Source organism: Scleropages formosus, chromosome 13 (assembly GCF_900964775.1).
Source record: "Scleropages formosus chromosome 13, fSclFor1.1, whole genome shotgun sequence".
NCBI lineage: Eukaryota > Metazoa > Chordata > Actinopteri > Osteoglossiformes > Osteoglossidae > Scleropages > Scleropages formosus.
The window spans coordinates 3,143,530-3,287,708 of record NC_041818.1 but is presented as its reverse complement, the minus strand read 5'-3'; the positions used below and the strand labels follow the sequence as shown (position 1 = coordinate 3,287,708).

Below are 144,179 nucleotides of genomic sequence, written 5' to 3'. Positions count from 1 at the left end.
TCATAGAGCGAATTAGCATGGTAATTTCCTCTACAGTTATTACGTCGAAGCTACTGAGAAGGTTGTGGATGACTAATATTATCATTGTCTGAAGCACTTATGCTAGCTAAAACCGAACTAGAGGGAACTATGGCTTCACGGATGTTCTCTAATTTATTATTTAAAAACAACATAAATTCATCGTGGGTAATGGTAGCAGAAATAAGGCTAGAAATAAGGCATTCATTGTTTATCTTTGTATTTACCAGTTAAGTAAGCGATGGTTTTAAACAGGAAGAGAGGGTTCTTGTGAATTTCATCAATTAACTTTGCGTAGTATTCAGATCTGGCATGAAAAAGTGCTTTTTATATTTTTTTAGACAATCAGACCAGGCTACATAAACGTTTAGTTTAGTTGAACGCCATTTACGATCTAATTTAAGACATTCTAACTTTATTGTATGAGTTGATTAATTGAACCACAGCGAGTTTCTTACAGTTCGAATAAGTTTAGTTTTTGGTGGAGCCACAGAGTCTAGGGCGAATTTTACCACCGAATTATAGTTTAAAGCCATTTGATCAATTAATACTCTCGTTCCAAAGTCTGAGTTTCTAAAATAATCAACAATTTTAGCAATAGTTTTTTCATCAATATGCTGCACGATTTTGGCCTTACTGTGGTTGGATGGCACTGGCAGGTATAAATCAGAGGTTAATAAGTAATAATCAGAAATAGCCTTGTTTAAAGGAATAATATTAACATGATGAACATCCCCTCCGTGAACCGCCGCCTTACCGTGGTGGAGGGGTTTGAGTGCCTAAATGACTCCAGGAGCTATGTTGCCTGGGGCTATATGCCCCTGGTAGGGTCTCCCATGGCAAACAGGTCCAGATGACAGACAAGACAAAGCGCGGTTCAAAAGCCCCTTATGAAGAAAATAAAACCAAGGCTTTCGTTTACCCCGCCTGGTATGGGGTCACCGGGGCCCCACTCTGGAGCCAGGCCTGGGGGGGAGCTCGCATGCGAGCGCCTGTTGGCCAGGTCTATGCCCACGGGGCCTGGCCGGGCTCAGCCCGAAGCCATGACGTGGAGCCGCTCTTCGGTGGGCTCACCACCTGCCGGAGAGACTGTAAGGGGCCGGTGCATTGTGATTTGGGCGGTAATCGGGGCCGAGTGCCCAGCCGACCCAAACCTCGGGCGCCAACTCTGGTTTTTGGGACTTGGAATGTTACCTCGCTGGCGGGGAAAGAGCTTGAGCTGGTGCGGGAGGTTGAGAGATACCGTCTAGATATAGTCGGGCTCACTTCCACTCACAGCTTGGGTTCTGGAACCACTCTTCTCGACCAAGGGTGGACTCTCCACTATTCTGGCATTGCCCAGGGTGAGAGGCGGCGGGCGGGTGTGGGCTTATTAATAGCCCCCCAGTTCAGCCGCCATGTGTTGGAGTCTACCCCGGTGAATGAGAGGGTTGTCTCCCTACGCCTTCGGGTCAGGGAACGGTCTCTCACTGTCGTTTGTGCTTATGCGCCTAGCGGCAGTGTAGAGTACCCAGCCTTTTTGGAGTCCCTGGAGGGCGTGCTGGAAAGCGCTCCCACCGGGGGACTCTGTCGTTCTACTGGGAGACTTTAATGCCCACGTGGGCAGCGACAGTGACACCTGGAGGGGCGTGATTGGGAGGAACGGCCTCCCTGATCTGAACCCGAGCGGTGAGTTGTTATTGGATTTCTGTGCTAGTCATGTTCATGCATAAGGGTGTCCATCAGTGCACTTGGCACCAGGACACCCTAGGTCGGAGGTCGATGATCGACTTTGTAGTTGTTTCTTCTGATCTTCGGCCATATGTCTTGGACACTCGGGTGAAGAGAGGGGCTGAGCTGTCAACTGATCACCACCTGGTGGTGAGTTGGATTCGATGGCGGGGGAAAAAGCTGGACAGACCTGGCAGGCACAAATGCATAGTGAGAGTCTGTTGGGAACGTTTGGCGGAGGCCCCTGTCAGAGAGATCTTCAACTCCCACCTCCGACACAGCTTCAACCAGGTCCCGAGGGAGGTGGGGGATATTGAGTCTGAATGGACTATGTTCCACATCTCCATTGTCGGGGCGGCGGTTCGGAGCTGCGGCCATAAGGTCTCCGGCGCCTGTCGCGGCGGCAATCCCCGAACACGGTGGTGGACACCGGAGGTAAGGGATGCCGTCAAGCTGAAGAAGGAGTTCTATCGGGCCTGGCTGGCTCATGGGACTCCTGAAGCAGCTGACAGGTACCGACGGGCCAAACGGAACGCGGCTCTAGCAGTCGCCGCGGCAAAAACTCGGGCTTGGGAGGAGTTCGGTGAGGCCATGGAGGAAGACTTTCGGTCGGCCTCAAAGAGATTCTGGCAAACCGTTCGGCGACTCAGAGGGGGGAAGCGGTGTTCCACAAACACTGTTTACAGTGGAAGTGGTGCGTTACTGACCTCAGCTGAGGATGTCCTCGGGCGGTGGAAGGAGTACTTTGAGGATCTCCTCAATCCCTCCGACATGCCTTCCGTGGAGGAAGCTGAGGCTGGGGACTTGGAGGGGGACTCGTCCATTACCCTGGCTGAAGTTGCTGAGGTAGTCAAAAAACTCCTCGGTGGCAAGGCTCCGCGGGTGGATGAGATCCGCCCCGAGTTTCTCAAGTCTGTTATGGGGCTGTCTTGGCTGACACGCCTCTGCAGCATTGCGTTGAGCTCGGGAACCATGCCTTTGGACTGGCAGACCGGGGTGGTGGTCCCTCTTTTTAAGAAGGGGGATCGGAGATTGTGTTCCAACTATAGGGGGATCACACTCCTTAGCCTCCTTGGGAAAGTCTATGCCAGGGTACTGGAAAGGAGAATTCGACCGATAGTAGAACCTCGGATTCAGGAGGAGCAATGCGGTTTTCGCCCTGGCCATGGAACACTGGACCAGCTCTATACCCTCACTAGGGTGTTGGAGGGTTCGTGGGAGTTTGCCCAACCAGTCCATATGTGTTTTGCTGTGTGATTCCTTGTATGTGTAAACATACTTGGCAGTAAAGCTCATTCATTCATTATATGCCACGCTTAATAGTCACTTGTGCGATGGCCTTGGAGTTGGCTTCTAGTGTTGTTTTCCAGAGCCACATTGAGTTCCTGAAGAAAGCTATTAGTGTCCTGTTGGCCTTGTATAGTATCAAACACTCCAGTATTCATGTGTGGGGCATTGAGTTGTAGGCTTTCTTGTAATCAGTCCAGGCAGTACTTAGGTTAGTCTGTTGGGTCTTGGGTGATTGCTCTATCAACCAGTAGCTGGTGCTTTGACCCTCAGCTGTTGTTTCCAATGCCCTTTTGAGCTTCGCTCATGTACTGACTCATCTGCCTGTTCGACTTTGCCGATATGATGCCCGAGAGGAGCTTCCGTGTTGTGGAGAGGCAGGTTATCGGCCGGTAGTTTGATGGTGTTGCACCCTTGTGGGGATTCTTCATGATCAGGATTGTCCAGCCTTGTGTTAGCCAGTCTGGGTGAAACCCTGATGTTAGCAGCTCATTCATTTGTGTTGCTAGGTGTTCATGGAGTGCAGTTTGCTTATTCAGCCAGTAGGTGTGGATCATGTCAGGTCCTGGTGCTCTCCAGCTCTTCATACTTGAGACTCAGTCGTTGGATGTCTGCCTTTGTGATGATAACTGGTTCTTGCTCAGGAAAGTTGCTGTGGTCTGCTCTCAGGTCCACAAGCCACTAGACATTGAAACTGTGTGATGCCTCCTTCTCCCATAATACACAGTTTTTTCAGATAATTTTTTAGAATTATTTTCTAAATAAATAAATAATAAATAAAAAATAATATAAATAAATTTTACCAATGAAGTAATTTTTGTCTCTTTTCTATTTATGTGGTTGTGCACCAGTGCTGAATAACCTGGGAAAGTCATAGCTATTCATTGGTCTGCCAAAGTTACATTAGCTAAGCTAACTAACTAGCTACGTAACATTATAATGGGACTCTTAGGAGCTTTTGAAGTCATCATACCCGCGAGGCTCATCTTTACTAGGGCAATCAAGGCTTCAGTAACCTTCCACATAATGTGCAAACCTATATATATAAATTGATATGTCAGTGTTTATTCTGGGGGGTGTGGTGGTGCAGCAGACTTGCCAGGGGTCTAATCTGTGGTTGGTCTGGGGTTTGAGCCCTGCTTGGGGTGCCTTGTGGCAGAGTGGTGTCCCACCCAAGGTGTGTCCCCTCCCCCTCTAGCCTTGCCCCCTGTGTTGCTGGGTTAAGCACTGGTTTGCTGCGGGACATGCAGTTGTAGACAGTGGGTGTGTTTATTTTAATAACTGTGAAGTTCAAGTTTCAAGTTTATTCTCATAGATACAGTACCATGTACATGTATCATGAAATTCTTCCTGAATGCTTCTCCACAGACCATGGACAAGGACAGAGACAATAGAAATACTGCACAAACAAAACAGTGACAATGACAGTGAGTAGTGCAACAGCAATAGCAATAAATAATGGTAACAATAGTAACAATAATACCAGTTGACAGTCAGAGAACTCAGAACGAGAGAATGAGAATGCTTAAAGTGACAGTGTAATTGGGTGTAGCAGTCCAACTCTAGTTACTAGAGGTAGCACATTGGTTAGTGTTGTATATTCTTACAGTAATGGGGTAAAAGCTGTTCCTGTACCTAGCAGTGTGGGTTCGAATAGAACAGAGCTGTTTTGCAGATGGCAGAGAAGAGAAAAGTGCCCATGTGGGGTGACTATTATCTTTCATAATGTGCATCAGCTTTCTGAGGCAGCGTGTGGTGTAGGTGTCCTGGACTGCTGGTAGCTGTGTGCCGATGATTCCCTGAGCTGTTTTGACCACCCTCTGTAGGGTTTTCTTGTCCTGTATGGAGCAGCTGCCACCCCAGGATGTAATACACCCTGCGAGGACGGACTCCACAGCACACCTGTAGAAAGTGGTGAGGACTGTAGTGGACATCCGGGCTTTCTTCAGACGCCTGAGGAAGTGGAGACGTTGGTGGGCCTTTTTGATGGTTAATGCTGTATACTCAGTCTGTGCGAGTTTGGCAGTGAGGGTGACCCCTAGGAATTTCAAGCTGTTGACCCTCTCTACAATGTCCCCTCCTATGTATATGGGTGCATGAACTGTATCCTGTCTCCTGAAGTCAATCACCAGCTCCTTAGTTTTACTGACATTGAGAGACAGGTTGTTGCCCTGGCACCACTCTGCCAGGAGCCCCACTTCCTCTCTGTAGGCTCTCTCATCACTGTTGGTGATCAGACCCACAATGGTGGTATCGTCAGCAAACTTTATAATGGTGTTGGACCTGTGCCTGGCCACACAGTCACGTGTGAACAAGGAATACAGCACCAGGCTCAGGACACTTCCCTGTGGAGTGCCAGTGTTGAGGATCAGTGGGGAGGAGGTATTACTGCCAATCCGCACATGCTGGGGTCTGTTGGTGAGGAAATCCAGGATCCAACTGCACGATGTGGCACTCAGTCCCAGCCCTAGTAGTTTGTGGATCAGCTTGGTTGGGATGACAGTATTAAATGCCGAGCTATAGTCCACAAATAATAGCCTTGCATAGCAGTTTTTATTATCCAGGTGAGACAGAATGGTGTAAAGTGTGTATGATATTGCATCTTCAGTGGATCTGTTGTGGCGGTAAGCAAACTGCAGTGGGTCCAAAGTGTCTGGGATGGTATCCTTAATATGTCCCAGCACCAGCATCTCGAAGCATTTCATTACAATGGGGGTTAGTGTCACTGGGCGATACTCATTAAGGCAGCTCACTTTGTTTTTCTTAGGAACGGGGATAATGGTGGTCTTTTTGAAACAGGTGGGTGCAGCTGAGCTTTTTACAGAGCTGTTAAATATGCCCGTGAAGACAGCAGCCAACTGCATGTTTTTAAAACTCGCCCTGAAATTCCGTCCGGACCAGCAGCTTGGAGGATGGCACGGCTAAAGGTTTTTCTCACTTGTGCTACAGAGATGGTGAAACTGATGTTATCATGCAACAGTGTGGGGATTTGTAGCAGGGGGTCTTTTTCCTCAAACTCGAAGCGGCCATAAAACGTTTGTCAGGGAGAGACGCAGCGACACCCGTCAATATCCGCGTCTGTGATGTATAATCTGTTAATGTTTAGATTCCCTCCCACAGCCTACGTCAGGAGTGGGCAAACTTTTTGACTCAAGGGCCACACTGGGTTTTTAAGTTTGACAGATGAGCCGGGCCGGTAGCAGAGGGGTAGATGAACTAATATAAATTACATGAGAAACCCATTACCTAAAACGTAAAGAAAACTTTTATTCAATTTCAGTGGGAACAGTGTCGTAATAGCACCATCTAGTGGAATTAACTGAAACGCAGGGTATTGCAGGAAAAAGGCAAAATGAATGTGGTCTTTAGGAGAATTTTGTAAATACTCCACAGGCCGGATTAAACAGCCCAACAGGCCGTATATGGCCCGCGGGCCGTAGTTTGCCCACCACTGGCCTACGTGCATCTTGAGTGCAGTTAAACTGGGATTCCACCTTCCTGCTGTATTCCCGTTTCGCGCTGGCAATGGCTTTGCGAAGCTCATACTTGCTCTTCTTGTTTCAGTCCATGTCTCCGGACTGAAACGCGCAAGTTCGCATGCGGATCTTATTTTGGATTTCGGAGGCTATCCATGGTTTTTGGTTGGGGAATGAGCGGACCGTTTTATGGGATATGCAGACACTAACACAGTACCCGAGGAAGTCTGTGACCACTGTGGCATACTCGTCCAGATTGGAGTATGAGTTTCTGAACATGTCCCAGTCCACGGAGTCAAAGCAGTCCTGGAACCTTTCCTCTGCTTCTGGTGTCCAGCACTCCACCGTATGCATCACAGGTGCCTCTCGCTTGAGTTTCTGCTTGTAGACCGGCAGCAGCAGAATCGAGGCGTGATCTGACTGCCTGAGGTGTGGACACAGTAGGGAATAGTATGCTCCTTTATGTAAAGTGTAGCAGTGGTCAAGGGTGTTTGACCCTCTGGTGGGGCAGGAGATGTGCTGGTGGTGTTTTGGGTACAAATTCCTGAAGTCGGCTTGGTTAAAGTCCCCAGAGATAACGAACAGGCCATCGGCGTCTTTTTTGTCATATTTAGTGACGACGTGGTACAGTTCGTTCAAAGAGCGGTGTGTGTTTTCCTTTGGGCTGGGATGTAAACTGCAGCCATGAGCACAGCCAAGAATTTCCTGGGCAGGTAGAACGGTCGGCATTTGATCAGAAGGTATTCAAGGTCCGTGGTGCAGTTATGTGAAATCACTTGCGCATTCATAAACTATGCGTTGTTAATAAGAAAGCATACGCCTCCTCCTCTTTTTTTCCCTGATGAATCAGTCCGATCTGCGCTGTATGTTGAGAAGCTCTCAGGCTGGATTGCGTGGTCCGACGTATTGGTGGTAAGCCCCATCTCCCTAAAGCAGAAAACACAGCAGTTCTGTAGAGCTCTTTGGAATTTACGTCATCCTCTGAGATTGTCCAGATTGTTGTCCAGATGCTGGACAGGAAAATGCTGGGCATCGGAGGTCGTAGCCTGTCACATTTTGTTCTCACACGTATGCCAGCCCTGCAGCCCCGTTTCCAGGCTCGCGGCTTCCAAGTGGTCCCAGGTGAGTCGCAGTCATGTTGTTCGCGGCAGACTGAAAGTAGCAACTTCAGCTCTCTAATGCCAAGAATTGCATCTAATCGCACAGTTTTTTGTATTTGCAGAAGTATTTGGTGATCATAAGTAATAAGAGAGTAAACTGGCTGGAAGGATAGCGACACAAACAAAACAATATACACAAAACTAACAAGTCTGCGAGGATCAGCAATCAACACGTCGCCATGCACCAGCGCATCTTTGTAGACTTTTACTTCTCTAACGTAATGTAAATGTTTATATATAAATCTCCCTCTCACCCCCCCACTGGGTGGTCTGTGTCTCCTCAAGCTCGGGTCCTTTACCAGAGGCCTTGGAGTTTGAGGGTTCTGCACAGTATCTTAGCTGTTACTAGGACTGCACTCTTTTTTTTTTTTTTTTTTTTTTTTTTTTTATTATTTTTATTTTTATAGAGCGCTCTTCTCATGCAGTGTGTGGTGTTTTACACCAAAAACGAATCCTTGAGAGTTTTGTAAAAGAAAGGTTCCTGCCGGCCTGTAGGGTGTAAGTTGACAAAGGATAATTGTCATTGGTTATTTCCTAAGAGAAGCGGGAACCGTTATTGGCGGCACTATATATAACGGGGGTGTTTTCGCGCAAAAAGAGATGAGGTTCCGCGACGTGAAGTGAGTTTGTGACACGAGCTACTGTTCTTAATAAACTCTTTATTTTGCACACTTCAAGTGTTCCAGTGCTTTGTTTCAGGGAAACCTCCAAAGAACGGTGTACCTTCCTTTTCGGACACCACAGCTTTGGCAACGAGGATGGGATGTTTTACCGTAATTTAAAGAAACAGAGTTATGAGTAACTCCGGTGAAGCCTGGGACAGAGATACTAGTGCGGAAGAGTGACGACGGACAGAGCTGGTCGAAAATGGCTTTTGGGAAGCCTGAGGATTTCCACTTTGACGAAAGCGAGGAACAATTCGATGCTTATTTGGAAAGGCTCGAGCAGTATTTTGCGGCAAATGGATTGGAAGACACCGAAGAAAAGACAAAAGCGATATTTCTGACGATTGTGGGGAAAAGGACTCACAGTCTGCTAATGGACTTATGCACACCCTTAAAACCAGCGCAAAAGACTTTCACGGAGCTGATTGAGCTGCTGAAAAACCGCTATGTCCCCCGGACAAATTTCATCGCGGAGAGATGCAAGTTTCACTCCAGGAATCAACTGGATGGCGAATCAATAAGTGAGTACGTTGCGAATTTGAGAAAATTGTCAGCGGCGTGCAAGTTTGGACAGTTTTTAGATGAGGCTTTACGCGATAGATTCGTGTGTGGTGTGAAAAGTGCTGAGCTCAGAGACCATCTGTTAAATGCAGCACATTCTAAAGACTTAACCCTTGCACTTGCAATAGAAATGGGGCTGGTGTTTGAAGTGACTTTAAAGAGTTCGCAACAGTTTTCCCAAAAGACTTTTAAAACACATGGACTAGTGGAAAAGAAGGGTTCCACAAAGCCAAAGGATGCCATTGTAAAACTGTGCTACAGATGTAACGGTAAGGGGCACAAGCCCGATGCTTGCAGGTTCAAAGATGTTAATTGCCACGTGTGTGGAAAAAGGGGACATGTTGCGCGAGCCTGCCGAACGCGTTCGGAAGGGCAAGATGACGCAAAGCAAGCCAAGTTGAAGTGGACGAAGCACCTGGATGCCGCCACGTTGCAGGACCACGTTTCGCCGTATCCGAGATCGCCGCTAACTGCGAGGAGCAACGAACTCTGTGCATCGGATTGCATCGCACACGAGGGCGGACACGGAGGAGGAGATTACCATGCACTCCAGCTACAGGAAGCCGGACTTGCCCGCACTACGGAGTCACGAGTCAGTAATGGTCCCAGAGAAAGTGACATACAAGGGACAGAATTGTTTGCTATTGACACGAATATGCACAAAGTAAACAAGCCTTACTGTGTTTATGTCCGAATTAATAATGTGCGAGTGAAAATGGAGGTAGATATGGGGGCAGCTGTTTCTGTCATTTCAGAGAACTTGTACCACCGTAGATTTTACAAGGTAAAACTAGCTCCCGCTAACTGTGTTTTGAAAACATACAGTAAATAGTCCTTAGAGCTTAAGGGTAAAATCACAGTGAGAGTGAAAAGTAAGGAACAAACACACATGCTAGACTTGATGGTTATGAAAGGTAATGGGCCTTCTCTAATGGGTGGAGACTGGATTAGTCATCTGAATCTAGATTGGTCACGCATAAACAAAGTGACTAGTGAGACCGTGGAGCAGTTGTGTGACAGATATTCGTCTGTGTTTCAACCAAATTTAGGGATGCTTAAGGGAATCAGTGCTAAACTCCATGTAGCGAAAGAGGCGGTGCCAAAATTTTGCAAGCCATGCACTTTGCCCTGTGCTTTGCGGGATAGCGTTGAACAGGAGTTATGTAAGCTAGAAGCAGAAGGTGTCATCTCTCCTGACAGCTACAGTGAATGGGCAGCACCTATTGTGTATATTCCCAAAAAAGACAATAGTGTAAGGATATGTGGTGACTACAAGGTTACTATTAACCCTTGGTTGGAAGTAGAGCAGTATCCTTTACCTCGAACACAGGATTTGTTTGCTAAGTTGTCAGGAGGTCAGAGATTCACTAAATTAGATTTTTCTCAAGCTTATCAACAAGTACTACTAGAGGAAAGCTCCAAAAGATACCTTACCATAAATACACCAAAAGGGTTGTATACCTATAATAGGCTACCTTATGGGGTTGCTAGTGCTCCAGCCATTTTTCAGAAAATTATGGATCAAGTGGTACAGGGCATGGATGGTGTAATATGTTATCTTGATGATATCTTGATCACAGGAAGTGATACGGAAAAGCACATGAAAGCTTTAGAAGGAGTTTTAAAGAGATTGCAAGCATCTAATCTCAGTCAGATGAGAAAAATGCTCTTTTTTCCAAAGCAGCGTATCCTACTTAGGGCATGTCATTGATATGGAGGGTATTCACCGCATGAAAGAAAAGACTGATGCCGTAGAAAGGGCTGCTGTTCCCACAAATGTGACAGAACTCAGGTCTTTCTTAGCGCTGCTAAATTATTATGGCAAGTTCATTCCTAATCTTTCCACCATCATACAGCGCATGACAGTGTTGTTGCATAAAGATGTGAACTGGGAATGGTCAAAGAAATGTCAGGCAGCTTTTGAGAATGCAAAGAAACATTTAATGTCCCATCAAGTTCTGATTCATTTCAACGCTGAGTTACCTTTAGTCTTAGCGTGTGATGCATCTCCTTTAGGAGTGGGTGCAGTACTCTCCCACAGAATGCGTGATGGTGGTGAGAGGCCTATTGCGTTTGCTTCAAGGATGCTGACAAAAACTGAGCGCAACTACTCGCAAATCGAAAAAGAGGCTTTAGGATTGGTATTTGGAGTAATGAAATTCCATGATTATCTGTTTGGAAGACAGTTTACCTTTGTAACAGATCATAAGCCCCTGCTGAAAATTCGAGGTCCTAAAACAGGGGTACCTACTCTCGCTGCAGCTAGAATGCAAAGATGGTCCTTGATCTTGTCTGCATACAAGTATGAAATCCAGTACAAGAGATCAGAACAGCATGGAAATGCTGATGCCTTGTCGAGGTTACCCATGAACGATGATAATGCCATTAGGTCTAATCCAGTGTATAGGGTGTCTTATCTCGAAGAATTACCTGTCATTGCAAACTAAATAGCACAAGAAATGGAGGCTGACCCTGTGCTCAAAAGGGTTAAGGAACATGTAATGTGTGGGTGGCCAAAGCATATATCTGAAGAAGCACTAAAGCCATACTTTTCAAAGAAATTTGAACTTTCCGTGGAAAATGGTTGTCTTCTTTGGGGGTATCGTGTAGTAATACCTGAAAAATTGCATGACAGACTACTGGAAGAACTTCATGACAGTAATTGGGGTATGGTAAAGATGAAATCGTTGGTCAGAAGTTTTTTCTGGTGGCCTGCCCTTGATATGGACATTGAAAATGTAGTTAGTCAGTGTGACGTGTAGCAGCAGCGTAGCATGCCTGCTCCTGTTCCTGTACATACATGGAAATGGTCATTGGGACCCTGGGAGCGAAACCACTTAGATTTTGCTGAGGATCACCAGCAGTTGTTTTTGGTAGTAATGGATGCTTATGCTAGATGGCCTGAGATTGCATAGGAACAATCAACTACTTCAGCAAAGAAGATCGAAGTGCTGAGACATTTATTTGCATCTTACGGTCTTCCTCAGGAAGTAGTCACTCATAATGGACCCCAGTTTACGTCCCGAGAATTTGAACAATTGTTACTGCTGAATGGGGTCAGACATACTAAATCTCCTGCGTATCATCCTGCCTCAAATGGGTTGGCTGAACGGTTGGTGCAGAATTTAAAAAGAGCACTTGCAAAGAATAGAGCGGTTGGGGGTAAAACACTTCAACACTGTGTTGCTAACTTTTTGTACAATTACCGCAACACGCCTCATAGTGCTACTCACAAGACACCAGCAGAGTTATTCCTCAAGAGATCAGTTCGTACGCGATTGTCTCTGATCAGGCCACACTTTTCACAGGCTCTGAATTGTGCGAGCCCTGCTTAAACTGAGGAACCCTGTAGAGTCAGGACCTTTACTGTTGGGCAACACGTTCTGGTAAAAAATTACAGGGGAGGGGAGAAATGGTTGCATGGTATCATTTCAAAAGTGCTGGGTCCAGTCACTTACATGGTTGATGTGAATGGAAACTGTGTAAAGAGACATGTGAATCAGATGCTGAGTAGTAAATCTAGGTGAGATGGGGTAATGTTGAACATGGTCATGTTCCTGACAAGGGAAAAAACTGGGATTATGATAAGATTGACATGGATGTTAAGGGGGGCAGTGAAATTGTCATATCAGAAAGCGCTGCGACTGATTCAGAGATACAGTCAACACCTGAAGCAGTGCCGCTCTCATCAGCATCATCCTCATCACCGTCCTTCCCCACTGAAAGTGTTTTTGTGAAAGCTCATCCTGTTCGTAGCTGGCGTGCTCCCCAAAGGTTGAATTTGTAAAGAGTAATAATGTAACCACGGTTATAAGGGAAATTTCAACCTGTAACCAACAGAAAGAGGGAAAAAAAAAAAAAAAAACAAAAATTGTGTGTTGGTTGTTCTGTTGGCGGTTGATAAGGATTGTAAATATTTTGTTCTCTTAAGGGTAGTAAGAGATTGGAAGCTACAGGGGAGGATCTGTGGTGTTTTACACCAAGAACGAATCCTTGAGAGTTTTGTAAAAGAAAGGTTCCTGCTGGCCTGTAGGGTGTAAGTTGACAAAGGATAATTGTCATTGGTTATTTCCTAAGAGAAGTGGGAACCGTTATTGGCGGCACTATATATAACGGGGGTGTTTTCGCGCAAAAAGAGATGAGGTTCCGCGACGTGAAGTGAGTTTGTGACACGAGCTACTGTTCTAATAAACTCTTTATTTTGCACACTTCAAGTGTTTCAGTGCTTTGTTTCAGGGAAACCTCCAAAGAACGGTGTACCTTCCTTTTCGGACACCACACAGTGATACAGAGCAATTTAACACAGGCATAAAGCAAGAAAAATTGATACAAACAAAGAAGACAGTCAGCTAATGGCTACCATAATGAAGAACTTTTATAGAGCTATAAGTATACCTACTGGCCACCGGGGAAAGGAACAAAAACTCCCAACTGAAGGTTGAAGGAGAAAAAAAACCTCTGGGGGTCCACGGGTCAGTGGTTGCCCACTCCTCCTGGGCATTCTACAAAGTAACAATTGTAAACCAATGTGTAACAAGTAAAAATGATTATGTTGCTAAATGGCATCTTGGATCCCCAGCTCGGCATGGAACGTCTCGCTCGTCATGGCAGATGGACATCATCCTCTGTCAGCATGGGATTCGTCTGTCACCACTGGCCGGCCTCCTCAGGTCTTATGTAGCGAGGTAGTGCGCAACGAGAAGATAGAACAGAGTTAGTAATTTGTTACTTAAGTAAATTTAAAATGCATTTTTGTAAAGGTGATAAAATAAATAACCAAGGCAGGTGGAATTACATTACGAGGTGGAATGCCTGAGTGAACATGTAAATCTTTAGTCGGGATTTGAAAACAGAAACAGACGGGGCATTTCTGACAGTAATTGGTAGACTATTCCACAGTTTAGGTGCTCTATAACTAAAGGCGCGACCTCCTACTGAGGTCTTATTGATCACAGGTACTTTAAGGTAACCTGCATCTAATGAACGGAGATATCGTCCTGGGATATAAAAATTAATGATCTCAAAAGGTAAGCCGGAGTAATGCCATGTATTGCCTTAAAGGTCAAAAGTAGGATTTTATAATCAACTCTGTAAGCAACCGGGAGCCAATGCAACGATTTAAGTACCGGTGTTGTATGGTCAAACTTCCTAGTTCTACTGACAATTCTCGCAGCAGCATTTTGTACCAACTGTAGCCTGGATACAGTTTGGTATGGACAACCTGACAATTAAGCATCACAGTAATCCAGCCTGCTGTAAACAAAAGCATGAACCAGTTTCTCAGAATCCCGTCTACAAAGGAATCGTCGCATTTTAGCTATGCTTCTCAACTGAAGGAAGCACGACTTAATCAAAGCATTTACATGCGATACAAATGACAGCTGACAACTCTTCTGGACACAGACTTCAGATGTTGTTTCCATAATTTGCTGGAGCTACTCTCCCAGTTCGGTGATCACGAGGAACAGGAAGCACGGAAGTGGTCTTGGCTCCCACAGTACAGATAGAGCCCTTCCTACAGCCGTCATTGACTTTCAGTAGGGTTGAGGTGTCCTCTTCCCAGCTGCATGGGTCCCTGGGCTTCAATGTCTGGGGTTAACAAAGACTGCACAGCTGGCAGGTGTCTACTGCATTCTCTGGCCAGATTATTCACCATAATGGTATTCTCTACAAACTTTTCAAATGACCAGTTTTCACTCTTATATGCTAATTCCATTTTGATGCACGGGTGAAGTCCATTACAAAAACAAGACCGCTACGTATCCTTATTCCATTACAACACTGCTAGTGTTCTACAGTGAAATGCATATTCTGCTACTGTCTTGGGACTTTGTTTTATCATTAGTCGATCACCTGCTGTTCGATTGGTGGTGGGATGTTGAAACATGGCCTTAAACATGCTCTTGAATTGGACATAGGTGGTGTTTGCCGCATTATGATGGTTGCAAATGACAGTAGCCCATTTCAGCGCTACCCCCATCAGGAGTGACACTATGAATGCAATCCAGCTCACTCTGGTGTTGTGTGATGTGGTGCATCAGTGAACACCAGGTCGCACTGCAGAGATGTAAAAAACCTTTACATTTCTCTAGAAAGCCGTCGTACTTTAGGGGACTTGCCAGGTGCGGGTTTCTAGACTGAATCATAATCAAGGCGACTACTGATGGCACTGCGGCAGCCCCGGATGTCTGGTTGTGATGGTGCTGGAGAATGTGCCCTGCAGGAGGATGTGGAGGATCTCTTCCACTGAATGCGATAATTTGTCCAAGGTTTGATCATGGGCCCCCAACAGGTTTCCCTTGTCAGCACTACATTTTAGACTTTATCAAACTCCCCCGGATCCCTCTGTTGGGTGGAATCTTCTGTCATAAACAAGACATGGAGGCAGAACTAGTGATGGATCCAAGTACCACATTTTTATTTCAGGAAGTAACAAACCATGGTCAAAGATGAAGCATGGTTATAGATGCATATACATTGAGATTCCACAGCTTCCCGCTGGTGGATCTGTCCAAGTCATATTTCATCTGGATTCAGCTGTGTTTGCCTCACTTCTAGAAGGTGCTTGTGGTAGGCATGACAGTATGCCTTTTTCCGTATTTGATTTATGAACATCTGGAGTGGGCAGGACAATAACTCTTATTTAGACACCTCTGAGTCCACAACCTAACCCAGCTGTAAATGTGAACATCATTTCATATTATTCACATAGTACTCTTTGGGCTTGTGGGAAATATGAACTTCTGGTGTGACTGAGAGATGATATGTAAGTTAATATGTAAGCAATCTGCTGTTAATTTTTTAGAGTGTCTGAAAGTTACAGGGTTGTTTATTTAATATAAAGCATATTGTTTGTTTACCACAAGTCATATGAGTAAGCAATAACTTTTGACAGCAATATGCATTGCCTATTGTGATCTTAACATTCAAGGTGACCAAGTGTGAATTTCTTTGATCTGACAGACTTGGGTTCATGAAAGAGACAATCCTGTGAATTGTTAGAGAAAGAGAATATTTAAAGAAAAAAATGGTTTGGAAAACTAATGGAGCTGGCATCAATCACTTATTGCAGAGACCAGATGTGCTGAGTTGCTTATGTGCAGGCACGTTCATGTACGAACACTCTGAAGAAGAGCCAGCTAAGTAATCAAAGTAGGGCTCTTTTTGCTGGAACTCTCCCTCTCTAAGCACATGGAGAGGACAGAAGAGGAAAAACAGGCAGTTTGTGAGGCTACCATGTTATTATGATAATGCAGATCATCAATGAGCAGCAAGTGCATACCTCCAGACTTCCACATATGAAGGTCGTCAAGATCCTTAAAATCCTCCACCACGGTAAGGTGGCGGTTCAAGGAGGGGGAATAGTCTACCAGTTACTGTCAAATACCCCATGTGTATCAGTCTTCAAATCCAGACTAAAAACTTACATGTTTACTCAGGCATTCTACTTCAAAATGTAATTTCATCTGGCTGTGTATGTTTTTCCCACGTCTATACCAAAGCATATTAAAATTACTTGTTTAAGTTACAAATTACTAACTTTTTTCTTGTTGAGAATTGTTTCTCTATAATAAGACCTGAGGAGGCCGGCCGGCGGTCACATGCGCCCTAATGCCAACTGAAGATGATCAACTGCCATGGTGGACGAGATGTACCTTGCTGAACTGGGAAATCAAGCTACCATACAGCAACAATGCCCTTATTATTTATTTACTTATTAAACTGGCTTAGAAGTCCCATTTAATGTAGAATGCCTAGGAGCAGTGGGCAGCCGCTGGCCCTTGGACCCCCAGGGTTTTTTTTTTTTTTTTTTGTCCCTTTATTTTCATTTGGGATTTTTTGTTCCTTTCCTCCATGGCCAATAGGCATACTTATAGCTCGATAAAAGCATTATATTATATGATAGTCTGTAGTCAACTGTCTTCTTTATTGTGATGTTTTTGTTTTTCTTGCCTCATGCCTGTGTTAAAGCGGTCTGTGTCACTGCGTAAGAAGAACGCTCTATAAAAATAAATTGAATTGAAAATTCTAGATGAAGTATCTTTCCACAAGCCACCAAAAGGCCGGAACTCCTAAGACTTAGTAATTTATTAGAAACCATCATTAGGTCAACCAAGCTGTGGCAAATACACTCTTTTGGCTGAGAATCTGAGATGTATTTATTGAGACAGGGTGATTCTAAGGGATCTGTTGAGGACATATCCTGTCTTGACACTCCTCATACCAGAGTGTGTACTTCATGGTCCATGTGTGGGGGCTCATCTCTTCATAAATTTTCCACCAAGACCTTCTGAAGTTGGTTGTTGGAGTTGTGGGATGGGGAAGGCATGCCAGGAGGACAAAAGAAAAACTGTGCCTGATCTTGAGATATCATCAGCCTGTCTTTGTTTGAACAACTTGGTCAATGCAATGCACTGTCATCTTGGCCAAGTCCAGGTCTTAAGTGCTGTTTATGAATACCTCACTGTTGACCATAGCTGTTGACTATGGCTGTTGACCATGGCATTTTTCCACCAGAATGAAAGAGGTAGAAATCAGACTGAAAGAAATCAAGAAAAGCAATTATTTCAAATGAAACCCAACTGTATATAAGCATGTTTGTAATGGCCAAAATCCCAACACAGGTATATCACTTTAATGTGACTATTAATATTTTTTAGAAAAGCAAGTAATTTTTATATCTATATAATTAATATGTTTGTAAATGATTGTCCAGTGTATCTACAAATTTACATTGTATCATGTGAGCTAATTCCTTGGAAACAACATTAATGCTTGGCATAGTCAGTGGGAAGAGAAGAAAAGGACGTCAAAGAACACGCTGGCTGGACATAATCAAGGCCGACACGAACAAGCCCATGAAAGAATTGAAAGAAACGGTCAAAGTTCGTAAAGCATGGAGAATGATGATCCATAAAGTCACCGAAAGTCGGCCTCGACTGAACAGTTGAATCATCATCATCAAATGATTGTCCAGTGTATTTACAAATTCACATTGTAGTCGTTAACTTTAGAAGGCTGTACATGAGTTTTTACATGTGAGTATTTGCTTGCTTTTATTTCTTCTGGTGCAATTGTTGTGTCTCAAGTTTGGTGCAATACAAAATTCCAAAAGTATTAGTAACATACCAGCCAGGCCCGATAGAACTCCTTCTTCAGCTTGACGGCATCCCTTACCTCCAGTGTCCACCACTGTGTTCAGGGATTGCTGCCGCGACAGGCGCCGGACACTTTATGGCCGCAGCTCCGAACCGCCGCCCCGACAATGGAGGTGTGGAACATAGTCCATTCGGACTCAACGTCCCCAGTCTCCCTCGGGACCTGGTTGAAGCTCTGTTGGAGGTGGGAGTTGAAGATCTCTCTGACAGGGGCCTCCGCCAAATATTCCCAACAGACTCTCACTATGCGTTTGGGCCTGCCAGGTCTGTCCAGCTTTTTCCCCCGCCATCGAATCCAACTCACCACCAGGGGGTGATCAGTTGACAGCTCAGCCCCTCTCTTCACCCGAGTGTCCAAGACACATGGCCGAAGATCAGAAGAAACGACTACAAAGTCGATCATCGACCTCCGACCTAGGGTGTCCTGGTGCCAAGTGCACTGATGGACACCCTTATGCATGAACATGACTAGCACAGAAATCCAATAACAACTCACCACTCGGGTTCAGATCAGCGAGGCCGTTCCTCCCAATCACGCTCCTCCAGGTATCACTGTCGCTGCCCACGTGGGCGTTGAAGTCCCCCAGTAGAACGACAGAGTCCCCAGTGGGAGCGCTTTCCAGCACGCCCCCCAGGGACTCTAAAAAGGCCGGGTACTCTGCACTGCCACTAGGCGCATAAGCACAAACGACAGTGAGAGACCATTCCCTAACCCGAAGGCGCAGGGAGACGACCCTCTCGTTCACCGGGGTAGACTCCAACACATGGCGGCTGAACTGGGGGGCTATTAATAAGCCCACACCCACCCGCCGCCTCTCACCCTGGGCAATGCCAGAATAGTGGAGAGTCCACCCGTGGTCGAGAAGAGTGGTTCCAGAACCCAAGCTGTGAGTGGAAGTGAGCCCGACTATATCTAGACGGTATCTCTCAATCTCCCGCACTAGCTCAGGTTCCTTCCCCGCCAGCAAAGTGACATTCCAAGTCCTAAAAGCCAGAGTTGGGCTCGGCCCTGACCACCGCCCAAATCACAATGCACCGGCCCCTTACAGCCTCTCCAGCAGGTGGTGAGCCCACTGAAGAGTGGCTCCACATCTTGGTTTCCGGCTGAGCCCAGTCAGGCCCTGTGGGCATAGACCTGGCCACCAGGCACTTGCATGCGAGCCCCTTCCCCCAGGCCTGGCCTGTTTATCATACCACTGACAGAAAAGTGGATTTACAGTGTGTTTTGTTACAGAAGACACAAGGCCATTTCTCTCGGGGCCTTCCTCAGGTTCAGACTAGTTCAGTCTTATCTCAGCAGATGTGCTGCCTACTCACCTGTCTAAACAGTTTGTTGCAGGTGGAAGGATTTTAAAATGACTTTTTCCAAGCCAGTATCACCTTACAGGCAAGCAATGGAGTGAATCTCTGACACAAACACCACAGTTCTTATCCTATTAAACAGATTATGTTTCAAACAGCTGTTAGTGAAAAAGTCAGTGAAATGGTCCAGAAGTATTAAATGAGCTTAATAAAGTAATTAATAATAAACAGTTAATGAAATGGTACAGAGTTATTCAAACAGATCATTTCATTTTCATAAGACAGCCCCTGGTATTGCCAGCATTATAATGCCAAGTCTTTATATGCCATTGTGGAGGAATTCCGAACCACCAGTATAACACAGTGAGTTTCCAAAACTAGTCCCCATACAACTTGTGATTTCCATCTTATTCATATGGAAATAAACAAAGGGAATAATCTTCAGCAGTTTCAGCAATCCTGAAAAAAGCAACATTTTGGAAAAGGAATTTTCAGATTGTAATGCAAGATTGGAAACAATCTTCACACAAAATGTTGTCTTAATCATTCTCATTTTTCTCATTCATTTCATCAGCCAACACATTGCCGACACCTGCTGTTCCTTGATGGGAGGAGGATAAGGAGGCACACCGAGGAGATGTGAATGTGAAACCTCATTTCGAGCAACTGCTACTTCCTGCTGGATTGTGTTACCTGTTACTCCCTCCAATCTTGACCTTTGCTTGTTCTTGTTCCGACCACGATTCTTGTCTTATCCCTCATACCCTGTTTGCTGATTGCCCGACCATTGCCTGTCCCTCGACCTCTCTTTTGGATCAAGTCCATCTGTTCTAATAAACAACTAGAAAAATGATTTCTGCACTTGAGTCCATTATCATTTGGAATGAAGCAATGACAGAAGCTTCCGCCTCGAATACGGACTCAGCAGATTACACACAGATGCATACTGCTCTCGCCTCCCAGGGCGAGCTCCTTGGTGCGCATGACCAGTCCCTGAAACCACTGGAAAAGACAGTCAACAGACTGATTCAAGCACTGCAAGCAGGAGGAATAATACAGCCCACCTGCGCCTGCAGTCCCTGAGAGTGATGCACCACCTGCGCCTCCAGAGGCTTCAGGACCTGTTATGAATAGCGCCTTTCCGGAGCGGTACGACAGCACCCCCCGACCCGTGTCAAGACTTCTTGATGCAGCACGAGTTGGTGTTTGAATGCGCCCCACGCATGTACCAGACTGACGAAGCCAAGACCAAATTTGTATTGTCCTTGTTGGTCGGCTCGGCTCGCCTGGGCGGCGGCAGGGTGGCGCACGCACCAGAAAACCACCTATGTTGCCTTTCGTGAAAAGTTCGAAGCTGTGTTTGACCACCCACATGCCGGCCGCACAGCTGGTGACCGTCTCATGCACCTGAGCCAGGGAAACCGGACCGTGGCCGAATACGCCCTCGAGTTCTGGCCCCTCGCAGCGAAGAGTGGCTGGAACTCCGCTGCTCTCCTTACCTGTTTCTGCAACGGGCTCCACCCCCGGATCCAGGCAGAGCTGACCTACCGAGGGGAAGACTGGACCTTTGATCGGTTCATAGAGACCACCACTGCAATCAACAACCTTGGCCAGAACCAACAGCATCGCGGGAGACAGGTTTTCCTCACTGCACCCCGGTCTGAGAAGGAGAGAGAGCCCGTGCAGGTGGGGCAGAGCCGGCTAGGCCCTGAGGAGAGGAGGCATTGCCTGTTGTGGAACCTGTGCCTGTACTGCGGCTCCCCTAGCCCACCTCTGTTCGACTTGTCCCATGTGACCACCCCAAGGGACATCCAGGGAACCCAAGGTGAGTTCCGGGCAACACAGGGGCCAATTGCGATTGCCGGTCTGCATCACCTGGGAGGGGAACCGGGTACAGACGAGTGTGCTAATAGATTCTGGTGCAGCTGGCTGTTTTATGGATTGGGGCTTCGCCAGAACGCACTACATTCCATGCCAAACCTGTGAGGTCACCTTAAGGGCTAAAGCCTTTGACAACCAACCCCTTGGTTCCGGTGTGGTGGACACTTGTAGCATTCCGCTTCAGCTCGAGACGGAAGCCTGTCACCAAGAGGCACTCACCTTCTTTTTGATATGTGCCCAAGACACCCTAATCATTTTAGGCTATCCTTGGTTGATGCGACACGATCCGGTCTTCTGTTGGAGCACTAAAGAACTGGTGTCTTGGGGAATTAACTATTGCTCATCTTGCCTGACGCTTCCCTGCCAAGCAACATCTGTGGAGGGCATTGAGAGCCTTCCTTCACCAGAGATTCCCCGGAGTACGAGGACCTGCGGAAGGTCTTCAGTAAGACCTGAGGGGCTGACCTACCCCCTCACCGACCCTGGGACTGCACGATTGACCTCTTGCCAGGGATGACACCACCCCTGGGCCAGGTGTATCCTCTATCATTGCCGGAACAGAGGGCTATGCAAGAGTACGTCACCGAGGCCCTTGCTTCGGGCCTCATCTGGCCCTCCACCTCTCCTGCATCAGCTGGTTTCTTTTTCATCCATACAATAATACACAGGGAAAGATATTCAACCCCTCGTGCCAAAAACCAAGGGGGCTAGACAAACCAACCATGCCACAATATACCATCCCTCCCAAAACCAACCAATTCCCTTCACAAAAAATATCATGGGCAAACACCATCCTCCTTGCCGGGAGCCACCGCGTGCACTTCGTTGGGGTTGTCAAGTGGGCACCTTCCTTCATTGATGTTTCATTGAATTGAGCCCACTACACCTCCAGAAGGCTCAACAGTGAGATCTGGCGTCCCAGACCCACCCCCCTCCATGCCCACAGTGCCATCCCAGCGACTCCACCCACCAAAAAAAAAAAAAAACCACCCCAACCACCAACAACCAACCAATACACCATACCAGCATATGGAGGTGACAACAAAACTCAAACCATTGATGTTCACCTAGGTGAGTACTCCCCACTCAAGTGTGCTTCCCCCAAGCACCCTGGTGCCTTCTCATCCACAACCACTGACTAGATCTTTCTGCTACCTCTGACAAGCCTTTAATGGCTGCTCTTAACGACTGACCCCTAAAACCAAACTCCAACAGCAGCGACGTGGTTGATTTTGCAACAAACCCTCTAGTACCGATCTCCACTGGTCTAATAACGCACTGCCAGCCTCGCTCCCTCACCTCACCAGCCAACTCAGTGTACTTCAATTTCTTCCTCTCAAAGGCATCTTCCAATGAGTCTTCGAAAGGTATTGTTAATTCAATGAAGTACACTATCCGTGCGCCCTCGGAGTACAGCACAATATCGGGTCTCAACGCCGTGATCGCAATGCACTGCGGCATCTGCAGTTGTTTTCCCACATCCGCCAACAACTTCCAGTCACGCACTTCACCCCATTTAAAACTCGTATCACCACGACCACGCGCGTGACTTATAACACTCTCCCCCTCCCGCACGAAAGAAATAAGCTTATTTCTTCCATACTGCGGGAGTGAATTAACTTCAACCCGCTTGTTCTCCAACAAGCATGCCAAGGATCTTAACACTTCATTATGCCTCCAAGTATATCTTCCCTGAGATAAACTAACCTTACATGCAGATAGAATGTGCCTCAAAGAGGCTACACCACCGCACAAGCTGCAAGTCGGCTCTGTACCTACCCAGCGATTAAGATTCTGCGGAGTAGGGAGAACATCGTAGGTGGCTCCGATGAGAAACTTAATACGACCGGCGTCCATCGCCCACAGATCACGCCAGCTGATCTTCCGCTTCTCCACATGCTCCCAAGCCAAACATCGCCCTTGCACACCATGTGACGTCGCAGTTACCCGCCTTGCCTCCTCTTCCTGTTCGCGAATAAAACCAATCACCATCTTCCTCCTCTCCGGTAACTTAGCTTTACTCCACAGCTTTATTCGATCACCGGCACCGAGCCCCGCCCTACCTACCTGCACCTGACCAACCACATCTCTGTGCCCAAGCGCTGTCTGCGCTTGCGCAACAGCTTCCCGTGGATCCCACTTACGTCCTTTTTTTAAACTTACAGGAACCGATCTCACCACTGGGTCTCTTGAGTTTGACAGTGTTAATTCCAAACCAACCTTGGCACACTTAAATTCTTCCACGAGGCTAGTCAGTGGTAGTTCCAAAACCCCATTTCCATACAGAGCCACACTGCTCAAACAATGAGGAACCCCCAACCATCTCCTAATAGCTTTGCTCATAACCCTTTCCAGCCTTTCAACCTCTGACATACAGACCTCGTATATAGTTAGCGGCCATCTAATACGAGGCAATAAACCAAACTGAAGGCACCAAACCTTCAGCTTCCCTGGCAAAAAGGATTTATCAATCCTATTAATTGCCAGTACAACATCCTCCCTTAATCTTTTGACCTGCTCCTTATCGCTAAATGAGGAATCATACCAGCGACCCAAGCTCTTAATTGGCCTTTCAGCCACTGACGGAATCTTTTCCCCATCAATCTGGAAATTCTCCCGTGATAACTTTCCTTTAACTACCGACAAACTCCTACACTTACTAGGTTTAATTTTCAATCCGGCCAGTTTTAGATTTCCATTCAACTTCGTTAATAAACGACGAGTACATGGGACAGTAGTAGTAAGCAGAGTCATATCATCCATATACGCTCTGATTGGTGGAAGGTGAGGACCATCCTTCAGCCTCATACCCCCAACCACCCATCTCGACGCCCTTATTAACACCTCCATAGCCATGGTAAAAGCCAAAGGCGAGATTGTGCATCCGGCCATTATACCAATTCCCAGCCGCTGCCAAGATGTGGTGTATTGCTTGGTACAGAAATAAAACTTAATGTCTTCAAAATACACCTTAACCAGTCTCGTAATACACTCTGGAACTTTAAAGAAATCAAATGCCCTCCACAACAAAACATGCGGCACTGAGCCAAAGGCATTTGCCAAGTCCAAGAAGATCACATGGAGGTCTTTACCATCCATCTTGGCCTCCTTTATCTGATGCCAAATCATACTGCAATGCTCTAAACAACCTGAAAAACCCGAAATTCCTGCCTTCTGCACAGAGGTGTCAATTAAATTGTTGACCAACAAATATGCAGATAACCTCTGTGCCACAACAGTGAAAAATATTTTCCCTTCAACGTTAAGAAGGCATATTGGCCTGAACTGCCCTATATCTACCGCATCTTTCTCTTTGGGTATAAACACTCCTCCTGCTCGCCGCCATTCCTTTGGAATAATACCTTTTTTCCATACGACCACCATCTGCTTCCACAAAAACTTTAAGACGTCTGGGGCACCTTTGTACACCCGGTAAGGAATCCCATTGGGTCCTGGAGCAGATGCTGCCCTTGCACGCTGTACCACCTCTTGTACTTCTTTCAACCTTGGAGGACACACATCCATTTGTACCACAATCTCCCCTAGTGGAGGAATGTCTGCAGGTACCTCAAAAACCCTCTCACTTTCACCATCGGTGTGCATTCCCCGCAGATAGCTCTCCAACTCCCTTCTTGGAACATCTAAACACCCAGACTTCTCTTGCTCAAGCAAGGACTTCACAAATTTAAATGGGTCCTTAAAGAATGCCACCCTAGCCTGTTCCTTCTTCTTTCTCCTCAATCTAAGCTTTTCCGCTCTCCTCAACACTACCAATCTACGTTTCAATTCTTCCTGCAAGATATTAATACCACTTCTACCTTCCTCATCTGCTCGTTTCCAAAGCTTTTTTAGATGTCTTCTTTCCTTTACCAACCTCTCAATTTCCATCTGCCTTCTTGACTTTAACCTACTCTGCTCACCTTTATGCTTCTTCTCAAACACCCCAAATCTCTTCTCCCCATAGTCATATATAATCTCACCCAACTGGTTTAACTTAGACTCAGCCGTACCCTTCAAACCATTTAAAATCCCTCTCAAATCATTGTTAACAGAGGTCCACTCCTTACAGTCAGTGGCACCTGGCCATCTCACCTTAAGTTTTCTACCCCTTTCCTTCCCTGCCCGTCTTGATATCATCTGCCCCGCATCCTCCCCATGATCGATGCTGCCTTGTGCATCCATGTTTGGCCTTGCCTCCTCTAAGACAGAGGTATTGATGTCCTGTGGTCTTTGGTGTGCAACCTGCCCCTGGACTTCACCCGACTTATTTGAACCGCTCCGTAGGTCGTAGCGATCAACGCAGGGCCCCTGCCCTCGTCCCCCCAAACACTTCTTTGTCATAAAAAAGACGGGGGCTTACGTCCCTGCATCGACTATCGGGGGTTGAATGCGAACACTGTTAAATATCCCCATCCGTTGCCTCTGATCACAGCCGCCTTGGAGAGCATACGTGGTTCTTCCTTGTTTACCAAGCTAGATCTCCGCAGTGCGTACAACCTGATCAGGATCTGCGAAGGGGACGAATGGAAGACGGCGTTCTCCACCTCCCTAGGTCATTATGAATACCGGGTAATGCTGTTTGTCCTGGCAAACGCCCCTTCGGTCTTCCAAGCCTTCCTGAATAACGTGCTGGGGGATTTCATGAACCGTTTTCTGATCGTCTATCTGGATGACATCCTGGTCTACTCCCATACACGAGAAGAGCACATCCACCAGGTACAGGTCGTCCTGAAACGTCTCCTAGAGCATCGTCTCTATGTCAAGGGGGAGAAATGCTTGTTCCACCAGAACCAGGTGTCCTTCCTGGGATACATCCTGAGCCAGCAGGGGATCTCCACGGACCCCAGAAAGGTCAGTGCCATGACTTCATGGCCCCGACCAACCACATTAAGGGCACTCCAGCACTTCCTTGGCTTCGCCAATTTCTATCGTTGTTTCATCAGAGGCTTTAGCACCGTGGCCGCCCCCCTCACTGCTCTCACCGCCAGCAAGAAATGTCGGCTCCCTTGGGGTGAGGCAGCAGAGAGGGCCTTCCAGGACCTGAAGGCCCGGTTCACCTCTGCCCCGGTGCTGAAGCAGCCAGATGCTTCCTTGCCATTTGTGGTAGAGGTTGACGCCTCTTCCATCGGCGTGGAGGCAGTACTGTCACAACGGCAAGGGAATCCCCCAAAACTGTTCCCCTGTGCCTTCTTCTCATGGAAAATGACCCCTGCAGAATGTAACTATGACATTGGGAACCGGGAGCTCTTAGCCATCAAACTTATGCTTGAGGAATGGTGGCATTAGCTGGAAGGGGCTGTACATCCGTTCCTTGTACTCACCGACCACCAGAATCTCGAGTACCTTGAGAAGGCCAGACGGCTGAACGCATTCCAGGCCCGTTAGGCTCTGTTCTTCAGCCGGTTCAATTTCACCGTGTCCTATCGACCAGGGTCCAAGAACACTAAAGCCGACACTCTGTCTAGGATCCCCGACACGGCACGAGCCTCTCTTGAGGGGATCCTACCCAAGGGGTGTATAGTGGGTTCTGTCAGGTGACAACTCCTCCAGGACATCCAAGACACCCAGGCTGGAGAAACTGAGCCTCCAGGAAGACCCGCAGGGAGAGAATATGTGCCCAGTCAACTACGCACTGCGGTGATGCAGTGGGCCCACGAGGCACCCGAGGAGGGCCACCCAGGTATCTGGCGTACTCTTTCTCTCTTACAGGGGCGTTCTGGTGGCCTTCCTTGGCAGACGACATCCGGGACTTCGTGCAAGCCTGTATCACGTGCCCAGACCCGGACCCTGCCAGAGAAGCCCGCGGGACTCCTGGAACCACTTCCCATACCAACCCGACCATGGACACATGTTGCCCTTGACTTCCTGGTCGACCTGCCCGCATCAGAGGGTAAGACGGTGGTACTCACAGTGGTCGATCGGTTTTCGAAAGCATGTCGATTGGTCCCTCTTCCAAAGCTACCGACTGCTCTTGGAGTTGCAGAGATCCTCTTCGAACAAGTCTTTCAGTTGTACAGGCTCCCAGAGGACATTGTCTCAAGAGAGGGGACTGCAGTTCACCTCCAGGGTTTGGAGGGCCTTTGGGAGGCGACTAGGAGTGACGGTGAGCCTGACGGCTGGGTACCACCTGCAGGCCAATGGGCAGGTCGAACGCCTACAGCAAGATATCTCAGGTACCTCTGAACATACTATTCCCAGCAACAGCACCAGTGGGTGCGCTACCTGCCTTGGGTGGAGTACGCTCACAATTCTTTTCCATACTGTTCCACGGGTATGTCGCCCTTTCAGTTTGCCTTAGGATACCAGCCAGCCTTGTTTCCTAGAGAATCCCCTCAGAGTCCGGTCCTGGCGGTGGAGTCCTGGCACCAAGAAAGCGAGCGTGTGTGGCGTACCGTACGGGACCACCTGCTCTGCAGCTCCGAAAGATACAAGCCTCAGGCAGATCAACATCAACACACTCTCTTCTTCCTGCCTGCACAACAAGTCTGGCTCTCAACCCAAGACCTCCGTTTGAAGGTTCCTTCAAAAAAACTCAGACCCCACTACATCGGCCCATTCAAGATCTTACGCCGAGTGACGCCAGTTACCTACCGCCTGCAGTTGCCCCCGGACCTCCGGGTGCATCCCACCTTCCACGTCTCCCTCCTGAAGCCTTGTGGAGTCTCGCTTTACCAGCCACCGGCCGATGCAGCTCGGTCTCCGCCGTTGCCGATTGACAGGGACCAAACATACACGGTTCGAGCCCTGTTGGATTCTCACCAGCGGCGGGGTCGATTGCAGTATCTCGTCGACAGGGAGGGATACGGCCCAGAGGAACGGTCCTGGGTAGCTGCATCAGACATTCTGGATCCTGCATTAATCATTGTTTTTCACAGGGACCATCCCAAGTGTCCGGTCCCTCGCTACCGGGGGCATCCACCATCTAGGCCTAGGGCGTTCAGGGCCGCCCATTGGGGGGGGGGGGTATTGTCACATCCCCATCAGCCAACACATTGGCGACACCTGCTGTTCCTTGATGGGAGCAAGGATAAAGAGGCACACCGAGGAGATGTGAATGTGAAACCTCATTTCGAGCAACTGCTGCTTCCTGCTGGACTGTGTTACCTGTTATTCTCTCCGATCTTGACCTTTGCTTGTTTTTGTTCCAACCACGATTCTTGTCTCATCCCTCATACTCTGTTTGCTGATCGCCCAACCATTGCCTGTCCCTCGATCTCTCTTTGCAATCAAGCCCATCTGTTCTAATAAACAACTAGAAAAACAACTTCTGCACTTGAGTCCGTTATCATTCGGAACGAAGCAATGACAATTCCATAAATCTTTTTTTGTCCCAATGTCACACTAACATATGTCATCACTGCACAAACAGTCATACATTCTAAAAAAACCAAACCATGCTGAAACTATGTGTCACGGTGTTCCCCCGAAGCAAAAGCGTCGGACCCAAGTGTGGAGCACTGGAAGATTTCTCATGGGATAATCCAAAAGACACGGTTGAGGAAATAGGCAAATGGTCACCGATGTGTGAACGATATCCGAAGGGAGAATCCGAGAGTCATAATCCAGAAAACGGGTGAGAAGTCACGGTAAACCAAGAAGTCGTGGATTACAGGAACGGGCAGGGAAACAAGGATGAAGGCGTGGGCAAGAATGAGGACAAGGGATCAGGGAAGGCAGGAGAACTAGTGCAAGAAGCACGAGTGAGTAATAAGGCTGAACAAGATTCTGCAATTGTTTGTGTTCCGCGCTTTCCTTTCATCCACTCATCCCCTGATGTGGGGCAGGCGCTCCTCGTTGTGCTGAGGTGGAGGGTGTGACACTGTGTACCATTTTTAAAACAAACTTAAGACTCACTCATTATCATCTCTCCTTTCTTATCATAGGCTTCCTATTGAATTATCTCCATATAACACGTTATACGCTTAATGACTGCCATTTTTCATGCTGCCTGTGGTTTCACTTATGTTAAAAATGCTGCTGTTCAGCCGTCTGCCAGTACATTAAGAAGCATGTCATTATTTTCCCTCTGGATAAAACATGAAAAGATTTGGACATTTAGTGCCAACTTTAAAATTCTAACACATGTAGTATGCTTTTGTAATTGCCTAATCTGAAGGTGATGATATGTATGAAGATGTAGTGAATTCACAGAAATAGAAATTCTTAAAATTACATGAATTATTGAATGTATTGCATATTTGCATGTTGTGTATTCTTGATGTTTTGTTCGTTTGTCTGTCTAGATAAGTAACACCAAGAATGTAAATATTGGCAAGCTACCTATATGAGTTGCCAATAATATCTACTCTCCTTCCCTTTATCTACTTACAAGATTTGTACTGGGACTAGTTTGAACATGTTCCTGTGAAGCTGACTCACAGAAATGATTTGAATAATAAATACTTTTTATGTACAAAACATACACAAAATACACATAGGTCTAATATTGCACTCATTTAAATGGTTATGTAGAATAATATTTCTATGGAAAAAATTAATGTAAAATACTTTTCCTGCTTGCCACTTATTTCAGCTTCTCAATATTTTAAATAAGTAATAAGCAAGTTCATTGTTCTGGAGGAAGCAAAGGTTTTTAAGATAATCACAATCATGCTATTAGTTCAATTAACTTTTCATTGCAGAAATTGTGGCTGTTAGGAGCAAAATACTACCACATGCTGCCAGCCATTAAAATGCCTTGCATGAATAATGAAATACCAAATAGACCTGGAAAGTTTAAAATCATTTTCACTGTATTGATAAATATATATTTATATATATATACCTGTTTTGTATATTGTACCCTGGCTCACACTCTATGTTTCTTGGATGGCCTTCAAACCATCGAGACTCTGCACTGACTGAGTAGTTTTTCACTAGATAGATAGATATTTTAATTTTTCTGTTATACTTCAACAGTAGTGGTGAAACATCTTGTGTGCCATTGTTTTGAAGAACAATGACACATCTTTAGAGTTTCTTATTTCACAGCTTTGTCTTCGAGGTACTACCTCAGCATCAGGAGATTCAAGGTCTGTGGTGTTTATGAGACATACTGTAGTGTCAGGGTGAGGTAAGCATTCACTTCATCCCTTGTTGAACAGTGTGTCATTTTTGTTTTAATTATATTTAAGAAATACTCTGTTGTGTTAACATTTTTCAGTTTTGGTGATTGTTATGGTACTGAAGTGAATTGTTTTGTTTTCACAAAGTTTGTCTGTTCAGTTGGTTGCCCACTGTCTGTATGGTGACTGTTGAATTCCACGTTCTCCTTTGATTCCTGCTGGTTTTTGTTAATGCCTGCTTCACTGACTGCTTTACGCAACCCACCTTTCACAAATTGTCTGCTTCATACTGGTGTCAGAAGTGGGGCAGAACATGTGTTGCCCTGTGGGAGTCCTGGCTATGGAGTTCCAGTTGGCAGAGTAACAGAACGGATGGAGCTGTGAAGACAGTGGTTCTCTTTGAGGAGCAAAAGCACCCATCAAGCCCTAGCAGACTTTAGTTGAAAGAGTGAAAGAGTTGCTCTTTCAGTGCCACTGTGACAATGATTTTTATTTTCTTTTTTTTTAAACAGGAAGCGAGAGAGACTGGCCACACACATTGCCAAAGAGGACACTGGGACTTTGGCCCCAGACTGGTCACCTCTCCTTTCTACCCTCCTCTCTGAAGGAACTGTCACTTACTGCCTTGTTGAGTACTGGAGGTATAATACAACTCAATTTTATCATTTAGACCATGCAGGTAGAGAGCTCATACCTCTTGGAGAAAGCTTTCATGTGTTTGCAGCAGGATTTTGTCAAATATTTTTGTCACATTGTCACAAACTTCAGGGCTACTGAAGTTAGCAGACCACTAGGATAGATGGCTGTGTTGGTTGTCCATTGTATGTGTTCTGTCATGTTCCATCTTCTCCTTTGGTTCCTACCAGTTTCTGTTGGTGGTGTTATTTCTTTATGCTTCTTTCAAGCTTTATAGAGTTTGCTATAGACTGCCTTATGAGCAGGTAATAAAAGAGTTAGTGTGAAAATTTACTGTAACTGTCTTACACTGTTTTTAATGTGGCATTATTTCATTTTATTTCAGTTCTTTTAACAACCAGGGTAGTATAGCAAGAACTGGCTAAGTACCTTAATGAGCATGTGAATGTGATAAAAACCTGAAGCCAAGTTGGGTTTTTTTCTGACTTTCAGAACTATGTCACGTGTTAAAAGCACTTTCAAAGAGTTTACTGGCACAGGACTTGAAGTAGTGGCTGAATAATAAGAATGTCGGTGGTTCTCTTTTGATTCAGTCAAGATGTCTGGAGTCAGTGATTTGGCATCATATCAGTCCCTCACCTCGCATCCTATGTTTCCAGTATAGGCTCTTCATCACCTTGACCCTGTGTAGAACAAGTGGTTATGCACAGTGAGGGAGCTGTTTTTCACTGATCTCAAATATTGTAATTTAGCTGATTTACCTAAAGGTGCTATCATTCTTGGGTTTCCACAGTAAACTCCAGGCAGCAAAAATCTGAAGTGAAATTAATTTCATTTTAGTATTCAGGCTTTAGGGGGGCGTGGTGGCGCAGTGGGTTGGACCACAGTCCTGCTCTCCAGTGAGTCTGGGGTTCAAGTCCTGCTTGGGGTGCCCTGTGACGGACTGGCGTCCCGTCCTGGGTGTGTCCCCTCCCCCTCCGGCCTTACGCCATGTTACCGGGTTGGCTCCGGTTCCCTGCGACCCCATATGGGACAAGCGGTTCTGAAAATGTGTGTGTGTGTGTGTATGTGTATGTATTCAGGCTTTATTCTGGAAATTACTTATAAATATGCAGAGTAAGGAGTAATAACATGAAAGAAGAAAGTATTGTAATGAGCCGCATTGCCAAGGAGTATCATGTTTGATTGGGAAAATATGTTTATTGTAAATAGTTGGGAATTGTGGGAAAGATGTAAAATAGTTGTTCAACCACTGTGGAGGCTGAAAGGGATTATAAGGGGGTGAGTGCCTGTTGGACAGCATGAAAAAGTTAAGAAAAGCTTGAGAAAGTCTAAGTATGCAGAGAAGGCTGGACAGTGTGTGGAACCAGACACCATTAATGGGCTGGTGATCCACTCTGATCCGTAAAAAAATTCAGGGAAGGCTGGCTGGCTTGAGATACAGGTCCTTGAGGAAAAGGGGGTCCTAGGGCTGGAAACATTACTTTCATTAGTGTGCCTGTGTTCCAATAAATGTTCATAATGATTGACGTCCATGCATCCATCTTTACCCCATCCCAGAATGCCTCACGGCCTTTGTTCAGATGGGTGTAATTTGTAATTATTATCATGAATAACTTGGCAGGAGTATAGTTATACTTAGTTTTATATTTAGTTTCTTTGTTGGTGTGAAATCCTGTATCCCAATGTAAAAAATTTATAAATTAATAAAGTAATGGCTTAACTTTCAAGGAATGTATGCCTGTTCACTAACTGATTGTCGATCTAATAGAGTGGATAACAGAGTTTAACAGACTATAGAATGTCTACTGATTGAAGGCTGACTGTGACATGTACACATGTACATGGCCCACAATCAAAGAGTTAGTTTCCTCACCCTGGATTAGGAGTAAAATGGCTGTCAGAAGCATGTCATACAGAGGTGCTCTCACAGCCTCCCCCCACTGCAACTGGAGAAACCATTTCAGCATGATTTCCCACTTCTTCCAAAACAGAGATGAAACAAAAACAGGTATAGGGACACATGCAGATTCCCAGAGGTCCAAAAATTTGTACAATGGACCTCAGATAACTAAAGCTAGCATATCTGTGTCACTGTAAAAGCAACTGCTGCAGATAATACTGTTTTACTTCTGTCATTACAGAATTTTTAAATAGTATTTTTAAGAGTTAAACTCAAAGGGAAATTAATTATGAGTTTAAATGTATCTGGATTACAATTGTATTAAAATTTAACTCTGTTGGTGACTTTTAATTTCTTTGAACCATGACATCAAGTGCACTTTAACATTCTTTCATTCATGGCATATATACCCTTTGGCAAATTAGCAATTAACTAAAATGACATGTTTCCACAAAGATTAATACAGGTTGCAGACTTCCTATTCACTGGTATATGAATCTGGGCAGAGAAAAAAATTGTATGAATATATCTGTATGGATTTATAAGCAGTGGGGCTGGAAGTAGTTTAAAATATGTGGTTATTTCAATTCAATTTATTTTTAGAAAGCGCATTTCTACAGAGGACTGAACAAAGGCATAAGACAAATAAACAGATAGTTGGTATATATTAAATTACTACAGCATCCCTGCAATTCTTAAAGCTGTAATTATGCCTACTGGCCGGAGAAAGGAACAAAAAAATTCCCAACTGAAGGGTAAGGGAGGAAAAAAACCTCTGGGGGTCCAAGTCCCAGTGGCTGTCCACCCTTCCTAGGCATTCTAGTTTGAAAAAGATAATTAAATATGTCATATGCAATGTTTAAATGGCAAAATCCAGTACTGAATACTTTTTTAATTCAAAATACAAACATCATAATTTAAATCTATGTTGAAGTATATTACAGTCTTCAAAAATATTTGTGAGACATTACTGCTGGAGTTATTTCTGATAGTTTTAATTACTGGTGCTTTTATTCAATTCAAAAAGCCTATTCCAGGTATGAATATAAGGTACAAAATATTATTGTCAATATGAGCAAAGCAAACATTCCATCCATGATAGGGAACATCTGTTTTAGACATAGCCTGCAAAAGAGAGAATCCATTAAGAAAATGCTACAGTGCAGTCCACAGCTCATGGTTGTGATGGTGTGTGAGACCCATTCACTTGGATAGTTGACATGTTTCTCAATTAAGCCACTTATAATCATTCAGCTCTCTGGGCAATTTTTACTAGAGCACTCAGGGTAAACGTTGGTGCAGAGTACTTACTGCAGAGGAGGTGGGACTTGAATCTGTAACCTGCGACTCCCAACGCAGCAGCTCTAACCATTATGCTATATTACCCGCTGCCCACAGGTGCTTCACACAGTGAAAACAGACTTCAGTAGTTGGGACTGTTGTGTGCCATTTATCTGTACTGCCCTCCACTTGACCTGTTGAGGTTTGGGGAAACGCACTATTCTTTTTCAGTTTACCTTGACAGAAACCTTTGTGGAGAATCTGCATACATGTAGAATGTATATAAGAGCACACCTGTGTAGCACTGATTCTGAGCCAATCATAGACAGTACAGGTTGATGGGATGTTGTGCTGTTGTGATTGTAAAGTTACTCTCTCTCTGTCAGTCACACCCTAAAGGCAGTTCACACTATACAACTCATTCTAGCAGCACAACTCAATATCACAGACTAGAATTAGAACAGTATCTGAGTTTTCCCGGACTTAGAGTCAGTACACGATTATGTGCAAACCTCTAATTTATTCCTGACTGTTATAGATGGAGCCCAAATTACGTAGAAAAACTGCAAATTTATTTTAGGAGCTGTTTATTTTAAAAATGTGTGCTTATAGGAAGATATAAAATTGATTAATTAAAGGTTAATGTGCAGAAAGGGCAACAGCCAGATAAGTTGAAATTTAGAATAATTAGGTATCATGAATATGGACTGCTCAAATGTGAGCAGTGGTGAGTGGTTAGTATAAGTTGTATTGTGAGTGCAAACATGGTTGGGACCACAGTGGATGGAGCGATAGAGTCCAGCTGTCCTGGGTGGTGCTGGCTGCTGATTCCAGCAGATACAGGCCCTGTGATGGTGCATCATGTACCATTGGCTTTGCTCTGCGCATGCTCTCCCCTGTCGCGCACCACTCGCTACATCCCACAGATTAGCAGGGCCTTGGAAAATGTTTCCCAACAGGCTGCACTTAACTATAAACTCCCACACATGCCCAATAAAACCCCCCATTTTTCTTGACCATTGTGGGGAAACACTGGAATCAGTGCTGTAAGGAAACAAAGCAATACTCTGCTCCATATTCTCTATAATTTCATTATTAAAATCTATTTGCCAACACAGCAGAATATCCAGGTTAAAAACTAATTTTTGAAAGCTGCACTCCACAACTGAGTGCACTTATATTTATTGTCCAACAAAGCATATTTGAGTTACACAGAAAGCATTACATAGAAATCACCATCTATCATTCCTTTGTTCTCAAGAAAATGTAAAATTTTAGCAATGCATTGAAACCGAACACTGAAAGTCTTTATTTTTTAAATGCCCTCTTTCATGTATGCGCCAATTTTTTTCTTTCAGAAAATCTGTACCACTTGAGTGATCTCTGACCATAATGACCACTTTCTATTAGCGAACCACCCATCAGCTGTCACATTCTGTTTTGCCACCTGGAGATACTGAAATGACATCACAGACAGAAGCTAAGCCAAGAGACATAAAGAAACACAACACATTTAAATGTCAAACAGTGAGCTACCTACTCTCGCAGGCTTTCCATGAGCCAAGCCTGCCTCGGAAGGCAGCCATGAAACAGGCCGTGCCAGAGGCAAAATATTAGATAAGCATGTTCCAGGATTTATCTTGCCGTCTCCTTGAACAGAAAGCCATTTCAGCCCCCAACCAACTTGGCACTGCTTTGCCTGACAAATGGCATCCAATAAAAGTATGTGAGGGATGCCAAATAGGATGAAGCTGAGCAATGCTCACCTATAATGTAAGAGCCTCTTGCCACAGAGCAGGAATTTGGTAGCCCTGCCCAGTAAATGAAATAAACTGGAAAAAAAAAAAAAAATAAAATAAAAATTAAGGCAATGAAGAAGTGGAATAAAAAACGTGACATATGTAGTGCAGTGATATTTTATAGTAGAGAAAGCATTTGCACTGAAACACTGACCAAAGAGTTATTGAAAACACTAGCTCTTTTTCTTTTTGCTTCTAGATACTGGAGTGTAAATACAGCAATACCTTGATTTACTAAATTAATCTGTCCCCAAAAAAAGCGTAGCTATCGAAAGCCCATTTCCCATTATTTTAAATGGGAAAAAATAATAATGTGTTCCCGGCCTATTCAAAAGCCACAAACCAATTTTCCCAAATATCACCAAAACACTGTGAAACACCTATATAATTATCAGCCCATGATTTCAGGATAGTATAAAAGAGATTTACATTTATTCATTTTGCATATTTGCACCTTCTACAGTACATTACTGTACTCGGTCCACTTTAGTACTGGACTTAGTACTCCCGCTGTAGTCACATGATGTGATTTTCAAATTTTTTTGGACACACTTCGATTAAATTTTGTTACTGATTTGTTTTTTGTTTTTTTTTTCTTGAAAAACATAAGCTGGGCATCAGAAACGGGGAGATGGTGGCACAGCAGGCTTGACTGGTTCCTGCTCTCTGGTGGGTCTGGGGTTTGAGTCCTGCTTGGGGTGCCTTGGGTTAGGGTTAGATGAAAGCTGGAGGCCAAGATGAAGGCAGCATGCCAGGACATAGTAGACTGGTTCGAGTATAGAATAGTGCTAAGATCAAGGATAGGCATTGGGTGCTAAAGAAATACAATAGAACGTCCACAGCTGAGGCCCTGGAGACTGCAGAACAAAGGTTTACTCTAGTGTTTACGAGACTACGGAGATACTCCAGAGAAGCAAAGGCCAGATGGGTAAATGCCCTGTTCACCAAAGAACCAGACAAGGTGTACTCCCAACTACAGTGCAGGAACACCCAGAGCTCAGGTCCAATAAGAGCTGAAACTGAAGAGTACTGGAAAAGCAAATGGAAGAAAGAGGCAACATATAACACTAATGCCCAGTGGTTAGCAGACCTGAAGGGAATGAACTAACACAAGGCAGCATAGAAGACATACAAGACAGCTAAAAGTCCCCTGGAGATCCCACAGCCACATGGGAACCATGATGAAGAGGCAAGAAAGACAGCAACAGCCAAATACCTCCAGAAAATGAAACCAGTCCAAGCAATCAACATCTACACCCTACTGGTCATCAGGTTCCCAGCTGGTATAGTGGGCTGGCCAACGCAGAATAGAAGCTGCTGATACCAGGACCCAGGAACTCCTCACAATGCATGGAGGATTCCACCTGAAGTCCAACACTCAAAGACTGCACATCTGTCTGAAGGAAGGGCTTAGTGAGTGTCAAGGCCACTATCCTGGCTGAAACACAGAACATCCTGAAATACATCAGAGAAATGGCTCTTAGGATAACCAGCTAAGAGAATGTCTCAGAGAGGGCAGGTGGTTAAAGAACCAACAGAAGTACCACGGCAGGACAAGCCCCTCCATAGAATAATACCATCGGCAGATAGCAAAGCTGAATGACATCCAGAAATCCTACCAGTGGCTGGAAAAGACTGAAGGACAGAACTGAGGCACTAATCATGGCAGCAGAGGAGCAGGCTCTAAGCACAAGATCAACAGAAGCATGGGTCTACCATACCAGGCAGGACCCAAAGTTCAGACTGCAAAAAGGCCCCAGAGACAATCCAACACCGAGTGGCAGGGTGCAAGATGTAGGCACGAACAGCATACGCTGAACAGTACAACCAAATGGCTGGGATATAGTACAGGAACATCTGCACCAAGTGTCGGTTGGACCCTCCCAGGTCTGAATGGGACACACCTCAGAAGGTGGTTGAGAATGACAAGGCTAAGATCATATGGGACTTCTAGATCCAAAGTGGACATTGTGGTGGTGGATTAAGAACAGAAGATGGGACAGCTGGTAGTACAGTGGTTAAAGCTCCTGCCTTTGGACCAGTCACAGGTTTGACTCCTACTTCTAGCTATAGTATCCCTGAGCAAAGTACCAAACCTAAATTGCTCCAGTAATATTATCCAGTTGCATAAATGGGTAAATAATTGTAAGCTTGTAATAATTGTAACCTTAACATTGTAAGTTGGTTTGGAGAAAAGTGTCAGCTAAATGAATAAATGTAATGTAAGTCACTCAGATCCTTACGCCTGCCCATTTTTCCTACTTCCAACACATCAAATTCAAGAACTGACTGTTCACTTGCTGTCTAATATATCCCACCCCTTGACAGGTGCCATTGTTACAAGACAATCAATATTACTCACTTTACCTGTCAGTGGCTTTAATGTTGTGGCTGATCAGTGTATATTATTATGATATATTTGATAGATTTCTTACCTTATATGTAGAACTGTCACAATAAAATGTGGAAGAAATGGCTTGTACACAACTGTTCTAATGTGCATTAACTTGCATCTGGACATCAAAGAGTTAAAGCATTTACAGCACAGGCCATTTTAGCATCATTGATTTAACATGAGGGGGGTGTGGTGGTGCAGCGGGTTGGACTGGGTCCTGCTCTCCGGTGGGTCTGGGGTTCGAATTCCGCTTAGGGTGCCTTGTAACGGACTGGCGTCCCGTCCTGGGTGTATTCCCTCCTCCTCCAGCCTTACGCCCTGTGTTGCTGGGTTAGGCTCCGGCTCCCCGCAACCCCATATGGAACAAGCAGTTCAGACAATGTGTGTGGGTGTGTGTGAGAGATTTAACATGTAGACCTTGAGAGGTATCCGATACATAGTGTTTTTCTTTATTTCCTTCTTTCTTTTTAATGAATTTTAAATGAACTTTTAAACAAAAAAAGGCTCGATGGACTGGAATGAGGGTTGGAAATTTAATGCACAAACCATGAATTCATGATTATTTAACTTGAGCTTTACAGTATGCCAATCCCTTTTAATGTTCTACTAGCATAAATACCAGAACAAATAGGATAGAAGAAGCAATAATGCAATTCTGCATCATTAAATAATCTTTTCAGTGTTCGAGAACTTTATAAAGACAGTTTTTTGGTTCTATTGTTTCAATGCTTAAAACAATTATCTTACCATATGGCAGATAAATTGCTCCTGAGCTGCTTAAAGCTATCTTTGTTTAGTTTGGAATGACCTCAGTTTCCTTTGCCTTGGTTAGCTGTCCCCATGATGCTCAAACCTCCGAAAAGGAAAACCTGCAATGTCATTTGAGTGAAAAAAAAAAAATACAAGCATGGAGATGTGGATTCTGGAAATGTTCCCTCTCAGATGTATAACAAAGTACCTTGATTATATGATTCCCTTTGCAGAGTATGGGAAAACACTGTATTAGCAAGAACTTCAGAAAGATAGAATTTTGTCCAACATAGTCTTAATATTGTTTTTTTTTTTTTTTTTTTTTTTGACCAGTTGAAGTGTCACAGGGTTTTTGGAGTAATTTGCTGTAAACTGAAGTAGAAACGTAAGCACTGTTGTTTAAAAGTTCAAGAATTTAGATTATGCAGACAAATGGAAATATTATTTCATACTATATAAATCCACATTTCTGGTGCATAATTCCCCGTAGTCATTGTTTTCCCTTTGTGGTTTGCTCATTGTTCGTATTTGTTCAGCATTTACCAAGGACAATAATAGAGCACAGTCCAGCCACCAGGAGCTCTGACAAATGTGCCTTTAAAATTTTACACTCAAGAAACTTTAATGTGGAACCCTTGTAACCCATCTATATTAGTTTTCTCTGCTGGCCATAAGGAAAGCATTCTGTCACCACAGGTTTTGAAGCATTTAAAGATAGAATGTTCATTTTAGTTTCATGCCTATAACTGCAGGAGGAAGCTTTTGCTGGCAAATATTCTGGACACACTTCTCAGTCCCTTTCTCTCTTTGTTCCAAATGCAGTGAAAGTCACACTTCCTTTGCCTGTAGTCCCTGCTGACAGATCTTCTGCACTCCTAATGACTTCCAAATGTGTGTCTTCTGGGGCTTCATATACTTGAACAAGGTTCTTTTGTTATTTGACTGAAAAAAGTTCCAAGTTTTATTGTCATAGGTACAAGTACCATATACAAGTACCATGAAATTCTTATTGAGTGCTTCTCCACAGACTATGAACAAAAACAATAGATAATACTGCATAAAGCAAAACAATAACAATAAGTAATTCTAATAACAATAACAAAAAATAACAGTAACAATAATAACAATAAATAGCAGTAGACAGCCAGAGAACTTAAAACTGAAAATGCTAAAACTGACAGTGTAATGTGCCAATGTACTTGGAAGGAGCAGTCCAACTCTAGTTGCCAAAGGTGGCACATTGGTGAGTGCTGTATACTCTTACAGCACTGGGGTAAAAGCAGTTCCTGTACCTAGCAGTGCGGGGTTCGAACAGACCTGAGCCTCTTTCCAGACGGCAAAAAAGAGATAAGTGCCTGTGCGGGGTGACTATGATCTTTCATGATGCGCATCATCTTTCTGAGGCAGCGTGTGGTGTAGGTGTCCTGGACTGCTGGTAGCTGTGTGCCAATAATTTCCTGAGCTATTTTGACCACCCTCTGTAGGGCTTTCTTGTCCTGTATGGAGCAGCTGCCACACAAGGACGTAATACACCCTGTGAGGACGGACTCTACAGCACATCTGTAGAAAGTGGTGAGGACTGTAGTGGACATCCTAGCTTTCTTCAGATGCCTGAGGAAGGGGAGACATTGATGGGCCTTTTTGATGGTTGATGCTGTGTGCTCTGTCCATGTGAGTTTAGCAGTGAGGGTGACCCCTAGGAATTTCAAGCTGTTGACCTTCTCTACAATGCCCCCTCCTATATAGATGAGTGCATGTACCATATCATGTTTCCTGAAGTCAATCACCAGCTCCTTAGTTTTACCTTGGGATTCCTTTGCAAATGCAGCTTCCTCCAGAGTCCTGGGTTTAGTCTCCCCTCTGTTGAGCATGGGTGAGTGTGTTCAGCTGTCTCTGTGTTTTGTGATCTTGTGCTTTCCTCTGGCCATAGTAGGTCTTGTGAGAAGGTGTTCTGACTCATCTTCACCTACTCTTCCTTTGTCATTTTGAAATGAAGCTTCTACATAAATATTCTGAGATGTACATCGCTTTCGAGAAAAGCGTCTGCTAAATGAATAAATGCAAATATATTCACAAAAAACAATCAAATCTCCTTTACAATAAATGGCTTGCGGAAACAGATTTTCCTAAAAATCGTGTGATCCCGCAAAAATTTTAAGAGGGAAAGGAAAAAGGGGACAGAAAAAAAGGAAGTTGCAAATGCACACGTTAGGTTTAAGCATATGTTTAAAGGCACACAGAGCAGTTCTGTTCTTCTCAACTTACTTTTAAACTGAACTTTCTTCATGTAAAAAGGCTGCCATGGTTTTACATGTTTTGTGAAAGCTTAATTCCCTAGGAACAAATTACACATCAAAATATGTACAACTACTATGTACATGCAATTATATGCTTATTTTTCCCAAGTTATAAAATTTAAACAAAACACATGTAAAAAATCAATATTTCATTCAGTTTTATTCATACACAAGAAGCAATTCCATAGGATATTATTAATAATTGGATTATGCTAAGAGATCTTATTTACAGTAACTGAATTTATAAGCAGTTGAATTGCCATGATTTATGTTACTGTTAATTTTCTGCTCTCTATTATTGAACATCCTGTGTAAAGAAGAACTCTGGTGTAAAAGAGGATATAAACAAAAATGACAAAATGACTTGCAGTTAGCTCCTTAGGCATGAATGGAAACGCCTCTGAAACTGAAGTGGTGTGTCTTTCTGAGAGTTAACCTAAAGCTATTTGTAATTATAGGCTGCTGTGTTTCCTGTAGTCTTTTAATCACAAAGCTCAATGATATTGTGCAGTTTTTGTGAAATGAAATGAAAAGGTTACGCATTACTTTTGTGTGAGAGTTCAACACTAAAATTTCCTTTTAAAATTTCACTTCAGGTTTTCAACTGAGGCAGGTGAATAAAAACTTGGATGAGGTCATTTTAATTCCTGGTTGAAATGAAAGCAGCACTGAAATAATTCAATTTGTATTGCAAAATATGCAAGTTATTGCACAACTGAAAGTACATTTCAGCTCCGGTGTCAAAATCTGATCTTAAACACCTCCTATTACTTATATGTTCACTCTGAGACCGTTGTTGTTTTAAAGTTGCTCTTGCCAAAACTGTATTCACTTGTCTGCACCATGATTTCTGTGCCATGTAAGGATACTGTCAAAGGATATAGACAAAGGAGAGGTATTTCACAATGTGGGACATTTGACTATGTCTGCTCAAATCCTCCTGTGACACCCCTCCCACCCCCCGACAAAAGAAACAGATTTTCCTGCAAATTTGAAAAAAATTTGATGTTTCATTTTAATATTTTGCTTGGAGTGCATCTTAAGTTGTGGGATGTTGCATTTAAGAAAGATCTGTCAGAACCCTCACCGTTTTTGTTTTAACTAGAAGTGCACTGTGACAGAGTAAGCTCTTTGTCACCACTCACATACTCCTCTAGGAACTCACAACAATTTTCCTGGATTGGCAAAAAGATCACAACATGTGAGTTGGGAATTTGGGACCTTTTTCTTAAATCCACTATCCTGTTTCAACACATAGAGTTCATTAGAAGTTGCTTTGGAGAAAAGCACCTGGTAAATAAATAAATGCAAATGTAAATGTAAAATTAGTGCATCTAGAATGGGTGGCCTGTGATAAACTATCTGAATTCCTCACCCGGAACCATCTCCTCAATGGATATCAGTGTGGATTCAAAGCTGGTCGGAGACGGGACTCCTAGCAGTGTCTGATGCTCTTCAGTTGGCTAGAGCTGCCAACCTCACACCCTCTCCTTGGTCCCCATCCTCCTCGACTTGTCTGCAGCATTTGATACTGTCAACCACCGGATTCTACTTTCCTCTCTTAGTCAGTTTGGGATAAAAAGAACAGCACTAAGATGGTTTGAGTCCAACCTATGTGACAAATCCTACCACATGGTCTGGCGGAGCTCTCATTCTACTCCTCTGCCTCTCTCAACCAGTGTCCTGCAGGGCTCAGTACTGGGTCCTCTGCTCTTCTTGATCTACACCTTCTCCCTCAGTTCTGTCATTGCCTCCCATGGATTCAAATACCACTGCTATGCTTATGATACCCAACTCTTCTTCTCTTTTTCACCTTGAGCATCAGACATTGCCTGATGGACATCTGTGCATGGATGTCTGATCACCACCTCCAACTCAACCTCTCCAAAAGAGAGATCCTACACCTCCCAGCTGGCTTGACTTCCTGTCACAATCTCGCTATTAAACTGGAAAACTCACTCATTTTACCTACCTCCTCAGCTAAGAGTCTGGGAGTGATGATTGAATTAAGTGCATCTTTCTCTTGGCACATCAAAGCCACAACCCAGACCTGCAGATACATCCTGCATAAAATTCACAGGATCCGTCCTGACCTCACAACTGACTCTACCCTACTATTTGTCCAGTCCATGGTGACATCCGTTCTGGACCACTGCTACTCTCTCGTGTGGCCTTCCTGCTACTGCCATCAGACTTCTACAGTTGATAAAGAATGCTGCTGCCCGAGTTGTGTTTGACTTGCCAAAGTGTTCCTGTGTTTCTCCTCTACTCATTTCTCTGTACTGGCTTCCTATAGCTGCCTAGATCAAATTTAAGACCGCATTTAAAAAGGGTCTGAAAACTCACCTCTTCCAGACTCACTTGGCTCATGTACTCTTAAGCTCATGTAAGGTGTAAATGTTCATGCACAACACCTTTATGATCATGCCTTTACATAGCTGCTACTCCTGTATTGTACGTAAATGTTTGTGTGTCTCAAAAAAAAAAAAAAAAAAAAATTGTAGGAAGGTGATCAGAAATCACCTGTTCTGAGCCATCTGTTGCTCTGTCTTAGCAGGTCCAGGCTAGGAACCCCACGGTCCTTCTGTCACTCTCTAGCTCTGACATGTCTTCAGTTGTTGAACCCATTTTTCTATCCATCCTTGAACGCAAAACATTGATGCCAGAAAAGATTCTTCAATTAAGTGCCAGGACAGTCATCCTTAGAGAATAAACCCACTAGAGCCCTAGCCGCTGACATGGAACTTCCCCTCAAGTCACTTCTTTCATTACAAAAGATAAATTACGAAAAACCCCCTCCGTGAACCGCCACCTTACCCTAGTGGAGGGGTTTGAGTGCCTGAATGAGTCCAGGAGCTATGTTGTCTGGGGCTATATGCCCCTGGTAGGGTCTCCCATGGCAGACAGGTCCTGGATGACAGACGAGACAAAGCGCGGTTCAAAAACCCCTTATGAAGAAAAAATCAAGGCTTCCGTTTACCCCGCCCGGTATGGGGTCACCGGGGCCCCACCCTGGAGCCAGGCCTGGGGGGGGGGCTCGCATGCGAGCGCCTGTTGGCCAGGTCTATGCCCACGGGGCCTGGCCGGGCTTAGCCCGAAGCCATGACGTGGAGCCGCTCTTCGGTGGGCTCACCACCTGCCGGAGAAACCATAAGGGGCCGGTGCATTGCGATTTGGGTGGTGGTCGGGGCCGAGTGCCCAGCCGACCCAAACCTCGGGCGCCAACTCTGGCTTTTGGGACTTGGAATGTCACCTCACGGGCGGGGAAGGAGCCTGAGCTGGTGCGGGAAGTTGAGAGATACCGTCTAGATATAGTCGGGCTCACTTCCACTCACAGCTTGGGTTCTGGAACCACTCTTCTCGATCAAGGGTGGACTCTCCACTATTCTGGCGTTGCCGAAGGTGAGAGGCGGCGGGCGGGTGTGGGCTTATTAATAGCCCCCCAGTTCAGCCGCCATGTGTTGGAGTCTACCCCGGTGAATGAGAGGGTCGTCTCCCTACGCCTTCGGGTCAGGGAACGGTCTCTCACTGTCGTTTGTGCTTATGTGCGTAGCGGCAGTGTAGAGTACCCAGCCTTTTTAAAGTCCCTGGGGGGCGTGCTGGAAAACGCTCCCACTGGGGACTCTGTCGTTCTACTGGGGGACTTCAACGCCCACGTGGGCAGCGACAGTGATACCTGGAGGGGCGTGATTGGGAGGAATGGCCTCCCTGATCTGAACCCGAGCGGTGAGTTGTTATTGGATTTCTGTGCTAGTCGCGGTTTATCCATAACGAACACCATGTTCATGCATAAGGGTGTCCATCAGTGCACTTGGCACCAGGACACCCTAGGTCGGAGGTCGATGATCGACTTTGTAGTCGTTTCTTCTGACCTTCGGCCATATGTCTTGGACACTCGGGTGAAGAGAGGGGCTGAGCTGTCAACTGATCACCCCCTGGTGGTGAGTTGGATTCGATGGCGGGGGAAAAAGCTGGACAGACCTGGGAGGCCCAAACACATAGTGAGGGTCTGTTGGGAACGTTTGGCGGAGGCCCCTGTCAGAGAGGTCTTCAACTCCCACCTCCGACAGAGCTTCAACCAGGTCCCGAGGGAGGTGGGGGACATCGAGTCCGAATGGACTATGTTCCGCGCCTCCATTGTTGGGGCGGCGGTTCAGAGCTGCGGCCATAAGGTCTCCGGCGCCTGTGGCCGCGGCAATCCCCGAACACGGTGGTGGACACCGGAAGTAAGGGATGCCGTCAAGCTGAAGAAGGAGTTCTATCGGGCCTGGCTGGCTCATGGGACTCCTGAAGCAGCTGACAGGTACCGACGGGCCAAACGGAGCGCGGCTCTGGCAGTCGCCGCGGCAAAAACTCGGGCTTGGGAGGAGTTCGGTGAGGCCATGGAGGAAGACTTTCGGTCGGCCTCAAAGAGATTCTGGCAAACCGTTCGGCGACTCAGAGGGGGGAAGCGGTGTTCCACGAACACTGTTTACAGTGGAAGTGGTGCGCTGCTGACCTCAGCTGAGGATGCCCTCGGGCGGTAGAAGGAGTACTTTGAGGATCTCCTCAATCCCTCCGACACGCCTTCCGTAGAGGAAGCTGAGGCCGGGGACTTGGAGGGGGACTCGTCCATTACCCTGGCTGAAGTTGCTGAGGTAGTCAAAAAACTCCTCGGTGGCAAGGCTCCGGGGGTGGATGAGATCCGCCCCGAGTTTCTCAAGTCTCTGGATGTTGTGGGGCTGTCTTGGCTGACACGCCTCTGCAGCATCGCGTGGAGTTCGGGAACGGTGCCTCTGGACTGGCAGACCGGGGTGGTGGTCCCTCTTTTTAAGAAGGGGGACCGGAGATTGTGTTCCAACTACAGGGGGATCACACTCCTTAGCCTCCCTGGGAAAGTCTATGCCAGGGTACTGGAAAGGAGAATCCGACCGATAGTCGAACCTCGGATTCAGGAGGAGCAATGCGGTTTTCGCCCTGGCCGTGGAACACTGGACCAGCTCTATACCCTCACTAGGGTGCTGGAGGGTTCGTGGGAGTTTGCCCAACCAGTCCATATGTGTTTTGTGGACCTGGAGAAGGCATTCGACCGTGTCCCTCGTGGCATCCTATGGGGGGTATTCCGGGATTATGGGGTTCGGGGCTCGTTGCTACGGGCTGTTCGTTCCCTGTATGACCGGAGCAGGAGCTTGGTTCGCATTGCCGGCAGTAAGTCAGACCTGTTCCCGGTGCATGTTGGACTCCGCCAGGGCTGCCCTTTGTCACCGATTCTGTTCATTATCTTCATGGACAGAATTTCTAGGCGCAGCCAGGGAATGGAGGGTGTCTGTTTTGGTGGCCGCAGGATCTCGTCTCTGCTTTTTGCGGACGATGTGGTCCTGTTGGCTTCATCAGTTCAAGACTTGCAGCGTGCACTGGGGAGGTTTGCAGCCGAGTGCGAAGCGGCGGGGATGAGAATCAGCACCTCCAAATCCGAGGCCATGGTTCTCAGTCGGAAAAAGGTGGATTGCCCCCTCCGGGTTAGGGGGGAGTTGCTCCCTCAAGTGGAGGAGTTTAAGTATCTCGGGGTCTTGTTCACGAGTGAGGGAAAAATGGAGCGGCAGGTTGACAGACGGATCGGTGCGGCGTCTGCAGTAATGCGGTCATTGTACTGGTCTGTTGTGGTGAAGAGGGAGCTGAGTCGTAAGGCGAAGCTCTCAATTTACCGGTCGATCTACGTTCCTACCCTCACCTATAGCCATGAACTCTGGATCATGACCGAAAGAATGAGATCGCGGATACAAGCGGCAGAAATGAGTTTCCTCCGCAGAGTGGCTGGGCGCACCCTTAGGGATAGGGTGAGGAGCTCAGTCACCCGGGAGGAGCTCGGAGTAGAGCCGCTGCTCCTCCGCATCGAGAGGAGCCAGTTGAGGTGGCTCGGGCATCTGTTCCGGATGCCTCCCGGACGCCTCCCTGGGGAGGTGTTCCGGGCTTGTCCCACTGGGAGGAGGCCTCGGGGCAGACCCAGGACACGTTGGAGAGACTATGTCTCCCGGCTGGCCTGGGAACGCCTTGGGGTTCCCCCAGAGGAACTGGAGGAGGTGTGCGGGGAGAGGGAAGTCTGGAGGACTCTGCTCGGACTGCTGCCCCCGCGACCCGGCCCCGGATAAAAGCGGAGGAAGATGGATGGATGGATGGATGGATGGATGGATGGATGGATGGATAAATTCACAAAAATTTAAATTTCCAGCACAAGCAGAAGCTGTTATACTGTTTTGTCTCATTTGTTTAGTAGGGTTCTCGAGCTAGTTGTAGGACTTAAGTGAAAATATGATCACATTTTAGGTCATATTTATGCAGAAATAGGGAAAATTCTACAGGGTTCACAATTTTTCAAGCACCGCTCTGCGATTTGTATACCATACATTTTCAAATTTATCATGTTATTTCAACCAAATAAGGATGGCTATGAAAATGTAATAGCCAAATGCATATTTAACTTTTAGGAAATTAATCATTTTTATTTTTAAGAAAACTTCTAGCAAATTCACATTTTACATTTATTCATTTAGCAGGCGCTTTTCTCTAAAGTGATGTACAATTCAGGCAGAAGTGCATTTCACCAATAGATAGAGAGGTACAGATACAGACATCCAGTTTTTGACATACAGTCAGTTTGTTCACAGATGGGGTAAGAATTGAACTATTTGACAAAAATTCAAAGCCGTATGCCTGAAGGAAACAAAATGCTGAATATCGACTTCAGAACCTTATCCCATCTGTAATGCATGCTTGTGGGATGTATCACTGTATGCATCACTGCATTTTGGTGAGGGGCTGCTTTGTTGCCTCAAGGCTTGAACAACTTGCACCTATTGTGGCAACAATGAATTCATTCCAGATTGTATCAGGAGATTCTACATCATAATATCAGGGCATCTATTTATGAAGTAATGTGTTAAAAAGGTGTTCCAGAATGCCGATAGCTCCAAATACAGGAGCAAATCACCAATAAAGAGGCTCAAACAATAAAAACAACATTACAGAGGAGTTCTGATCTCAGTCCTATGGAAATGTTGTGGCATGATCTGAAACAGATTGCTACAGTAAACCAACAAACATATATACATGAGCGGAAAAATTGTACTGAGAAGAATGGACCAAAATGGCTTCAAATTGCAGCGCAGGTCCATCCCCACATTCCATCCCTGACTCAATATTTTAACATTGTTCAAAAACAATATTTCAGTTTATAGTTTTATGTGTGCTGTTAGTTTAACCAAACTTTCTTTACTGGTTGTTAATGCTTCAAGGATAGGCTCCAGTTCACTGTGATGCTGACCAGGACAAACAGTTATTGAAATTGGATGGATGGATGGATGGATGGATGGAGCTGTCTTATTTATCATGACTTAGTTGAGGATCATATCTCATTTAGAAGCTATTCATGCTGATATCCATATAATTGTAAGGTTTCACAAATTTTTGTTGTAACATTAGCATCTACTTTGATTATACGCACACACACTGTCTGTAACTGCTTGTCCCAAGCGGGGTCACGGCAAACCGGAGCCTAATTCAGCAGCACAGGGCACAAGGCTGGAGGGGGAGGAGACACACACAGGAGGGGACAGCAGTCCATCACAAGGCACCCCAAGCAGGACTCGAATCTCAGGCCCACATGAGAGCAGGCCCTGGCCAAACCCACTATGGCACTGCACCCCCCTTTTGATTATATTGTTATTAAAAATATAAATTTGATCGAAACTTGACAAGTGATTTCTACACGTCTTTATAACTCCAGCAGCCTCCCACATAACCACAGAAGTGCATTTGGCCAGGTAATTTTCTAGGTGACATTTAAAAAGACAGACCAGCTAAAATAGTGTACAGATTGGTTTGAGGACTTAAAATAATTACCACTGAGGTATCATTTATGTCCATTTACCATATTCATGTGTCACACAAGTTCCTGGATGCCCAGTTTCTGGACACACCCTAATACCACAAAAACAGAGACATTGGCACACATCCTAGACCAGACCAAAAGCTGCATGATAGGAAATTACATGAAGCATCTGATCAGGCTGATCCATTGTCTGAAATAAATGTCTACTGCACGTTCTGTGTTTGGAAACACTTTAAAAAGATAGAGAAACATTTGAAATTGATCCAGTCTTTTTTTGTCCTTGTGGAAATACAGTATAAAGTAATACTGAAACACTGAGAACTGATGCACTAAAGGTAAGGCAGTAAAATTATTACATTGTGGGGTAGGTCCCTAAAGGTTGTTAACATGAAAAAAAGGTTGATCATGTGTATTGAGTTGAAAACAAGGCAAATGGGATAGCAGAGCCACCAAGATGCATAAAGTTACTAAGACTCCTTTTCTTTTTTCCCCTTTTGTAGCATTGCAGCTACAGCCCTGTAAAAGTGTCTAAATAATTCAATTTAATAATTTAAAAAGACATGTCTTGCTTTCTCATAGTTTGAGGTAATGAACAGGCAGTATGTCAAAGGTAGTACAGAGTTACACTCCAAGTTTCACCTTCTCTAAGAAATTTGTCTCAATACACTCTGTGTACTTTTTACCATTTCTTTAATTGTTAGTAATGGTAAAAAATGGATGAATAAATAATCTTTCATGAATAAAATAAAATCTAAAATTACTGTAACGACATCACACTATGACATTGTACTAAGTCTTTGTTGGAAGCAAAGCAATCAGGTAACCGTGCTGAGATTAGCATTGCCATACACCAGAGGCCTCACTTCTTTGTATTAGCAGCATGAAGAAGTACTGAATGTCAGTATTAAATTATTAAAGTCACATATGATGTGTAACTGCTATAATTACAAATGTAGTGTATGTGCTGTTTATAAAATATTGTTACATTTATTAAAATCATATAAGAATCTTGAACAAAAGTAAATGTTACGGAAACAAGAGCTCTGATTTGTTCCAACATAAATCCTGGGCAAGATCTATATGCTTAAAGTACTGCTCACTGCAATAGAGCTAATATAAGACACAAGAATGAACAGGCGAACAGGTCTGGAGTGAAGATCCAGACTAACACAATCCAAAAAACCCCTATGGAAAATGGGAACAAAAGAACGTTTACCCTGCCCGGAATATGGCCACCAGGACCTACCCCTGGAGCCAGGCCTGGGGGTAGTGTTCCTAGGCGAACGCCTGGTGGCTGGGCAGCCCACGTAACCCAGCCGGGCTCAGCCTGAAAAGGCATCGTGGGGGAGCCATGTGGGCCCACCACCTGCAAGGTCCAACATGGAGGTTGGATGCAATGTGTACCAGGCAGCGGGAGAGGGCAGGGTGGCGCATGGCGTCGCGACCCCTCGCGACAGAAACTAGATCTTGGTACATGGAATGTTACCTCATTGGGGGGAAGGAGCTGGAACTGGTGCAGCAGGTTGAGAAATACCAACTAGATATAGCTGGGCTCACCTCCACTCACAGTGTTGGCTCTGGAAGCAAACTCCTCGATAGGGGATAGTCCCTCTCCTACTCAGGAGTTGCACGGGGTGAGAGGTGCCGGGTGGGTGTGGGGATACTCACAAGGCTCTGGCTGGCTGCCATACAGTTGGAGATTGTCCCGGTGGGCGAGAGGGTTGCCTCAATGTGACTTAGGGTCGCAGAGAGGAAAACTTTATTGTGTGTGCTTATGCACAAAACAGCAGTTCAGAGTATTCGATCTTCTTGGAGAGGGTTGGGGGGTTCTGGACGGGGCCCCACCTACAGATTCCATAGTCCTGCTGAGGGACTTTCAACAAACACGTTGGCAATGACTGGGAAATCTGGTGGGGGGTGATTGGGAAGAACGGCCTGCCCGATCTAAATCGAAATGGTGAATGTTATTGGACTTCTGTGCTAGTCATGGTTTGTCTATAACAAACACCATGTTCGAACACAAGGATGCTCATAAGCATACTTGGTACCAGAGCTCCTTGGGCCAAAGGTCAATGATCGACTTTGTAGTCGTTTCTTCTGACTTGAGGCCACATGTTTTGGACACTCAGGTGAAGAGAGGTGCTGAGCTGTCAACTGATCACCATCTGGTGGTGAGTTGGATCAGACGGCAGGGAAAACTGATGGACAGATTCGGTAGGCCTAGACGTTTAATGAAGGTGTGCTGGGAACGACTGTCAGAGGACCTCATCCAGAATGATTTTAACTCACACCTCCGGAAGAGCTTCTCCCATGTCCTGGAAGGGGTAGGGAATGGACCCTGTTCAAAACCTCCATTGTGGAAGCAGCCAGGCACAGCTGTGGCCAAAAGCTTGTTGGTGCCAGCCAGGGCGGCAACCCGAGAACCTGCTGGTAGACACCGGTGGTGAGGGAAGCCGTCAAGCTGAAGAAGGAGGCCTTTAGGGCCTGGTTGGCTCTGGGGACTCCTGACTCAGCAGACAGGTACCGGCAGGTGAAAAAGGCAGCAGCGGCTGCGGTTGCAGAAGCAAAATCCCGGGCACGGGAGGAGTTTGGAGAGGCCATGGAAAACGACTATCGGTCGGCTTCAAAGAGGTTCTGGAGAATCATCCGGCAGCTCAGAAGGGGTCGGAGGTGTTTCGCCCAGGCTGTGCTCAGCAAGGGTGGAGAAACTCTGACCTCCGATGAGGATATTGTCGGGAGGTGGAAGGAGCACTTTGAAGAACTCTTAAACCCGAGTGATATGCCTCCATTACAGGAGTCACAATTGTCCTATTTTTTTTTCCTGTTGTGACCCACCTCTTGGCATCCACACAAGAAATGACCCCAGACATTTTCAAAATTCAATCCATAGCCTATATATTGTGAACTTCATCTATATTGCAATAGTGTTGTTTTAATTCAAAAATTGATTTTCTCTATTTATTCAATATAGATACAATTTCCTCAATTTAAAAATACAAATTGAAAGACACAATGATGATTGTTTTATATATATTTTATTGTGTTAATCTGGGAGAACGCAGTGGGTCTGACCGGGTCCTGCTCTCCGGTGGGTCTAGGGTTTGAGTCCTGCTAGGGGTGCCTTGCGACGGACTGGCATCCCATCCTGGGTGTGTCCCCTCCCCCTCCAGCCTTACGCCCTGTGTTGCTGGGTTAGGCTCTGGGTCCCCACGACCCCGCATGGGACAAGTAGTTTCAGACGGTGTGTGTGTTAATCTATAAGAATAGCACAACATGTATAAAAAAATTTTATAAGGATGTATCTTTTTAAAATTAAAAGCCCAAATATTTTCAGTTCTGTCTGTTTTAGCAATGTTATATTCTGTACCAATTCTATATACAGCTACCCATCTAATGTGTGCTGATTCCAAAGGTGACATCAGTCAAAATGTACTTTGAAAATCACATGTCCACATCTATATCTTGCTATGTGTTGGTGAAGTGCACTTTTGTGAGCTGTATGCTGTTTTGGATAAAGGTCTGATAAATTAACAAATGTTAAAGTAATATGATCAATGCACTGTATTTTATGAATAGATGTCTATAAAAGAATAACAAACACTGTCAAACTGAAACATTTCAAATCAACATCAAGAGAAGTTAAAAACAGTGGCAAAACACTATTATTCTGTCAGTTAGTCCCAAGTTCTCCTATTTAACTATCAAGACTATACAATATGCATTAAGGTAAGGTTCAGAGTCTTGCTTTGCTAGCTAATGGTTCGAAAAGGAAATGAAACCAGAACAATGACATTTACACTAATATGTCTTACTAAATGTAAATTTCATCATACAGTGTCTCAAATCAGCAACTGGCAGGACCTTTAAACGTCAGTCATAGATCAGCAGGCGCCTTAAACCCATTGGTAATTGTATAAATTACATAAATAATTTTTCTGTAATAATTTTCTGAAGCCACCTGGAAATGGTGCAACAATGAACCTTATTAATGCCAACTGTATTGATTTTGTTCCCTGGTTTTATGTCAACGATGAAGACTAGATGAGTGAAATGTCCTGCATTCTTAAAAGCTGGCAATAAATTAAAAATAAAAAAAAAAAAAAAAAAAAAAAACAATTGCCAGTTACTTTTGGGCCTGTATAGTATAGGGCAGTGTCACGCATTGCATGATTGTTGTGATCATTGTCATTGTCATGCACTGGGGAGGTTCACCTACTACTTTGCATCTTGCACCTTGCTTAGGCAAGAAAATTGCATTGATTCCTCATCATATGTACATATTCATATTCACTACATACACATTAAACAGCAGTAATCAATCAAACCTGCCAAGTCACTGTAGGTTATTTTACTTCACTTGGAAAGGAAATCGGTAAATAAACAATCACTCAACACTGGATTCCACAGGAAAAATTTATTTGTCAATATGCATTATTAGGTTGGATAACCTCATGGACTCTGGTTCCAAACTAACTCATTTTCTAGAATTCAGTAAAAACTGCAAATTTTTCAACACATTTATGGAGAAACAGGAAAAAAATTCATGTACTCACAATGTAATACTGTGACTTTACTATAAGAGAGTTACAGAAGGCAGGCGGTGTGAACAAAGCTGCCATACTGTTTGGTTGATACCCAAGAAGTACTCACACGACACTCATCTTGCCAACAACCCCAAACAACAATCTAAACAGTGAAAATGGAATGGGGTTAAACTACTGAAGGAAGTTCCCCAACGTTCAAGTTCAAGTCCACTAGCATTCTGCTTTGCAAGACAAACACAATCAGATGGCGTCAGCTTAGTCCTGTTGATTGCACAGGACTCTCCCTGTAGCCCACACTGTTTATTAGACAAAGCTTTGAAAGTAATTTTGCGATAATATTGTGGTAATCCAAAGAGACGAAAAGACTGTGCCATCATTTGATGAGTGGTTTACAGGGAATGCCATCCCACAGTCTCATGTGCTCTGCAGTAAAAATGACACACTCTACAAAGCTCCTAATGAAGGTGTGTTATGACACTGTGAGGTACGAGCAAGAATAGAATTGAACCCTCTTTCTCATCGCACAGGTAATTCACAAGCCTACGGTGTTTACCCCAGAGGGAAATGTTGGTGTGAAGACAATAAAAAGGCTGTTACAGCTCGAGCTCCAAGGTGGCACATGTTTGATTGCTGCTCTAAGGCATTGTGGGTTGTTCATTAGACTTTGTTAAAATGCTGACTACCATTTATTGATGTGATGCTATTACCATTTCACATGAAAAGGTGAAATAAACATTTGAAATTTCACCACAATGTCTGAGACTTCAGACATATCCAGAGTCTGCAAAACACCCATTCTCAAGGTGTTTGTATTATCTTTCCATTTACTAACAAAGAAGGAAAAAGGAAAATAATTGAAAAGTTTATACAAAAGGTCTTTGAAATGACAACTATACAAAAATTCTGCATTAGAAAATCTATATTTTAAAGGGGGTTCTAATAAATTTAACTTTAAAGCTGATCTGTTTTCACATATTTACATGTTCCAATGTAATTTGCGCGAGATTGTACATAAAATTACAAAAATAAACTGAAAAATACATTAGAAAGGCAACATGTAGAACTCAAATGTAGAACACAAATCGTTATTTGAAAATCTCTTACAAGCTATATATATGTACAGGTTACCTTTGCAGCAGAAGTCACCTCATTTCTTGCACAGAATTAACAGACACCTTGCTGTCCAGCAAAGACAGAGAAGACACTAAAAACCATGTCAGTTGCTAGAATGATGATATTTTGGGTCAGCAGAAAGTAACCGTAAGTACACTGGTGTCATTTTGTTGGTTGGTCATTACTGAGTTTAGAAAAAAAGGCTTTTCTGACTCAGCAAAATTCAAACCTGCATCCAAATCCAGAGCCTAGGAGCTGTGAAGCTGTGGTGATTACAATGACTATGCATGATAAAAACAACACCTTTGTCATTCAAGGCACAACCCAGGATAACAAAGTTAACTTCAGATCGTGACTTTTTAGACTTATTATAAATATAAGTCTGCATAGAAAAAAATATTTATACTGTTAAAAATAAGTCTTATTATTAAACTTATTTGAATGTATTAAAAAGCCCGTGTATGGACTTAAAAAAAAAAAAAAAAGGGCTTTGATGCAAATCTTCATACTTTTTTAATAATCTCATTTGCACATGTTCTTGGCCCAGAGTTCTATATGAACAGTGAAAGCCCTTGCCAAACTTGTCAAAAAATAAGTCCCCACTAAAAGCTGGAACTTCATTGTCTTCTACAGCCTTACCAATTATCATACACAACACATCTAGACTGACAGAAAATTCCGGAAGACACATTACATGATATTTAAAAATACACTAACTCACCTGAATCTCATAATCAGAGCTTGCCTGTTCATGGAAGACAAATCTCCAGGTTTGCTGATAACATCTTAATTTCTTCAACACGTGTGCTTCTGTCAAACAAATACAACCTTTCCATTCATTTGCTCGAAGAGTCATACCCCAGTCATCCAAATGGATGGATGAAAATTTAAGTTACACTTCAGATAAGGAAAAAGACAAATACCACATTTTTAAGGTCGCTGTGCACTTTTATGGCTTTCACCCTACTCGCACCTGGCGAACCTTCAGCGTCACCCGCAGTCTCCTGGAAGCCACAGGTACACTGCAGTTTTATCTCAACTTCTCACTGCTTGCATTCCTGTCTGTACACGACCAGGCACCTTTGGAGATGACTAAGAACAACAATGGCCATAAATACCAGAAGTCTGACACGGCAGAGTCTGTGGACCTATAAGACAACCAGAAATATTGAGTTTTACTCTAAAAACAGACATCATGAGTGTGTCCTTGGCTTCTGCTAGCACTGGTACTAAAAGGCAAAATATTCAGCTATCACCAACATATGTATACTGTAAATATGAGGCAAAACACAATTATGAGGATGAGGAAAGCTGAAAGGTAAACACGGGAGTGTGCAATGGCACAGTGCTACTCTGCCCTAATGTGCCCTGTTACCTGAGCAATCTGGCAAGGCTTTCACTCCACCAAGGAAGCCCTGAATGACAGACAGGTGGCTACTGGCAGGATTTCAAACATCTGGACATGTTGTGTTTCTTCTTGTCACCAAACAAGTGAGGAAAATGGCTGTCAGATACCTGATCATTCATCCCTCCTTGGTTTTTTCTTATCCAAAAATTTAAAGCAGTAATGGATGGAAGGAGTAGCTCTTGGTGCAGAAAATGCACACTTTTGACTCCTGTTCTCATCTACAAGTTTTGTTTCCACTCTCTCTTGCTTTTTTATGATTTGCATTCCGTATTTCACTGCTCAAAATGTTCAGGCTTCCTCCAATATCAGCAGGTCTAGGGAGTTAAAAAGAAAAAAAAAAGTAAGGTTTTAATCCTAAGTGTGCCACAAAACATTGCTGCTCCATGTTCCTGCTGCTGGTCTTCACACCTTGTAGTAAATGTTGGCAGGGCTCTGCGGGGGCATCTCCTGGACAATGTACACTGGGTGTCCGTAGTCCCCGCTCACCTTCTCGTAGTGGGGGCAGTAGTTGTTCTCTGTAGTCCGCAACGGGATGATGATGTCGCTAGGCTCAGAGCCGGCATTGCCCGAGCACTTGGGACTAGCCAAAGTACTAAGGGTGAGGGCCGTTGTGCGCTGTTGTGTGTGTTTACGCGCCCGCTTCCGCACTTTGATCAGAAGCACGATGAGGAAGATGATGATGAGCAGAAAGATGACACAGCCTGCACCAACAGCTGCGAACAGAGCCACCTTGGAGCCAAAGATGCCTTCGCCCATGCTCGTCTTGTTTTGGTTGATGGTACCTGTGCGGGGGGTTTGTCAGTATATCACTACAGGTACATCACACAAAGTTCAAGAAAAAAAAAACGACAATTTGAATAATCTCCATTGTGGCACAACAAAAAAAATACAAATATATAAATTAAATATATACACTGATAATATTTTCTATATCTGACCATCATTTTAACAAAGACTTAAGAACACAAAAGGTTAAGAAATACATATGAAACACTATTTTTTCAAGCATGGAGCAGCAGGTGGTGTAGTGGTTAGGGCTGCTCACTTCCACTTGAAGGATCCAGGTTTGAATGCCATCTCCTGCAGATGATCAAGGTACATACCCAGAACTACGCAAAATTCAAAGGTTTATTTTGTTTTAACTTGAAGGAATATCAGAAGCTCTGCACCATTGTTTTTATGGTCCATTACACACTTTAAGCTTAGGGCTTAGGCTAGGTCTATGGTCAGGTTTAGTGAAAGAGCAACGGACCGAGCATAAGCTACAATCACCAGACCTAATTCCCTTGTACACAAAGTCTCCTACATGAAACACAGATAAGGAACCAAAGTCTGTGTGTACAACCTTGTTCTGAGGAAAACACCCTCTAAAGAACAGTATGCCTTGAAAAACAGACATTGTTGGGATATGGAAAACAGCATCTCTAATTAAAAAGCCAGTCAGTTGTAGTTTTCAAAAAAAGAAAAAAAAAGGAAACTTCAATGTGAATTTCCATGCATTTTCATGTTTTACTGCAGTGACAGTTGAAATTGATCCCTGAATCAGTGTGGGTCAATGTGAAATCCCCATAAAAAGAGTATTTCAAATGTGAGTATACGTGTGTGTGTCCAAGGGGATGTGCCATCCCCATCTCAAAATCACCACTGACTAAACTGAGCTTATTAGTTCACTTGTAAAATGATTCTGCTAACAAAATAAACCATTTTAATAATTTACCTTGCTGGTATTTTCATGTTGTGGGGAAAAGAAAACAATGTCTCTGACTGCTGAGGACTGATTTCAGTTAGCAGGACAGGAGCGTTTCCTGTGTGGTCCCCTGTACCCACACTATTTCCTGGATTGTGTATACTCAGCTCCATCTCACAAACTGTGGTCTGGGTGACACCGCTTAAAAACAGATGCTCCGCTATTAAATTCAGTCACTTGAGTCCTACCGCAGATGATAGAAACGGGAGAGAAAAGGTTTGAAAGTGATCCCTCAAGGGAAAGGTCTCAAGAATAAAATTAAACAGGGTGCTTTATTCCGAGAATAAAAAATGGCAGCATGTAGACGTGCACACAGAAAATGTTCATTAGAAAGATGGATCGCAGTCAATATGCCGTTGATCTTGCTGTTGTGTGAAAACTATAATTTGATTTCTTGTCTAATGCAATGGAGCTTAAATGGCTGTCTCTGCTGGCCCATACTTTTCACTTGTTTAAACAAGCCAACAATTTTTGAGGACCTTCTCGAGTAGGATACCTGCTAGGGAATTTAACAGCAATGAATAAATACCACCTCTCTAGTACTCATAATCATCTTGCACACTGGATTTCCTGTTATGTCTTATGTCTATCAATTGATAAGGCAGTGTCCTCATCACCCTTCATTTAAACCTTCCGTGGTAATAGGAAGATCCGTGACCCTGAGAAGACCAGAGAAAACACATCCCTGCCAGAGAGAATCTACTTCCCAGACCTTCCCCATGCCGAGCACACACACAAACACACACACACACACACACACACACACACACATTTTCAGAACCGCTTGTCCCATACGGGGTTGCGGGGAACTGGAGCCAACCTGGTAACACAGGGCGTAAGGCCAGAGGGGGAGGGGACACACCCAGGACGGGACGCCAGTCCATCGCAAGGCACCCCAAGCGGGACTCGAACCCCAGACCCACCGGAGAGCAGGACTGTGGTCCAACCCACTGCGCCACCGCACCCCCACCCCATGCCGAGTACCTCACTGTTATCCCTCTCCAGTCACTGTTTCTGTAAATAGCACAAATAAAACACAAGTTCTGTTCATACGGTGAATCTCTCTTGCCCTCCCTGAAAGCACTCTGTGTCACAGTGATTTAAATAATTGCATTAATAGTTCTGCAAGGACTCAAAGGGCCAAAGCTCGTACTTCCTGCTGTTGTACCCATGGGCAAGGTACATACACTCAACTGATGAAGTAAAAATTACCCAGTTGCATAAATGGGTAAGTCAGCATAAGTTGCTTTGGTGAAGAACATCACGAGAACAACAACAATAATAATAATAATAACATGAGCAGCCAGGGAAGTGCTGTGAGCATGTAGATGCTGTTCAGCCGTGGTATTTCGGAGACAGGCAGGATCAGCAACGCACTTTACTATATTCCTCACTGTTCCAAGGTAGAGGTGAGAGGGGAATGTAAAGCATAGTTGCCGAAACAGTGGAACTATGCAAAGAAAATCTAGACACATAATGTCTGATGGCTTCACGCCAAGGTGGAAAGTGCTTCAGGAGCCTTTGAATCAGCCTAACAGGGAGCGGCCCTCATTCTGCCTGTACACTGATTTGGTTTTGTCCCCTAGCAGACCCAAGGCTTGGAGGAAAAAATATTTTCCGAACATTCATGAATTCTGCCTTTTTCTGCTTAGCTTGACAAAAATTGTTGGTCAGGGGATTGAAACTCCAGCTATAAAATGTACAGATTAGCATGCACAGCATGCAGGGGCCAGAAAAGGGCCTGTTCTCTGGTCTGTCATATTGACAATTTCTAATAGTCTCTGATAATCTCATCCTTTTCCCCGGCACAGAGGAGCAGTTATAGTTTTAATTTTTCATTAGCACACTTCAATGGCACATCTATTTGCATTCCCCATTGGCATAAGTACAAACTTTAAATTCCCCAACCAGAATTTTATGTGAAGCTTGAACACAGGAGGCAAAAAAGGAGGGAAAACTAGAACTTACGCCAAAATGTAGATATGTCCTATGATGTCAGAGAATATTTCAAATAGCTTCCAGTAGGTTTGAAAACAAGGTCAGGGAGGAGATTCAGTCCTCCAGAGAAACAAGCTGAGCAGGACCTCTCTGCCCCTAATCTCCTCTGTTCCTGCTTTAATACCCATCTCTCAAACTGGTCAACTTTTCTTCCCTTGTTAACATCTACCTCTCACAAAAAACTTTCATTGACATGCATCATTTTGATAAGACGATCTCACATCAGTGCTCAATGGAAAAAAGCTTGTATTTTAAACTGTTCACTCACATTACTCGAAGCTCTGCATGTGCTGTGACGCACAAGCTAGTTATTGGCTACTTGGGAAATTCTCTGTTGAAATTAGGAATGTGGGCATGGGCTACGATCCTGAGCAGGATGTTAGGAAACTGGGCGATGTTAAGGCATGCTATAACAAAAGAGCCATTTACCTTTGTTTCCTTGCTTCTCCGCTCCTTCCCTCCCTTTTTTGGGAGGCGGCCTGGTAGTTGACTCTTTTACTATGGTCTCCTGCTCTTTGCCAGGGGTGTCAATCACTGGATCTGGGATTACAGTGTTCGGGTCTGCAAAAATGCAAACACAAAACATGAACAGTTACACAGCAGCAGTCGCAGGAGCAAGAACAACACGAACAATAGCAATAATGTATCTGGTGGGACCACAATGGTCATTAAGAATCTTTTTAGGCAATTCTGATAAGGAAAGGAATCCTGACTTTACTGGTACCTTAAAATCATTTTTTTTCAATCCTTTAATTTTACGAATATATGTTCAGACATGATTTAACAGAAAAAGTGATCAGGGGTACACCTAATGCTCCCTTAAGGCCTTAGACCTTCTTTCCAAGTACTTTATTAGAAAATATTGGAAGTACTAGTCCTCGACCCAAAAATCCTGATAGTTATTACATTACAGTATTTTATAGTGGATCTCCAGAGTACTATACAAGGGTTTAACAGAAATTATTATAGATGCAAATAAGACCAACTGCCTTTCACAAAGTGGTTATTAGGCCAAAAAATATTTTACTATTCTGGTTCTCCTGAGACTCTAGGGTCTTGTAAAAAATTACTGCATTTAATTTGTTTGTCATAAAATATGAAAGATCTCTTGAATAATATGCTGAACATTTATTTTCCCATAGGTTTAAATCCAGGCATGACATTTACGAGCGTACGATACAATCTTTACTTCAGGTGCTTTCTGCCAAACTAATGTCAGGTTGGTAAGAAATGTAGGTTACCTTGGGACCATGAGTACAGAGAACACCAGTAGCTACCATGGAGAAAACACAATAGGGGGACTGGCTGGAAGATTCGCATATTATGAAAACCACATGCTTCAATTTAGATGCATTGAGCTTCTTTTAATTTCATTGACTTTTCTGTTAAACTTTGGTCTAATTGCTGTTGAAGCGGTAACTCCATGTGTGAAAGCAAAAAAAGACAGAGCACGTGCTAGGTGATACCATAAACGCAAGTTCAGCTTGCTACACAGGAGCAAAAAATACAGAAATACTGGCATTACCACAGTCACTAAATCCAACCGAGATAAACATTGGGGTTATTAATGTTCCTGCTATAGTACCTTTAAAACAAAGTACTTACCATGAATTGCTACAGTAACAATACTGTGCTGTGTTATAATGTTAGGTTTAATGATCTAACACTAAAAACCTTAAAAACCAAGTTGCTTTGGGCAAATAATAACACAAGTAAAAGCATTACTTTTGTTTTGCTCTCAAGATATATAAGGAAACATAAAATAAAACTTCTGTGTTGGCCAATTTCTAAATAATTCTATTCATACTGTTGTCTATATTTTATATCTTTATGTTTTCTTAACGTTGGAGAAAACAAACACGACAAAGCATACAAGAAAGGATGCATGTGTGTGTGTGTGTGTGTGTATATGTGTTTGTGGTGCGAGATGGTAATGCAGATGTGCACAGCTGGAAGGAATGAGGCTACCCACAGGGGAGAAAAAAAAGCAGAACGGGATGACTTTCCAATATGTCAATTACCGCACTTCCACAGAGCAAAGCACTAATTTCATAAGAGTCTACAGTGTTCTGTCAAGGAAGGGAAAAAGGCCACCACTTCAATGGGAAATGGTACAATTCCACTGGTGGAATGCACAAATACACAGACCACAACTGTATGATTAAAGCGCCAAAAAGGCTGTGGTAATTATGTGTAATTATGGTGGGGGTAAAAAATACAACCAAAACAGCAATAAAAATGCATTTAAAATTCAAAAGGCAAGCCAGAAATATAGAACAAGACATGACACATTTTTAAATTGTGCTACACTTGCGGTACTGTTGCTTTTAGTTGCTTTTCAATTCTGCACGTCGCTGTAATTTACAACATGCACAGAAAATTCCAAAAACAGTCTTGATTTCTAATGCTGTTCTCATGCCATGATTAAGCAGCAAGTTGTCCGGACAACACCACCAATCACAAAAGCAGTTCATTTCCAAACAATAAGTGCAACTTGATATAATTGTCATGAATATGAACTGATTTGATTTTTAATTGATACTGTACCGTGTTTGTGCCTGGTTTTCAAATACCAGATCATATTCACTTATGTAGCTTACATTTTTCTCCAAAACAATAAGATATATACACATATATATATATAAGAATTTTAAATGTTTAGATGTTTAATCTGTATTCTTCTGAGGTCTTTCCCATTTAGAAAACAAAAAATGTGGACTTGTGAATACGAATAAAACAACATTGTCAGCACCTTGACCTATTGTCACCTATGAATGCAATACATGTGTTAAGTTTGATTTTTAAAGTGAACGGGAGAGGAAAGCTTCGGTTTTAAACACAATTACCTGTGATTCTTTTGTGTGTTTTTTCTTTAGGTATATTATAGTTATTCTTATAGCAGTAATATTAACTTTTCAGTAACAATGAGATATTTTGCAGCAAGTGTTATATCTTAATAGCCATTCTGGTGAAATTCTTCTCTTTGTGCATCTGCAAAGTATTTCAATTACGCTGCAGAGCAATATTTCACATCTTCTCTGAATAAAAATCTTCTATTAGGGAAAAATATTTACACCATGAAGTCAAATTAATTGCTGTGTAGAATGCACAAACCATATGTCATAAAATCAAAGCATACCCAGGCACAAAGCAGAATGGGATTAAACAACTTTAATTAGCTTTTTATAGTATAGTGTATTATTCATTTTCTTGAAAGCACTATTATGTGCTACATTTTTTCTATAAAAAAAAAAAATCCACCAAAAACCTAAAATACTTTTGAACAGGAGTGATGGAATATATTTAGCATTATGTCCTTTGCTTTGTTGTCCTTTACAGATTTTACATAATTTTTACTGTTTTTTGTGGTTCCCATGACCCACTTTTTTGTTTGTGCAGATCAGTCAGGGTTAATTTATTTTTTTTTTTTGGTCAAGGTTAAAAACTACTGCATTCTAATTTAACACTGAGATCAGAGTATAGGTTTATTAGTACTAGTTTCCCAAACTGGGGCATTATCTTCACGTCTTATTCAGAGAGCAGAGTCGGGGCTCGTCCCTGCAGGACCTGCTACTTCAATCATGGTGTATTTGCTTTGGGCAGCCCCTGCAAGGTGAGACAAGCAAGGCCTGATGGGAGGAATCTCTTGACTCTCCCAACTTTTCCCACCTATTTGGCCCAGCCCAGGACCCTCGGGCACTTGGGGCTGCGGAGGCACTGACAGGACTTAAAGAGACGGCAAGGAGAGGCTGAGTGATGATCTGTACTGCAAGGCGTCCCCTTTCCCACACAAATATCTTGCCTGGTCGCTCTGTCTGAGGTGCACCAAGTTATATTTCCTCTTATTCATTTTATTTCTTTTTTTTTTCTTGCAACTGCTGCTATCGCTATAGCTGCAATTGCGCTATACTGAAAGCATGATTATCACTAGAGCAATTTTTTTGTGTAACTGAAAGAGAAACATGCAAGTCTGCTGGGGCGCTGGTAGTTGTTGGTCTTTTGAGTATGATGTTGTTTTCAATTTAATGATCTTAGATGTGTATATATGTCATGCAGCACGTAGGTACGATGATGGTTTCCCACCGAAACGCATCAGTTCCGAAAAATAAAAATGTTTTTCAGTAAGCTTGAGGGTACTGATGATCATCACACTGCCATCTTTGCTCTCAATGTTGCATGCATCACATTCCAACCCACTTATTTTGACATGTTCTGCAGGAGAGCATTTCAGAATTGCTGGGTAATCAAAAATTGAACAGGATTTGGATACCAGTGTCAGCACTTGTTTGGACTGTCAACTCGTACACGCAGCACAGGAAGCTGTAATGGCACTGTTATACGTTTCATCCATAGAGAGCAATTAAAATAGTCTTCTGGAGACTTAAATCAAAGGAATAAAGCTGCATTGTGACTCAAGACCTCAATGTTGCGTTTGGCACACAGTGTAATATCTCTGCAAGAAATGATTTTCACAAACTCAAAGGAACAGTATGTGTGTATGATAAATACATGGTCACTCCAGAGAATTATGTTGCAACAGAAAACCAAAATTGATAAAATTAAATTAAACTTTTAATTTATTCTTCTTGTCTCTCACTGTAAAGGTTTATAAATGGAGTAAAAGTATGTCTGAAATATCCATTTTCTGTGAAATTAATTTGGCTCTGTATTATGAAAGCAATTAATGGAGTATTCTCTGTAAATTCCTATGCCAGCAGCCATTGGGTTTATGAACAATAACTCATGAAATGCTCTCCCTGCACCGAAGTCATTTCTGTTAGCACACAATGCCTTCATTATGGCTGAGCCATTATTATACCCAGCCCACAGTATTATGGCACAAGGACTGCAGCATATTCAGGCTTATTCTGATTTTAAATCATGAGAACATGAAAATAATTGAAAACAGATCTATGGTTCATATCACAGCAACATGTTGATATTTGTCGTGTATGGTGGACACCTGTACTGCACATGTCACTTAAGTGACACCAAAGAATCACAGATTTGTTTTGTGCTACATGCCGTGTGTAGCAGCACACTCCTATGTTACAGGGATCCATTTCATTGTATGTATGCATTTGCATTTACATTTATTCATTTAGCAGACGTTTTTCTCCAAAACAACAAACATCTCGGTGAAAATACAATTTGTGCATTACGTATGCGTTCATGTATGTGTGTATTTATTGTGTGTTGCATGCTGCAACTGAGTGGAATTTCCATCTGGGACTATTAAGTTTCATTCATTCATTGTGACCTTACCTTGTCCAACTTTCATAATAATCTTCATGAAGCGTGTGCTGCAAACTCCACCTTCTCTGTTCTCAAGGCCTTCCAATGTTCCATTGGAAGTAGCTGTAATAAGACAAAGATTGGGGTTAGCGCATGAAATAAACAAAAGCAGGGATCAGCTCTCTTCTGGGCCCAAATGAAGAGTATGACTGATTCATTCAATGAATGAATGAATAAATAAAAACAAATTAAAAAAGCAGATTAAAAGAATTCACAAGGATACCTAATAATGTATGCTGAAATGAATGTATTCTATTGAGTGATCGCCTCTCATTTTTCTCCCTCTATCCAAACCCTACATAAATGGAAGGTTTTGTTCCTTCTTCCCCTGGAGGAATGGCCAACCTTTGGCAGGGAGAGTTATGTCGGGAACAATTACAGCAAGCGGCAAATGCCGATGGCTCAGCTTTCCCTTGTCACGTACGGCCTGTAATTAGCAACTGGGTGGCAGCACATGCTAAAGCCCATTTTCTGGGGGTCTTGTCCTCAAGTTAAGTGTGGGGCCTGTGGCGTTTCAGGGTGGTAGGACATTGACCCGGAGAGTAACCACAGTGGGTTCTCAATTACATTAGGCATGAGAGGCGTTTCCATTTGCTGCTGTTGCCACTGGTTTTCTAGCTTTATTATTGTCACTCACATCTCTACTGCTAGCCTTTCTGTTTTCACAGCCTTTCGCCTTCTCTCCACCTCCCCTCTTCAACCTGATATTCACTCCCACTGATCCTCACTCCAGTGGTCAAGGGCTGCCACCGGAGCTGCCTTATTAACTTGTCCAAATTACACTCACACTAACGTGTCGTGACCAAGGGCCTATTTAGGAAAGCAGTCAACTAATTAGATCCTACTCCATGGGAATGAAAGGCCCCTCTCCACAGCTGCGATGCAACGGCAAGGTGCCAAAAGAATGGGGTGTTCTTTGATTGCAACTGTCAAAACAAACCATAGCACTTGTTAACTTTATGCTTCATGTTTCCCTTCCGCTGATCTATCTTGCTACCCTCCACGTGAGCAGCTCCCAGAACCCCTCAACCTGAAGCCTTTATTCACCAAATCATCAGAAGAGCTGGATTATGAGAAATCAAGTATTTCTAGATCAAGTGCTTTCCCAGCATGCACCGTTATACTTCACTAGATAAGTTAGATGCGTCATATGAATTTGCATCTTTGTTGGCACTTCCACAATGAGAGGACATTTCTATATCAAGGAGGAAAAATACCATCAACATTCCATTGTGCTGATTTTTTTTTCTACGTTGCCATTAAGAAAACCACACTGTGATTTTACACCAAGACCAAACACAATGTGTCTAAAAGAACAGAAAACCATGTAATCTTTGGATTAAATAAAGCTAATTTGCATTCCATCTCTGTATAAATGGACTGTCTTGTCTACTGAAAACTGCCACTTTTTGGGCTTTCTGATCTGGAATAAGGCTATGCAAATAAAATATTACCAAACACAGTGATTAAAATGCCTCCACAAAACACTGTCACCATGTGCCACTGCATTTTATTTAACTGTGATGAATGAAAACTTTACCCCGATCTCATACATGCTTATTTTTCTTCTGTCACAGCATTGGTGTGCTTCTAAAATTTAGTTAAAAAGTAGTTCTCAGTCTGAAAAATACTTTTTTCTTAGTCAAACCTGTTATTTTTGTCAGTGGAAATACAGAATGTACTGCTCGGAATATGTTTTAATAAGAGTGCCTAAGGAACTTGGGCGTTTTCCTGTAGTTACAATGGGGAGAATGGCATGGGAGGGAAATACAGTGGTGCTCCAACAACAAAATAAAGTCCCACCACTTATGAGTAAACCTGGGCAAGAATGTATATATAATGGTACACGATAGTGGTGATGGAGAAGGATGTATAGAGGTCTGCAAGACAAGATATGGCTAAGAGTAATGGTGTATATGGCCACAAAACTCATAATGGAATGGGACTTACCCCTCTTAGTGCTTATGCTTTTTTCATGTGCACATGAAAAAGAACACACAGGACATTGCAAATAACAAAAGATTCATGAGGGCAACAGACATGCAGCACAATTGTGCGAGTGAAATCATTTCAGAAGAAAGGACAGCAAATACGGGAAAAGGCTCTAAGTGTTCTAACATGCTCCTGCCACGTTACCAGCACTAATGCCTTCCAGGCAGGCACTTTACTGTTCTTCACCTTGAGCTCTTTGACAAAGCAAAGAGAACGGAGCAAAGCCAATGTTACATTAAGTAAAAGTGATGTTGTAACCTTGGCTGATTATGCAGAGCTGGGGATGCATAACTTTCAACTAAATACATTAGCCATGTACAATAACTGCCACCACTGAGCTGGGGCGATCAGGATTCCACGGTCCCGGCTCACCACCAGGAACCTCAGAGTGCCCCACTTTAGCAGTAGCAGAAAGCAACAGGTAAATAGAAGATAACCATTTAATCATGCTGTACTTAAAACTGAACTTGGATGTGATTAGTTCTGTTATGCTTAACTGTCCATCCCAAAACACAAAAAAAGATCCAAATACACTGGTTACTTGTGCTGTTACAACTCTTCTAACATAAATCCATTTTCAAATTAATTTATTCAAACAATTTTCTTCACTCTTTGCTGTGAGGAGTGAAAATGACCTGCGTTTTTGCATTCTGCCATTAGTTGGAAACAAAATGGACTCAGAATAGAAACACAACGGCAATCACTTCAGTCATGGCAATTAATGTCTAGTGATGGAGGTGAATAGGAGTAAAAATGAACATGTTTATGTAATTAATCATTCAATGATCTGCATTCCTTTGGAATTTGTATCAAGCAAGATTTTTTATTTTCAGTCATTTAAAATTAGTTTCCTCTTGGGAGTGTTCTATTTTCTGTTCCTCAGTTGTCAGCCGGCTTATACAATAGCTGTCTTTCATCATATTAACAAGAAAAACGCTATATCTTTTAGATTTTTCTGCTGCACCTTATAAAACTCTTCAGTGGTCTCTGTCACTCCAGTGAAAAAGATCACTATATAAAAATTGTATTGAATAAATGTGTCTCAAAACTATAAAAATTAAAATAAGAAGTCATGGAAAGTATTTTTTTATTTACTATAGCTATACCTAAGATTTTTTACTTAACTTTACAAGCAAATAAACTGAGGAACATCTGTTTCATTAAGTTTTTATTGACTTATTGTGAAGATGATAAAGTTGAAAGTGGCCTGTAGCTGAAAAAGATCAGACATGTTAATATGAAGAACCAGTCAATGGCATTGAATGGGTAGATTTATCATTTTTTATTTTCATTCATTCAAAAACAAATTTTCATTTTAAAGTGGTTTGATTTAAATAAAAAATAGTAAAAGTGTTACACAGGAACAACGGAATAATGTCCAGGGGTTGTACCCTGTCTCATGCTTTATGCTTATGGGACATGGTAGACCACTGCAACACTACACAAGCAAATTTTGATAACAGATGGAAGTGTTACAAGTATTTTTTTTATGCATTATAGTGTACTTGTTATTTAAAAAAATAGAACATAAGCTGTTAAAAAGTTGACAGACACGTATTATTCAATGGTGGGTGTGGTGGCGCAGTGGGTTGGGCCACAGTCCTGCTCTCTGGGGGGTCTGGGGTTCGAGTCCCATTTGGGGTGCCTTGAGACGGACTGGCGTCCCGTCCTGGGTGTGTCCCCTCCCCCTCTGGCCTTACGCCGTGTTGCCGGGTAGGCTCTGGTTTCCCGCGACCCTGTATGGGACAAGCGGTTCCGAAAATGTGTGTGTGTGTGTGTTATTCAGCTTTTATATGGTAAAAGTGACTTTGAAACTAGCAACAAGTCAGTACAAAGGGGTCCCAATTTTGTTTGCAAGTTAAGAACCCAATGTAGAGGTTTAGAAGAGGGGAAAAGCATAAAACCAAAAAGCAACCATTATGTTTATTTTTTCGGACTTAAACTTGTGTAATAAGCAGATCATAAGACATAAGACACAATGAATAGATGCTGCCTCTCACTCCAAAAATGCTGCTACCATCTAATAATCAAAATTAAACAAAGACTGCACTTCTCTCTGCTTATCCTTGTACCCACAAAACCAGTCACTTTTATTCATCTTTCTACACCTCAAAGCATTGCTGCTATTGCCCCAACACACTTGGGACCCTAGACAACAAGACTGGGACTGCCAAATCATTTCAGTCACTGCATCTTCACACTTCACAGTGTGAGACTCCTGCTGAAAGCTCACCTCCTCATGTCTCTGAGGGCCTCAGTGCTGATGAACAGATGTGCAAACAGTCCTTTTCAATTAGATTTACATGCAACATCTGTGCACTCTAATAGGGAACCTCTCTCCTTTAAAATAGGTGTTAAATGTGAAGTCAGCTTTGTTTTTATTATCATTTATGAGTTAATAACAGAAACAAGGAAATTAAGTTAGTGTGACTGGTGGTAGGATTCTGTCAGTAAGATCAGTAACTGTTTCGAAAACCTTATTCATTTTCAGAAACAGACAAAAAGGTGGCCATTGTCACATGGCTTAAATCATTAACAACCCAGTCAGATTGAAAATAGTTATTTTAATGGCCAATTCTGACAAAATTCAGTGCACAAAAACATACGGGAGAAGCAATTTTCATAAATACATTAGTATTTCAAAATACTTTACACAAAGCCATATGTGAAGGAAGGTATGGTGTTAGAGATACAAATAATGTGGAAGATAAACTGCTTTCCTGGTGGTACATGGCCCTTTAGAGAATAAAGTGGAAAAGTTCTGGGAACACAAAGCTTTGCAAAGAGATGAAGATGAAGTGATCAAGGCACGTACATCTTTACTTCACATTTTCTCATGCTAAACCTTATTGAGCCTTTGTCTGGCAGGAAAAAAAATGGACCAAGGTTTGACCAAATGTTAATCTCTTTCTGGAGTGTACACACACACACACACACACACACACATTTTCAGAACCGCTTGTCCCATACGGGGTCACGGGGAACCGGAGCCTACCCGGTAACACAGGGCGTAAGGCCGGAGGGAGAGGGGACACACCCAGGACGGGACGCCAGTCCGTCGCAAGGCACCCCAAGCGGGACTCGAACCCCAGACCCACCGGAGAGCAGGACTGTAGTCCAACCCACTGCGCCACCGCACCCCCTCCTGGAGTGTACAGTAATTACAAAATACTGTATACACACATTTTCGGAGTTAAAATGGAAAGGAGTTGAGTATGTGTGGGTAATAAAAAAGTAATACAAAAGTGCTGGCAAAATAATACATTTTGAAGAAGTCCCTTAAAGGAAACAAATTTTGTTTATCCCTAAAACTGCAGCATGTCCATCTACTGCTCCTATATTGGGGAGAAAAGAAGCCAGTTTCAGTAATTCACCCTTCATAACACATGGCATGTTAACTGTGACATGCACAGGGATTAATAGGACATGATTCAGAAACAAATGTGCCTCTGTCTCTCCTATGCTTGGCAGCTTTGATTATGTGTTTAAAAAAAAAATTCCCTCTTGCTCTCCCTTTTCTTGAGGCAGGTGAGTCTAAAGCCAACAGGCATCATCTCACAGATGAGAATTTCCATATCCAACGCGGACAAAGGTCTGAAAGGTCATTTGGGTGAGGATATGAAGGTGCATTAATTCTGTTATTGGCTTCCAAAAAAGAATTCAGCTTTTGGTTATTGTCATTTCCTATGGTTTCTTCTCAGAATGGAAATGTGTCCCAGCATTTACTACTATCACAACATGTCAGTGTCAGCAAAGAGCTCAAAAATCCACAGGGATCCTTCAGTTTAGTTCTTAAATTCAACAAAAAGCCACAATACTTCCAAACACCAAAGAAATTCTGGGATACAAAATATGACAGGATTTTCATGGATTTTCACAGAAACTCAGCTATAAAGACTATTTGCTAGGGTAGAATTTATTCAGATAAAAATATACAGGTACACTGCATCAGCCCAAGATTAAAGAAAAAAAAAAACTGAAGTGCAAACAATATCGATTAATACAAAGTGTATTTAATATATACACTGTACATACACACGCACAATCATTTCATACATTCACAGTTACGAAGCTAACGATTCACTTCAACTCTACATGCCACAGCTCTTGATTGTGGAACTATGAAGTGCAAGGGAGTCGAAGGTCCATATACAGATATCTATTAAACAAAATGTGTTTTTCATACCTTTATACCCCCATGTTGAAGATTTGGAAGCTATTCAGTGTTTTTGTCTAAGCTGTATATTCTCTGGCTTTTAAACACACCACCGCCAAGCATATACAACAAAATGGCCAAACATGCAGGCTGTGTAGAAAACCAACATAGTAAGCTATCAGTAGTAAGTGCAGTTCTAAATAAATTAAGTGATAGATTTTAAAAAGGGAGTGGGAAATAACAGTAGGGTCAGGTACATGTCATGGATACAACAAATTTCTCAAGGTTAAAACTTGGACTGGTATATTTTAATATATGTGTGGTTGAACACACCGCTGCTTCACTTAAATATTTTTGGTCAATAGAGGAAAGCAAGGACCTCCAAGGAGGTGCATGTTAAAACCTCACACAGCTTGAACTTTTGCCACAAATTGCATGCAGATATAAATAAATAAATAAATAAATAAATACATACATACATACATTTAAAAAAAACATGCAAGCATTATATACTAAGACACATCTGCTGTAAAGATGCATCAGTAATTCTTCCAAGCATTGGCAAGGTCCAATCCGTCTCCTCTGGGTTCATAGCTCATGATCCCAAGGATGGCTCTGTTTGCTCTAATGGAAAGCAGGCTTGAGATCTGAGCTGCCACCGAAAATGCAACGTTCCCCCAAAAGCCAAGACATATCACCACCTCCCTGTAAGGAACAGTATCGTACTGCTGAATCTCATGGTTCTGATTTGCTATGAATCAGACCAATGCGATGCCGTGCTCCCCAACTGTTCACAACACAGCTAACATGAAGATTAAGGATTCACACTGGTCTGCAGAAACTGGGCATGTGGTTAGGGGATTTCAGTAGTTCCCATTCATCTCTTCTATTCGGCAGTCTTTGTTATCTTTCTGTAAAACTACCACCGTTTTCAAATGTATATGTATTTCTGGCCTCCTGCCTGTTGCAGAAACAAAGGTGTACAGCATGGTACATCTGGAAAAAAACTAATATAAGCAAGAAGTAAACACAAAAAAATAGCCTTATATGACAACATATCTGTATATTTCTTCACTTAGCTAATGACTTACAGTATTAAGCTATTCAAATGATTTATTTATCCAGTCTGGTAGTTTGCTAACCTTATATGTAATTTCCTCGATCAAGGGTCTTACAGCAGGACTGGGGAAACTGGGACCTTTGAGTCATTATACAAACACAACTGTTAACTGTTACATGAATCATTGTGACACAGTACGATATTTCAGGGAGTGGGACTAAGGACAAACTCAAAATGTATGCGAAACTTGTGTTTCTTTTCATACCAGCAGTGGGCTGGATTCAAACCTGAGTCCCTCAGGTCAAACTCTAACCACTATGTTACTTGCTGCTCCTCTTATCTATGGCTAGCAAGCATGACTGCAACCCCTTTTTTTTTTTTTTTTTTTTAAAGAAATCAAATAAATAATACCTTAAATGTACCTTGCCACTGTCTTTTTTTTTTTTTTGTATATGATGAACCGGTAAATCTGTTAGTATTATGCAAAAGCATGCAAACTACATTTGATTTAAATAAAACTCTTTCATGCTCCCCACAATTGAAGTTCTATTACTTTAAATGATTTAAAAATGAATAATATAGCTGGGTAATTTTACTAGAGAAATTTATAAGTACCCTGCTCAAAGGCACTACAGCTGGAAGTGGGAGTCAAACCTGCAACTTTTAGGTCCAAAGGCAAGACTACAATACCAGCTGTCCCCAATTACATCCTTGAATACATGGATTGCTTCCCTTTCAGTACAATACACAAGGGTATTTGAAACCTCAACATTTATTAATTTAACATGTCTTTCTGATATGTTCAAAAACTGGACAGGTGCAAAATCTCATGAGACTGATCAAATGTAAAACGTACTTGTGCTGCGGACAGCCAGACCCAAAAAATTATTGTGGAGCCCTGCACTTATTTGATACACTGAATGCACAGCAGCAGCAGTGGGAGCCATGGGGCAATGGATCCCATCAGATCAGCAGCAGCTGCCCAGCTGAGCTCAGGGACTACAGCGCATTTCAGTGCTGCTCTCAGATTAGAGGCAACTTGAGCTCCAGCTACAATATTAGGGGCGACCTTTAAATCCGCATGGCCAGCTGTACCATTGGAGACGATGGTAACTCTAACTGCAGGAGACCGCTCTCAGGCCCAATCGCATCTCTGTGACTCACAGAGACTAAAAAAAAAAAAAAAAAAAAAAAAAAAAGGAAGGAAAGGGAGATAGCAGGAGGGGGACTCCACGCTCTAGCGACACAATGCCGTGGGGCCTCAGTGATGGAAATCTGTACAGACAGCTTTTAACTTTCCGGGGGAAGCAGTGAGTGTCATCAGAAATTACTTTACAGCTCAGGAAAAAGGGCAAGTCCTTGGAAAACTTTGCTCAGGCACAATTGAATTCAATAGAATTTAAAATGTTTTTTTTTTTTTTCCTTTTTAAATTAATTTGAGTATTTTGGGTTTAACTGCCACCACTCCTTAGTGTCTATCTTTCAGGTCTGGAAATGGTTTGTAAAACTAAACATGCTCTACAGGACCCCCAGGTCTCCTAGAAAGACAGACAGGACATGTCTTGAAGACCTTTCATATGCGTATAATTTTTCTGTGCAAAGGACAAGCCAAAGGTTGCCTTTTTTCGGCACCTTTGATTATGTATTAAAAAAAAAAAAAACCCTTTTGCTCTACCTCTACTTGAAGCTGATGAGCCTGAAGAGAAAAGCAAGTCCTCCGGCCTTTAATTCCACTGAAATTTCATCATACCAAATAGCTGCAGACAAGTTTCATAAATTAATAATGAAGAAACATAAATAGAGGACAATGAAGGTCATTCTCTCACTTCACCACTTCAAAACTATCTAATTTCATATACGCAGCCCACTGAATCTTCAAGTAATACATAAAATCTAGAGCTTCAGCTGTGGTTCTGTTGCATATTTTGTTACACACCAGGAAACCATTTTTTTTTTTTTTTTTTTAATTCTGAACTCTGCGTCAGTGTTACACAGTAGATAGGTGCTTGTCTCTGTAGCAGTTGGGTAATTTAATATTAATCCACCTCAGAGTGCATTCTGATTATTAATATATTTGGTGACTTGTACAATGAGTTTTCCATGCCTGTACTGTGAAATGACAGATATTGTGCCTTCTCCAAGATTCGCTAACCTGATTTATGTACTCACAAGGATGAATTTATGAAATCATTAGAAAAAAACATATCAGACATAATGCATAAAACAAACATTTACATTACATTTACATGTATTCATTTAGCAGATGCTTTTGTCCAAAGCAACATACATCTCAGCAAAAGTACAATTTATTACATTAAAAGAAGGAAACATAGCTGCAGACATGAAAGTCTCAAGCAAAACTATTTTGTACCCTACCACTTGCTGCACCAAGGTTCATTGTTCAAGTAGGTGTAAACATGTAAAACAGTTCTGTCTGGTGCTCCTTCTCAGGCTGTTTGGGAACATTTTAAGGTAAAATAAATGTAAAATTGCCATCTGGTGTGCCTTTAATTTTTGACAATTGTGTTTCTTATCGTTATGCCATTTCATGTAAAATCCAGTAACACTGTTTAGATTTTTGCCACTCACACATCGACACAGCAAGGACTACTTTAAAAATCCAGATGTGGCACCTTTATTTTTTTTTTTTTGAAGGATCTGGAGCATGTCCTGTCACTTTCTAAGCTGAGCGATACTGCAGATTGGCAAAAATGGCAAGAAAGGGAAAATGAAAGCAATAGAAACATTTCTATCTAGGGAGGCGGAGTGGCGTAGCAGATTTGGCCCGGGCCTGCTCTTTAGTGGGTCTGGGGTTCGAGTCCTACTTGGGGTGCCTTGCGGCAGACTGGCGCCCCCTCCAACCTTGCGTCCTGTCTTGCTGGGTTAGACTCCAGCTCGCTACGACCCCGTTCGGGACAACTGGTTGTAGGCATTGTGTAGTACCATTTCTACACATAAGGTAAAACTTCATTCTGTCTGGGCAATCTGCTTGAAAGCACAAGGAATATGACAAGAAAATGTTTAGTATTTCTGAAAATTTCGTTAGTGTAAAATGAGACCCAGATTTATAGGTATAGTATTTCCTTCTGTACAAAAGCTGCAGCTTTATTCTTTTCATTATACACAGCATTATACAATAATATTGTACAGTTATAAACTTGACAGCTCTAGATAATGATGACTGGAAGACAGAACACAAACACTGTAAAAGAAACCCTGTTCACCACGTTAGGTTTGACTGGATGCACACTTCTATTTCATGTTCAGTCATCCTCCGAGACATACCCATTTAGGTTATAATTCCATTTTACAAAGAGTTTAAGAAAAAAAACAACCAATACTCTCACTTATGATGCATTTCTCTACATTTACGATGACGAAATCCGAAAGTCTCCTACTTCCTAACAGCTGAGCAGATTCTCACATGAACATACGAAGAACGCTATGTCTCCAGGGAAGACTCTCAAACACAGTGGCTCTACAATGGACAAAAGGGTTGATGAAAATACAACAATAAGTCTTAGAGCTACAATGGATTCAAAAATCGCTCTATCTAAGGTCAGGGTGCACAGCAGTGCAGCAGATAACATCACCTCATGGTGTAGGTTTGAATCCAGCTCAGTCTGTGTAAAGTTTGCATTTTCTCCCCATGTCTGCATGGATGTGCTGTGGGTGCTCTGGTTTCCTTCCACAGTCCTAAAATATGCAGTTTTGGTGGATTATTAAAAATTATTTTTTATAGATTTACAAAAACCATGGCATATGATTCATATGAACAGACTTTTGGCACAACTTGTGTCCTTAAGTTGAGGACCCAATGTAATTGCGTTCTGAGTTAATATTCAAAATTCAAGTAGTTTTCTGTAACACAATATTGAGTCATGAGAAAAGTTTTGCTTTTAACTTATTTACTCCTTTAGTTTTGCACACCAGAAGGCAGAGGGCAGCTGGTGTGTCCTCCACAGATTTAGGTCCCTGCCAACTCCTTCCTCTTTTCACACCAATCTCCAAAGGGTGCCGTGTAGGAGGAGAATGTACACGCAGACATTGCCACAGACACCCACTGACACCCAGTGACTCAGAGACACCTCACAGAAGGGATAAAACCACAGGGGACTGAAGATGAATTCCAGCTCGGTGTAACAGAGCCTGCTTTCCACCACAACCACCACCCTTTCACATCAACACTGAAGGGCTACACAGTGGAAAGCTCAGCTTTGTGACCCCGATGACCAGTTTAGGGCCACTCAGAAATAAACTTATGGTAGAGATCAGCAGCTATGACATTATTTAATTTTATAGAAAAGACAACTATTTTGTGGGATCAATGATCAATTACCAGGTTAGGGCCACTCAGAATTAAAACTTATGGAAGAGATCAGTGGCTATAACTATGACTACAATGAAAGATGTGGAAAAAGTCCTCAAATATGTTGATGCATCCATAAGAATGAAAATAGGAACAGTTCAATCAATGTATTTTTTCCAAAACGCTACATGGATCTCAAAGTTGGAACAGGATCGAAGAAACCAGTGCTGTGGAGTCAGAGTCATGGCGTCGGAAACAATTATTGGGTTACTAGACTTGGGGAAAAAATGTACTGAGTCCGAGTAAATTTACCGTATATTCCTGTGTATAAGTCGACCCTCCAAAATTAGAAGTGTAACACAGATTTAGGCCTTTATTCGCCAGATAAGTTGACCCCAAAAATCACGTGCAACTTTTAGGCAGGGCTGTGGAGTCAGAAAGCCAAAGGTTTTGTGTACCCACTTCACAGCGCTGGTAGAAACATGGACTCCTTTCAACTGTGGTGCTACAGAAGGACACTGGACAGCCAGGAAAACAAAAACATTGGACCAAATCAAAGCAGAAGTTATTGGAAGTACAAATTTAAACAATGGAGATTATTTGTCATCAGAATGATACTAAAAACCTCACGGGAAGTTGTCCAGAGAGTTTAACTTCAAGATTTGGCTTTTGGGTGTCTTTTATAGGATTCTGTGGCATGAAAAATTGAAAACAACAGGATGTTATAAGCAGCAATGTTACAAGTAGGATTTATGAGGGATATGCAGAGACTTGAGAGTTGTGGGAGGCCATGATGGTCCATTTCCCACTCATCTTTTCATTCCTCCCCCTTTTTCCACAATGGATCAACAGGGACCTTTCAGTGTTGTTTCACTGCTGTGTCTCACATTGCTTCTATTGATTGCTGTCTGCTTTATACCAGCACTGCCTTATGAATAAGCACTGGCTTAAAAACTATGATTAGCCGTATGGAGACACACACACAAGTAAATGCGGAACTGGCCATGAAGAAGGAGGGTCCCTCCTTTTGGAAAGTTCACTAAAGTGAGGGATCTGTGCTATTTCAAAATATGATAGCAACAGAGAGATCGGGGAGCAGTGACACCCAACTCATCACTGTTAGGTGATCCTTGTGGGTTGGCCGATTTACAGGAAGCAAACGGCTCACAGCAGGGGCATTCAGCACACACTGGCAGAGCAAGATCGAAGGCCTGAAACTCATTACATTGTCCCCAGCCCTCCCTGACGGTGTAGGCAGCAGTTCCACATGCAGACTGGGCTCTGGAAGGGTGGCTCACATCCTGCCTCCTGGTACCCTTTAGCACTGGCTTGAGAAGACAGTGCACCCTCAGCAGCCCCATCTGACATTCCAAAGCAGCTTAAGTCATTTCTGCCACTCAGTCATTTCTAAGTAATTTCATTGTGAAACCTGTGCACAAACAAAATCCAGGATCTGAACCATATTGTTATTTGCAATTTAGGTTTAAAACCAAGAGCTGCTCTTCTAAAAAAGAGGCAAGTGTGACAGTGGATGACAAACTAAATAGGTTTACATGATTCATGGCTTAAAAACAATAAAGAAAAGGCAGTTCAAGGGAACTAGAGCTTGGGCAATGAAAGGAGGCCAGGGAAAAGCCGCCTGACAAGACATTCCATGTTTTAATGGAGATTTCTTTACTGTAAAAATTCACACTGCTGTCCTGCCAACGGTAAAGAGCATTCTTATGTGGAAAAACAGATTCTTCTTCATTTTGATGAGCTTGATTTAAGTAATTATTTATTGATAAGCAATTCTCAATTCTAACTGTATTCAGAGAGCCTGCACCACACATGGAATTTCCTCCATGTACACCACAGACAAGAAATATGCACACTCAATGACCACTTTAATAGGTACACCCTCTTGTTAATACTAACAGTGAATCATGTGCCTGCAGTCAGTTACACCCAAAGCATGCAAAGTGGTTTGACAGGTTCCATTACCATTGGACAAAACATCAAAATGGGCAAAACAAATAATCTAAGTGATTCTGAACATGGTATGAATTCTGGTGCCCAACCTGGTTGTTCCAGCATCTGAGAAACAGCAACATTCCTCAGATTCACATACAACTTTACAGAGAATGGTGTGATAAACTAAAATCATCCACAGTGACACTTCTGTGGGCAAAAACACCTTGTTTAAGTGGTCAGAGGACAATGGACAAACAGAGGAAAAGGAGCTGGATGCAAAAAACAGCAGCTCAGCACAACAGCGATATACAGAAAGCCATCTCTGAATTCACAACTTACCCAAAATCACTTCAATTAAAACTAAAGAAATAACCTGCAGTGGAAATGGATACATCATTGTAAAATACTTTGGATAGAAATATCAACTAATTACTAAAAGGTTAAAAAATAAAAATTGTGGCATACGGGGGCCCACAGTCACTACCTGGATTATTGATAGCATCTGAGCCACATCTAATGATGATGTTCAATGAATTTATGGTGAACAGGAGACTTTGGGCTGCAGAACTCAGACTGGTGTGGATGCAGCTGCTGCCAAAAGCTCCTGTAAGTAATGCACATGACCAGGCCACACCACCTGTGCAGAGGTCAGTATTACTGGTAGGTAGCACAGGTTGGCTTCTGGATATGAGCGATAACCAATATGTATGTTTGAGCACGGTCCCAAAAGTGTACATGATATAAAAAATGGCACCATTGTAGAAGTGTGCTATCTTTACCTGCATTTGGCGTTAACTGGTCAGTGACAGTACTTACACTAAATCGCTTCAGGAAGGGGGAAGGAAGAAAAAAAAAAAAAAAAAAAAAAAAGTGCTCTGAATAAAAGCCTCACCTTTTAAAGATATATAGATATAAATATACATGATAGCTGCCACATTTGCAGAGCATCTCATGAGTCAGGGACCCAAAGGCACACTTATCCAAGCTGGTCTTTTAAACTTTATTAGATTTTATCTTTTTTTTTTTTTTTTTGATCATTGGATCCAAAAAAGGGGACAAAAGCCTCCTTCTTAAAACAGCTGATTAAAAACATCTAGAATTTAAACAGAATTGATAAAAAGGGGAGTTTTCCTGACAAATACAGTAGTTTTTTTTTTTTTTTTTTTTTTTACACATTACTTAAACCAAAAATCATCAGCATAACTATTCTGCCTTTTATTTCTTTCACCCACATCAGCGCCAAGGATCTAATTGACCTTCTTCACAAGTGCTGAAAAAACCCAAGTTTTCCAAGCCCAGCTGTGTCCGTGTCAGTTTTTCTATTAACAGAAGGAATTTACTAGCAGTATAATCTATGCAGCTCACTGCCAACCTCTCCCTGTATCGCTGAACCGTCAGAGGACATAAAATGCAGATGAAACCCCCCAATCAAAGGGCCAGAGGAAAATGCACACCCTGATTTCTATCCCTTGCTATGGGATATGATACATATTTTAAAAGAACCATTTCCAAATGCTGTGGCTTTTGGAGGAGTGCTTAAAAGCTGCATCTACAGCCACCAGAGCAAAATCAGATGTTTCTGCTAAATCATGACCTGCTTTTCACCTCCTGCATGCGTGCCTTAGACGTTCTCGCCTCTGAGTGAGGACACATCCCCGGTGATGCCAAAGATTGATTATTAATATTGACTATTGCCCCATTATGAGCACTCAAATGATCAAGTTGTTTTCGTCTTAACTGGCACGAAAGAAGGTTCCGTTTGCGGCCATAACACAAATTCAGTAATGGTCACACACACATAAGGGAATTATATTAAAACAACTTTCCTATTACCATTTATACAACCGGGTAATATGTACTCTTTTAGTTCAGGGTAAGTATCATGATCAAGAGCACTGTAGCAGGAGGCGGGATTCAAACTGAGGTAATTTCAGTGCAATACTCTAACCGCTATGCCACTTGCTGCCCCTCCAAAGTGGCACATACTATTTCTCATATTCCAGATGATCAATTGTACTGCACAATATGAACAAAATAATGAACTTTGAACATTTAAAATATCCCCAAGTTCAATTTTGGTCTAATTAGGCAACGTAGTATAAATACGATGGATTTGGTATATGTTAAAGCCCACTTTTAAATAATTAGAAAAATTCTTAAACCTTACACTTGATGCCAAAGCAGTATTAGAAAACGTGCCAGTATATGATACTCTGAAAAGTACGGTAGACTGTAAGATGTCCAACCACTGAGCACACAACTAGTATAGAAACATTTACTACAGACGGCCCAAAATAATAAAGAAAACGTGTCTCGATTGGAATAAACACAGAAATGAAAACTTTTTTTTTTTTTATTTAATACATTAAATACACACACACACACACACACACACACACAGAAACCATTTGTCCCTAGCAGGGGTGCAGCAAACCAGAGCCTACCCAGGCAACACAGGGCGCAAGACTGGAGGGGGAGGGACACACTCCAGACAACAAGGCACCTCAAACAGGACTCGAACCCCAGACATACCAGAGAGCAGGACATGGCTAAGGCTGCTACACCACCACACCCTCATTAAAATAATACGTGTACATGGTTATTTTTACTTATCACGAGCCAAATCCTGTGCATTTGGAGGTTTTTTATATATAAAAATCAGGATGTTTTATGTTCCCCGCTCCTTAGAGCTTTTTCTCAGCAGAACAAGGCAGACATTGCTTTGACTGTGTGGTCCGAGTGACAGCTGTCACTGCGCATTATGGTTATCTGCACTGAGTCACCAGGAAATTGATGAGCAGCACATACACGACCTGATCACCTGTCTCATAGCATTTGCTTTAGAAAGGTCCTTGTCAACATGTTTGTCTTTTTCTCCTGCTATGCCAGCAGCAAAAACAAATACCCAACACAACATAAAATGACAAATGGGGAACAAATTAAACCCTTGTACTGTGCCTGACACACCTTTCTATTTTTGTCATTTCTGCCCCATTATAAGTAATTATAAAGTAATTACTAAACATAGATGGTCTCCTATTAATACACCTTTTATCCAACTTCATTACTGTTCACTATCATAAGTTTTACACCTCTTTTCAGAGATCGTGGTCTGTAGAGCTCATCTACCTGAAATGATACTGCTCTCTCTCTCTCTTTCTATGTGGTTCAAGTGAGTGAATCAGAGAGAGAGAAAAGAACAAAAAACTGTTGAATGTAGCCCTTTGACACTGCTTTTTATTATAGTGTCACACGTTCATTTCCTAATACCACCCAGATTTTAGCAGATACACCACAGATGTACAAAATATGATTAAAACATGTAAAATTCAGTGAAACTGCTGATCATTAATGTTACATGTTCAGATGCCTGGTGCGGTGGATATTATGAAGTCTCAGGACAGTCAGATGTAAAGAATCACATTTATGATGACTTAAATTCTAATTAGGTCATATCTGACCGAAACACAACTGGAGGATTAATGAAGAAAAACACCCACATCTTGGCAACCGGAGAGCCATTCTCTGTCTCTCCTAACCAAATAATCTGTCCTCCTTTGAATGGCATGCTGTCTCTAACACTGCCCCAATCACTCTTGTTGTGGTTGTTCTTTATCACTCTCCTAACCCTTTCGACTGCTTCTTGGATGACCTTGACATCTTGTTGAGCTCTCTCCCAAGGGACAACACTTTGTTGATTCTCCTGGGTGACTTCAACCTGCATGTTGACGACATTCATGCAAGCGACCTTCTGTTGCTCCTACAGTCCTTCGATCTCTCCCTGTCCCAATCCCCTAGTACTCACAAAGCTGGTAATTGTCTTGATCTTGGATTTTCCCGCAACTGTGGCTGTTCCATTCTCTCTGTCACTCTGCTGCATGTCTCGGATCCCTTCTTCATTTCCTTTCAACCCTGCCTCACCACTAATTCCTCGTCTTTTTCTGCACCCATTGTCACCTTCTGCTGCAACTTAAAATCTCTCACCTTCCTGCTTTGCCTCTGCCACGCTGTCCGCTCTCCCTTCTGCCGCACAATTCTTGGATCTATCAACAGACGATGCCACTAACATTTTCCTCTCTGTCCTATTTTCCACCCTTGACTCTCTCTGTCCACTATCTTCCAGACCAGCATGCCCCAGCTCCCATGGCTGACTGATATGTTATGTGCTAACAGGACCAAACTCCAGGCTATGTATGATAAATGGCGAAAATCCAAGACTTTCTCAGCCCTGGATGCCTAGAAATTACTTTTAGCTACTTTTCATTCGACTGTCTCTTCAGCTAAAACTACCTTCTACCACAACAAAATACAGTATGCAACTAAAGAACCACACAGACTCTTTGCCACCTTCTCATCCCTTCTGTGTTCTCCACTGCCTCCTCCCCCTTCTTCTCTCATTGCTGATGACTTTGTTTTGTTTAGTTTTTCAGAGAGAAAGTTAAAGCAATCTGACAAATTCTCAGGATCACCCTACCCGGTTCGCGCTGGACCTCCCTGTGAAGCTATGCTCTCCAAATTCAAGCTGCTCTCCGAATCTGAAATCTCCAACCTCCTGATATCACACAGAGCCACCACCTGCTTGCCTGAGCCGATCCCATTGTCACTCCTACAGAACATTTCCACGCAACGCTCCACCTTTATCTGTATATCAGAAACTCCTTGCTCTCCTCTGGCTGTTTCCCAGCTGCCTTCAAAACTGCTCTCATTTCACCTCTGTTAAAGAAACCCTCCCTGGATCCCAATTCGGTCCAAAACTAAAGACCAGTCTCCCTCCTCTCCTTCCTTTCTAAAACTATAAAGAGGGTGGCCTGTGATCAACTACCTGATTTCCTCACCTGGAACCATCTCCTCGATGGATATCAGTCTGGTTTTGAAGTTGGTCACTCCACTGAGACAGCGCTTCTGGCGGTGTCTGATGCTATCCAATCAGCTAGAGCCTCCTCTCTCTCCTCGGTCTTCATGATTTTCACTCTGTCTGCAGCATTAGACAATGTCAACCACCAGTTTCTACTCTGTTCTCTTAGTCAGGTTGCGATAAAAGGAGCGGCACTAAGATGGTTTGAGTCTTAATTATTTGACAGATCCCACAAGTGGTCTGGCGAAGCTCTCATCCTTCTCTTCCTCTCTCAATTGGTGTCCCGCAGGGCTTAGTACTAGGTCCTCTTCTCTTCTCAATCTACACCTTCTCCCTCGGCCTGGTTATAGGGAGGTCCTGGAGATGCATCCTGTATAATATACACAGGATCCGTCCTTACCTCACAACTGACTCTGCCCAACTACTTGTCCAGGCCATGGTGACATCCCGTCTGGACTACTGCAACTCTCTCCTGTGTGGCCTTCCACTACTGCCATCAAATCTCTGCAGCTGATATAGAATGCTGTTGCACGAGTTGTGTTTGACTTTCCAAAGCATTCCCATGTATCTCCTCTACTCATTTCTCTGCACCGGCTACCTATAGCTGCCCAGATCAAATTCAAGACTCCGGTTATTGCCGACAAATGCATCAATATAACTGCTCCCAGCTATTTACAAGACTTGATCAACCGCTACACCCCAGCCAGACCCCTTTGCTCATCTACTTCTGCTCGCTTGGTGGTCCCGTGCACGAAAAGTAAAGCACAGAGGTTCTCGGTTCTGGTTCCGTTGTGGTGGAATGGCCTTCCCCTCTCACTCAGAACTATTGCAACTCTGTCTACATTCAAGAAGGGTCTGAAAACTCACATTTTCTAGACTCACTTCACCCAAGATCTCGCCAGCTCATGTATGATGTAAATGTTTGTGCACCATAACTTTATGATCATCCCCAGATAAGCATTTATACAGCTGCTACTCCTGTACTGTATGTAAATGTTTGTGCACCTTTAAAAAATAAAGGAAAATTAAAATCTGTAGGAAGGTTATCAGGATTCATCTATCCTGCGTTTTGTGCACCTACTCGAGCGATGAACATCGGTGCATCAAGTGGAAAGTAAACTAATTTTACTTAAGAATCACATGTCTGCAACTATGTCTCTTTCCCCTAATGTAATGCACAAATTCATATTTTCGCTTAGATGTATGTCACTTTGGAGACAAGCGTCTGCAAAATGAATAAATGCAATGTAAATGTAATAATGAAGAGTCTGCAACGGCCATCAGGAGTTACTGCTGCTGTAGGCATTCCACTGAGGAACAAGGTCACTTGGTTGGGCTGCACGAGGGCAGGTGTGGAGTAGGGATCCTCCGTGACAGTCAGCCCATGAGACCTAAACCCTTCTGACACTGTTTGTTAGCTATTTCCAGGAGGAGGAGAACGCTCTGATTCCAACCATCACTTGCTTGAACTTCTACTGCTGTCCTTAATCCCACAGTGCCTTCATACACATGCAAAACCAAAAACATTTCACAAGCAATGGGGCTGATCATTCCCAAAAGCCTTCTTTGTACAGCCAAAAGCGATTGTTTCCCCATACGCCTGATAAACGGTTTTCATAGTTATCTGTGATCAGAAGACATCTGTATAAACACTTGGCCAGAGTACAACTGCAACAACAACCACAACCTGACTGTTAGATGACCAATGACTTTGTCACTGTGACCTAAACAAAACAAAAGGCACTTTTAAAACTAAGTTGCAATGAATAAAAGCCAAATAGCTTGTAAGTAGATGTACTTATGAGGAAAAGTGCTGTTTAAAAAAAAAAGTCAGAAGTACAATAAAAATTTTAAAAATTTAAACTAATATACCACTTCCATTGACCCATTATCAATCACCTCTTGCCCAATAAGGGGTCAAGGTGTCCACATCCACTCCCTGAAACAAGGTGATGGACAGGACACACCCCCTGACATGAAGCCACTACATCCAGCATAGCACTTTTTGTGTTATTACATTTTATTATTCTCAAAAGTAGACCAAAATTAAAATTAATTTCAAATTAATTAATGTTGTCAACATCCAAAGTAACTGGGGAATAACGTTACCTGGATGCTGTATAGGGTGTACAGCTTCAAAAGTAATAACCAGCAACTGATCAAATTAAAGCTGAGAAGTTATACTGCCCTGGTCTGATTGTGACAACAGTGGAAGACTACGCACTGAGTGGTCATGATGTTTATCAATTTTTTGCTCGAAAATGCCAGTGCCACTCATGGAAGGCTGGAGTAACATGATTTGACCAAATCTATTTCCACTGAAAACTGGAGTACAGGTACTTACATAAGAATTCCAGGCTTTTCACGCATAATAGTGCCAGAGAAACATAAAAACAGCTATGAAAAAAAGTTAAAACTATGAAACCTACAATGTTGCACATTTACACGTATTTATTTAGCTGACACTTTTCCCTCAAAGTGACTTACAGTGATCTACCCATCTACACAGCTGGGTACATTTTTGCTGTCTCAATTCAGGGTACCCTCCTCAAGGGAACTACAGTGGTACAGTGGCAAGTTTTATCAGTGCAATGCTCTAAATGCAATTCCTTCTGCATATTCCGTAACACAAAATGTGTTTTCCTATAAGGCAGTGTTTTCCAAAACCCACGGTCATAACCCAAATGAAGGGGATAGGGGAGGACAGCCCAAAAAAAAAATTAAATTTTAAAAGGGGACTACCTCACAAGCATATCAGGAAGTGTTATTGAAACAGCAATTCAAGTAGTATAGCTGTGGAGAATACAGCATCCACAAACACTTAACATAAAGACATGGTGGCTCAAAAAAGTAGCATTGCTGTCTCAAAGTGGCAGGGTGGGGCGAGAAGATGTGGGTTTGATCCCTGATCCCTGCTCAATCTATATGGAGTTTGCATGTTATCCTCATGTCTACGTGGGTTTCCTCCGAGGGCTTCCATTTCCTGCCACAGTCCAAAGCCATGCTTTTCGTGTAGATTGGTGACTAAGTCACCCGTAGTGTGTGAGTGACAGAGAGAGAGTGTGTTTCCCTAATGTATGGATGAGTGACTCATTGTAAGTAGTGTATCTAGCAGTGTAAGACCTTAGTGAATAAGGTGTGTGGGCTGATAATACTACATAGTGTTCATTGGAAGTCACTTTGACATTTTTTAAGCATTTGCTATATGATGTATATAAATGTAAACAATGTCAGTGTTCTCACATCAAATACTAGAGCATCAAGCAGGCCAGCAAGGAGCCTGTTGTTAAACAGTGCTCTTAGTTTTTTATAAACAGTATCACAGATAGAGCTGTAATTTACAAACTTAGAGGAGCTCACATACAAAATTAAGCTGTACCATAGTAGCACATCAGAATATCGTGTTGCATAATAGTTTAATTTTTCTGTAAGTTTTTCCATTTTCTCTAAAAACTTGAGAATTCTTGTGTTGATTACATGAATGCGCATGAATAAAATTTCTACCCTAATTTAGTCTCTGTTAATTTCCCTCTTGATTCTTTTAATACCTTATCATACTAATGTTTTGATCATTACTTCCCGAGACTTTAAGAGTTTAGAGGGTGTTGGAAATATTTGGGTATGTCCATAAAATCCAAGAACACATAATATTTTTCCCTACTAAAAATAATGGTCAGTTTACAGACTCTTGGTACACAGACAGTTTTCAGGATTGAATTAGGCCCACATAACAGAGGACACCTGTATTTCTTTTCATTTATGAGGAGCAAATTTGGATTTGGTATGAATTCAGATGTTCTTCCAACAGCTGGAGAGAGTCAATGTATGACTCACCTATGCATACGTTTTGTTTGTAAGCATGCGTTAAGTGTATAGTAGGTAACAGCTATGAAAAAAAGTTGAACAAGCTCAAGTACAGACATTATTATTATTATTGGAATTCAGTCATATTTTAACATAAATGGGTGTCTTCCAAGCAGCACTGTCATTAAAAGGCACAAATTGTATAACTTACACGTGATGTAGTAGTTGATGTTCCTTTTGAACTCGAGACCCATGTAGTTCGGACTGAACTCCTGAAACTTGATGGTGAACTTGATATCCTTCTCAGGCTTGTTGCAGTTCACAAGCACGTTGGGGTCCATGACCGTGCTGCAGAAGTCTGCCTGCACCTTCTTCACTAGGTACAGTTTGTAGTACTCGTAAGGCCTCCCAGCCTCTGCCCTGGGGCAGATAATGTCCAGCTTGTCTCCAATCTCAGGATAAATCACCAGGCCTTTCCCAGGCTGAAACCTGGACCACAAGAAGAGGGGATTTAAAAAAAGACATCAAACTATTGAAACTACTGGTAAAGTGCCAAGCTTCAGTTCAGACCTCACACCAAGAAAAATATGTAATTTTTTTTTGTATTGATTAGCAAAGCAGCACTGGGTCACAACAGCAGAAACAGACACTGAATATAGCCACACACATAAAAAAAGGGCAAAATGATCCAGAAATTCTAAACATTGCAGAACAAATGTTAATTTTTCTAGTGGAAGAAAAATATGGCGGCCATCCACATGCTGTATTTTATAGAGAGTTCAGATGCAGATCAGAACAAGTAGCAAGTGTAACCACACCACAATCCATATAGCAGAAGGGGGGGTAATCAAACAAATCTAACAAAATATTCAACTTCGCAGGATTTTTGAATGGTTCAGTGAACACAGGTCCTTAGTTTATTTTAATAATTGCATTAGACTGACACTTCAAAGGTGCATGCTTTCATGAATGTGCTCTAATCCTGTTAGACTCTATTAGGATTTCTCATAATAAAATTTGTTAAGTGTCTGTATACATTACACCCCCCCCTCCCGTTTCTGTAAATTCAGTTTTGAATCACTTCCAGTCTTTCTAAGGCACTTCTCCAGTGGGGTCTGCCAGTACAAACATCTACAGGATATACTTTTTTTTACAATAGCTGAATGATGATGAATGAAAGACATGCTTTAGCCACTACCTTATCTTAAGTTTTAATCTGCAGCATTTTTAAATGCAAGTCCTTAATTTTTACATCATAAACATCTTTTAACAATAGGGTAAGCAAATCAAGCTAAGATAGGTACAGTGGTTGGCACAGCAAGTAGCGCTGCTGTCTCACAGCGCCTGGGTGGTGCGAGAGGTGGGTTCAACCCCGCTCAGTCTGTGTGGAGTTTGCATGTTCTCCCTGTGTCTGTGTGGGTTTACTCCAGGTGCTCCGGTTTCCTTCCACAGTGCAAAGACACACTGTTAAGGTTCACTCAGTAGGTGAGTGATAGAGTGTGTTCCACTGAAGTAATGATGAGTGAACCAGTTTAAGTAGTGTACAGTACTAGCAGAGTCAGTCACCTTGGTAATTAAGGTGTGGGCTGATAACACTACAAAGAGTTAACTGGAAGTTGCTTTGGAGAAATGCATCTGTTAAATGAACAAAGTTAAATTACAACTGTTACTTTAAATAATAGTAATATGAAATAATTCTACCAGTACTGGTTAACTTACCCACTTTATTATTCCTCTTCAATGTTTCCGTTTCTTTTCTCTACAGGGCAAGGTACACAAGTACAGTGCATTTCAATTTTTACTTCTATTTTTAATTGCTTTCTTTTTAGGGCTTTATACATTTGTATGATAAAATGTGAATGTTTCATATGAAATATAAAATTATATTTCATGTTTACAGCATAAATGCATAGCGATAAACTATGTGACCATAATTTGATAGTGTGCAACTTTTTGTGAACAGGGGGGCACATGGGAATTCTGTAGACATTACACATGCAATTAATTATTGATCAAACAACTCTTATATGGACTGCTGTTTGTGTGTGTGTGTGTGTGTGTGTGTGTGGAAATGACTCCTGGAAACTCTTATGATTATTATAGATCAGTGAGGAACTGTGGCAGTTCAAATAAAAAAAAAAAAATTAAACAATGATTTGTTATTTACTTTTCCAGTTCATGTGAAGTATGCTGCCTATGTTGTTCAACTATTCCAATCCCCTTGATCTTCTTATAAACCTCATACACACCATTATAAAGACCGGGCATCTAATCTTCTCCTCACTTTTGAGAGCAGCTTGGCCCCACTATAAAGAGAGGCTGCATAGTCAGACAAAAGACCCTCATTAGTGTTTATGTCTTTAATTAAGTGATTATGCAGATATATCCATCAATGGCCACATTGTTTCTTGCAGATGACTAGTAATTACAGAAAATGGATCATTTTAAAAATACAGGACTTCATTGTGTAAGCAGAAATACACAATGATTTCTCTTTCCCCCGACACATGCATTAACACACAAGCACATAAAGCATATTCACACACAGATACAGGAATCATATCTCCTTTTTTTGCCAAATTTTATACTCTGTTGTAATCCACTACCGCTTATGGAAACAATGCCATGCATTAATTGATGAATTTGTTCTCCATTCATCCAGAGGTAGCTGCTATAGTGTACACAGCTTTCCAAATATCAGTGACTGTGAGTTAAAACGATTAACTGTCACATACAGTTACACATATATAGGAAGATACTGGGAAAATGTTATCATAAATACATACTTTTACTGGTCCTAACATTGCAAAAAGCAGAGCCTCATTACCCAATGTTTTGGTGAAATACCATGGAAAATATGGCTTTTTTTTAAAAAAAACACTTTCTAAAAGCAATAATGGAGCCATCCTTACAGGTCTGATATTCTTACCACACCCTGAAATACAGCAATTAATTTACAGTATACCAACACTATTGTTCTTCTCTCTTGACACAAACGTATTTGACTTTGACACACCTCAAAGCTTTTCCTCTGCTACTGATGAATGACGCACTTAAGCTGTGTCAAACTAGAGCTCATATTTTTATCCATATATAATTGCTATGTTACTCCCATGTCCTTTCCCGCATTAGTTGTAGCCTTATGTGATTTCCTCCAGGATTAATCAAGTATCCACCCATCATGTATCCATCTCAATCTACCCATAAATCCATCCAGAGCAGGAGCATTACGGTTGATAGGAATCTTAAGTACAGAAACAATATATACAGTGGGTTCCCAACTTATGTCTTCGGGGTTTTTAAAAAAACTTTTCATATCCCAAATATTGAGAAGCATTTAGTATTTTCTCTAGTAGAAAATAGAGAACTAGTGTGAAAATTTATTTGTAACCCAAGGCTTTACCTAGTGCAACCACAGATAGCAATCATGCATAGTTAAGAGATGCCTTAAGTTTGTCAGCATTGTACAGTTCTTTATCATTTTCTCTTATTTAAAAGACATCATAAAAACCACTCCCAGGAGACTCATGGGCCTATGCACAAGGCATCCCAGCTCACCAGAAGGAGGGGCCATCTGTTAGCCTGGTCTCCTTGACCTTCTCAGTGGGAGAGAGACAGAGCTTACTCTGAATAACCCCACTGCTTCAACACACACTTTTCTCCAAAAGCCATTTATATGTCCGGAGTTCGCAAAAGTGTATTTTACAACAAAGATTTCTATACACAGACATGCAATTGTCTCAGCAGATTCAGTTTGTCCAACATCACTGTTTTTGCCACATAATAATGTAACAGTTCTTTCAGAAAACTGCCTTCTGGCCTTACGCCCTGTGTTGCCGGGTAGGCTCCGGTTCCCCGCAACCCCCGTATGGGACAAGCGGTTCCGAAAATGTGTGTGGGCTGAAATTAAAAATCTCTTTTGGTATCTCCATATGAACCATATTTCTTTGATGTGCAGTGGTTGGCGGAGGAGGTTTTTAATAAAAAAAAAAAAAAAAGTAGACTGACTGATGGAAAGCCTGAGGGGCCCAATCACAGCCCCACTGAGCTCAAAACCCACAATTATATTTTTTTTCTCAAATCGCAGAACTGTCATCTAGAGAAATTGTATTACGGTATTAACAGTACTCGTCTTCGTTACTGCCACTACCTTCGAACATAAGCTAAAACAGTGGAACAGGTGATCCCCAACTTACGATGGGGTTATGTTCTGCAAAACCCATCATAAGTTGAAAATGCATTTAATACACCTAACCTACTGAACATCATAGCTTAACATACATACGATGGCCATTACGAGCTTGCCGCCTTCATGCTGGTCAATTACTTTGAGTTTCTCCTCAAGAGTAATTGCCCTCCTCTTCTTCTTCCCACCAGCAGCAGGAGACACAGATGGACATTTCTGTGACATTATGGATGCACAAAATACAACCGCATGGCAGACTGGTAGATGTGGATTGCTGCCACTGCCCAGCATCACAAGAGAGTATCGATATGTTTTCGTGGTGGGGGACGGGAAAGTGGACGGTTGATTGGCGAATTAACAGAGGCGAGGATCCAAAATTGTGGTTGAGGGACAAAGCGGGCGGTCGTTATCAAAGAGATGGGGAATGGGACTGGGGGACGATAAGGAACAGGAGCTGGAAAAGCAAAGCGAAGTAGGTTTGAGAGCACAGAGGGGACGGTTGTGTCGAGTGAGATTCCACAACTGGGAAGAGGCTGAGAAGTGCCTTTTACAGCCACATGCTCTCAGAGACAGAGAGAGCTTGCGTGGTGTTTCGCCTTTTTCTGATCGATTTATTATTTCAACTTGAGTTTCAATCGTGATTGTTTCCCTTATGTTTTTTGATGCGTCACCATCACTTGCATCACATTTACACTTTGGTGGCATGGTTAAGAGGAGAAAAACAAAAAAGCCAAATACAGTAACACACGAGACACTTAACAGCAACGTGGTCCGACTGAAAAGAAGGAAGTCTTTGTCCTACTTTGGACTCATGAGCCGACGAACTGCTGTAGACACACAATGCTTTGATGCACGCCGCAAAGTAGCAGCTTTGTTATTACGAACCATTCTATACAGTAACTTGAGTTTTTAATATAATAGCCTTAATTATGAAGTTTTCATTTGATTGTTACTTAATGGTGACAGAAAAAATTAACTTCCGATCAGTAAGGGGGTGGTTAGTAACAACAGGCTGTACATAAATCGTATGTTCGCAATCCGGGGACTGCCTGTACTGTGCAGAGGGACATGCAGACCGCAATTCATGAGTTGATGATGGAAATAGTTTTACAAACTTTAAATTTGTTGCAGCTTCATTTGATGTTAACATACTGTACGTTGACCAATGCCCTAGATTGTATTTTTCCACTGCCGTGATTATATTAGGATCCTCCTGTTTTTCCTCAGATGCATCTCAGTTAAACACAAATCTTGGTATTTAACATAAAATGCAAAATACTGTTTTAAAAAAAAAAAAAAAAAACATTTTTCCCTAAGGATAAAAAAAGAAATGCAAACAACGATTGTACAGCACAGTAGTTACTTTTGCCAGCAACTTCAATATCAGTAAATGCCACAGGCTTAAGAGGATTGCATTTACCTCCATTGTTTAGGGTTAAGGGGCCCATTAAACTCCAAGAGACAGGAACAATCAAAAAGTTTTTTGTTTCCACCTTCTCACTTACGAGGGCCCCCACAGCAGCCGAGCTTTCACTCAACGCTTTGTTTTCACTCGGAGGCCCATTCAGGCCACATTCTTCCTCTAAATGGATTTACAAGATGCACCAGAGTGAAACATAAACAAGTTACCATGACAACAGTAGGTTCTGTGGTTGATCCTCCACCCACCCCTCTCATTTTCTCTCAGTTGCACACTCACACTTACAATGAAATAGCTCTGAGTGTACTGTGATTAGCCACACCTTCGCACACATTCTTCTCCAGTTGAGTAACCGTAAACGTCTGTGTCAGTCAATGTTTTTTCCCTCCCCAGTAAAATTAACACTACCATTCACTCACTGACACTTTTCTTCAAAGCAACTTTCAACGTTAAGCATCTTACCACTGTCTGTCCATTTATACAGCTGGATAATTTTTAACGGGAGCAATTTTAGGGTAAGTGCCCTGCTCAAAGGTACTACAGTTTAAAGTGCAAATCGAAACTGCGACCTTTGGGTCCAAAAGCAGCAGTTCGAACGACGACAGTACCAGCTGTCCCACCAATTACAATCATTAAAGTTTTATTCTGCCATCAGTTCATGTCACTGATTATACATAAATGATAACTGTTTTGAGCACTCAAATGTCTCTAAAGAAAGTAATAGGTGTGTCAATGTTCATTTTAAAACGCGCACTTAATTATGTCAATGCATAATAAACAACCCCAACACAATCTGCTTGAATGCTCTCGTCTGAATAATTCAGGCAGGGTACTTTGACAGATTATGCAATCGCTGTATAAATTCCATTAAACTGCTTCATCTGATGGATGCAGCACGCCTTCCTAAGCACAGTGATTATGGCTGAAACTGTGATGCGTAATCAAATCTCCACAATTTATTCAAGAACCAGCGTTGTATTGCAAATCCAGAGAACAGCAAAACTAGTACAACCCTTCCCATACTTTGATAAATAATTATAGTAAAAGCCTGTACATAAGTTTTACTGATCCCAAACTCCCCATATATCTGTCCATCACATACGTTGTATTTTCATTACTTCTCACATTTGGGATAAAGTATAACTATAACTACATTATGTTCATTCATCCATCCTGTCTACCCATCTATCAAATTCATTGTATTGTTAAATTTAATCCCAAATCTGACTGACTGTTTACTCATCTGTCTACGCTCCCTATTTATCCATCAACTTTTCATCATATCTTGTTTTAAGGAATTGATTGGGTTGGTTAACCAGCCAAGTCTTAGTAAAGTGTTGTAGAAGACTAGTTTTAAAAAAAAAAAAAAAAAAAAGTCTGCTATAAATGTGACCTCACTAGCACAAAGGCAATAGGGCAGCAAATAGCCATCACCTCCTTCTTAAAACTGTGCTCTGGCAACCAATAAATAGTGTGAATAACCTGCTTCTATAACCTGTTGCTATACCAATTAAATGTAATTTGTACATATACACACACGTTTGTAAATTTTGCAAAAATGTTAATTACACACATCAGCAGAACACATCAATGATACAACCAACGAGATCAGTGACAGATTCATTCAGTCTTCTTCCACTGAACCACTGAATTAGTGTTGGTTTCAAAGTACAATTTATTTGTTAAATCACATTTAGTTGTCGAAATAAAACTAAAATAACGAGTCAAATATCCATTCCTTTCCTAGCTGATGCTCCTAAGGAAGAAGTACAAAAATTGGAGCATTGATAAGCTAGTGTATCAAAACCTAGAACCTACACTTGACAGCATTAATGTCTTCATCGAGGCTGGAATCATAATTATTTAAATTGCATAAGTGACCTGAAAAAAAGCCACCTTTTGTTACATCATTACCGCAATTAAAACGCATGCCCTGGGAGTTGCTGCTGATTTACTTCACTGTGAATCATTACTACAACCGCATCTCCCACCACAGGCGTATTCAGGCAGGAATATACATGTGCAGGCCCACCCATCAGAATGCCCACCTTTCTTTGCAAAGCTGAACATAAGACTGGAAGAAACCCAAATGCCAGCAATTACACTGTGTGTAGTTCTATTCATGTGTTTAGTCAATGCAAATGAGGTTGATTCACACTTTTTCACAAAGCAAAAGAAAATTCTCATAAGCACCCCCACGTCCCAACACTTCACAACACCTCTGCTTTCATATTCCAAGACAGAATTTCAGCACATGATTTGGTACCCCTGCCCCCACCCCCAAAATCACAGTGCTGGAAGGGGGAGACAACAGAGCAACATGGAGTGGCTATCTGGTCCTTTCAGCTACGTCTATTCAAAGGGCACTCAAAGAGCTTCATGCTGCCCAGACACCACAGTTAAGGGCACACTAAGAGTCTGCATGTGAGCTAACAAATACTGCATGACCAGCAGAGAGACAAAACCAAATAAATAAAAATAATGCAGATATATTTGCAGTGTTACTTCATTTAGCAGATGCTTTTTTACATTTACATTTATTTATTTAGCAGATGCTTTTCTCCAAAGCGACTTCCAATGAACACTATATATATAGTGTTACTAGCCCACACACCCTATTCACCAAGGTGACTTATGCTGTTAGATACAGTACTTACATTGGGCCACTCATCCATACATCAGTGAAACACGCTCTCTGTCACTCTCACACTGTGGGTGACAGAGTAATCAATACACCTGTCCCATGTGTCTTTAGATTATGGGAAGAAACCAGAGCACCAAGAGGAAACTCACACAGACACAAGGAGAACATGCAAACACAGAGACTGAGTGGAAATCAAACCCGTGTTCTCTCGTACCACTCAAGTGTTGGGAGACAGAAGCACTGCTTGCTGTGCCACCATGTAGCTGGTACGCTTTTCATTCAACAAAATAAACTGCCCTTAAAAACAATTAACTGGATATTACATGCTTGTTCTTTAGGACATTATATACTTCTATATTTCACATTCAAAACTTTTATTCTAGAAGTTCTTAATAATGTTAACAGATGTCTTTAGAGTACAATACTTAACAAATGTCTTGACAAATTAATTACCTGACAGATTACTACAACATTCTGATGTATACCCTGCTATGGGGATTGATTTGCAGGATTTACAAACCCCATTTCCAGAAAAGTTGGGACACTTTCTAAAAATGCAACAAAAACTAAAAACTAATCTGTGCATTCACTTGAACCTTTATTTAACAGACAAAGGGACAAAGAAAAGATTTTCAGTGTTTTCACTGATGAACATACTTCTATTTGTTAAATATGAACAAAGTTCGAAATTGATACCTGCAACACACTCAGAAAAAGTTGGGACAGAGGCATGTTTACCACTGGGTCACATCACCTTTTCCTTTAATTACATTTTGTAATTGTTTGGAAACTGAAGAAATCAATTGTTGCAGTTTTCCAAGTGGAATTTTTGCCCATTCTTGCTGTATGCAAGACTTGAGCTGCTCAACAGTCCGTGGTCACCATTGTCTGATTCTCCTCTTCAGTGATGCGCCATACATTTTCAATAGGAGACAGATCGTCAAGCAAACGCACTCTATGCCTCCGAAGCCACACTGTTGTAACTCGTGCAGAATGAGGCCTGGCATTGTCCTGCTGAAATAGACATGGAGTTCCTGGGAAAAGATGTCATCTTGACGGCAGCATATGTCTCTCCAAAATTCCAACATAAGCCTCCGCATCAATGGTATCTTCACATACTATATGCAGATCACCCATGCCATGGGCACTGATGCATCCCCATACCATCACAGAGGCTGGTTTTTGCACTTTTTGTTGGTAACAGTCTGGATGGTCGTCTTCATTTTTGGCACATAGAATCCGATGTCCCTTTTTCCCCAAAAACATGCCGAAATGTAGACTCGTCTGACCACAGAACACGTTTTCACAGTCTTTCGGTCCATCTCAGATGACTTCGGGTCCAAAAAACTCGGCGGCATTTCTGCGTAAAATTAATAAATGGCTTCTTCTTTGCATAATACAATTTCAAGTTGCATTTAATAATGCAGCAGCGGACTGTGTTGAGTGACAATGATTTTTCATAGTATTCCCGAGCCCATGTGGTTATGTCCATCATGGTAGCATGACGGTTTCTCAAACAATACGCCTGATGGTCATGCGTATTAAGCAGCAGTTTCCGCCCTTGGCCTTTATGCACCGAGATTTTCCCTGACTCCACGAATCTTTTCACGATATTATGAACTGTAGATGGTGAAATACCTAAATTCTTTGCAATCTTGTGCTGAGAAACACCATCTTTGAACTGACTGACAATTCTCTCACAAAGTTTGGCACAAAGTGGTGAACCACAACCCATCCTTGCTTGCAAAGACTAAGCCTTTGGTGGATGCTCCTTTTATACTCAATCTTGATAACCTCACCTGTTACAGGTTAAACTGCTAATTGTGGAACCTCCCAGAACAGTGTTACTTGTAACCTTTTCAGTCTTGTTTTGCCTCTGTCCCAACTTTTTTTTTTTTTTTTTGAGTGTGTGTAACACATGTGCAACACGTGGTGTAATGTTTTGTTCTAAGGCCAGTAGGTTCGTCCGTGGAGGTGTAAATAAAGGACCACTCGATTTGGCAATTATTAAAATTAACTATTAAACTTCACCAAAAACTATATTTTCTTATTTCTCATGTACATTATTTTCAGTAAAACATTACCTTAAATAACATAAAACTGAACTGTGATAACTTAAAGCAACAAGGAAAAAAATAATTTGCTTACACACAATACACACCATACAAATTGTAGCAACTAAGGGTACACCCCAATATTATAACTATTAGGCATACCCAAGCTAACACTTGTTTAACAATTAAATTTTAACACACTAGTAAAACAATCAGTATTTACAGTTCAAATATTAATTTCTCAGTGCTTCCAGTTTCAACACAGCAGTTCAGTCACCAAAGTTTAAATTAGTTCCAACAGGGGGAATCGTGTCCATCAAGTAGTGATAGTGTTCGTTATAACACAAAACTTGCCAAACTCCTCACTTGAAGGTTGGAAATCGAGTCCTTTTCAGTCTTCCGAATCCAAGGCTCAGTTCTTTGGGTGGCTCGCCATCTACGCCTTTGCGTAGAAATTCGTTGTTGCTCCAAAATAAATTAAAACTGACCGAATCCGTGTGCAACGGAAACAGCAGTGGAGCGATTTTCTCAGTTTCTTAAATTTTATCCCAGTCAGTCAAAAAAGTTTCGCGTGTGCGCTCTATTCACGACGTTCAGTTACAAGACTGAATCAGTGGCGCTCCTCACAGAACTGCCACGTGGGAAGGCAGGACTTCCAGTTGTGCTCTCATCCCACTGGATGACCGACCCAGTCAATCAACTCCAAGAAACCAGGAAAAAATAAAAAATAAGTCCTCTCTATCACAAAATCACCTCCCCCAATTTATGCCAAATCCACCAATCGTGCAATATATTTACAGGGCTACAAGTGCTGCAGACATCACATTGTATTTTGTAATATAAAAAACAGAATTAGCTTTGTCAGTGAAAACACTGAAAATGTTTTCTCTGTACTTTTATCAGTTCAAGAAAAGTTCAAGTGATTGAACAAATTACAGTTTTTAGTTTTTGCTGCATATTTAGGAAGTCTCCTAACTTTTCTGGAAATGGGGTTTGTAATTTTTACCGTATTAATTTAGAATAAATATTCATGCCTGGACCAAGGGCACTACAGCAGTAGATGAGATTCAAGTGCTATGCTACCTCCAGCCCTTAATTATCCTTTAGGGGAGGAAGTAAGTGATGTTAACCATGCTTAGACAGCCATCACAAAAACACTGCACGCACGCACGCACGCACGCGTAATTGTGTTTTCCGCCACAGAATTTTTCTGTAGTCACTAGAAAAGCACAGAAACATTTCCTTAGATAAAGGGGCACGAGCAGAGATAAATTATGAGTCTTACATTTACATTTATTCATTTAGCAGACGGTTTTCTCCAAAGCGACATACATCTCAGCAAAAATACAAATTTGTGCATTATGTTAGGAGAAAGAAACATAGCTGCAGACACGTGATTAAGTAAACCTAGTTCGTACTTTCCACTTGATGCACCGATGTTCATTGCTCAAGTAGGCGCATAAAATGCAGGACAGATGCACCCTAATAACATTCCTACAATTTTTTAAAATGTTTATAATGTACACAAACATTTAGATACAATGCAGGAGTAGCAGCTGTGTAAAGGCTTATCTGGGGATGATCATAAAGTTACGGTGCATGAACATTTACACCATACATGAGCTGGAGAGATCTTGGGCAAAGTGAGTCCGGAAAAGGTGAATTTTTAGACCCTTCTTGAACGAAGGCAGTTTCCGCAGTTCTGAGTGAGAGAGGAAGGTCATTCCACCACAATGGCACCAGAACAGATAACCTCTGCGCTTTACTTTTCGTGTGCGGGACCACCAAGCAAGTAGAAGTAGATGAGTGGAGGGTTCTGGCTGGGGTGTAGCAGTTGATCAAGTCTTGTAAATGCTGGGAGCAGTTCTATTAATATATTTGTAGGCAATAACCGGGGTCTTAAATTTTATTCGGGCAGCTCTAGGAAGACAGAGCAAAGAAATAAGTAGAGAAGATACATGGGAATGATTTGGCAAATCAAACAACTTGTGCAGCAGCATTCTGTATCAGCTGCAGAGGTTTGATAGCAGTAGCGAGAAGGCCACACAGAGAGTTGCAGTAGTCCAGACAAGATGTCACCATGGCCTGGACAAGCAGTTGGGCAGAGTCAGTTGTGAGGTAAGAACGGATCCTGCGTATATTATGCAGGATGTATCTGCAGGACCGGGTTGTGGCTTTGACGTGCTGAGACAAAGATAGACTTGAGTCAATCATCACTCCCAGACTACTAGCCAAGGCAAAATGAGTGAGTTGTCCAGTTTGATCGATAGATTGTGACAGGAAGACAGACCAGCTGGGAGTCTTTTACATGAACACCTCACTACTTATGAAAAATAAACATTCAGCTCATTTACGATGAAGTGCAGATATAGTGCAGTGTACACTCATCCATAAATACAATCCCCACATGGAGTAAGTCACGTGTGGTCAAGTACAGAGGACTGTGAGACAGAACCATTTCTGGATCATGGTCACTAATACGTGCTTTAGGCACCACACTCACAAGTATGTTTTCACTAAGAAATTTCATTATACTGCATGGTAACCATTATAAGTAGCTTAAAAATTATAATTTATAGAGGGCAGCATGGGGCGTGACAGTGAGGGCTGCTTCCTTCAGACTCAGAAGTTCCAGGTTCGTACTCCCTGTGAGGGCAGCAAGAGCAAAAGTGACTGCCAACAGTGGAAGAAGCCTGGCGTTTGAGCACATGTAACTTCCACTTACTCTCTGAGGAGGTTCTGAATAAGAAAAATTATAGCTCCAAGTCAAATCTGGGTGGGACTGAAGAGGGATTTAGACAGCCTAAGTGGGCGTGCAAAGGGGAAAGACAGAGGGGCTCTTTCTTCCCACCACTGCCCCTTGCAAGAGTGGCTGGGCCAAGCGGGCTGTTCTCCATCTTGGGGCTCATGCTCACAGATGGACGCTCGCTGATGTGCCGAGGATGCCAGCCCCAAAGCCAGCACGGCATCATGTTGAACACCAGCTGGATGCCAAGGAGTTTGGGGGATAAAGATCTTTGACCAGATTTGTAGCAGCCCTCATGCCCCTATTGAGCCCATTTCTCCACAACCCAACAGAGATCACGTGATTAATAACACCAGAAAAACACAAAAAAGCTATTTTCTTAAAAACACATGGAACCATGCTGGAACAGGGGAGGGCAGTTGGGCTTCTCACAGTTGCTGATGTTTTACAGTTTGTAGGAAACACTGAAGAAGTGCATGTGTACCGTTTCACTGCTGTAGAAGTGTTGTACTTTTAACCCGTGCACACAGTTCAACAGAACTGAATTGCATCCCAACAGTACACGCACAATGAATATAATGTATGAGTACAACGTGAATACATACAGGTACCTAACTCAGTCACAGAAATGTATCAGTGTGTTTCCAGAGTAATACTGTGGCATGTAGCGCTCTGGGTTTGGACGGGGCAAAAAAGGATGCACAGGCAGCATTCAATATGAATCTTAGCCTTAGCGCTAAGCAAGCTGCGGTCTCCCCTTTCTCTTCCTCTGGCAGATGCAATGACCTCCTGATATTCCCCGTGCATCACCCAAATTCAACCAATTACAATTATTGCATTCTCCAGCTCAAACACACGGTAATGCGGGTTTTTACAATACAGTGCCGTTCCAGCTGAGACACACCGAGCTATTATACACCTCCAATATATACATGGTCCTGATACTTTTCGTGCACTGCGAGCCACGAGACGAGCTCATAGTCCATCACCCCGAGCTCACCGCAGATGGGACAACACTGTTGGAAACACGGAATCAATTTTGCGTCTTCATTTAAAAGGGGTTTTAGCATTCCGAGCCATTACCCATGTTTACAACTGCGTTCAGAAAAAAAACAGAGCTGTCTAATTGCTACAAGATGTTCCCCTGTGACTTCAGTATTCCCACCCTCCCAGCAAAGAAAAAAAAAATAAATAAAAATTAAAATCCTGTTTAACTTTGGAAGATAACAACAGTGTTTCCGTGCTGGGACCCCGGTGGTCCTGTGTGCAATTCAAGGCTTGCTGTACGAGGGCGGCCAACTTTGCCAAGGTTTGCCTGCCAACGAGTGCCGTACATTCACAAGAAAACCTATACTATGCAATTCATCTACAGCACACATGCTCATTATTTTAAAAAAATAGAGCTAAAAATTATGCTAATGTACACAATTTCAGAGTTTACTGAGCTTCTTGTATCTATAGGACTCAACTTGGCCGGCATGGTGGCACAGCAAGTAGCGCTGCTGTCTCACAGCACCTGGGTGGTGCAAGAGAACGTAGGTTCGATCCCCGCTCAGTCTGTGTGGCGTTTGCATGTTCTCCCTGTGTCTGCGTGGGTTTCCTCCCACAGTTCAAAGTCATGCTGTTCAGGGCCCTCCATAGTGTGTGACAGAGAGAGAGTGTGTTCCACCGAAGTATGGATAAGTGACCTATTGTAAGTAGCGTATCTAGCAGTGTAAGTCACCTTGGAGAATAAGCTGTGTGGGCTAGTAACAATACAAAAGTATCCATTGTAAGTTGTTTTGGAGAAAAGTGTCTGTTAAGTGAATAAATGTAAATTAAACATTGTGGATTGTCAAAAGACTGCACTGTTTCCCAGACGTGTCATAACAGGCCATCACTGCTCTTCATATATGATCCCAGGCCTGTTCTCACAGTACAAAACACAGCTCTGGGAGCTAAGGACTTAAAATGATCACTCATAAATCCTGCCTTCCAGAAGTATCTTGTAAGAAGCACAAAATGACCTACTACAACATAGTAGGTTAAGAACCCCTGGTCCCTCAGAATTTATATTTATTGAATTATTCATTTATCAGACACTTGTAGCATTAAGCTACTCATGCAGATTTACCCATTTACACAGCAGTGTAACTTTTACTGTATCAACTCAGGGCAAGCAGCTTCAGCTAGAGCACTACAGTAGGAGGTGGGATTCAAAGCCAGGGGCTCTGAGTCAAAAGGCTGGAGCTCAAACCACTGCCCAACGTAAGACCACATTCTCAGTGTGGGTTTGAGTCCCGCCTCTGTCCACCCACCTTTTCAGAAAGCAGAAAGTCAGTAAAACAGAACACACAAACCTACAGGTAAGTTTTACTCATCCTACACTGTAAGGCTATACGTGGAGATGCCCCCACTCCACACACACATTGTCTGAAACCGCTTGTCCCAAGCAGGACTGCGGCAAGCCGGAGCCTAACCTGGCAACACGGGGCGCAAGGCTGGAAGAGGAGGGGACGTACCCAGGACAGGACGCCAGTCTGTCGCAAGGCACCCCAAACGGGACTCTAACACCAGACCCACCAGAGAGCAGGCACAGGTCAAACCCGTTGCGCCACCGCGCCCCCCACCCCGACTCCAATGTATTGTTATGAAAAGAACAACATTTTAACCTTAAAAGGAAAGTTTGCAATTTGGCAATTTTGTAACCATTAAATGTCCAACTTCTGTTGCATGTGTCATAAAGATGGTTTACTGCAACACCTCGCAATTAGGGTATTAAGGAATTATACTGAATTCCCCACAGGATTCAATGAAGTAGTTATCCAAAGATGTAAAGAGTCCTCTGGCTGCCAAGAGTCATTTAATCCAAACTACATTAAAGTTGTCACGAATATTCAATGAACTCACCATTGCCTCCATTTCGGCCCGGCTGCGTTGCTGAAGCTCAGGATAACAATAAAAGAATGTGGATCATCGATAATGTTAAAATCGGCTATTGTCATTAATTGGTCCTCAAGGGAAAAGATTTAAAAACTTTTCCCTGGTGATGGCAAAGTCCAGTAACAGAAAATTAGCATCATGGTCCCAGAAAACTGACTCCATAGAAAAAAAACAAAAAATAAAGCTTTCAAAAACTCCTTGGTTAGTGAAGTATCTTAAGTTATTCCAGTCTTTTCTTTCTGCAGATTTGTGAATGTTGCCAAATTAATCTCTCAACCACAATTTACAGGCAGTTCAACTCAAAACAATCATTCAGGGTTTTACCAGAATAAATACAATGTGATTCTGACAATCATTTACACACCCCTAGGCACGCACGCACTTTTAGAACTGCTTGTCCCATACGGGGTCGCGGGGAACCGGAGCCTACCCGGTAACACAGGGCGTAAGGCCAGAGGGCGAGGGAACACACCCAGGACGGGACGCCAGTCCGTCGCAAGGCACCCCAAGTGGGACTCGAACCCCAGACCCACCGGAGAGCAGGACTGTGGTCCAACCCACTGCGCCACCGCACCCCCCACCCCTAGGCAATGTAACATATATGCCTTTAATTCATGTTGGCTTTGAATGTCAATAGGTAGTGTCCATTCATTCATTCATTCATCCATCCATCCATCTTCAGCTCCCACAGTTCACGATGATCTGCAAAGTATGCACGCAATGAATAATTAATTATGACTCCAACAAGGTACTTCTATAATTTACCTGTGTTTTGCTGAAGGACGACACAGACCTTTTACAATAACAAAGCAAGGTTGAAATTGTTGAGTGAAATTCCACCGCAGTGAATATTGAAGGATGGAGCTCAAACATCTCCGATTCCCTTTCTGTAAACACCAGGGCTGCCAGCCTCCATTAAGGGCAATCTGGCTTTACCATACAACAATCGTGTGGGCCGGTGTGCAACACATCACAGAAGGCCATTAACATCTTGCTGACTTAGAGGAACAATTCAAACAACTCAGGAAGCTTGGGATATTTTTCTTCTTTTTAAACCCCTTACAGTCCCTTAAACTTTTAAAATACCAAAAAGTGAAAGACAGAACACAAAACCTGGGAGGGAAAAAAAAACCAATACTAAGCAGATATGGATGCTGTAAAACCACATAAATTAAAGGGGACTTAAAAGGTCTGAAAATAGACACCAAAAAGTCTATTTTGCGCAGCACGGTGGCACAGCAAGTAGCACTGCTGTCTCATAGCGCCTGGATGGTGTGAGAGAACATGGGTTTGATCCCCGAGTCTGAATGGGCTTCCTCCAGGTGCTCCGGTTTCCTCTTACAGTCCAAAGACATGCTGTTCAGGTTCCCCCATAGTGTGTGAGTGACACAGAGAAAGTGTGTTTCAATGATGTATGGATGAGTGATCTATTCTAAGTAGTGTATCTAGCAGTGTAAGCGACCTTGGTGAATAAGGTGTGTAAGCTAGTAACACTACCTGTGTTGCCGAGTTAGGCTCCAGCTCGCCGCAATCCTGCTCAGGACAAACAGTTTCAGACTCTTTCTGTGTCCGTCTGTCAGTCATATCAAGAAAGCATTTCGCAACTGCACAAACAATAAGCAGCACATTCACCTATCCCACCAAAACATTAACAGGGAAGAGGTGTTTTGAAAAGGGAAACACCCAAAAACAGTAGGTAAGGTATATGGTAACACCCTGGAAACAGGCCAAGGGACCACCCCTCTTGAGCAGTGAATTTTACCGGGTATACACGCACACACGCAGAGACTGAAACCGCTTGCCCATTCCTTTTAATTATTTATTATGTATGGTTTTAAGCCTTAGGGGATGTTTTTAGTGTTTTAAAGGTTCTGCCATGCGGTCTTCATATTAGCTGGTCTTGTTGATTTTTATTGTTTTATCTTATATTTTAAGAGTGGCATGGCAGTTTTTAGGATTAATTTATTTATTGAATAAAGATTTTAATTACTGTAAATGGAGAAATTACTGAAAAAAGTAGCACCCTGATAATTTCATTTACTCATTTAGCAGACGCTTTTGTCCAAAGCGACGTACATCTCAGCAAAAGTACAATTTATGCATTCATTGAGAGAAGGAGACATAGCTGCAGACATGAGAGTCTCAAGCAAACCTAGTTTGTTCCCTACCACTTGCTACACCGAGGTTCATCGCTCAAGTAGGTGCATAAGACACAAACAAATCCCGATACCGACACCAATTTTTTTTTTTTTTTTAAATTAAATATAAGATACACAAATGAGCAGTACAATACCAGAGTAATGGCTGAATAAAGGTTGTATCTGGGGATGCTTCTGGAGTTACGATGCTTGAACAGTTACACCATAGACGATCTGAAGAGATCTTGGGCAACGCGGATCTGGAAAAGGTGGGTTTTCAGACCCTTCTTGAAAACAGACAGAGTTTCCGCAGTTGAGTGACAGGGGAAGGTCATTCCACCACAACGGACCCAGAACCGAGAATCTCAGAGCTTTGTCTTTCGTGCGCAGGACCACCAAGCGAGCAGAAGAGCGAAGAGGCTTGACTGGGGTGCATTACATTAGGAGAAAGACAGTTGCAGACATGTGATTAAGTAAACCTAGTTTGTTTCCATTTTATGTACCAATGTTCATTGCACGAGTAGCTGCACAAAACTCAGCACAGGCTAATCCTAATTGCCTTGCAACAGTTTTTTTTTTTTTTTTTTTTTAATAAAAAAAGGTACACAAACATGAATATACGACACAGGAGTAGCAGCTATGTAAATGCTTATCTGCACCCAGTGATCCAACAGCTCTGGAACACTGCAACCCTCACCAGGACAAGCAGTTTTCGAAACTGAATGGATAGATAGATAGAAAGAATAAAAAAATTGGAATAAACACTAAAGCCAACATATTTGTTATCCAATTCGTCACCATAACAAGGAAATGCAAAGACGTCAAAACAAATCAACAGCTATCAGAATACCTTTGATTTCAGCATTCGCTCTTCTACCTAAGAGTGTGAAGCGTGTCACCTTTGTGTGAATATCAGTGACAATGGCTGTAGCTAATTTCTCCACAGGTTAGCAGTTTGGTGCTGTACTGGTGCTGGCCTCCCCTATCAGCCCCCACACCTTATTCACCAAGGTGACTTACACTGTTAGATACACTGCTTACAATGGGTCACTCATCCATACATCAGTGAAACACACTCTCTGCCACTCACACACCATGGGCGAACCTGAACAGCATGTCTTTGGACTGTGAGAGGCAACCGGAGCACCCGGAAGAAACCCACACAGACAGGAGGAGAACACACAAACTCTATACAGACCGAGTGGGGCTCAAAGCCATGTCCTCACACCACCCAGGCGCTGTGAGACAGCAGCACTAATGGCTGTGCCACTGCAAGTTCCCTGCTGAGTGGAGAAAAAATATCAGCTAGCTTGGTGGGCACAATGTCTACTGAGGATGACATTCATTTCACAGTTTAATGGGCCTATTTAAATTGCCCTTCATTCAAGTAATATTGTCATATTGTGCTCATAACTTCTTGTCCTTACTGATGAATAGTAGGAAAATAGGTATGGCAATAGGTGTTATTTTATCAAAGTAGTATCAGGCATCATGGCACAAAAAGATCATACTCCAGTGTTCTGATACACAACAAGGAAATTTGCAGTATGTTTATGCAGCTATTTCACACTGACCATGTATTATATGACAGACTGATTTTTCCCCACACACACACACAAGTCAGCTCAAATATCACTTATGCAGTACAGTAGACCCAGTGTAAACAGATGAAATGTTGCTGGTTTTTGTGCATTATTGAACATTTTTCCAATTCAGTTTAGTAAGTTGAAAGGGTACTGCATTTAACTTTCTCAGAGATGGGACAAAATCATTAAAAACCATATTAAAAGATATGCTAATCTGAACAGTAGGACTACTGCTGCTCAGCTGTCACATAACACACAAAATATTGATTTCTGTGAATAATGGGGCAGGAACAGCTGACACCACATTTTTGTTCCCTTTTATCCATGCCCCTAGAAAGACATATGTCAATATTTGTTACTTTTTCATAAGTTATAATTAGTGGTGGGCGTATTTAACTTTTTATTAATCCCTAATCAAAGCCATTTCAGTTCAACAGAAGTGTAGAGAGGAAGGGAAGGTCTTGCTATTTGTACATTTACTCAGTTAACTGATGCTTTTCTCCAAAGCAACTTAGGATACGCTACTGAAACTGATTTACCCCTTTATACAGCTGGGTAACTTTTACTCAACTGAGTACCTTGACACAGGGTATTACACAGCCAGAGGTGGGGTCCGCACCTGTGACCATCGAGTGCAAAGGGAGCAGCTGTAACCACTATGTTCCCTACTGGAATCTGTAACATCACTATCAATACCATTTGTAACTGAGAAACTTAACCTTACTGACATGATTCACCCACTTCCTTCTCATTTGACTCTGGACGTACACCTGACCAGCTTACAAAGCAGCTGCTAGATGTGAAGAAGGAGCCAGAAGTTCCAATTATTTGCAGACCTTGTCTTTCCTCTGAGAAATACACACAGTACTGTGAAGTGTTCACACATACATAGATACATGCACACACACCCGTGGTGCAAAGATCAGCAGTCAGTGTGTTTCAAGGCTCCAGCAATACCAGCAGGGGTATACAATGGCAGTCCTCAGCGCAGCTCTGCTCCAGTATCCAAATGGCTTTCAGAGAACTGTAAACATTATATTCTAAGTCACTCGACAGTTGAGATATTTCTCCTTGTGCACACAACTGAGACTGACACGAGTCCTTTGGTATGTCAACTACTTGTACAATGCACTAATCTATTATTTTGGAAGAACCCAGCATGTGATGGCTTGATTATGGCCTGCTGTTATTACAATACCCATTTTTTTCCCCCACAAACTAATCTCTCATGTACTTTGCCTAAAAATACTGTACTACTGAATTTGTTACCTTGCAAAAGGTGTAGTGGTTAGAGCATTGAAGTTATATGAATTGAAATCATCCTCCTGCTTTAGACCGCTTATCAAGGTACTTACCCTGAACAATTTACCCTACCTGTATAAACAGGTAAATTGTTATGCAGCCTAACATAAGTTGTTTTGAACACAAAAGGGCCCACTAAAATGTTGGTAAACGTGAGAGAGCGTGAATGATTGCATGTGACTGCCCTGTGACACACTGGCATACATTCCAGAGAGTACTCTGCTTCAAACCCCAGGCTTCTGGGATATGCTCCGGACCTTGGTTACCCTGCATTATTGATAGCGAGAACGCCATCTGAAAGTAACGTAAGCACTTTCCAAAGACAAAAAAATCTTGTGCTGAAAGTGCATGGATGACATTTTATACAGAGGAAAATATTGCATGCTGACAATTTAATGAAAACAGACTTCCTGTGGTGACAAAACTAGCAAGCAAACACCTAGGCAACTTATTTACATGTTAAATGGACCCCAAAATATTGCCACAATATTTAAATTTTCTTTCCCACAATTATATTTTTCTTCAAATAATTTGAATAGTCCTCAACAAGAAACAGGAACAGTTTTTAATATCATAAATATAAATCCTGAAGCAGGTTATTTTTTAGTTGGTTATGAAGGTGGTTGGGGAGAAGTATGCAAGAAATGTCCAACTGGTCAATGCCCAAACCGACCAGAGGAGACATATCCAAACATCCATGGAATGCCACTTAATGCAGTAATTGGATCACTTAATGTCAGCGGACCACATTGTCTAAATAATAAATAAAGGATATGAAAAACACTGAGACCAGTGCTGAGAGGGGAGGGGGGAAAAAAAAAAAAAAAAGGGGTGTTTACGTTGTATAACTCCAACTGTATACATTCACCTATTTACACTCAATATGCAGATCGATACAAATCGATACATGGAATGTATCCAAGTGTATTCCATTTTTTCGGGAGACCACACTGAAATGTAAACACGATCCACCTGTGCTGGTCTGGAATATATGTATGTTCAGTTCCTTCCGAGTAAACTAAAAACTAGTGTTTGGATAATCCCACAGCTGAAACAAGAGATCATCATCACTGTGAAGATCGAGAAAAAGTGGGAGAATGTTTGAAGAATGTCTGAGCTGATTTGACCAGGCCATCAAACCAAGTTAACCAGATGAAAAAGATGGTGGTCAATAAACTGACTTGGAGCCCACCTCAGGAGTTTTCCCCACAAAGATGCCACTTACAGTACCCAGGGTGCCACAAGACTGTCATTAATGTTCCATTGGCAGGATAGCCTTAATCACTGTCATACATTTTTAGACAAGTACCAACTACTACAACAAGGATTTAATAATTTGCTTGAATAGATGTCCTGTCGAGTTTTTGTCAGATGATGTGTTTGATTTGTGCGAGAGACATAACTGGTCCCTTTATTACCCATTAATACACTATCAACTTAGCATTCTTGGGGAAAAGGCTCCAATAGAATAGTGACTTACTGAGCCACACAACAGGATTTATAACTTGAGGGAACCATTTAAAAAAAAAAAAAAAAAAAAAAAAAAAAAAAAAAAAAGAAAAATCTGAAAACCAATCTCTTACCTCACTGAAAGGAAAAAGAGACCCAACAGATCAATCATTCCATCAGCATCACACATGGAACTGGCCTCTTTAGGAGAGCAGTAACACAGAGTTAACGAAGGACAACACTCATTCAAGGAGTTTGCTAGTCTCATGATATCCTGCAAGACCTTCACAACTGGTAGTGATAAAAACATTGAGGGGTCTGGCTGGAAAGTGAGGTTCAATCGTAATACCATTCTTGCTCTGAACTCTGTCACTATTTTTCAACAAGAAAAATTATAAAATATGAGACTGACACTGCAAAATATGATTCAGACGTATTTCAGGCAAACATTCATGTAGCAACAGCACAGTGAAAACGGGAGAAAAACGGGAGGAAAAACAAAGGAATTACTGAAAAGTGAGATGGTTGGTACTGAGGAAGCAATCAACCAAAGCCCAGATCAGAATTCCACTGAAAATCTGTGGTCTGACCTGAAAATTCCTGGGCACCGACACTGTCCCTCTAAGCTGGCACGGTGCAACATGTTCACATTGAAGAAAACGCAAAAGATTAAAGACAGAGCACAGACACACAGAACTGATGCAAAAGCATTTTGAAGAACAAAAAGTGAAGTACATGATATAAATGTAGCATTTACTGCATTAATAAAAGAGAATTTTATGATGCAACAGATCAAAATCTTCAGAAGTTCTTTGGGGGGAGAGGAGTCATATCTCCAGCCTAATGTTATTGCTATAAAATCTTAGCAGCTGCCTTGACTATCTAGTTGACTGAAAAACTGCATTCTGGGCTCAGGCTTTAATTTACACACAGATATAAAGCTCCCATTCCCTGTATATTATATGAACCATAAACATGTAAACACTCATTAATGAACAATAAGGGTTTGTTACATTTTTTCACCAGTTTAATGCATTATTCATGTTAAAACACTAATATTAATAACAAATACAGCTATATTATATTTCCATGCTAAGAAAAATTGGGTCAGGTGATGTTATACAGCAGATGAAGCAATTGGAAAATGTCAATAAAGCCCAAAATGATAATAGTAATTAATTATAAATATTATTATTATTATTATTATTATTATTATTATTATTATTAATAATAATATCCTTTCCTGTGGTTGTGTTTGTTAAAGAAGGAAGTTAAGCTTTACAGTCTTGAATCATGGAGATATTGTATGTTGGCAATGCTGGATGTTGTTCTCTGTGGCTTCATGGTGATGTTGGACTGGGTCCTTCTGTACAGCTGTTGTAAAATACACATGGGGTGTAACATCTTGTCCTGTGTATCTTGAATATATTATATTAAAAATAATTATTATAATGTATTGGCTTTCAGGTCACATGATCAGTCTGTTCTAATCATAACTGAGAAGGTACATTCATCTCCTCAAAAGGAAAAACATTGTGACTTCATACATTTTGGGTACAACTAATTTCTGTTAAAGTGAACAGTGTTCAAATTAAGGCAGGTTTTCATTGCTTTCCATTATGTTATATATTTCTATTATTATTATATATATATAAAAAAAAAAAACTACCATTACCACCAAAGGTTACCGTATGGGTGTGTGTCAAGAATACTTTGGCAAACTATTACTTGGACAAACTTCTTTGAGGTGAAGCCAGAAAATTTTCTATGAAAAAAATAAATCAAATCAACTTAATTACCATGCATGAACTAAGGTCTGGCTGATTCTTACATGTTTTAACATACGCTCAAAGACTTGGCATTGTTGTACCTTCCTTCCATTTTTTCTTATGGTAGGCAAAAATTACTGAAAATAGGTATGTCAAAAAACTATTACATGATCCAAGATTACAAGAGCCCAGCAGTCTGAGACACTGAAAGAACTAACACTTAGGTATGGCACCAACGACAGATGCTATGCATATCAGGTATAGTCCACAATTCTGTCTCTGGGACACAAGAATGAAAACCCCAATAATCAATAGAAACTCTGGACAAAACAGCACACTTGATCTGTAGCCCTTACCAGACAGCAGCCCAGCATTTCTTTAATTTTGTTCACTTTAATTGTTAAAAAGTAACCTTCTTAGACTAACTTTATTTTTTCTAAATTTTATCACAAGCCCAAAACAGGTCAAAGTAAATGTGTGAAAACCACCCTAAGGATGAGCACAAATTTGAATTGCACTACCCACTACAGCACCCTTGATCAAGGTACCGACTGTCCTCAGCTTACAATGCAGTTCTGTTCTCATGACTTCTTTGTACAATAAACTTCACCATATGTCAAAATATATTCTATTGTACCATAATAATAAAGTCTACGTAAACATGCATGAATGCTGTGCTGAGTAACAGGCCTTTGCTATATTTTTGCCACAAATTTCACAAATTATTCACTTTAAAATGCGAAAACAAAACAAACAGTACGGTATTACATTTTCCTGCTGCACTATTAGGTTTACTTTAATTTTTAAATCTGTTTTCTTTCACTTTTTCTTTCCAGCACTAGCGGAACTCACATTTTCCAATTACTAGCAGTTTTAAATGAAAAGTTTCTTGAAGGGAATCAAAAAGTACAAGCAAAAAGTTTTCTGACCAAAAACAATTGGAGTCGATAAAAATATGGTGCATTGTGGCAGCACAACCAGCCTATGTTATGGTGCTACAGATGGAGCAGTCAGCATTAGACGTTACGACCAAAGGTCAGAACTATATAAAGTAATGTTGATGGAGCAACTACTATAAGTCAATTATGTAGTAAGTCAAGGGCCACCTGTGTTTATTATGAATTGATAAAATAAAAACTACACAGCTGTAAAGATGAGCAGAATCGCCAAATAGCTTAACACTAATCTGCTTTGGAGAAAAGTATCAGCTGAAGTAATAAATGCAAAAACACTAACCACAAGGGTGCATCTGAAGTACAGACTAATTTTACATTTAAATGCTGAGGGGGGGGGGGGGTGTCCCCCTGGGAGAAGTTCCCACACAACCCATACCTGCTGTAGTGCCACAAACGTGGCCACACACACACCTGTACCGTGACTGAGCCGTGCCAAACTCTTGCCACACAACACTAAGCCATCCTCCAGGAACACCACATATCAACAATGGTGGCATTTCCTGGAACTGATCGCAGCTTTCCTAACAAATACTTCTGTGCAAGAATAAGCCTCAAATGTTGGGCCCTATTGTCTTGTCTTTAGGTGTTATTGTTCTCTCCCACCGAGATGTGTCATACAATGAGAGACATATGAACATTTTACTCCAATCAATCACAATAATCCAGTTATGGGCCTTGAGATCTGACTCATTCCCGTGTGTCTGTTGCCAGGGAAACACATACTGCATTCAACTGCTGAGAATGCAGCAACAGTGCAACTTTATGATACTTATTAGTATAGTATCTACTCCGAGTGCTTTACGAAAGTACTCTGCAATTTCGTAGACATGAAATGACGATTAGGACAAATTGCTAAAATTTTGTGCCATGTGAAAAAAAGTTAAATTTTGAGAATCTTGGAGGAATGCAAATATTTGTCTGAAAAGGCAGTGGGAAGAAAAAGAGGCATCCGAGAGGTGAGATTTCTTTCGTGTGCTACTTGCCTCGCAGACGTGTCAAGACGTGAAAGGGAAAGCATGGGTCTGCTGGGGCTTCCCGGAGAGCTACCATTGAGGCAGCCATCACAGCTGCCACGTCGCTCGCTGGACTCAAGACCCGCCACCCTTTGGCCGCTGAGTCTGCCTGCTACTAGGACGACTTTTAATCCAGCCTTTTCTTTCACCCAACGCAATGGGGGGTGGGGGGTTTGGCGCTTTAATGTCAGGCATTAGCATAGCAACGACTCGAGGAGACCATTGCAAACGGGTTACCAGGAGCAAAGGAAAGCCAGCAGGGACATGGAGGGGCGTTGGCTTTTGTGACGCTTGCTTGGCAGAGCAGGAAAAACCTGGAACAAAAGAATTAAATTTAAAAAAAAAAAGGGTGGGGGGGACTGCAACAGATCAAGTTTGTGACTCCCACCTGATGTATGCCCCGACGTGAAGACAAGTTTATTCAAGTGGCATGGTGGAGGGTGGAATATAAAAAGTTAGTTTGCCCCACTGCTTAGGCCCATGATAATCCCAAAAGAGTGTGTGTTGCTATTTCTAATGGTCTTCATCCCTCCCATATTTTCACACTACATGGTTTAGAGCCGTTTCATAATTAATAATGAGAATTGTAAACGAGGGTCCATCTGGTGCTGTGACACACTTGGTGAAGAGTCTGCTCAGCAGGACATTCATCATCTATTCAATTAGGTCTGTGCTCAGAAGTGAGTTCTAATTGGTTTTGGAATGGCTGCCGAATCCATCCGTTTCACAATTTGCAGGTCCAGAAACTGGAACGTCGGGGAACAACCAAATCACCGGATTTTTTTTAATATTAAACTTCCTTTGTTCTTTGGAAACAATTCTCAGCTTCAAAGGAGGAGGCAGGGCACAGGGTTCCCAAACCTGGATCTCTCTCTCCTGCAAAAAAAAAAAAACAACCCCACAAGCAGTGGAAGGAAGAGAAAAATAAAGTCAAGCCACACGAGCGCAGTGCGTTTTATTTCCAGTGTCCAGCAATGCAGGCCTAGATCTGTCAGTCCATATTACAACAATGTGCATCCTCATTTCCAGTCCAGCTGCAATAGGAAGGCAGGCATTCTTCCCAAGAGTAAAAACAGCCTGTACGCATTCAAGCAAGCCAAGTAAATGTACATTAACCAAGCTGAACTTGACAAAACCTCAGCTAAAACTATTTTTATGTGGGGGAGATGTGCAGGAATGTTAAAATGTGGCTCAGAACAATGCACGGGCCTTGCACAAGCCTTCCCACAAAGTACAAATACATTTCCAGTATCAGTGATCCTGTACTGAAGTCAGATGACATCTCACATTTATTTATTTTTAGAAAGGCAAGATAGCCATTAAATTAAGCATTAAAAACCCTGTACAGCCCTGACCACCTCAGTGCAAAGAGCAGCTCCTGGACTTGTAGAACCAGACGGAAGGCCACCATGAGTTGTGTAGCCTGAATGAAAACAGCAAAAAGTACTTTAATTGGTAACCAAATGCTACAAGGTAGAATCTAGAGGTCATCTGAGCAACTAATCTATTACCAGTAATTCACATATTTTTAACCATTATGTTTTTTTTTTTTTTTTTTAAAAAAAAGCTTATTGTAGGAAGAAACCGGTCAGTTTTGCCTTCACCGTGTAATGTTTAATATTTGAATAAACAAAGGTCTCAATACTTGCCACATTTGAAGTTATTTTCCCTTTTTTAAAAGAATCCAGTTAAAAAGTTTACATTTCAAACAGTGAGAGACCAAAAACAACTGACCTTGACTGACCCCAGTAGTGTGTTGCAAGTGAGTGCTGATATAATTGTACTTCAGCAAAAGCCTAATAATGTACAGAAACTAAGGCATCATCATCATCATTTGTATCTGTTTTTCTTGCCTTATGTCTGTGTTAAAGCGCTTTGTGTCACTGCGTGAGAAGAGCGCTCTATAAAAAATAAAATGATAATCATCAAGCTTTTCAGCAGACTGAAGCACCCTCTTTGTGAAAACAGCTACCTAACCCTCCGGTTGTGTACCGGTCAAACCTGACCAATTTGCAACTTTTCCATCTGACTGCTATGACGCTTCTTAATATCCTCCACACCAGGCAACGCAACATTAATGAGCAGCAGTTTCACTGAATTTTACAGATTTTATACATCTGTGGTGAGTACTGTATGTGCTCAGTTCTAGGCGGTTGTAGGAAATTAACCTGGGAGACTATAATAAAGAGCAAAGCATATCAAGTGTCACATTCAAGAGTTCTTTCTCTCACACACAGCGAGAGAGGTATCACTTCAGGTAGATGAGATCTACAGACAATGATTTGAAAGAAGTGTACAACTCGTGACAGTGAGCAGAAATGAAGTTGGATAAAACTAACTTACTTATGCCTACTACCCCTCTTGGGGCATAGGCCGTCAACAAGGGCTCTCCAGGCATCTCTGTCCTGGGCCAGTTTTTCCAGTTTTCCCCAGTTGGATAAAAGGTGCAACTAAAATACAGGACCATCTATGTTTAATTGCTTTATAAACACTTACTGTCCACAACTGGATGGCCCATTGTATCACCAAAAATGGAGAGCTGTGTAGACACCACTGAAGGGTTAAATTTAATCCCTCCTACAGTAGCATAAGAAGCTTCATTAAAGTTCTACTTCAATTTCAAGCCAGGAAGGGGCAAACCTTTTTTTTTTTTTTTTTTGCACATTCCTGTTGAAGAAGAACATCACACTGCACTCCTCTGACAAGACATTCAGAATAAGGTCCTTCAGCAGAAAGGCAGGCAAAGAAAAAAATAGCATGTCAGAAAACACTGAAATTGTAGAGGTTTTAGTCAAAATGAACTGTCTACCCTCCAAGGAAGCACTCAAACCATTACTCTGAAAATTCATTTGAGGCTTGACACAGTTACTTCCTGCAATTTACTCCAACAGTCAAACAGAAAGTTTAGACCCAGTGTATGACCTGCTGTTCCACATGATGCAGAAGAAAATTTGTAAAATTACCACTATAGCATACTGAAAATTCTACTGAATCACATAATATAGGCATCATTAGATACACACACTACACCTAAACCAAGCACAATTTTTCACCTTATACCTTTAAGATCCAGTGTCACTATGATTTCTACATGTGGCCCTCAAACCACTTTGCAATACTGATTGTAGCCCTTATCCAAGAGAGGGTTGAACAGCCCTGTTCAATTTATTTATAAATGTATGCTCAAGACACAAACACATGCAGGCAAATGTCCAAAGGATAGCCCAAACAAGTTAGTAACAATGCACTGTCGTCAAAAAATTAAAAAGTTTGTAACAATATTTAAACTTCTAAAAAACAGTATGTAAGGCTCTGCTACACAAGAACAGCAAATTGCACATGAAGTTCCATGGGAAATTCAGACCTGATCAACACCCACTGAGGGACACTTCCACAAAGTCATTAAAGACACGTACTAGTTCAAATTTGTCATAGGTACAAGTACCGTGTACAAGTATCATGAAATTCTTCTTGAATGCTTCTCCACAGACTATGGACAAAGACAAAGCCAAGACAAATACTGTACAAACAAAACAATGGCAATGACAGTGTAATGCTAACAGCAATAATAATAATAATAAGAATAATAATAATAATAATAATAATAATAATAATAATACCAGTAGACAGCCAGAGAACGCAGAATGTGAGAGCGAGAATGCGAATGCTTAAAATGACAGTGTAATTTACCAATGTGCTTGGAAAGAGCAGTCCAACTCTAGTTACTAAAGGTGGCACATTGGTGAGTGCTGTATACTCTTACAGCAGTGGGGTAAAAGCTATTCCTGTACCTAGCAGCGCGGGTTCGAATAGACCTGAGCCGTTTCGCAGATGGCAGAGAAAAGTGCCCGTGCGGGGTGACTGATCTTTCATGATGTGCATCATCTTTCTGAGGCAGCGTGTGGTGTAGGTGCCTTGGACTGCCGGTAGCTGTGTGCCGATGATTCCCCGAGCTGCTTTAACCACCCTCTGTAGGGCTTTCTTGTCCTGTATGGAGCAGCTTCCACACCAAGATGCAATATGCCCCGTGAGGACGGACTCCACAGCACACCTGTAGAAAGTGGTGAGGGCTGTAGAGGGCATCCTGGTTTTCTTCAGACGCCTGAGGAAGTGGAGACGCTGGTGGGCCTTTTTGATGGTTGATGCTGTGTGCTCAGACCATGTGAGTTTGGCAGTGAAGGTGACCCCTAGGAATCTGAAGCTGTTGACCCTCTCTACAATGTCCCCTCCTATGTATATGGGTGCATGAACTGTATCCTGTCTCCTGAAGTCAATCACCAGCTCCTTAGTTTTACTGACATTGAGAGACAGGTTGTTGTCCTGGCACCACTCTGCCAGGAGCCCCACTTCCTCTCTGTAGGCTCTCTCATCACTGTTGGTGATCAGACCCACAATGGTGGTATCGTCAGCAAACTTTATGATGGTGTTGGACCTGTGCCTGGCCACACAGTCATATGTGAACAAGGAATACAGCACCAGGCTCAGGACACTTCCCTGTGGAGTGCCAGTGTTGAGGATCAGTGGGGAGGAGGTATTACTGCCAATCCGCACACGCTGGGGTCTGTTGGTGAGGAAATCCAGGATCCAACTGCACGATGTGGCACTACGTCCCAGTCCTAGCAGTTTTGTGGATCAGCTTGGTCGGGATGACAGTATTAAATGCCGAGCTATAGTTCACAAATAATAGCGTTCCATAGCAGTTTTTATGATCCAGGTGAGCCAGAGTGGTGTGAAATATGTGTGATATTGTGTCTTCAATGGATCTGTTGTGGCGGTAGGTAAACTGCAGTGGGTCTAGAGTGCCTGGGATGATGTCCTTAACGTGTCCCAGCAGCCTCTCAAAGTATTTCACTGCAATGGGAGTCAGTGCTACTGGGTGATAGTCATTAACTTAAGGCAGCTCACTGTTTTTCTTAGGAACGGGGATGATGGATCTTTTTTCAGATTTCGGCGGTAATCCATGGTTTTTGGTTAGGAAATGAGCAAACTGTTTTATGGGGTATGCAGACACTAACGTAGTAGCAAATGAAGTCCGTGACCACTGTGGCATATTCGTCCAGACTGGAGGATGAGTTTCTGAACATGTCCCAGTCCACGGAGTCAAAGCAGTCCTAGAGCCTCTCCTCCGCTTCTGGTGTCCAGCGCTGCACAGTGCGAGTCACAGGCTCCTCTCGCTCCAGTTTTTGCACGTAGACCGAGAGCAGTAGAATCGAGGCGTGATCTGACTGCCCGATGTGTGGACGCAGCAGGGAGTGGTACGCACCTTTGTGTGAAGTGTAGCAGTGGTCGAGGGTGTTTAAGCCTCTGGTGGGGCAGGAGATGTGCTGATGGTACTTTGGGTACATATTCCTGAAGTCGGCTTGGTTAAAGTCCCCAGAGATAATGAACAGTCCATCTGGGTACTTGTTCTCATACTTAGTGACGATGTGGTACAGTTTATTCAGAGCGCTGTGTGTTATCTTGGGGTGGAATGTAAACTGCGGCCATGAACACAGCCAAGAACTCCTTGGGCAGGTAGAACGGTCAGCATTTGATCAGAAGGCTACTAGCTACGACTTGCACTTTGTCACTAAAACATTTCTAACAACTCCAGCTTTGAGAGCATTATAAAACTTTGTGTCACTTCCTCTTCATGTTATTATGGGTTATTGTGGGGGGGGAATGTCAGTTAAAGCAACTTGCAAACAGGAAACGGAGCTGCAGCCACCTTCACTTCTATGAAGGCATGCAAGGTTACATGCGTGCCATGCTACTAATAGTTCTGACTACCTTGTAAAACCAGAACTAAGTTTAAGGGTGACCAATCAGATAAGGAGTAGGGTTTTTTCTTCCATCGTGTCAAATGGAGCATCAAATATAGATCACCTACCCAATAAGCACATAAAGCATAAAACTTGCCTTATTTTATTGGAATTATCACTGGGATTTCATCTGTCGATCCACCTGAAACACTGAAAACAGACATGACTAACTGCTCTGCAGATGTGAGAAACTCGGAAAACTAGCAATTCTCTAACTACTTTGTTTAGCTAAAATACTTTAAAGTTTAAAATTGTCTTCTAAAGATAAAAATTTAGGATACTTTCCTAAAATTCAAACAAATACCAACCCAACCAATTGTCAACAACCGCTTGTCCCAAGTGGGGTCATGACGAGCCAGAGCCTACCCAGCAACAAAGGGCGCAAGGCCGAGGGGAGAGGGGACACACCCAGGACGGGAGGCCAGTCTGCCGCAAGGCATCCCAAGCAAGAATCCAACTCCAGACCCACCACACAGCAGGCACTAGTCAAACCCATCACACCACCACACCTCTCCCACAAACAACGAACTACCCCCGCCCCAAAAAAAAAAAAAATTTAAAAAAAAATAAAATCATATGGAATAGGTTCTGCAAGCATAGTGGCTTAGTAACTCATTAGTTTGTCACCCCCAACAGTATAGTTACTGGTAACTACAACAGCCAGAGCTGATCCTAAATGCTACTGGACAGCAGACTATTTGACCTATAACTTGGGTTCAGAATAGCTCAGCAGTTAATAGCTCAGAGTTTTAGAAAACTGTCACAAATTAGCAGAGTTGAACTGGCAGTACAGAGATAGATCACCAGTTTAGAATTCCCGTACCAGCTGAGCTTTTCTTCCGTAACCATAGTATTCCAAACATATTACCATGCAACTTATATAACCATCTCCTTTGTGAGCCCAACAGCAGATGCCTCACAGCTACTCCTGCAGCATGGTTATTTGCATCCCCAGAAGAATAAAGAACTGCTGCAAAAACATGGGGTAAAATTCTGACTAGTGACTGATAAAGCACATCCTGAAGAAGCCATACCTGAGCCACTTTACTGACATGAAAATGAGGTACAGTGGTTTCAGATACTTTTGGCAACACCTAAGCATCATTACAGGCCATACTACAAGTCTAAAACCAGAAAAGGCCATCAAATCTTCAACAGCTGTCATTCCAGCTTCTTCTGAAACTCCTTTAATAATTATTTTCCACCAACCATCACTTATTTTAAACACCACTGAGCAAATCATTAATCATCAGGCTTCCACTGACATGCAAATTATAGAAGTTTCATGTCTGGAAGAATAACAAATTCAATTTAGAGCACAGAAAAGATCTGCCATTTATCACCATGTTGGCTGTTCAGCATGACAACCAAAATCCTATAACCCTACAAACTTAACTTTAAACCAAACCAAAGAAAATCTCTAGTGTCATGAAAACATACACAGTCAAACACACATAGGGTGTATCATACATTACCAAACAACTGGATGTCAATATCCTCAAAATTCAAACATGAAATTTCTAAGATGTCCTCAGGAGGCCAGCAACCTAGCAGGATTCAGGGACGGGATATACAGAACAAAGTAACACCAGCTGGTGGGATAAACAAGCAAACACCAGTTTACTTGGCAAAACTGCTACCAACTGCTGGAAAACACAGTTCTTATTTCTACACCTGGACTCAGCAACACACCATCAGTCACCATCACCTAAAGATGGGAAATAATGTGATGTCATTTAAATAAATTTAGGGGAGGAGGGGAGAAAAAAAAAAAACAAAAAAAAAAAAAAAAAAAAACTTTTTAATGCTGTATAGGCAACAACTGAGCAAGGTTTTGATCATGGGAAGGAGCAAAGTTTTAATCTACAACCAGCTGAACTGTCCATCATTCTTATATTTATCCATAATAAACACTAGAAACTAAATTTCCACATGTCTGAGGTGAAATAAAAAAAGATAGTTACCATATTAATTTAGCAATAAAAGTTAGTTTGCATGGTATCTACAGCAGTTTCACTCTTTAAATTAGCCATTCCTTTATCACAGGAGGAAAATAAACACACAAGTGCAAGAAGCCCAGGATAAGACCCAGTTTGCCTGATTCTACAACACTTTGAAAGAAGCTATTAATATTCAAAGCAACTGGTAAAATGATTGTCTGTGCTGGATTGTGTGTGAACTGCATACATGACAAAGGATCTGAGCAAAACAGGAACTTTGCCCCTACATATGAATACATGGATCCACAATTTTCAAGTGAATGTTACAAAGAACAAAGATATTGGGAAGTGGGGGGCAATGTACTGGTAACTGGCTAGAGGGGGAGCAGATGGCTGCATCTACAGTCTGGAAAAGGATGAAAGGGCACTGGGATGCAGAGAAGGAAAGATTTATCCAACACATCAGTAATCGATGCAAAAAATCTACAAGGTCAAATGGACAGGAACAGAGTTAGCAACTCAAAGACTATCACAATTAGACCATTTCAACTTGCTGAATGGGCCCCAGACAAAGTATATGCATGGACATCTGTTAGATACACCTTGTTTTTGAATTTAAAAAAGATTTCAAAAACCCAGTTTATAGCATGTGCTATAACAAAGAGAAAACTAATCATGGAATTTTTTTTTTTTTATTCATTCTAGTTGTACATGATGAGGAATAGCTAGTACAGTCCACCCCTGAAAACTTATGAAAATAAACTGAACTTCATAAATCACTACAGTGGATAGATGTAAAACCCCTTAGTTTTCCAGGTCATCTTCATCTTGGAACGACCGATCTGTATTTATCATTTTTTCTCCCCCCACTCCACGAATCAAGTGGGCTGAGACCCTTCCAAATTCAAAACCAAGCACAGTACTTAATTCCAGAAAATGTTACGTGAACTGCGAGACACGGAAAGAAGAAGAGGGCAAAGCGGTGCGAATCGCCGAATTTCTTAAGTTATTTCGATAATTAATTCGACTCAGAAGAACTGGTGTATTTACTATGTCCGGTTCACCCAACTCACACTCAACTCAAGGCCGTAAAGGCACGCGGCCATCGTGTCACACTCGCATCCCAACACAAAACAAACAGCATGCATCACAACAAACATGATCAGGGCATCGCTCCACAATAGAATTCAACACGTGACGTGGCAGTCACTTTCGATGATCACGACTGAAACACGTGCACCGACGAAGTCCACGTGGCACACAAACGCGCTACTTACTTGGGGTTCTGGGAGCTCCAGATAACGGATTCGAGAGACTTGGCGCGCGGCAGAGCACACCTGCATGCGGCTATGAGAACCCAGAGGTAGCACCTGGCCCACGCGCCGCGAGCGGCCATTCTGCGGCGGAAGAAGTAAAGAGCGCGCAAATCTGCAGCGCAGCGCACAACGCACAGGGACGTGTTCATTTAAATTTGCATTTCCCGTGTGCGCGTCGCTTCGGGCAAAGCAAGCAGGGCCGTTAGTCCAATTCACGAGGTCGCAGGTTCGACGCACGTCGAGAGACTAGAGGGCTCTCCACAACGCAGAGTCCATGCCGACAGGGCGCGCGCTCTGCTTCTGCTACGGAGACTCGCTAGGATAGCAACCTGTTGACATGATGATCATGTGTTCTTTCTCGCTTCTTCTGGAATGCGCTGGAATCTGGGGGTCAGGCTAGTAGTGCGCGCCGACCGATGCGATGCGAGTCCCCTATGGCACCGCACCACTCTCCCCGGTGCTTGACTATCTCCTCAGATTCAGTCCGCGCGCTCCCCCGGCTCTGCTTCTGCCCAAGCACCGTACCCGCTCCGCGCTGCACATCACAGAGTTGCAAAGTCCTCGCAAAAACCGCTTATTCCACGAAAAGTGCTCCGTGTGACGTGCCATGGGTGTACATGCTGAATCGTACTTCTTAGGCAACCACTTTTCGTTTGCTAGGGAGCGCGCTACAGTAACACACTCACCAGCCTGCCTCAAACTGAACCCCTCCTCGCGCCAGCTGCTGCTGTAGCTCGATGATCAGGCAAGCGGAAGACAGCCCCACGTCTCCGGCCAATCAAGGCACAGCGTGGAGGGTCCTCATCCTTAATTCCCAAAACAGATCTATCCAAATTGTTTCGAACCAGTTTCTCCCCCACTTAAAATGATAATTGTCTTACTAGTGATTATTATTGTTGTTGTTGTTGTTGTTGTTCTTATTATTATTATTATTATTATTATTATTGATAAAATTACAAAAGAAAGAAAAATATCAATGGGAATGGTAATTAAAACGAAGAAAATAACTGTTCAAAGCATACAAGTAGCCCAGATTGCTATTTATAGCCTACTGTAATAATAATATCACAAGTGGAGTTATAATAATCCATCACGGATGTGTTATTCTGTCCCCAAGTGTAATAATCAGTGTGTAGACATAGCTGCAGACAGTCTAAATGCTGCACAACAGCAGACTTTTAATGTGCAGCTTAATGGTAATCTAATTGTTCATAAAACCTTAGAAGGTTATTAATTTAAAATCATCAAAGGAATAATAACGGAGGCACAATTTTTACCAATTTAAAGTATCGTAAATGTAAATTCTTTCAAGTGCAACTGTAAACATCATGTGACCAGTGACTGGCTGTCTGTTGAAATTCAATTTATTTTTATAGAGCGCTCTTCTCACGCAGTAACACAGAACGCTTCAACAAAGGCATAAGACAAGAAAAACAAATACATAAGAACAATGAAACAAAAAAGACAGTTGACTACAGACTATCATAAGAGAATGCTTTAATAGAGCCATGAGTATGCCTACTGGCCACAGAGAAAAGGAACAAAAACTCCCAGATAAAAATCGAGGGAGAGAAAACTTCTGGGGGGTCCAAGGGCCAGTGGCTGCCCACCCCTCCTGGGCATTCTAGATTAAATAAGACTTCTAAGCCAGTTTAATAAGTAAGTAAGTAAAAATGGCATTGTTGCTATATGGTAGTTTGATTTCCCAGTTCAGCAAGGTATGTGTTGTCCATCATGACAGTTGGTTGTGATGTGATTATTCAAGAAGGGGACTTCAATCACAAAGATCTCAAATTAGTTATGCCCAAATTTCACAAAAATGTGAATTTCCCAACAAGAGAGAACAACATCCTGAACCAGGTCTACACAAACATCCCAGGAGCATTTAAAGCAATTCCATCTCCACACCTAGGACAATCAGACCATATTTCTCTAATTCTGATCCCAGCCTACTGACCAAGGATCTGCATAATAAAACCAGTTGTCAAGACAGTACAAGTGTGGTGTGAGGAAGCCACCTCAGTGCTGCAGGACTGCTTTGATAACACAGACTGGGATTTGTTTACAGAGGGAGCAGACCTTGAGGACTATGTTGAAACAGTCCTGGGATATATAAACTTTTCCATGTTCAATACACACAAAGGTGTTTCCTAACCAAAAGCCATGGGTAAACAGCAATGTGAAGACGTTTTCAGGGAGAGGGATGCAGCTTTCAGGTCAGGTGACAAACAAGCCTACAGTGAAGCACAGGGGAAACTCAAGAGGGGCATCGAGAAAGCAAAGGATAAGTACAAACAGCACACTGAGGATGAATTCGACAACAATCCCTGCAGCATGTGGAATGCCATCAAGGCACTGACTAACTACAAGACCACCAATCTACTGCCCAGTGATGATGCCAAACTGCCTGATGTTCTGAACCAGTACTTTTCCTGCTTCAACACTCAGCAGAGGGCCTGTCCCACCCATCAACCCACCTGCAGGAGAGTCAACACTGGTTCTACAGCACCACCAGATGAGGACCACCCTGAAGAAAGTTAATGCAGGCAAGGTGGCAGGCTCAGATGGAGTGCCTGGCCAGGTACTGAAAGCATGTGCCAACCAACTTACAGAGGTGTTAACTAAAGTATTCAACCTCTCATTACAACAAGCGACAGTTCCAACATGCCTTAAATCCTCCACCATCATCCCAGTGCCCAAGAAACTGTGGAGTGCCTGAATGACTTTCGCCCAGTGAACACCCGTAGCCATGAAGTGCTTTGAGAAACTTGTGCTTTCACACATCAGAACCATCATCCCATCTGATCTGGATAAGCACCAGTTTGCCTACCAAGCAATCCGCTCTACAGAGGATGCTATCACAACAGCTCTCCACACTGCTCTGACACACTTAGATGAACCAAACAGTTATGTGAGGATGCTATTTTTGGACTTTAGCTCCACATTTAACACTGTTATCCCTCACAAGCTGGTCAGCAAACTGAACAGCCTGGGCCTAGGTTCATCTCTATTTCATGGGTCATGGACTTCCTCACAAACCGACCACACCAGGTCAAAATTGGTAACCACACCTCCTCAACCCTCATTCTAAACACAGGAACCCCTCAGGGCTGTGTGCTGAGCCCCATGCTCTTCACACTCCTCACCCACGACTGCAAGCCCCTCCACACCCCCAGCTCCTTAATCAAATTCGCAGATGACACCACGATTGTTGGGCTGATTTCAAAGAATGACGAAATGGCCTACAGACTTGAGGTGGAACATCTAGCTGAGTGGTGTAAGAACAACCTGGTCCTTAACACCTCTAAGACGAAGGGGATGATTCTGGAGTTCAGGAGAACAAAGATGATAGATTATCTTATCTTATCTTATCTAATCTTATCTTTAGTCTGGATTTGAAGACTGATACCGATGGGGCATTTCTGACAGTAACTGGTAGATTATTCCACAGTTTAGGTGATCTGTAACTAAAGGCGCAACCTCCGCCTTTGAAATGGGCTCCCAGTGCACAAGCAACAGGTATACCTGATGCTGCAGGGCACAGGAGTCACAGGAGTGAGGGAAATGATTTAACAACTGCATGAATAAATCCCATTCCTTAAGTGTAACATGACCATTTTATTATTTTGGTGAAAAGCTCATAGCTGTATGAAAATTGTGACAGGCACTGCTAGATTTATGAACGTGATTCTAAAATGGCTCAGAGATTTTATTTTATTGTTTATTAATTTAATAATATTAATTATTAATTGTTCTTTCCCTCCATTAGCTAATGTGCAGCTGTACTGCATTAGATCTAAGGGGGTTAGGAGGGAAATCTTGATGCCAGACTTTAAATGTCATGTAACTGTGTTAACTCATTATATCACTTTGACCTGGGGATTTATACAAACTGACTCAATTAGCAGTGTAAAGTTATTACCAGAAATCTTTCACTAATGAGACTTAAGATCAACTAAAACATATTTTCTTCCCTGGCTTCTCAGTATCTGGAGCAGAAGTGTTTTCATAGCCATGTGTGCTATAATATTAAGTACAATCAGCAATTCTGGGAAAAATTTCCTCTGTTTCCTCTCTTTTTGCAGCTTTTTGACATTTCATTTGATCATACCCTTTTGTCAGTTTTATAGTACTGTATATGATTTGAGACTGAGGGAAAAACAGCAACACTGGTATTGTTTTTATATCTGTTCCTTGGTGTGGAAGACAATGAAATGTGTTGTCAAGAAAAAAGAAAGTTGTGGAAGGGCCTGGAAAGTCCTGACCTGAATCCAGTTGTGATTGTGTAGCAAAACCCAAAAATATCTTTTCACAGTCGAAAACCTGGAGTCCTCCATGGAAGAGTGGACCTAAATTCTCCCACAGTGATGTGGATGTGAGACCTTGGTCAACAGCTCCAGGAAACATTAAGTTGCAATCATTACAGCTAAACATTGTACAACTGGTTTTTTACTGAAAAGGCAATTACTTTTTCATATATATGAATGCACTCTACAGGGAGGTGCGGTGGCGCAGTGGGTTGGACCGGGTCCTGCTCTTCTGTGGGTCTGCGGTTCGAGTCCCGCTTGGGGTGCCTTGCGACGGACTGGCGTCCCGTCCTGGGTGTGTCCCCCTCCTTCTGGCCTTACGCCCTGTGTTACCGGGTAGGCTCCGGTTCCCCGTGACCCTGTATGGGACAAGCGGTTCTGAAAATGTGTGTGTGTGATTGCACTCTATCTTCAATTCAATTTGTTTTTATAGAGCACTCTTCTCACACAGCGACACAGAGCTCTGAACAAAGGCATAAGACAGTTGACTGTATACTGGAGTAATACGTTACCAATGAAGTTATTAAAGGTATAAGTATGCCTCTGGTGGGGGGGCGCGGTGGCGCAGTGGGTTGGACCAGGTCCTGCTCTCTGGTGGGTCTAGGGTTCGAGTCCCGCTTGGGGTGCCTTGTGGCGGACTGGCGTCCCATCCTGGGTGTGTCCCCTCCCCTTTTACTGCCATATAGATCAGAAGTAGGATTTTATAATCATCTCACACCTGGGAGCCAATGCAGTGATTTTAGTACTGGTGTTATATGGTCGTACTTCCTAGTTCTAGTAACAATTCTTGCAACAGAATTTTGTATTAACTGCAGCCTGAATACAATCTGATACAGACAGCCCAATAATAAAGCATTACAATAGTCCAGCCTGCTTGACAAAAAAGCATGAACCAGTTTCTCAAAATCTTACCTACATAGGAATCACTTTAATTTAGCCATGTTTATCAGCTGAAGGAAGCACAACCACTCAATGTTATCATTATTACTTAAACTGGCTTACAGTTGTTACTTATCTAGAATTCCCGGGAAGGATAGGCAACCACTGGCCCATGGACCCGCAGAGGTGTAATTTCTCCCTCAACCTTCAGTTGGGAGTTTTTGTTCCTTTCCCCAGTGGCCAGTAGGCATACTTAAAGCTCTATAAAAGTACTTTATTATGGTAGCCATTAGTCAACTGTCTTCTTTGTTTGTATCTGTTTTTCTTGCCTTATGCCTGTGTTAAAGCACTCTGTGTCACTGCGTGAGAAGAGCAATCTAAAAATAAATTAAATTGAATGTAGTAGATCAATAGACCCAATCAATGTAGCTGAAAATTTTGTCAGCAAAAGCTTCGGAAATATAGAAACTGGGCAAATACTTTTCACAGCATTGAATCCCTTTGTCATGGTGTCGCACCGGAAGGAAGCCGTCGGACCCAAGCGTGGCGCGTCGGGGTTCAAAAGGGGAATCCAAAAACCGTGGTCACAAGACAAAACGAGGGTCGCCGAGACACAAACGTAATCAAGGGGACAAACCGAAAGTCGTAAATCCGTGAGTCAGGCAGGAGATTGTAGAAACCGTGAGATCCAGCAAGAGAAGGGAAAGAAGATGGGAGAACAGGGCTAAGGACGGGTGGAGCATGAGTGGTAAGAACTCGGGAAGCACACTTTTATGCGGTCACTCCCTGATCAGCCGTAGGTGATCCTCGTTGCGCGGAGGAGGGCGTGACACCCTTTCATAAGAAGGTCCCAACGTAAATGTACTGTACAAAGTGTACTTGGAGCAGATGCTGTATTTTACATCTTAGGTTGTTCCACATAAATAAGAATGAATAATCAATAGTTTAATACAAAGACATTTTTGAAAGACTGAAAACAAGTTTTATAAACCTATCATATAATTTTAAGATGGAAATTGACACATTTGCAAAGTGTTGAATGTAAAGAAAAAATGCTCTACATATTTATCTTTCCTTATACAGCTACCATAATTATTCAGGTATTACTAAGTGCTGTTGCTCTGAAGATACTGAAATACTGTTATCATCAATTCTTAGCTAACAGATAAGATGTGTTAATATTTGGCCTGGCTGATCTTGAAGAAAAGATTAGGTTGCAGAAGAAATATGCAGAACACGTAGCCTTCCCCGTTCAACAGGAAGTTAATGGGCCAGATAGCATAGAAACAGAAGAAGAAAATGTGTTTACCACTACCTTCAGTTAACTAACGTGGAAGTACATCACTGAAGAAAATTGATGGTTCTGCCCTGATGGTACAGAAAGTGCTAGCTAAATTTTTTGGACTAAATTCGCACTTTATTAGACTACATTCTGGATTAAAGAACAGTAAATCAGTTTTTTTTAAAATAACCACACACACACACACACACACACACACACACACACACACACACACACTTACAGAACTGCTTGTCCTGTACGGGGTCACGGGGAACCGGAGCCTACCCGGCAACACAGGGCGTAAGGCCAGAGGGGGAGGGGACACACCCAGGACAGGACGCCAGTCCGTTGCAAGGCACCCCAAGCGGGACTCAAACCCTAGACCCACCGGAGAGTAGGACTGCAGTCCAACCCACTGCACCACCGCACCCCCTTGAAATAACTACTTTTGTTAATTCTGTTAATTTTGGAACTATGGAAAACACAACTTTTTCATTATTACTACTACTACTACTACTACTACTACTACTATGAGATTATTTACTACATAACTTTGTGCTACATTTAATAGAAACGATGAAACACTCTACTAATTTCAACCTATATGGAAACAGGTCTTCTCTTTCAAATCCCATGCTGATATACACTCACTAAGCACTTTTTAGGAACACTATACTAATGTTGGGTAGGGCCTCTATTTGCTCTCAAAACAACTTCAATTCTTTGTGGCATGGATTTCACAAGATTTTGGAAATGTTCCTTTGATATTCTGGTCCATGTAGACATGATTGCATCATGCAATTTCTGCAGATTGGTCAGCTGCACATTCATGCTGCGAATCTCCCATTCTACCACATCCCAAAGGTATGCTATTGGACTCAGATCCAGTGACTGGGAAGACCACTGAAGAACACTGAACTCATTGTCACGTTCATGAAACATGTTTGAGACAACTTTTGCTTTGTGAGATGGTGCATTATCTTGCTTGAAGTAGCCATTAGAAGATGGGTAAATTGTGGCCATAAAGGGATACACATGGTCAGCAACAATAGTCTGATAGGCATTCAAGCAATGATTGATTGGTATTAACGGGCCAAAAAGACATTCTCCACACCATTACACCACCAGCCGGACTGTTGACAGAAGGTAGGTTGGATCCATGGATTTATGTTGTTGACACCAAAGTCTGACCCAACCATCTGCGTTTCTCAGCAGAAAGCAAGATTCATCAGACTAGGCTACATTTTGTCAGTCTTCAACTGTCCAGTTTTGGTGAGCCTATGTCAGCTGCAGCCTCACCTTTCTGTTCTTCATTGACAGGAGTGAAACCCGATGTGGTCTGCTGGTGTTGTATCGCATCTGTCTCAAACCAGTCTGGACATTCTCATCTGACCTATTTCATCAACAAGGCGTTTCCATCTGTGGAACTGCCACTCACTAGAAGTTTTTTGTTGTTTTGCAAGATTCTGAGTAAACTTTGGAGACTGATGTGCATGAAAATCCCCAGGAGATCAGCAGTTACAGAAATACTCGAACCAGCCTGTCTGGCACCAGCAATTATGCCACAGTTAAAATCACTGAGATCACATTTTTTCCCTATTCTGATTTTGATGTGAACATTAACTGAAGCTCCTGACCCGTATCTGCATGATGTCATATATTGTGCTACTGCCACATGATTGGCCTAATAAAGGTTTTAGTGAGTGTGTCATATATAATAATACAATATAATAAAATAACACACACACACACACACACACTGTCTGAAACAACTTGTCCCGAGTGAGGTTGCGGCAAACTGGAGCCTGATTGGGCAACACAGGGCGCAAGGCTGGAGAGGGAGGGGACTCACCCAAGACCAGTCCATCGCAAGGGACCCCAAGCAAGACTCGAACCCCAGATCCACCAGAGACCAAGCACAGGCCAAACCCACCACGCCCCCTGATATAATATAATATGATTTAATAGAAACCCCATTTCCAGAAAAGTTGGGATACTGTCTAAAAATGCAACAAAAACTAAAAACTGCCCCTCCGTGAACCGCCACCTTACCGTGGTGGAGGGGTTTGAGTGCCTGAATGAGTCCAGGAGCTATGTTGTCTGGGGCTATATGCCCCTGGTAGGGTCTCCCATGGCAGACAGGTCCTGGATGACAGACAAGACAAAGCGCGGTTCAAAAACCCCTTATGAAGAAAAAATCAAGGCTTCCGTTTACCCCGCCCGGTATGGGGTCACAGGGGCCCCACCCTGGAGCCAGGCCTGGGAGGGGGGGCTCGCATGCGAGCGCCTGGTGGCCAGGTCTATGCCCACGGGGCCTGGCCGGGCTCAGCCCGAAGCCATGACGTGGAGCCGCTCTTCGGTGGGCTCACCACCTGCCGGAGAAACCGTAAGGGGCCGGTGCATTGCGATTTGGGCAATGGTCGGGGCCGAGTGCCCGGCCGACCCAAACCTCGGGCGCCAACTCTGGTTTTTGGGACTTGGAATGTCACCTCACTGGCGGGGAAGGAGCCTGAGCTGGTGCGGGAAGTTGAGAGATACCGTCTAGATATAGTCGGGCTCACTTCCACTCACAGCTCGGGTTCTGGAACCACTCTTCTCGATCAAGGGTGGACTCTCCACTATTCTGGCGTTGCCCAAGGTGAGAGGCGGCGGGTGGGTGTGGGCTTATTAATAGCCCCCCAGTTCAGCCGCCATGTGTTGGAGTCTACCCCGGTGAATGAGAGGGTCATCTCCCTGCGCCTTCGGGTCAGGGAACGGTCTCTCACTGTCGTTTGTGCTTATGCGCCTAGCGGCAGTGTAGAGTACCCGGCCTTTTTAGAGTCCCTGGGGGGCGTGCTGGAAAGCGCTCCCACTGGGGACTCTGTCGTTCTACTGGGGGACTTCAACGCCCACGTGGGCAGCGACAGTGATACCTGGAGGGGCGTGATTGGGAGGAATGGCCTCCCTGATCTGAACCCGAGCGGTGAGTTGTTATTGGATTTCTGTGCTAGTCACGGTTTATCCATAACGAACACCATGTTCATGCATAAGGGTGTCCATCAGTGCACTTGGCACCAGGACACCCTAGGTCGGAGGTCGATGATCGACTTTGTAGTTGTTTCTTCTGATCTTCGACCATATGTCTTGGACACTCGGGTGAAGAGAGGGGCTGAGCTGTCAACTGATCACCACCTGGTGGTGAGTTGGATTCGATGGCGGGGGAAAAAGCTGGACAGACCTGGCAGGCCCAAACGCATAGTGACGGTCTGTTGGGAACGTTTGGCGGAGGCCCCTGTCAGAGAGGTCTTCAACTCCCACCTCCGACAGAGCTTCAACCAGGTCCCGAGGGAGGTGGGGGACATCGAGTCTGAATGGACTATGTTCCGCGCCTCCATTGTCGGGGCGGCGGTTCAGAGCTGCAGCCATAAGGTCTCCGGCGCCTGTGGCCGCGGCAATCCCCGAACACGGTGGTGGACACCGGAAGTAAGGGATGCCGTCAAGCTGAAGAAGGAGTTCTATCGGGCCTGGCTGGCTCATGGGACTCCTGAAGCAGCTGACAGGTACCGACGGGCCAAACGGAGCGCGGCTCTGGCAGTCGCCACGGCAAAAACTCGGGCTTGAGAGGAGTTCGGTGAGGCCATGGAGGAAGACTTTCGGTCGGCCTCAAAGAGATTCTGGCAAACCATTTGGCGACTCAGAGGGGAGAAGCGGTGTTCCACGAACACTGTTTACAGTGGAAGTGGTGCGCTACTGACCTCAGCTGAGGATGTCCTCGGGCGGTGGAAGGAGTACTTTGAGGATCTCCTTAATCCCTCCGACACGCCTTCCGTAGAGGAAGCTGAGGCTGGGGACTTGGAGGGGCACTCGTCCATTACCCTGGCTGATGTTGCTGAGGTAGTCAAAAAACTCCTCGGTGGCAAGGCTCCGGGGGTGGATGAGATCCGCCCCGAGTTTCTCAAGTCTCTGGATGTTGTGGGGCTGTCTTGGCTGACACGCCTCTGCAGCATCGCGTGGAGTTCGGGAACGGTGCCTCTGGACTGGCAGACCGGGGTGGTGGTCCCTCTTTTTAAGAAGGGGGACCGGAGATTGTGTTCCAACTACAGGGGGATCACACTCCTTAGCCTCCCTGGGAAAGTCTATGCCAGGGTACTGGAAAGGAGAATCCGACCGATAGTCGAACCTCGGATTCAGGAGGAGCAATGCGGTTTTCGCCCTGGCCGTGGAACACTGGACCAGCTCTATACCCTCACTAGGGTGCTGGAGGGTTCGTGGGAGTTTGCCCAACCAGTCCATATGTGTTTTGTGGACCTGGAGAAGGCATTCAACCGTGTCCCTCGTGGCATCCTGTGGGGGGTACTTCGGGATTATGGGGTTCGGGGCTCGTTGCTACGGGCTGTTCGTTCCCTGTATGACCGGAGCAGGAGCTTGGTTCGCATTGCCGGCAGTAAGTCAGACCTGTTCCCGGTGCATGTTGGACTCCGCCAGGGCTGCCCTTTGTCACCGATTCTGTTCATTATCTTCATGGACAGAATTTCTAGGCGCAGCCAGGGAACAGAGGGTGTCTGTTTTGGTGGCCGCGAGATCTCGTCTCTGCTTTTTGCGGACGATGTGGTCCTGTTGGCTTCATCAGTTCAAGACTTGCAGCGTGCACTGGGGAGGTTTGCAGCCGAGTGCGAAGCGGCGGGGATGAGAATCAGCACCTCCAAATCCGAGGCCATGGTTCTCAGTCGGAAAAAGGTGGATTGCCCCCTCCGGGTTAGGGGGGAGTTGCTCCCTCAAGTGGAGGAGTTTAAGTATCTCGGGGTCTTGTTCACGAGTGAGGGAAAAATGGAGCGGCAGGTTGACAGACGGATCGGTGCGGCGTCCGCAGTAATGCGGTCATTGTACCGGTCTGTTGTGGTGAAGAGGGAGCTGAGTCGTAAGGCGAAGCTCTCAATTTACCGGTCGATCTACGTTCCTACCCTCACCTATGGCCATGAACTCTGGATCATGACCGAAAGAATGAGATCGCGGATACAAGCGGCAGAAATGAGTTTCCTCCGCAGAGTGGCTGGGCGCACCCTTAGGGATAGGGTGAGGAGCTCAGTCACCCGGGAGGAGCTCGGAGTAGAGCCGCTGCTCCTCCGCATCGAGAGGAGCCAGTTGAGGTGGCTCGGGCATCTGTTCCGGATGCCTCCCGGACGCCTCCCTGGGGAGGTGTTCCGGGCTTGTCCCACTGGGAGGAGGCCTCGGGGCAGACCCAGGACACGTTGGAGAGACTATGTCTCCCGGCTGGCCTGGGAACGCCTTGGGGTTCCCCCAGAGGAACTGGAGGAGGTGTGCGGGGAGAGGGAAGTCTGGAGTACTCTGCTCGGACTGCTGCCCCCGCGACCCGGCCCCGGATAAAAGCGGAGGAAGATGGATGGATGGATGGAACTAAAAACTGTAATTTGTTCAATCACTTGAACTTTTATTTAACTAATAAAAGTACAGAGAAAACATTTTCAGTCTTTTAACTGACAAAGCTAATTGTATTTTGTAAATATAAAAACAACAGAATGTGACACCTGCAACATGCTCAAAAAAAAGGTTGGGACAGAGGCAAAACAAGACTGAAAAGGTTACAAGTAACACTGTTCTGGAAGGTTCCACAATTAGCAGTTTAACCAGTAACAGGTGAGGTTATCAAGACTGAGTATAAAAGGAGCATCCACCAAAGGCTCAGTCTTTGCAAGTAAGAGTGAGTTGTGGTTCACCATGTTGTGCCGAACTTTGTGAGAGAATTGTCAGTCAGTTCAAAGAGGGTGTTTCTCAGCACAAGATTGCAAAGAATTTAGGTCTTTCACCATCTACAGTTCATAATACTGTGAAAAGATTTGTGGAGTCAAGAAAAATCTTGGTGCGTAAAGGCAAATGGTGGAAACTGTTGCTGAATGCGCGTGACCATCGAGCACTCAGGCGGTATTGTTTGAGAAACCGTTATGCTACCATGATGGACATAGTCACGTGGGCTCAGGAGTACGTTGAACAACGCTGCTGCATCAAGAAATGCAACTTGAAATTGTATTATGCAAAGAGGAAGCTGTTTATTAATTTTGTGCAGAAATCCCACAGAGTTCTCTGGGCCTGAAGTCATCTGAGATGGACCGAAAGACAGTGGAAACGTGTTCTGTGGTCAGACGAGTCTGTTTCAGCTTGTTTTTGGGAAAAATGGACATTGGATTCCACATGCCAAAGATGAAAAAGACCATCCAGACTGTTACCAACGAAAAGTGCAAAAACTGGCCTGTGATGGTATGGGGGTGCATCAGTGCTCATGGCATGGGTGATCTGCATATAGTACGTGAAGATACCATTGATGCGGAGGCTTATGTAGGAATTCTGGAGAGACATATGCTCCCGTCAAGGCGATGTTTTTTCCCAGGAACTCCATATCTATTTCAGCAGGACAATGCCAGGCCTCATTCTGCACGAGTTACAACAGTGTGGCTTCGGAGGCATAGAGTGCATTTGATGACTGGCCTGCCTGCAGTCCAGATCGGTCTCCTACTGAAAATGTATGGCGCATCATGAAGAGGAGAAATAGACAATGGTGACCACGGACTGTTGAGCAGCTCAAGTCTTGCATACAGCAAGGATGGGCAAAAATTTCACTTGAAAAACTGCAACAGTTGATTTCTTCAGTTTCCAAACAATTACAAAATGTAACTAAAGGAAAAGGTGATGTGACCCAGTGGTAAACATGCCTCTGTCCCAACTTTTTTGAGTGTGTTGTAGGCATCAATTTCTAACTTTGTTTATATTTAACAAATAGAATTAAGTTCATCAGTGAAAACACTGAAAATCTTTTCTTTGTCCTTTTGTCTGTTAAAGGTTCAAGTGAATGCACAGATTAGTTTTTGTTGCATTTTTAGAAAGTGTCCCAACTTTTCTGGAAATGGGGTTTGTATATAGCTAAGAGGACTTAGAGTAATGTGGTTAAATGGTGTCTGTTAAAGTAAGGTCATGACAATAAATAGAGGCCCAAGTGTTGTCATAATACTTCTACCTCTTAGTCGGTAATGTGAAAACTGAAAGGTAAACAAAGTGTTTGGTAATCAATCTGTCCAGTCTGTATGGTTCTCATACAAATTCACAGGATTTCTAGTACATATGGCATTATCTTTAAAACTTGCAGAACACATTTGCTTGCTTGTGTTCAAGAATCCTTTTTCTTGAAAATGAGGGGGTTGGTGGTGTAGCAGGTTTGGCCTGTGCCTGCTGTCTGCCAGATCTGGGATTCAAGCTCTCTTTTGGGTGTCTTGCGACAGACTGGCGTCCCGTCTTGGGTGTGTCCCCTCCCTCTCTGGCCTTGCGCCCTGTGTTGTCGGGTTAGGCCCCGGTTCGCTACAGGGCACAAGGCCGGAGGGGGAGGTGACACACCCAGGACAAGCAGTTTCAGAGAGAGAGAGAAACAGTGTTTTTCCTTGAAAATCCTCCCCCAATGCTTTCAAACCTTATTGGGGTTGGAAGATGACCTTCCAACAGAAAAGCTTATTTCAGCAGAAAGCATATTATCCCACTATTTATTTTAAATGGAGCAAAATGAAAAAATTAATCATGTAAAACAAGATATATTGCTAAGCAATATATTCTTATATATGTTCGTTTCTAACATGCAATGTGAATTTTCACAATTTTCCTTTTACCCTCTAAACTAGCATAGTGGTAAAAGCCACTGCCCTACAATTTAAGGACTTGAGTTCAAATTCCTGCTCCTCCTGTACCTATCCTGTTGTAGTACCTTTGATCAAGGTATTTATCTGAATTATTCCAGCAAGTGTACTCAAACTGGTACTGTATCTAACACCGCAAGTTTCCACGAATAAAAGTATCAGCTAAATGTGAAAGATACTCACTGAATGTTGCACTTGAATCATGAGATTATTAAGAAAAACTGAATTTGCTTGCTCAATCCACTTTGAAAGAAACTGCTGAACACTAATTTGAAACAGACAATCAAGCCCTCTCCCAGCACTTGGGAAGTATTGTGGTGTGCTACGCCCTGGGTTTGGATGGGGCGAAGAAGGATGCAGAGGCAGCGTTTATTTCGAATGTTTCATTCGAACACTGGCGCACAGGGAAATAATGCTTTTGGTCCGAGGACCCCGTTTCCTCCATGACCTGTGCGTCTAGCCAGCCTTCCCAGCCTGCTTAGTGCCCCCAGGCTCTCTTCTCTTTCTCCCTCCATGGCAGACGCAAACACCCCCTTATAATCCCCGTACATCACCGAATGCTTAACAATTAACACATTTCCCACTCGAACACAGTAACGCTGGTCTTTACAGTATTAAATAATATGCAAAATGAGTTTATTTTTGTTCTCCTCCAGTGTGTTCCAAGCAAATAACCTTGTGTTTTTGCCAGCCATTAAGCAGCTTTTCAGAGACATTAGGCCAAAGATCCTCTGGAAGAAGAAACCCTTTAGGCAGCAAATATTTCCTTACCTGCAGGTTCAAATAATGCCTTTTTCTTACCCTCTGTTTGCTTCAGCAAGGGTGATCGTTTTCAGAGATGGGATTAGCAGTTAGCCAACAGTGAAAGGAAAGAAGTGAGTACAAAGGTACCAATGTCGGTGTGCTGGACTTGTAAGGTATAGGAGATCTGTAAACATTTATAATACATCCTTGGCCACAGAACTACTCTAGACTCGTTCATCAAAGATATAATTTTAGTGTTTTCTAAGATAGGCGGCGCAGCGAGTTTGGCCAGGGCCTGCTCTGTGGTGTGTCCGTGGTGTGTTTGTGGTGCGAATGGGGTTTGAGTCCTGCTTGAGATGCCCTGCAGCGGATTGGCATCCCGTCCGGGGTGTGTCCCCTTCAGCCCTACAACCTGTGTTGCCGGGTTAGGCTCCGGCTTGCCGTAACCCTGCTCGGGACAAGCAGTTGTATGTATGTGTGTGTGTGTGTTTGTTTGTTTCCTAAAACAGGTATTTGGAGGTATTATCCCTGGATCGGGGCCTTGGCGTGGCAGAAGGGCTTGCGTGATCTAGGGATCCTCAGAGCTATGTTGTTGGGAGCATTATGCTCCTGGTAGGGTCTCCCATGGTGAACGGGTCTGGAGTGAAGATCCAGACTAACACAATCCGAAAAACCCCTATTGACAATGGGAACAAAAGAACGTTTACCCTGCCCAGAATAGGGTCACTGGGACCTACCCCTGGAGCCTGGCCTCGTGGTAGTGTTCCTAGGCGAGCGTCTGGTGGCCGGGCAGCCCACGTAACCCGGCCGGGCTCAGCCCGAAAAGGCATCGTGGGGGGGGGCATGTGGGCCCACCACCTGCAAGGTCCAGCATGGGGGTCCGGTGCTATGTATACCTGGTGGTGGGAGGGGGCAGGGTGGCGTATGGTGTCACGACCCCTCGCAACGAAAACTGGCTCTTGGTATGTGCAATGTCACCTCACTTGGGGGAAGGAGCCAGAACTGGTGCGGGAGGTTGAGAAATACCAACTAGATATAGTTGGGCTCACCTCCACTCACAGTGTTGGCTCTGGAACCAAACTCCTCGATAAGGGGTGGTCCCTCTCCTACTCAGGAGTTGCACAAGGTGAGAGGCGCCGGGAGGGGGTGGGGATACTCACAAGTACCCGGCTGGCTGCCATCCAGTTGGAGTTTGCCCCAGTGGACGAGAAGGTCGCCTCGATGCAACTTAGGGTCGCAGAGAGGAAAACTTTGACTGTTGTGTGTGCTTATGCACCAAACGGCAGTTCAGAATATTCGGCCTTCTTGGAGAAGGTGGGAGGGGTTCTGGACGGGGCCCCACCTACAGACTCCATTGTCCTGTTGGGGGACTTCAGCGCTCACGTTGGCAATGACTGGGAAATCTGGTGGGGGGTGATTGGGAAGAACGGCCTGCCCGATCTAAATCGAAATGGTGAAATGTTATTGGACTTCTGTGCTAGTCATGGTTTGTCTATAACAAACACCATGTTCGAACACAAGGATGCTCATAAGTGTACTTGGTACCAGAGCTCCTTAGGCCAAAGGTCAATGATCGACTTTGTAGTCGTTTCTTCTGACTTGAGGCCACATGTTTTGGACACTCAGGTGAAGAGAGGTGCTGAGCTGTCAACTGATCACCATCTGGTGGTGAGTTGGATCAGACAGCAGGGAAAACTGATGGACAGATTCGGTAGGCCTAGACGTTTAATGAAGGTGTGCTGGGAACGACTGTCAGAGGACCTCATCCAGAATGATTTTAACTCACACCTCCGGAAGAGCTTCTCCCATGTCCTGGAAGGGGTAGGGAATGGACCCTGTTCAAAACCTCCATTGTGGAAGCAGCCAGGCACAGCTGTGGCCAAAAGCTTGTTGGTGCCACCCAGAGCGGCAATCCGAGAACCCGCTGGTGGACGCCGGTGGTGAGGGAAGCCGTCAAGCTGAAGAAGGAGGCCTTTTGGGCCTGGTTGGCTCTGGGGACTCCTGACTCAGCAGACAGGTACCGGCAGGTGAAAAAGGCAGCAGCGGCTGCGGTTGCAGAAGCAAAATCCCGGGCACGGGAGGAGTTTGGAGAGGCCATGGAAAACGACTATCGGTCGGCTTCAAAGAGGTTCTGGAGAATTATCCGGCAGCTCAGAAGGGGTCGGAGGTGTTTCGCCCAGGCTGTGCTCAGCAAGGGTGGAGAAACTCTGACCTCCGATGAGGATATTGTCGGGAGGTGGAAGAAGCACTTTGAAGAACTCTTAAACCCGAGTGATATGCCTCCATTACAGGAGTCAGGGCCAGAGGGTTTCGGGCTGTCAGAGTCCATTTCCCAGGTGGAAGTCACTGAGGTAGTTGGTAAGCTCGACAGTGGCAAAGCACCGGGGCTGGATGAGTTCCGCCCGGAAATGCTTAAGGCCCTGGATGTTGCAGGGCTGTCATGGTTGACATGCCTCTGCAATGTTGCATGGACCTCGGGGACAGTGCCCTTGGATTGGTAAACTGGGGTGGTGGTCCCTATCTTTAAGAAAGGGGACCGGAGAGTGTGTGCTAACTATCATCACAGTTCTCAGCCTCCCTGGGAAAGTCTATGCCGGGGTGCTGGAGAGGAGGCTCTGGCCGATAGTTGAACCTCAGATTGAAGAGGAACAATGCAGATTCCGCCCTGGCCGTGGAACAGGGGACCAGCTTTTTACGCTCTCACAGATCATTGAAGGGGCATGGGAATTTGCTAATCCAGTCTACATGTGTTTTGTGGACTTGGAGAAGCCCTATGACCGTGTTCTCCAGGAAATTCTGTGGGACGTGCTTTGGGAGTATGGGGTACCGGGGCCACTACTGCGGGCCATTCGGTCCTTGTACATACGGAGCAAAAGCTGTGTCCGCATACTCGGCATTAAGTCAAGCCTGTTCAGTGTGGGTGTTGGACTCCGCCACGGTTGTGCCTTGTCTCCACTCCTGTTTGTGGTTTTCATGGACAGGATATCAAGGCGCAGTCGATGTCAGGAGGGCATTTTGTAGGGGAGTCGGAAGGTGACGTCTCTGCTTTTTGCAGATCATGTTGTCCTTTTGGCACCGTCACATGGCTGCCTCCAGCATGCACTGGAACGGTTTGCACCCGAGTGTGAAGCGGTGGGGATGAGGATCAGCACCTCAAAGTCTGAGTCCATGGTTCTCTCACGGAAAAGGATGGTATGCCCCCTCCAGGTAAGGGGAGAGTTTTTGTCCCAGGTGGAGGAGTTCAAGTATCTTGGGGTTTTTTTCACGAGTGAGGGAAGAAGGGAGCATGAGATTGGCCACAGACTGGGAGCAGTGGCAGCAGTAATGCGGTCGCTGTACCGGACTGTAGTGGTGAAGGGGGAGCTGAGCCATAAGGTGAAGCTCTCTATTTACCGGTCGATCTACATCCCTACCCTCACCTATGGTCATCAACTCTGGGTGATGACCGAAAGAATAAGATCGCGGATACAAGCAGCCGAAATGAGTTTTCTCCGCAGGGTGCTGGGACTCACTCTCCGTGACAGGGTGAGGAGTTCGGACATCCAGGAGGAGCTCAGAGTAGAGCCGCTACTCCTTCACATTGAGAGGATCCAGTTGAGGTGGTTTTGGCATCTGATAAGGATGCCCCCTGGACGCCTCCCTCTGGAGGTATACCAGGCACGGCCAACTGGGACGAGGCCCCGAGGTCGGCCCAGGACCCGCTGGAGGGATTAAATCTCACAGTTGGCCTGGGAACGGCTGGGGATCTCCCATGTTGAGCTGGAGGAAGTTGTGGGGGACAGGGGCGGCTGGGCCTTTCTCCCTGCTGCCACCACGACCCTTTAGGATAAGTGGGACAGAAGATGGATGGATGGATGGAAGGAAAATAGCAGATGCATTTTTTTTCATGAAAAGAAAATTACATAGCTAACATATTACATACAGTAGATGGCCACCAGAATGCAGCATTTATAAAAGTATTTTATATGGACTACTTTATCCTTCAACTGCTGTGAATGCAGGATGCCTTAATATTTTACGGTGCTCCACTGCTGTGTGTTTAACATGAAATAATATGCTATTTTGGTGCACTTTGACATATTTCCATTCAGTGCTTTTTCCTTTTTCACCCTATTTAATCATATATTTCTATGCTCTGCATGCCGCTGTCATCCTTCATTTTTTCTGATGTTATATGTTTTAATGATTACTTTTAGTTGCATGTTATAGCGCAGTTGCAGAAACATCTCAGTGTTATAAACAAACAGTGTAATACAGATTTTCAAAGAAATTAACAAGAGATATTGTCCTAATGGCTGGTGTCTTTTTCTTCAGTTTAACTGATGACTAGGAAATCCTGATATGACCAGGAAACATGTACTCAAAAATGAAGATTGTAACCTCAACATAACTATTAGCTGACCAATCATGATTCAAATTTGCCTGTACCAGTTCAGGAGGGATCAATATCCCATATTCATAATGAGGACCTGGCTCCAAAGTTAATTGGGGTGCGTGATTTTGTGGAGTTGCTGCATTTGTTGTGGGTGAAGGGCATCTGACATGTGTGTATAAGGGGCTAGTCTGGGACACCAGACTGCACTGTTGAACCTTCCTGAGGTGTCGTGGGCTAAATTCAATGAAACACCAATGAAGGGAGGTGCCCACTTGGCACCCTCAAAGAAATATCCATGTTGGCACCCTGTAATTGATTTGATTGTTTTGGCTGGAAATTAAGATGCTTGGTCTTGAGTCATAGAGATGTATAATGGTAATGCTGGATGTTTTCTCTGTGGCTTCATGGTGAAATCAGTTGGATGGGGTCTTTGTGTACAGTCATTGTAGTATGAGCATGGGGGTATCTTGTCCTGTGTATGTTGAATGGCTGTGAATGACTCGTGTGTGTATGTGTGTGGGGGGGTGGGGAGGGAGTTTGGGGGGGGGTGGTGGTACAGAGGCTGAATGAGAAAATCCAACAAGTTTGTTACACAGGTCAGCTTGTTATAAAGGTCAACTGGAAAAGGTCCATACCCTTCTGATGGCCAATCTGGCACACTTTGTACCTAAAACTCTTTACCTGCTGTGAAATGTATTTTATTTATCTGATCTGTATGATGTTTCGAAGAAAAGTATCTATGTAAATGTAAACAGTTTTCTACTGAACAAATCAAAAGTGAAGAGAACTATCAACAGAGGGATGAGGAAATTGGTAACTAATTTAAAAATGAATGAATTAATTAAAATTACATAAGTAAATCCCTCCATCATTTACACAGGTGAATAGTTTGAATATTTCAGTGTAATATTTTATAATTATAGATTTAAAGTTTAAAAGATTTTAATATTTGTTTAGAAAGTTCATGTCTAAACACAGGTTAAAAACTGAGCTTTTAAAGAATAATTACTTCATATTCCTGACATTGTACAAAATATGAAGTAATGTCATAAATGATGTAATATCTATCAGGGCGAAACTCAAGTTAGCAGAGGAACTGTCTGGGAATAAAAATGATGTTAACTGGACTGCATGCCAGTGAAAACTCTCCAACACAGATACTCCCTATATTTTAATATTTTATCAATTTTAACATGAGAAGAGTGTAAGTTTTGGAATACTTTCCTGCAGACTATAGTATTAACATCAAACCCCATTGCTGAAAGGTCACAAATCTGTGGAGTCTCTTTAGTTTTTAAAAATTTAGAAAAGATAGCCAGAAGTTGCTATGCTCTTTTTTGTTTTGTTAATAACATGTAAGAGTTTCAACAACCAATCAGTCACATAGACAGCTGTTAGCACAGGAGTTTGAGCTGCTCCCTTTGTATCCACATATTGCTGGTTTGATCCCCACTTCTGGCTGTAGTACCCCTGAGCAAGGTACTTACACTAAAATTAATTCAGTATAATACCCAGGTGTATAAATGTGTAAACTGTAACCTTAGCATTGTAAGTAGCTTTGGAGAAAAGCATCAGGTAAATGTAATCATTCTCTCACTCTTATTACTATTCCACAAACCAAAGGCATATTTTCTATGCGAAACAGTTTTTTCTTTTGGTTAATTTTTATTTTTATTTTTTTAATCTTGTTATTCCATTGCAGCAACATGAATACTTTAACTGCAACTGGCTGTTCCATCATTTCTAATCTGCTTTCCATCAATTTATTGTCACGTCCACGCCCACAACGCAACCGACAGCACCAGATGATGCTCCTGCACCTGTTTGATCACTCACCCTTTAAAAGCCTCTCCTCAGTTCCCATGCCATTACGGAATCTCATCATGGACAACTGCCCTTCTTTGTGACAGTTTGCTTACACGCTTTGTTAGCTCTCACTTCACGTTCTCCGGTTTTCGACTCCTAGCTTCGTTTCACGACCACGGATCCTCGTTCCTGTCCTGTTCGCCGCTCGACCGACCCTTTGCTAAGTCCCCTGACCTTGCTCATGGATCTTCGCTCTGACCCTGACACCGAGAACTTGCCTCATCCCTCGACTCCGGACGAACGACGTTGCACTTGCGTCCAGCCATCCCAGCTCCCTATGTTTTTCGTGACATTTATTTCCTACCAATTTTCAAAAATACAATGAGCGACAATTTAAAGAGCTTAACATATTTCAAAAAAATATTC

At 43.1% G+C, this 144,179-nt stretch overlaps 1 protein-coding gene across 2 annotated transcripts; it reads right to left on the bottom strand.

Annotated features, from left to right (window-relative positions):
* Nucleotides 1-54,690: 54,690 nt before the first annotated feature.
* Nucleotides 54,691-123,387, bottom strand: LOC108932138 (ephrin-B1-like). 2 transcript variants are annotated; one of them, XM_018748396.1, is made up of 6 exons: nt 122,649-123,387; nt 87,657-87,934; nt 65,287-65,379; nt 60,451-60,582; nt 56,685-57,058; nt 56,565-56,590 (listed from the first exon to the last, which is right to left on the bottom strand). In XM_018748396.1, exons 1-6 carry the CDS (start codon nt 122,834-122,836, stop codon nt 56,582-56,584), a joined length of 1,074 nt encoding a protein of 357 aa, XP_018603912.1. In that variant the 5' UTR covers nt 122,837-123,387; the 3' UTR covers nt 56,565-56,581. The 2 variants fall into 2 exon arrangements, with proteins under 2 accessions (XP_018603989.1, XP_018603912.1); XM_018748473.1 differs by having other exon boundaries at nt 54,691-57,058.
* Nucleotides 123,388-144,179: the final 20,792 nt, after the last annotated feature.

What these genes read in the sequence shown, in the direction of transcription:
- LOC108932138 (XM_018748396.1), bottom strand. Translation starts at nt 122,836, where the DNA reads ATGAACACGTCCCTGTGCGTTGTGCGCTGCGCTGCAGATTTGCGCGCT. An exon ending in TGGAGCTCCCAGAACCCCAA is followed by an intron (nt 87,935 to 122,648) that starts GTAAGTAGCGCG and finishes CTTGTGGTCCAG; the next exon opens with GTTTCAGCCTGGGAAAGGCC. An exon ending in CATCAACTACTACATCACGT is followed by an intron (nt 65,380 to 87,656) that starts GTAAGTTATACA and finishes GTCTTATTACAG; the next exon opens with CTACTTCCAATGGAACATTG.